Source organism: Phasianus colchicus, chromosome Z (assembly GCF_987193195.1).
Source record: "Phasianus colchicus chromosome Z, bPhaCol1.hap1.1, whole genome shotgun sequence".
NCBI lineage: Eukaryota > Metazoa > Chordata > Aves > Galliformes > Phasianidae > Phasianus > Phasianus colchicus.
The window spans coordinates 21,115,090-21,259,268 of record NC_143476.1 but is presented as its reverse complement, the minus strand read 5'-3'; the positions used below and the strand labels follow the sequence as shown (position 1 = coordinate 21,259,268).

Genomic DNA, 144,179 nt, shown 5'->3' with positions numbered 1-144,179 from the left:
TATTGATTGATGCTTGACTGAACATGAGCCAGCAGTGTGCCAGTGGGCCAAGAAGGCCAATGGCATCCTGGCTTTCATCAGAAACAGTGCTGCCAGCAGGAACAGGGAAGTGACTGTCCCCCTGTACTCAGCTCTGGTGAGGCCGCACCTTGAGTACTGTGTCCAGTTTTGGGCCCCTCCCTGCAAGACATTGAGGCCCTGGGGCGTGTTCAAAGAAGGGCAACAAAACTGGTGAGGGGTCTGGAGCACAGGCCTTATGAGGAGCGGCTGAGGGAGCTGGGATTGTTCAGTCTGGAGAAGAGGAGGTTCAGGGGAGACCTTATTGCTCTCTATAACTACCTGAAGGGAGGTTGTAGCGAGCTGGGGGTCGGCCTGTTCTCTCGTGTAACTGGTGATAGGACCAGAGGGAATGGCTTCAGGCTGCACTGGGGAAGATTTATGCTGGATGTTAGGAAATACTACTTTTCTGAAAGAGTGGTCAGGCACTGGAATGGGCTGCGCAGGGAGGTGGTGGAGTCACCGACCCCGGGGGTGTTCAAGGAGAGACTGGATGTGGTGTTGAGGGACATGGTTTAGTGAGAACTATTGGTGACTGGACTGAATGGTTGGACCGGATGATCTTGTAGATCTTTCCAACCTTGGTGTTTCTGTGATTCTGTGATTCTGTGATTCTGTGATTCCGTGATCCATGCCATGAAATATCCAAAGTGTCTTGCACTGTATACCATAAATTTGTTAAACTTAGGCTTTTTGTGAGTTCAGTGAAATAGGCAACATAAAGAAGTCTCAGATTCTTGCATCTTTTCTGCTTTTAATGATCTTCACTTTTCTCTACTGCTTTATTTGTAGGACTTTAACCTTTGAATGGGAATTTATTTTTACAGATTTTGGTCAATTCTCTGGAGCACAGTGAGACATCCAAATATGACTGATGCCTGGAAGTTTATTGTGATGAGCAAAGACTGGGCAATCTTCCAAGCATACACACATATAATGACGAGGTCAGAAAGTTGCGAAGTTGTTAAAATAAAAGGCAGTGAAGATAACACTCATGTATCTACACTGTCTGACATAATCCTATCTAATTCCAGTAACATAAAGTATATTTGTTGGTGCTTTTTCTCCTGAAAAGACAGCAAAGTATATCACGCCTATATCAAACAAAGCTGTTTTTACCCTTCAGTAAGACTGCTGCAGCAGTTGTCACTGTCTTTCTTTCCTTCAAAATCTCTTTCACATACACATGCACTCAGACAAACAGAATTGCAGAGGGTTGGTAATTGCTAATAAAGAAAACTTCAGTCTAACATCATGTGCCAGAATGCAAAGCAGACAAAATAATACACCATATTATCTTCTTCTGCAGTTCTCATGTCAGTTGGTAATCACCTTCCTCCCATGCATGTAATGCTCTTCCAAAGCACTTGTAGTAGGAAGACGTTAATCAAGTCTTGGAGACGAAATCAGTGATGAAGAATGGAATTCATCAGGACAAGCTCCACAAAACAAAGTGTGTACAGAGAGTTTGATATCTCTGCAAGTTAGTTTCATTTATAAAGACGGCACCTGACACACTAACAAATCCATTAAAAAGAGAAGGTTTGTGTCTTTTTTAGAAGTGCTATTTAGCTCATTTTTATTCATTTCTGTGTTTTAAGTTCTTATTATATATATATGTATACTTTTTTTTTTTCTTCAAAAACAAAGAATATACTGTGGATGTTCAAGGTAACAGGCAATACGAAATATATTTGCTAAAGAGAGGTAATAGACTGTAAAAATAAATACTGCCCCCAAACAGTGTTTTTGGCAGTATACCTGAGGTAGGTGTGTATTCTTCAATGTGACAGAAGTGATCCTGAAAATTTTCTTCTTAACTTTTTACTTCCAGGTGTAAATTAAATATAACCTTTGTTCCATATGATTCAGATTTTTTTTTCCAAGTCACATAAAATGATGAAAGCTCCTATCACAAAACTGTGCTTTAAACCCCCTTCAGAGTATTCAAAATGGAAGATCTTAAAACAATCTGTTGTTTTTGCCAAAGAGAATTTAGGAGGTGCAAGGAAGGAGATCTGCACCAGGAGAGGTGAGCCACTATGACCACCACTGAACCACACCATCCACTGCCTCACGGTGCTCACATGGTCTCCATACATGTTCAGCAAGCATCAATGAATGTCAATGTACGCTATTTTTTCCACATGCAGGAATTCAATGTCTGAGCGTCCCTCTGTTGCCATCTGTCACATGGTAACAACATGTAACAGTGGGAAGGTTTAACCTCTACTGCCACACCACCAACATCAACCAATATAATAAAATAGGATGCTCTGCTTTTGGAGCAGCCCTCATACAAGCTGAACCATGAATGTCTGTCCGATGGAGATCAGATTGTCCAAGAAATAATGACAAAAGAACTAACTGAACATGGGTGAAGTTTCCTCCTATCAAAATGTAATCTAGACCAAGAAACTGTAGTGAGTCTGAGAGATCATTTTGGTTATACTGGGGATGATGCTACAAACTGTCAGATACTACATACTGGCAGCTTCTATCCTTATTCCTATGGACTGGTGTTCTACTGGTCAGCAAGATCCAGTTCACCCTAAAATACTGATTTATCTAAAAAATGGGTGGATAATACAATGCCTGATGTGTGCAGTGATTCTTTAAAATCTGAATGCCACAAGTTAAGTGGCATTTTAGAGCATCCCGAAACTGATTTGGGTTACAGTTTAATTTACATCCAAACCAATGGTGAGACTTGAAAACACAGAGCTCTAACTTTTAAAAATCTCTCTGTCCTATGTTTAACAATTACTGGAGTTTCTCTAATGGTTAGTACTCAAATCTGAAAGGAAAAGAAGTTCTGGGAGCATGTTGTACATTGATTTAAATGCACTGAAATACTGCTTCAGCACTTTCTTTCTTCTTTAACTAGGAAGTTGGGAGACAACACTGGACTTGCCCATGGCAGTATAATCCAAAATATGTGGGTAGATTCGGTGATTTTAAATACAAAGAGTTTCCGATTCTCTCAGATGCTGTCACATTACAGCAACACAGTAATTGAGGTGGTTGTGAATGACTGGAATGTAGAGATGGAAATTATTTTTATACCTTTGCCTATAGTAATGGTAATTAAATAGCATTTGCTGGGGGCACTGTCAGTATATACAGAAAGAATATTCAGAGATGCAATTAGGTAACTATTAAGTCAATGTGAGTCTGACAATAGAAACTGTAGGAAAACGGAAATGTGAAGGACTGGTTTAATGGCAGCTGCACATTATGGCAAAGGAAGTGCTGTGACTATCTGTGTCATCTATCAATACAATCAAAGCAGTGAATGAATATCATAACCTGTGATAGCATATATTTGTACCTCTCAGAATGAAAGGATCGTGCTTTCTTCTGTTTTATTTTTGTTACTCATTGTCTGTGATACTGATACTAAATAGAAGGAAAACATTGGAAGACAAGGTCATTTGATCATGCATAGTGTCACTGTGGTTGCTACAGAACTGCTAAAGTTAACAGAATCTGTGAAACTAGTCTATCATGTAACTCAGAATATGTCTATGTCTTCTGTACCATACAATCATTTTGTGCAAATAACTATAACTAACATCTTGCCAGGCAACCATATAAACAATGAATAGCATTCCATGCAAAATTCTCACCCACAAAATTAATAAAGAGAAAGCTACCTTTGGTCTAGATTCTGAACTTGCATAAATACAAATAATCATGGGATGTTTCCTGAAGTAAATTTCATTAGATTGTTGCGAGCTATCTAATTCTCTAAGGAGCTTGTTCATTTTATACTGGAATCAGATGGCTTGATACCTAATCAATCAGTTTGTCACAGTTGTTCAGAGGTTTTAGAGCTACATAAGATGACTTCTATTTTTTCTAATGCCAAGATAGCATAAGGACACAAGTCATTTTCCCGGATGAGGAAAGCTATGAGGAAACATTTTCAGTATCACAATGCTTCTATGCCTGTTTTAAAGAACAGGGTTTATACAGGGCTCATGTATTAGCAGGTTCACATTTAATAGCAGAGGCCAAGGACTGGAGGTGAAGAGGTGAGAGGAGCAAGGAAAGGAAAACCTTAAAAACCCAGAGATTGCCTGGTGTTTTTACGGAGACAGGCATTGCTCTGCACGCTCCTATGCCTTGGGCCTCCCTTAAGTACAGCAGTAACAACATTATCTTCTTATATTTGGAGGTTCAGATAGACACAAGAGAGAAAAACACATAAACACACACAGACATGGCATGTGTGTAGGAAGACAAAAAAAAAAAAAGTACTGAACAGGACACACATGTGCTGAACATGTGTTTTCAGTGTAAATGACTCCTCAAGTAACAGCTAGGAGACATCAAGAGGTTTTGTGGGCGCAATTTGTGCCAGCAATTGGCAGGCATCTGAGCAGTGCAAGCTAACACTCTGGGGCTGCAAACACACAGATGAGAGTCTGGAAGAATGTCATTGTAAGCACCACTATAATTTTTTAAGCCTTCAGACCTAAGGCCAGGAGAGAAAGAGAGTTATTCCAGAGGCAGCACTTCTGCCAGAGTTTATCCCATGTTCTACATGCAGGTTGATGCACAAGAGTGATCAAGGACAATTTTTTCATGCATGGTTTGTTTGCTTCCCATGCCTCAGCTTTTCTTCCTATCCCTTGCCAGTCTTGTCTCTGTCTGCCTTAGGTTTCTATAAAATACAACACACTTTGGTACTGCAGCTGGAGTACCACAGTCATTAATGTAATACAGCTACATAATGACGAGAAGAATTCTTGAATCCTTTCATTACCTACACTGTTACATGCCATTAAACACTATAATGCATGAATAACTTTATGCATATGTGAAGAAGCGCAAGGGACAGTCCATGCTTGGAATCAGCAGGTTTACAAGCGGTAAAAAATGTAGCAGGCTGTTTCTAATAGCACCAAGTTTTCTGCTGGAGTACCTAAGTTGCTTATCTAACAACATAGAGGTACTAAATAATGCTTTTCCCATTGCTGAAGAAGGGTCTCTTTCTCTTCTTTCCTTCTCCCCCCATAAAGATTCTCCAGTACCTGATAACAGTAAAAGCAAACCTCTTAGTGATCTCTTGTTTTCTTCCTTTCTACACATCTGCTTTATTCACTAAAGTTATTGGAATTTGTTTCTTTGTAACCCATTCCCTACTGTAAAACAGATTGAAACTGTGTTGGAAGGCTAGAAATTAAGAGGGAGGAGGTGCAGGTGAAAACAGATGCATGGATAATCATATGAGCATTTTTCTGAGAAATGTGGAAATAAGGATGTATCAGAACAGTCAGCAATTCTGAAGCCTAACACAGGAGTAGTGGCTTGTTTGCTAGCGAAGTAAGAGAAAAGCTGACTTCTCTGTGCACTGAGGCACTAATTGAATGCTCCTGGATAACACTGGGATGTCTGAGAGTGGGCTAAAAGGGATGCAGTGCAGTGTGACAGCTGCACGTGGCATTCTCCCCATCCCCAAATCCCCTCCCGTTCCCCTTCCCTCCCCCCACCCCGCAGCAGCACAGCTGTGGCAATTTGAAACAGATAGGCTTCCAACAGACTCTGCTGCTGCTCTGAAACCACACCATGGACCCTTTTTAGTCTGCAGCAGGCTCAGCTGCTGCACTGTGATTGCATCCATCTGGGCTTGGTATGGGATGCCACAGATTGGGAATGGGAAACTAAATACATCAAGGACCACATCTCAAAAGAGCCACAAGGCAAGCACTGCAAGAAGGGAATGGGAATTTCACAGTGAAATTGACGGAGGTTGTAAAACAAGTAACTAGAAAACATAAAGCACACAAAGAGAAGAGGAGAGAGGAAGTGACAGAAAATGGAAATTAGAGGAATGAGAGGGAACTAATGGGATAGTGGCAAAACTAAGAAATAAAAGCAAAGTCAAATGTAGGTGGAAAGGGGAATACTCTTCAGGTGAAAGAGAATTTGAAAGTGAAATAATGTAGAAAAAGTTAATTAAAATCAGTCTCTCAGTATTCTTTGCTATAAAGACAAAACATATCCTTGAGGTTTATTGTTTTCGGACCAGAAAGAAAAAAAAAAAAAAAAAAAAGGTTTGATCCTTCTTACCCTATTACGTGCGAAAACTATACTACCTCTATATCTTCTCTGGAAGCCACTTGAAAGGAAAGATAAGAATGTAGGAACAATAAGACAATAAGAAACTAACAGAGCCTCCAAATGTATCAATGAAGTAGTAACCCAAACATGTTGTGGAGCAGTTCTTACTCCAGTGCAAAACAGAAACCTGAAGATGTAGATGGGGAAACTATGGCTCTTCTGCTGTCCTAGGATTACAGCGGTAACCAAAATGGGAAGCCTCAATCTGTTCCTTCAGACCAAAAACAGCACAGGAAACTGAAGGGAAACTGCACATGACAAGGTCTTCCTCCTATCATTTCTTCATCAGCCAGCCTAGCCCTAATGCCCTTGTACTCCCCATGGACACAGGGATCTTTTCATTACTGGTACTTTTCTGTGTTCTCCAAATACTGCGGTGTCTTCCAAAATTGTGACAAGTGTAGCCCAGCCTTCAAAATGATCTAACCTTTCCAACATGGTTGGTTAATAAGCTAACATGCAGCAAGGAAAAGTATCTTTTCCAGATCCTCAAGCCTAAGAGACACCAAAGATTCAGCAATTAGTGAAAGGTGGGGGATAAAATAAACCACTGTGCCGCTTTCAGTCAGCAACTGAAATCAACACGTGTAACAGGAGCCTGCTGTGGACTTCAGGTGGAAAGTACAGAGAAGAGCCAGGAAAAGAGTGGATTTTTTTAAAGGTGCAAGTAAGCAGCTCCCCTACCCCATCTCAGAGCACTGGTGGAGCTAAAGCAAAGTGCAGCTTGCATAATTCCAATAAAGTCAAAACAGACTACAGCTTTCTGACTTTATGCAAATTAAAGGGATTTGTATAACTGTTTCTGCATTTTTGCACTCAGTACTTACAGGTCCATAAGGCCGGTAGATCTGCTAAAGAGGTAAGAAAAAAAGTCCCTTAATAATAGGAGATGCATTACGCCTCCTCATGTTCCACTTTAAAATGCAGACAAAAGTAAACCTGGAAGAAACAGAAAGGCCAGCACCTTTTGTTAAACATTTCTGTTGGTGCTACCCAATCATGAAAGCGACGCCAGAGCAGAGAATTCCAATTTTGTTTCTTCAGTCTTGGGACTGATAGATTTCCTGAGCACTGAAAAAAAGCATTGTTGAAAAGACAAGTAAAGCCTGGGCTGTCATCACTGTGGCCAAACAGCTGTGCAGGCAATATATGGGTGGTGGGGGCAGGACAAGGTCTCTGCTTGATTCACACCACGTTCTGCATAGAAGAGTGTCTGTGAACATAATATGCTCGCTCAAACGTTATCCAGAATCCTTCCCTGAGAGATTGCTAATAAAAGTACAAATTTACAGACAGAGTGATTAAAAAGATATCTTGGCACAAATTCAGCAACATCGGGCTGTGGACCCTGGCAGTAAGGCAAAATTAAGCAAGCAATGTTACGCTTGGAAGGAACCATTCAAACCTGCTGTAATGTAGGACTTGCTTTAAAAAGCATCAGTATAAAAGAAATTATGACTGACAATGAAAAGGATTCTGTAAAGTCTACACGGTGACTACACAGAAAACACTGATCAGTGCTAACATCAATGGCTAGGTATTCAAAATGCATTCTCTACCATTTCCAAAGCAGCTCTGGTGCCTACACAGATCAGCTCCAATACCATGAAAAATCTTTCATTAAAGACAGGGAAAAAAATCAAGACTAGAAACTGCACAGGGGACAGGGCAGCAGTGTCCTGACCTCTATGTCCAACATAGAAAGATCCAGATCACCATCAACTATGCACAAACTAAAGGGAATTCAGCAAAAGCAGCCAAAAAGGAAGGGTAAAAGACTACAAATCAGTCATTAGTGTGGCATGCCAAACACACCACCTCAACAGAACCTTGATCCAATGACATGATGAGAAAGCAGCTGCTTCTAGATATCATATCTGAAAATGTATTTTGCAAGCTGCCCAAAAATACAAGAGCAGTCAACAGACCAATATGATTGCCACGATCCAACCCACACCTGTTAACGCATTAAAATGATTAAACAAATTTAGCTTCCATTTACTCAAGGAATTTTTCTATAAACAAATTATTCACAAAGAAATACAACAAAAAATCAGCTTTAAATCTTGAATAGCTTGAATAAATAACACTGTAGCAGTTACTGCTCAATGTCATCAAAACAATGGATATAGAAGTGTTGTGTGCATGCCCCTTTCTGTCTGCTCTATGCACAAAAATGCAGCGCTGCCAATGTTCACACCTGTTAACAAAACTGTACTTCTTTGCTCAAGCCAAAGATGTTCTTGTCCAGAATTCAAACATTTAGCATCACTGTTTTTGCAGCCTGACACGTGTATAAAATCTCCATGCAAGTCAGTATTTCCTGATCAATTATTTGTCAGTAAGAATGAAAGCAGTGAGAAGTATGATGTTAGCTTTCCATCTGAGTCTGAGTAAGGAATAGGAACTGCAGTTTGGTTAAGTCACTGTTTCTGACAAAATGATCTTATGAGCCCATCCTCTTTTTGTGTTTTGAGAAGAGAAGGCTTTCCATAGGAACATCCCAGTGAACGGCATGAGATGGCTTAATGGACACAGGAATGAGGGAGGCTCAGTAATGGCTCAGGATTTTCTAAGGGGAAGATTTCCATTTCTTCTACTCAACACAATACTTTGCTTTCTGTATGTTACTTGAGCTTCTCCCTAGCTTTTCCATTAAAAATTCAGCCTATAAACTGCTCTATCCGTGTACCTAGGCTAAACCTCTCTGAGGTCAGGCAGATACACTCATACGGAAGCAGCTGCCAACATACAGGCTGAAGGGAAATTCAAGAGGCAGTAATCTTCAATTCTGTGATAACTGTATAAAACCTGTCATGGCAGAACCTGTCATTCCACTTGTAACTGTAACAGGTCCTCAGATTTTGCAATATATTTGCAATTACAGAGACAAAGAGATGACATGATGAAATGAAAACAAATTTTTCCAGGAAACCAAACCTGAAGCTGAGTGGCAGCACAGCCCAGTACAGAGCTCCCTGATCCAAATGCTGGTCATTTGAGTTCAAAGCATGATTACAGGCTCTTATGATTCATTTTTCAAGTGGAAAGTTGGCCTCCTATGATGGAGTGACAGCATCGGTGGACAAGGGAAAGGTGACCGATGTCATTTACCTGGACTTAAGCAAGGCCTTTGACATGGTTCCCTACCACATCCTTATCTCCAAACTGGAGGGATGTGGATTTGATGGGTGGACCACTCGATGCATAAGAAACTGGTTGAAAGGCCACAGACAGAGGGTGGTCATCAATGACTCTATGTCCAGGTGGAGGCCGGTAACGAGTGGTGTCCCCCAGGGGTCTGTCTTGGGACCGGTGCTCTTTAACATCTTTATCAATGACATCGATGACGGAATCGAGTGCACCCTCAGCAAGTTTGCTGATTACACCAAGCTGAGTGGTGTGGTTGACACAGTTGAAGGAAGGGATGCCATTCAGAGGGACCTCAACGGGATTGAAAGGTGGCCCAGGTGAAGCTAATGAGATTCAACACAGCAAAGTGCAGAGTTTTGTACTTGGGCCGGAGGAATCCCAGGCATCCCTACAGACTGGAAGGAGCGGTCCTTGAGAGCAGCCCTGCAGAAAAGGACCTGGGGGTCTTGACAGATGAAAAGCTTAACATGAGCCAGCAGTGTGCCCTTGCAGTTCAGAAAGCAAATGGTATCCTGGGCTCCATCAGAAGAGGGGTGGCCAGCAGGGACAGGGAGGTGATTGTTCCCCTCTACTGTGCTCTTGTGAGGCCCCATCTGGAGTACTGTGTCCAAGTGTGGAGCCCCCAGTACAAAACAGACAGGGAGCTGTTGGAGAGGGTCCAGAGGAGGGCCACAAAGATGATCAGGGGACTGGAGCACCTCCTCTATGAAGACAGGCTGAGGGAGTTGGGCTTGTTCAGCCTGGAGAAAAGAAGGCTGCAGGGTGACCTCTTTGCAGCCTTTCAGTACCTAAAGGGAGCCTACAGAGGGGAAGGGAATCAACTCTTTGAAAGGGCTGCAGGACGAGGGGAAATGGTTTTAAGTTGAGGGAAGGGAGATTTAGGTTGGATGTCAGGGGGAAATTCTTTACAGAGAGAGTGGTGAGGTACTGGAACAGGCTGCCCAGAGAGGTTGTGGATGCCCCGTCCCTGGAGGTGTTCAAGGCCAGATTGGATGGGGCCTTGGGTAGCCTGGTCTAGCATTAAATCGGGAGGTTGGTGGCCCTGCATGTGGCAGGGGGGTTGGAGATTCCTGATCCTTGAGGTCCCTTCCAACCCTGGCCATTCTGTGAAAAAAAAAAAAGTTCTGCCATATACCAGAACTTAGCCAATTATTCCCACCTACCAAGGATCATCTATATTGTTTCTTCCTAGGCAGACATATTCTACCTTCCCTCTCTTTTCTTTTCCTACTCTCTCTCCTTTCTCCATCCCAGTCTTCTCTCCTTCTTCCTCCTTTCTTCCTGCTTTAATAACATTTTTAGTACATGAGGGCTATGTTCCACAACTGGAACTTTTGAAGACAAATCACTGCAGGCAGGAAAAGCTTGTAATCGCATAACTGTAACTCCAGGAAAGCTCATCCAGCTACTTTAGTACAGAACTTACACAACTGCATGGAGAATCTTGTTCATAGTGTCTGATCTCTCTCAAACTTGTTTGTGAAGCCTATTTTGTATTTAATCAAAAAGTATTCTCTATTTGTGCAACCATTACCGCTTTCTGGTTAAGTCTGCTTGATTCACGTCCTTGCTACATTTTTAATAGAGCATATAGTATAGACACCTGTATTTTGGTAGCTCATTATTCCTGCCAATAAAGTCCAGACCCACTGGCCAGTAGGAATTTAATCTCAAATTCTGAGGGTGAATCCAGAACTGTCACCCAGCATATCTAGATACAAACAGATTAACAAGCAAGCTGGCTGTGCTTCATGGAAGAAAGAAATGACAAACAAGTGGTTTGTGCACTTCTTTGATGGCACTTTCTGTTCAAACAATATCTGACTTATTTAAGTCAATAGCAAACTGGAGACATTTTAGAGAATAATAGAAAGAATCAACACTTTGGAAAAAGAGAAATTATTCTAGGCTATAAAATCCAAGTAATATAAACCTAAGAAGATGGAATGGAAATACACTGATCACTTCTATAGACATATAAAGATGCTACCAAGGAGTTTGGGTTTGGAACTCCATCTGTTAATGACAATTAACATTTAGGTTTAAGTTAGGTTATTTAATTGATTAAAAATTTTCAAGAACAATTAAACATAGTACTGAGCAGAGGGAGGCTGACTTCCTCCAGATTTGCTCCCTACGAAGACTTTGTGTTACTTTCACAGAATGAATTACTTGTTTACCTTGTTGCATGGAAAACATGGGTGTTCAGTGTTTATCTGACACTTCAAAGCTCTGTTTTCTGAAATTTATTATCAATCTGTGCAGGTGTCTGGAGAGTGACGTAGTTCAGAGAAGAAACTGAAAATGACAAATTCTAAGTAACGCTTTCACAATAAGTCATCTGTCTTCCTAAGTCATCTGTTGTCAAGTAGCTTGCAACATATGACTGATCCTGTCAGCTGAAGTGGAAAATTATTTCAAGCTTTAATGAAAATGCTTCCTGTACCTTACAGGTACAGGAAAAAAAAAAAAAAAAAAAGTGCTTTGTATGCAATGAAATTTCTGTCTCCTTCTGGCCCATGGTAGACTTTTCTGCCACTGAGGAACTAAAATGTTGTTGCTCATTTTTGCCTTCCAGGTTGGCAAATTTCTGGGGCCTCACAGGTTGCTTCTTTGAAAAAGAGGTGGGGTCAGTTACCTCTTTCATGCAGTCTTGTTTATTTACAATGAAACTACACAGTATCTGCTTCTCTAACCATGGTAGGTTCAGTCAAGAGGAGAATCTGAAGGCTGTCATTCCAGTTCTGAAATCTCCTGACAGCCTTTCCTTTGGCTTTCTGTCAACACCATGCTAGTCACTCTTCTTTTGCTTTCTTCTAGTTTCCTTGTTGCTCTCTAGCTTCTTTCGCCACCCACAGCCAGAGGGCTGCAGCTAATGTTACCTCCAAAGCTCTGGGACTGTGTTCTGTCCAGCCTTTGCGACCAGTTTCCGGGGACTTAATTGCTGCTAAACAAATAATCATTTAATTGTTTAGCCTCTTAATCTCAACAGCAGTTGTCCCGCGCTGAGTGAGAGATCAATTATATGTTTTCCACCCCTTCGTAAACACAGAATTAAAGCAAGGTAGTTTCAACAGCATGAAAAGCAAATTTCCCTCAGGAAAACAAAATTCACACAGTTTCTGCCATATCTTGTAACTTCTGGAGATTCAGCAGCATTTTCACCTATATATAGTAAGGTGCAGAAATAGTCTGCAAGCATAATCTCTGCTTCATCATCTTAGGTTAACAAACTTTCCCTTAATATTTACTTTGAAAGATCTTGGAAGAGCTTGGAATTTCCACATTTGCCTGCAGGAGCCCTTCATCATACCCTACACTTGCTCTACTAACTTGCTCTTTGCTTTAGGGATGCCAAGATCATAACACTGAATAGTTGAATGTGATCATTCTTCCTTTCACAGATGGCTTTAGGCCACAGAATGTATCCTTTAGTGTATCTCTTAACATAATTGATCCTAAAGCACAAAAAATACTCTGGGCGGCAATCTGAGAAGTCATTTCTCATTGAGTTTCAAAGATGTATGTTAAGAATTGCAACCCATAAAACATTTCAAGGTCATGATTGCACATGTTTTACAGAAGTGCCTCTGAGAGCTGTTGATATCAACGCAGGAGCAGATGCTCTCAGATTTTCATATTCCAAGATCTGCTCCTTTGATACCAGACCAGGTATCCCCACAAAAAAAAGATATTATTCTGTAACTTTTACCTCGTTTCCCTTAAACTTCTTAAGTCATCCCTGCAGCAATAGTTTCTCAGTCATTGTCTTCCATTCTGGAAGGAATCTGACTTGAAAAACCTAAGCATCTACATACTACTGATGCAAAGCAATTTAGAAGTTTGGACATTATTTCTTTATTGATGTCTTAAATATCTAAGATTTCTGAATCATTAAAAATCTCTTGTCTAATTTTTTTCTGCCAGTCTTCATTTGGTTATCCTTCTCTACATTAAACACCCCACTGGAAGTCATTCAGTCTTTTCCTATCCACTGTCAACTAAATGCAAAAAAAAAAAAAAGTAAGAAATCTTTCCTTTTTATTTCTTCCCCCACTGCAAGAACATTGCAAAACATGACTGAGTATTAGTGGGTTCCATTCAAACCCTGAACAAACTGCAAAACCTTTTCTGCTTTCATAAAAACTGTCAGCCATCAAGTAACAAAACAAATACTCAAAATGACAGACATCAAAACATCCAGCCTCCCATGGAAGTACCATTGTGTGTCATTCTACCCAGTTATAACAAATCTTGTGTCACAACCTGTAATCCTACCTGAAGTAGCTGCAAGCTTGCATATAAATTAAACAACTGTCAAATATCTTCATCATACCCAGACTTTTATGGAAGAACATTACAACCCTTGGATGTTGCAGGACCCTACCATGTAACAGCAAGAAACCAAAACTTTTATCAGTATGATCTTCTGAAAGAGTGAATCATCCAGATCCCATTCAAATGGGGCTGGTATTCTAGATTTGTTTCAAGCTCACTGAAGGTTGGCGTTTCTCCTTTAGCAGTCCAGCTTTACCCTGCAGGTGTCAGTCTTCTGCCACCATTCTCTCCAACAGCCACCAAGGGTTGGTACTAATTGCTTGGAGGCCATCTTTTGGTACATCAGAATTGTGCTGCACTTTGGCTGTAACCACACTTCTTTTCACACCAGAACATTGTATGAAAGCCTCAAAAAATAAACTACGGAACAAGATGCACTCAAAAAAGTATTTTTTTCTTATCCAACAGTAGTTGATATTCAAATATGCCCTGCTTGTCTCCATTTAGCCTGTTTTCAGATGTTAGCATCAACCCTGGATTCTCTGTCAGCAATAGGACCTTGATCAGCTTTACAGACACGTCTGTCAAATCTGCACGCAGAGCTACACTCAAGATATGTCTCTGAAGATACTAGCCCTGGTGTGGCCTGTCACTTCATTGTGAATAATTAACAGTCCTCATCTGGATCAATCATCCTGGGTTTGTCTGCCACAGAAGGTGGCTAATCTAGCTGTCAAGCTAGCTCACCTGCCACCAGCTCTTGCCCTCCAGGTTCACGTCTGGCCTCTGGAGATTGAGACCGACAAATTGCCTGGCTTCACATGCAGAAGCTGCTAGATGCACAGCTAGATCATTTCAGAGGCTATTATCTAATGTAAAAAAACTCCTCATTTTTAAGCCTTCCTTTAATATTTCTCCTATTATTTATTACCAGAGAGGACTGGGAGTAATTCTAACACAAGTATGTCAGTGTAACTAAGGAGGAAATTAAGCTGTTCAAGGTAAAATGTGCTTTGCCAAGCTCTGTATAATAACAATGTCCTTAACTTCAAAATCACTGCACCCTCAGCAGGTGCCACATGGAGCAACGGGATTTCTAAAAAGAATAAGGTGGATTAAACAGTGATGTTATTTAGGACAACAGCAGTACTAGTGAAGCAGCATTGAAGGATGAACACCTTCCAGCTCTGCGTACACAATGCCAACCTTTCTTTTACATTTCCTGTCATTTCTTCCTTTCTTAACTTAAGTAGCACTTAGGAATTTATTCAGATGGAACTGTACTAAAATCCACAAGTAGTATTTAGAGGTGTGCCCTGCTTCCCTTTTCTACCCCCTTTGCTGACAGCATGTGTGTCACAGGATGGCAAGGTTCCATTCTCGCTGTCCCTACAGGTCATGCTTGTTTAGGGACAGTATGTTGAAAGGAATGAGGCTGTGTGAAACAGAAAGCATGTGTTACTGACAAAGATCCTTTCTCTTAGACATTCCTCTGCATTACATAAAAAGAGTTTATGTATTATAATAATTTTCTAAGTATAAAAAAAAAAAGGAAGGAAAAAAAAAAAAAAAAAAAAAGGGTAAGGGTTCTGTTCTTGCTTTCCTGCACAGAATCTTCAGACTTTTGTGCATGCAATGTTTCTGTCACAGCACAGAAATAAGTGTCAGAAAAGAAGTTAATTGGGATATTTCACTTGAATTTTTTAAGATGCCATATGGCCTTTTTATGTCAAAATATAAAGTTTAATCAGAGAAGTTTGAGCTTCCAACAGTCTTAACAAAACCTCAGATTGTTCATTTGTTCTCCTTCTAGTATTTGACCTCTCTCTACCTTTCACCTTCCCCCTCCAGTTTTGTATCTTAAAACAGGGCACAGCTTCCATCTTTCACGTGCTGGCATGACAGAACTTCTATGCAAACAAAATGGGCAGGGGCCACATCTTGTGGCAATGTTCCAAATGTCTCTTCCTTCCTTGGAAAGCACTTTAAATATCTGCTATACAGATGTGAAGTATCACTTCCGCTGTCAGCAGCCATGGTCAGATGTACACAGCCTGCTTAAAATGAGCACTGCTGTGAAAGTACAGATATGCGAGACTGCTAGGTAAGTGATACAATCCCTGAGAGGCAATGAAACACAACAGCTGTCTGCTCCTTGCTATTTTTCTCCATACTTGTTTTGATTACAGCGCTTGAATAAATCTGCCATGGAAATCGCAGAATCATAGATTATCCAGAGTTGAAAGGAACCCATAAGGATCCCTGAGACCAACTCCTGGCTCCACACAGCACCACCCGAAATATAAACCCTATGTCTGAGTGGTGTCCAGATGCTTCTTGAACTCCAGCAGCTCAGGGCCGTGCCCATTGTCCTGTGCATCCCATTCCATGCCCACCACCCTCTGGTGCAGACCCTTTCCCTGACCCCCAGCTCCCTCCCCTGGCACAGCTCCATGCCGTTCCCTCGGGCCCTGTGGCTGTCACACAGAGCAGAGCTCAGCGCTGCCCTCCGCTCCCTGTGAGGAGCTGCAGCTGCCATGAGGGCCGCCTTCAGCTCTGCTCTGTGCTGAGCACACCGAGGGTCTGCAGCTGCTCCTCACACATCCTGCCCTTCAGACCCTTCGCCACCTCTGTTGGACTCAAAGGTGTCAAACATCTTGGGAGTCTGACAGCTGTTGGAGGCGAGGACACATTTTCCCTACCAGGCCCCTTGCCTTGATAACAGAGATTTGTTTGGCCTCATTCAAAGCATTTATTTAACTATTGCATTTCTTCAGCACTGGACTAGCTGACTTCTAGGACATACAGACTAATGTTTTCAGAAAGAAAAAAAGCCGTGTTTTGCTAAGTTATATTTATTGTGTTGGCACTTAACAAAGGAGAATAGCAAAGGGCTTAAATTGCATTAGAAAACAATCACTAGGGCCAGCTTCCTGCTATCACTTTTAACTCTCACTCATTATTTTATGCATCCAATCTCTTATGCTTACAGAAGGAAGAAATACATGTGAATCTTGCCTTCAGGATTCTTGATCAAAGCTGCAATATTCCCAACTACAGCGGAGGATTTTCAAGCTCCAAAGAGCTCGGGTAAACACAAATCCCAGCTTTCTGTGGGCTATGAGCTGAGCTGCGTGAAACGTCCGTCCGCAGGAGCTGCGCCCAGGGCCAACGATGAAATGCAAGGTTCAGGCTTTGTGGGCTCCACAAGGGTGCGGGTTAGACCTGTGGCCTTTCCAACCTCCCAGCCAAGGCTTCCTGACCACAAGGCCAAGTTTGGAAACTTTTCCCCCCCGTCTGCCCTGCGCCCAACAGCCGTACGCCACCTCCACACTAGTTTCCATTGCCAGACGTTGCGTATTGATCTGTCAGTGCTGCGGGGACAGCGCAACCAATGTCAACACAAGCCCACGGGCTCGCACGAAGTCACCCCGCCAAGGAGGCGGCGCACACGGACCCCGGCCCTACGCGGCTCCCAACCCCGCTCTGCCCCGCACCGCACCGCGCGCCCCGCGCCCCGACGGCCCGCAGGCGCCCCTTGACGGCAGCGCGCGGCACTGCGGGCGCCGCCTCCATCGGCCGAGAGTGGGCGTGTCACGTGGGACGGGGCGCGAGGAGCCCGCGGCGGCGGCGGGGGCGTGGCCGCAGCACGTCGCGCCGCTTGCGGGACGCGGCGGGCAGCCAATGGGAAGCGGCGGGTCGGGCGCGGGGGGGCGGGCGCAAAGGAGCTCGGTGGCGCGGCGCGGCGCGGGGCCTGCGGCAGCTCGGGGTGCGGGCCGCCGGCGCCGGGCGCTCCGCGTCTTTGTGCCGAGCTCGCCTGGCCGCCATGCTGCGCCGCCCCGCGCCCGTCCCGCCGCGGTCCGGCGGCCTTCGCCTCCCGCTGCGCCGCTGAGAGGGGAAGCGGCGAGGAGGAGGAGAAGCAGGGGGTCGCCGCCCGCCCGCCCCCCCATGCCGCCGTCCCGTCCTGCGGACCTGCATGGACGGGCATGGGGAGAGCCGCGCCTTCCCGCGCCGCCGGGGCTGAGCCGCCGCTCGCCGCCCTCGGCCTGCTGGCCGCCCTGGGGCTGCTCCTGCGCGCAGGTACCGCGGCGGCGCGCGAGGCCTGCGGGCGGGGAGCGGCGGGTGCGCGCCGCGCTGCGGATCCGCGCGAGGGCTGGGGCGGCCCCGCGGCCTCGCGGCGCAGCGCTCCGAACGAGCTCCGCAACCCCGGGTCCGGGGCGGCGCTCGGCCCGGCTGCCCGCGCAGGTGTGCGGGGCGCGGGACCGGCGGGGCTGTGCCGCCCCGAGGTGCTGGCGGAGCGTCGCGCTGCGCGGCGGCTGCTGTCCGCTCGTCTTTGCGGGAAGGGGCTGCGTTGTTCGGCTGTCGTTTTCCCACCCCTCGCGTCTCAAGGCTTCGTGAGCGCTCTAGCTGGCTGCTAAAGGCAGACGAAGCCGGGCCCGTTTGCCGTGAGGACCGGCACCGAGAAATGGTGCCGAGATGGAGATTGGAGGGAGGGAGAGCGGTGTCTGTTAAGCATGCTGCGTTTTCTCACTTTGCGCACCTCTGCATACCGGAGTGCTTGTATGTTGTTTTAAGTCTGTGTTACGGCCGTTTGCCATTACAAATGGATGTGTGCACAGCTGGATTTCACGGGTCATAGAAAAACAAAAACACGCCGCATGATTTTAGCGGTTAGCTCTGGGAGCTTGGACATTAACGGCACCGAGTCCAACACGTACTCTGTACGAAACCCCGCTTACGGCTGTGTCTCTGTGTGTGGAGGGGAACCTGCCTTCCTGTGACCGGTGTCCTGATTTCATCCCTTCTGGAATACGCATATTGTTTCCCCTAACGCCACACGCAGCCTCCTTTGTCTCGTTTCTGTCCTTCATGAACTGTGTGGAAATTGCATACAGAAGGCTGATGCTAACTGCTGTAAAGATCGGGAAGGGTTTGGGGTGGTGACAATAAGAGCTGTGGATGAGGGCTGTGAAACCTCAGGTTTGCTTGCCAGTGTGGTAATTATGTGTTCTTTGTGGAAGCGAGGGGATCAGATAAGGTGCAATTGTTTTGTTCACCGAAGCTGAACTGTGTTCCTGCTATGCACTCTTGACAGGTACTTAAGATTTCAGTGGGGAGAGGCTTTTTTTTCCCCGTTGTTATTGAAATCTACCGTAAGAGGTGCTGCTCTCACCGTACACAGGCTCTGTAGTCAGCAGCTTGAGCTTCAGATAGCTGTGAGCTTTCTGATCTTCGCTGTCTGTTTCTGCCTAAACCTGCATGTCTTGCCACCATTGCCACATCCTTCTCAGGGACAGGATTCTATTTGGAAGTTCAGTAACTTATGTTAAGGACTGAGGGACTAAATGGAGACCTGCATATTGACAAAGTGATTAACTTAAGCACAGAATTGCATCATAGCTTTGATATCATCTGTAAAGAAATGCTGGGCTCATCCTTGGCTGAGTTAATGTTTTTAATCCATTATTTGCTGTTGTCTAGGTGGAAATGAAATCATGCTTGGGTCATCTCAGCTTTTATATGTGCTGTGTGGCTGTCTTTTAGCTTCCCTTAACCCCTTTTTCTCTATTGCAGCGTTTCATCAGTGAGTGAGCACTGTGGGTTGTCTGCAGGTTGCTTTGTGCAGGACCTGTGGGTGAGGAACAGGGTGCAAGATCTTAATTCTGCTCTGCCTTCTGTTTTGTGCCTAGGTGACTGCCAGCTGCAAGCACCTTGTCGAATCCAAAAGTGCACCACCGATTTTGTTTCCTTAACTTCGCATCTAAACTCGGCTCTCGATGGCTTTGACTTGGAGTTCTGCAAGGCCCTGCGAGCATACTCTGCCTGCACCTATCGCAACTCCAAAGTATGCCGCGGAAACCTAGTCTACCATTCTGCAGTGCTGGGGATCAGCGACCTCATGAGCCAGAGGAACTGTTCTAAGGATGGCCCCACATCCTCCACCAACCCCGAAGTGACCCATGATCCCTGCAATTACAGTGGCCACACAGAAGCCAACGAATATCAAGGAGGGGAGAAAACTGTCCCTACTTACCTATTTTGTGGCTTGTTCGGTGATCCTCATCTGAGGACTTTTAAGGATCACTTCCAGACATGCAAAGTGGAAGGTGCTTGGCCTCTCATAGACAATAACTACTTAACAGTGCAAGTGACGAATGTGCCTGTGGTCCCAGGATCCAGTGCTACTGCTACAAATAAGGTATAGATTATTCATAAACACTGTATACGTACAGAAATAGAATGCCACAATAGCAGAGTTTCTCATCCCTTAGCAGTTAAGGAGTTTGTTTCATCTGGGACAGCTTCTTTCTTAGCAACAAACAAAAATGAAAACAACGCATTTTCTTTCTCAGTCTCCTTTCAGCTCCTCACCCTCTCCAAATAAAAAAACAACTATAGGTATTGCAGTATAAACATTTAAGCATAATAAATTAGTGCTTCGGAATGGTTATCAAATTGCAGCATCTGTGCCCCTGCAGTAAACAGAAATTGTAGGCAAGGAATGAAAAAAGGCTGAGTCTTGCTTTGCTTGAGTTCTCTAGGTTGGATAGCCATAACTGTAGAGAACAAAAAAACACTGGCACAGTGGTGCAAGATATGATTTACTAAGATCTTGAGGATTCACAGCGGAGACAAGACTGGTAACTGCAGAGAATTCAGAGGCAATAGCAAAAACAAGTTACGTTGCCAGGTGGTTGTCAGAAGATCTTATTTCTCTAGTTCTAGAAAGAAGCAGCAGCCTGAAAATCTTGCCAAGAGCGTATGTCTCTTTTCAGACAGGCAAGACTTAAGATGGCTCTGCACCAAACTGCTTCGGGTAGCTAGGGAAGGAATGCATATTGATAGCATTTGCCATTTCTTTGCCTTAAGAAAGTACATAATTCTTTCTGCCGAAGGTGAATAGCAGATGTGCCTATAGAAAGGAAGTGAGGAGATAGTATGAGTATCACTGAGACACTATTAGATTTACTGCAAGAGCCAGGGGTGTGAAAATGCTCTGAACTTTTGCAGGTATTATTCATCAGTAAATGAAAAGACCTGAACATACGCTTGAAACTACCACCTCCCTTCTTCCCTTTCTGGAATGAAACAACCTTTGTATTAGCTGTGTTAGTGTGGCTCTTAGGGCCTGACATACCTTGATTCTACTTGTACACAATATCAGGACAGCACTGAAGAGTTTTCTCTGCCTATTAAGCTTAGAGGAAGGTTGGAGATTGTCCACAGAGATGTCTGTGTAGAAATATTAATTAATGCTGTTGTATTTTTTCTGGATTCTGAGATGCTAACATCAATGTTTATGTCAGCAAAGCAAATTTTTGTATGTGCAGGAAGTGAAAATTTGACTGATGCATTATTAAAATTCAAATGCATCTTTTCTTTCTTTTATCTTTTTATTTTCTAAGAACAGTCTGTACTGTAAATGAGTTCTTAAGGAATATAAAAGCAAGAAATTACGCAGGATAGCCTACATAAAAGAGTAAAAGAGACACAGGTTCCTTGAGATCTGCTCCAAAAAAAGTGTCTTTTTTGAAAGTCACTTAAGAAGTAAGTCCCTTTTCATATCTGCAGTAAGCTTCTGTCCTTGGTTTTGATAAGGTTCTACAGATTGCTGTTTCTGTGTTACTGGTAGTGCGAGAAGTAAAACTTGCATCTCTCTGTACGCAAACTGTGTGAGTGGCCAGGGTGGGATGGCAGGGTAGGTAGTCTTATCTTAACCTTTAACTGTCCACATTTTAAACGTGATTGACCGTGGTAATGTGTTATGTTGGTACACCTATTGGCAAACAGATAACCAAGAGTAGGAGGACTTCAGGAGGTACTTGTCCATACATACTGGGGGAAATAACATGTTCCATAGAGTGTACCTTCTGTCTTTATTTCTGTTCTTGATGTTTTTGTATTCTTCCTTACTCTGGCACTCTGGAAGAGGTGGGCGTGCTTCTTTTATAATCCTGGGTTTAATATGCCTGCAGTTGCACAATGACAGCTCAGCATGTGGAAGCAATTAAACAAGATGTACAGCTTAGGATATTAGAAATATTTCTAACAGTAATACTTGTTGCATGCTTACAGCCCTTGAGTATTTTCTTTCTTTGACAGGTAATCAAATTTTTATCAACGTACCTGTTTGTAGAAAATGAAGGTTGTTTGAGCTGCATGCATAAGTAACTTGACACTGTAAGTTTTAATACCTCTAATGCATTGTCTTGAGTCCTTTATCACTTTACGGAGCAGACTTACAAATGATGAAGGAGAGGCTTGTTAAAACTGCACTGATGCTGCTGGATTGATGCCTGTAACATTTTATCTGCCAGTGTTCCATTTTGGTTGAGGCAGTTGAATATCTGCTGCTGGTAGTACTTCCTTTATTTTGGCCATAGGGCTGCTTAAGATACCATTAAAAGAACTACCAAGAAAATTTCAGTGATTTTCACTTACAGAGTATTTCTAGCTTCAGGTATGCAGATAAGTTGTTTACCTTCTCCTTAAGAAAGGTTTCCAGAGCACAGTGCATCACTAGTCTTGCTGGTTTCTTCACTGCAGTTATTTGGGATAGATCCTTAATGGGAAATAATAACAAAGGTTTATGCTGATCTTAAGTTGTGCAGAAGCCACAACAAATACTATGTAAATTGCCAACTAGCTTACTTAATTCACCCTAAAGCAGACCTGTTGAAAGCAGAAACAAAAAGAATAGAATGCTTCAGTTTCTCCTGAATGCCATTTTTAAGGGAAGTGGTTTAAAGAGCCATAGGATCAGAATGTTGTATTGTCATCCCATATGCAGTATGCACATGGAAGAGGCATACCATCAAATGGGCTTGTACATGATTACTGACTTCAGATTTGTTATAGCTGGCCAGAGCACCAAGTTTTAGATAAATCAGCAGAATGAGAAGAACACTATTTGCAAAGGTGTCCTTTCCTTTTGAAAACTTTGAGACTTGATTAACACCAGCAGTCTGGGGATTCTCTTGTAAGTCCATCTAAAAAAAAAAAAAAAAAAAAAAGAATGCCAGGAGGAGGTTTCAAAAAGAAGAGTATGCAGGATAAAAAATATGTGCCCCCCCACTTACTTATGCTGAGCATTTGGCAGGGAAGTATAGAAAGCAGTAAAACTCCTCCTTTAATTCCTTGCCTGGAAAAGTATGTTCTCCTGTGGGGGTTGTGTATATATTCACAAAATGCTCTTAGCAATTCGGTTGTAGGTGTTTTGCATATTTGTGATGGCTGTAGCAAAGACATCTGTTTCTTCAGCGTGAACAAAGCTATTGTATATTCTTATATTCTTTAGTCTGTCTGAAACTTGCGATTCCTTCCTTTTTTTTTTTCTTTTTTTTTTTTTTCTTTTGAGTGTGTCTGGTCCTCTTGCCATAGGATTGCAGCTGTTTCAGGTGGAGTATTTCCAAGTTGTCAGGAGACTCAGTTCAGTCTCTCCTTTCTTTCCAACTGATTTCTGGTATGAACTTTGTGTATGTCACTGCCATCTTTGTATTTGATTTCTCCAGCTATAGACAGAGCTCTGCAGCCTTTTGGGGGATTTTCAGAGGATAAATGGTTATGAAAAGAGACTGTAGAGGTGCGGGTAGGATGGGTATCATAGAGTGCCTTAAATGTAATTTTTTTTTTTTTTTTTAAACAGTAGGCCTTATTTGGAGGGGTGTGTAGCTTTCCATCAGTATGACAGCTGTTCTGTGTTCACTAGTGCAGTTGCCCCTGAACAGCAAATGAGGCAGAGGTGCCTGGGCTTCCCTTCCTGCTTGATGTAAATGGAAATGGACAAGAAGCTTTTCTTATCTAGCTAGCAGTTTTGCAGTGGATGGCTTGAGGATGAGAGAGTGAATGGCAGAAGAGAGGAAAAACAATTGGCCATGGAAAACAGCTTTTTATAGCTTTCAACTTTTGTACAGACCGCATTAGTTGGGTAGTGAAATATTAAGTATTCCTTCTGCAGCGTGGTTTGTTTTTTTTTCAGGGGATAATTGCATACTGAACACTGTGTACTTAGTCTTCTTTATGTAATATTAAAGTGTTTGTCTTCCAATTACCATTCAGTTGTTCTTGTAAGTGGGAGCATCAGTTAACTGACCACACATGATTAGGTTTCTATAATATTTATAGCCATTCTGCTAAGATAAAGGTGGATTTGGCTTTATTTCTCAGAAGTACATAGTTTTGTGGGAGAACATCATAAAAAGCTGCTTTCTCGCTGAGGTGGAGCTGATGACACCTCTACATTACTTTATAAATCAGTGTTTTGTTTCTGTGGTTGAGGAGTGGAGAGGACTGCAGGCAGGGGGGAGGATGTAGGGCTTGGTGTTTTCCAGTCCCTGTAAGGTAGTGATGTGCTTGGGCGTGTGGTTTGGCGTGAGCTGACCAAATCATTCAGCAGGTATCGTTGGACAGCTGGAAACAGAGGTGCTGAAGCAGTTGCAGTAATTTGGGGTGTTTCTGAAGGTCAGAGGCCTTCAGAAGTTCTGTCCTCGTGTCCTTTACCTCACATGGCTGCAGCTGCCTCTCCAGACAGCTTGAGTGGAGCCTCACTTCTGAGCTGAGCTTATGCTGTGTTCAGATGGCCTGAGATCTCTTCTCAGGCTTGAACATTGGAGGTTCTTCTGCATTATCACTTAAATGTACAGTAGCTTCAAAATCTACATTGGTCAGTGTGCTTCATTTACCTATACCTTCTTTTTCCCTCATTGCTCTTCATCATAGAAGAAATAAAAGAATGATCTGGACAAGCTGTTGTTTCTGTTCCTAGTTAACTTTTCATTGTAACCAACTGATGATCAATTCATAGTACAAATAAGATTTTTTTGTTGTAAATAATGATGACTGATAGAGAGGCGCAGAGGTGTTGTCCTAACTGCAGGGTAGGCTGCATATTCAGCTTAGAGGGTAGCTTCTTAGGCAAAGGCTGCAGCTGAACGTACTGTCTGCTGGGTGCTTTATTTTTTGTCTTAAAGGTATCCCTGTGTGATGTACAGAAGATGCAGATAAGCGCTTTTTAAAAAAAAATAAATGCAAAGCTTCATTTTTGACACAGCTTGCATCTGTCTCAAGCCTTGGTTCTATGTCGTGGTGATCCTGTCCATCAGGAAAACTCATTTAAAACTGTCATGAGTATGTGCAGTTACCCTGGGTTACTTTGATGGTTAGCACTGTTTGGGACAGTCTGAGAAGAACAGCGCAGCTTTCCTGGGCACAGGCAACGTGTTGGGGTTGATTATTTGCTGCCTTCACTTTCCTGAGAGCATGGATGTGTGAGAGAAACATGGAGAGTTCCTGCTGCATAGTGCTGTTTGCTGTGCTGAGCTGTAATGCATTTGTAATGCAGCTTTTGTGTTGTGTTTTTTTTTCATCCAGAAGGATATGCAATGTATACAAATAGGAATTAGCCAGTGAAATGAAAATATTGCATCCAAATTTTACAGTGAATTGTGGTTTTCCTGTGTCAAATCTCCCAGCTTCCACCTTAGGCAGGAGCCATTGTTCACATGGTTTCCTCTGGGTGATTCTTGATTTCTGAGATCAGTACATGTGCTTCACATCTGTTGCAGGCCTCTGGAAAGAGAAGTTGTGAAAATCTCAGTTGGAGGCTGGAAGGAATAACCTTTAGTGCACTGGGTTTCAAATGTTCATACTTGCTTGTATCAATTCCAGAATCTTTTGGATGGCATTGCAAAACCCCTTCAGAAATATCATGGATGCCTATGCAGTTGTCTACCTATGAAATCCTAACACTGCCTTTCACACATTGCACTGATTCCCTCTCAGACCTCCCAGGAACATATGAGGATTACTGCTCTAACAGTGTGGAACTTCTTTCTGAAATGCCTTCTGCCTATTTTCCATGTACACTTTTATCCCCAGACATTTTTTGGACTGGATTGTATATATAGGCAAGGGCTTGTATCCCCTTTGCTAATTCATGCAGAACCTACCTCAGTAATAAAATAGCAACAGATAGTTACATTTATGAAATACAGACCTGTGGCATTGTCCTTGTAGCGGGGCATGGCGTATGACAGTACAAGAGGTCAGAGTTTAAAATATTTTTGTTTAGGGCATAGAAACCAGGCACTTCCTAGAGATGTACAATGGTCTCTAGAACAGTGAGCAGCCTCAGAAATTATGCTTTCAGTAACACTGTACTTGGGAAGAGTTTGCATGTGTGTTGTCGTTTGAGAAAAGCGTGCAATCAGTACATGGTGGGGATGATGTTGCTAGCATCTGTCTGTCAGTAGCAGTGAGAAGATGATGTCCAAAATGAAATATTTCAAGCATGTCTTAAATGCATGGGGAACTTTTTGTTTTTAGAAACTTCAATTTAGCTGAGATTTGTGTAGCACGCCCTCACTTAAGTTTCTGAAATAGCCTTATATGGGTGTCTCATGGACTTCCTCACCACTGTAGATTAAGAATCCTTTACTTGTCTAGAGAACAAGGCTCAGATGTTGATACATTCAAAAATATTTTTCTTTATTTGAAGATGCTTACATTTGGATTTTTCTCTTTTAGAAAGGGCAGGTAGTTTCTAGTCCATGATCAGTGGCGTGACTCTGTGGCGGCATTCTGACAACCCAGCCAGAGCTCAGAAACTACCCTGTACACGAGTGTGCATATAACACATCCTACACTTGTTTGAGATAGCAGAAAGCTATCTCAAAAAAAAAAAAAAAAAGTTACCTTGAAAATTTGAACTGAGAAGCCTTTGCAGTGAACTTGCTTCATCTCCCTTTGCAACAAGTTCTTGATGTTCCCTTAGTAGAAGGGTGCCAGATTAATGTAGGAGTGGGTGATAAGGGAAGGGCTTTGCAGATCTCTGACTGATTGATTAGGTGGATGTGACAGGACAGAAAATGTAATATCTAAACTTAATGTGTTGAGCCACTATGTTTAGACATGGTTATGTCCTTGATAAGTTTTAATGAGCTCTGGAAAGATGCTGGAAGCGTGAAGGTCTTCATTCATTTAGGCATTCATTCCTCATTCAGCGTGCAGCTGTTACTGCTGATCTTACCAGTTGTCCCTCTCTATCTTTGAAGGTGTTTGTGTTTCATTCTTCAAGAGGAAGGATTTATAGTGATGTGAATCTGATGCTTCCTGATAGATTTTGCCAGGTCCTTTGGTTCATCGTTCTATAAAGTAGCCACTTCTGTGTCTCAGTAAAACCATGACCTCTTGTTCACAGTGTTCATCTCTCATTCAGCTTAGATTTGTTCAGTTGCTGGGCAGCTATGGAGCTTTGCTTCTCTTAAGTATAAATCATTCCTTCCTTGCAGAGCAACAAAAATGTGCCTCAGGAGAGATAGGATTGGTCCTTCATCTGAGCAGTCTGGGTTAGAAATCCGTTTCTTTGAAAGAGTTATATAAAATACAAACTCAGTTTACTGCATAAGGATGTAGATTACGTGCAGAAATACTAATCACTTGACAGATCCCAGTTACATCTTCTTCAAGAAACATAAAGTTGTGAGGTGGTCTTTACAGCAAGAGGAGCGCTTGGACATTTTTTTGGACCTTGGGCGTAGGCATTCAAGTTTAGCTTAACCATAGCACGCTCATTAGTTTACCAGATGGCTTGAGTCAAACTAGCTGTATAACTGATTGAAACAGAAGAACTGCTGGAAAATTTCAGACTGCACCAGTGAGAACATATGGAGTCAAAATAGTGATTACTGCCTGTGTGGGTGGGAGAGGGGCAGATGCCAAACATTAAAAAATAGTGCAGTACTGTTTATGGGATGCTGCACACTCCAAGGAAGAGAAGATGCAATAGGAGGAGGGTAGGCTTTTGTCTTTTACAACTGGTATGGAGAGGTAAGGCTAAGGAGGTTAGAGGTTTAGTCAGGCTATCTGTAACAGAGCTGTTTATTGCAGAAAACAAAACCTTTTGCACAGAGGTATTTAGGCTAAGTGAAATCAAAGCATGAGGTTGTTATAAAGTAGTTTTGATGGAAAGTTATACTTTTAGTTTGAAAATATCTTCTAGTATGCTTTGGAGTACTCTGAATCTTGTCATCCAGGGTGAAAGTAATGATAAACATACGTATTTCTGGTACAGACTGCCTTTTGACCATTTCAAAAAGTCACTATTTGCCCTGAAACTAAAGAAGGAAGCATCTCTGTTTATAATATATATATATAATGTGATTCCTTATTATACTTTGAATTTTTGGAGTTAGGCACTCCAAGTTTACTCTGCCAAATAACCTGATTACTTCCTCTGAGTAAGCACAGAGAACCTACTGTTGTGGCATATTTAAATATGTTTTAAGGTTCAAAAATTTTTTTAAAAAAGAAAAAAGTAAGTGCTTGCTACTCCTGGCTTCTAGGTTGGAAGTCATCTTTCAGAGGCATTACTTGAAGCATCTCTTAGTCTTACTTTGGTCCTCCACCAGAGCGTTCCCTAACAGCAGCAAACTGAAGTGTTATATCCCCCTGCTCCTGGGTCTACTGGATCCAGGACTCACAGTTCTCCCAGGTCATCTCCCCTCTGCACTTGTTGTTTTGGTGGGTGGTGTAAACACATCACTGCCTTCATGGCAGTCTTGCACCACTAATTCTGGCAATGCATCCAGAAAGCAACAAGGACTCTGTTAGGGGTCATGCAGTTACTGTGAAAGAGGCAATGAGAATATTGTGTGTGAAGGAAGCCAAGTCCTTGTGGTCCTTTCTGAGCTTTCACACAGTTCAATCCAGTTCTGCTGTAGTAGTTAGCAGTGCGGGAATTACTTGGCACACTCATCTGTGACTGTAGGATGCATTCCAAAGTGTTAAGAAACCATCAGGCAGGAGGGAATTGTGATGCTTAATTAAATACACAACTTTTTCCTTTCCTGACCTTGTTGCAATTGCCACATGCTAATAGTCCTGCTTCCAGGCCAAGCTAAGAACAACTTTAACAATTGTCACCTGGGAAAATATTGCTTTAAGCATGTGGACAGGCTGTTTTCTGCTTAGGCATGAGTGAGGAAAAGGATCAGGGTATGAACTAATGGGCAATCAGTCCCAGATAATCTCAGGTGCAAAATGAAAAAGGGATTCCAATTACTCCTTTTCTTTTTTTTTCCCATAGTCACTAACTTTTCTTTTGTTTTTTTTTTCTCTCTCTTCTCCAGATAACTATTATCTTTAAATCATACCAACACTGTACAGATCAGAAAGTGTATCAGGCGGTGAGTGATGACTTGCCTGCAGCTTTTGTTGATGGTACAACAGGTGGAGGTGATGGGAGCACGAAGAGCTTGCAAATCGTGGATAAAGTCAGCGGCAAATACGTCGAAATGCATGCCAGGTACATTGGGACAACAGTGTACATACGTCAGCTTGGGCACTACTTAACACTGGCCATTCGCATGCCTCAAGAGTTGGCCATGGCCTATGAGGAGAGTCAAGATCTGCAGCTGTGTGTGAACGGCTGCCCTTCAAGTGAGCGTATTGATGACAGTGGCCACTTGCCATTGCCTGTGAGAGGACAGGTGCTCCCTCAGGCAGGCGCTGCTCGTCCCCGGTCAGCATACACACTGGAAACCGCCACCACCAAATGCCATGAGAAGATGCTGGTGAAGGACATCTATTTTTACTCATGTGTGTTTGACCTACTTACCACTGGTGATGCTAACTTCACAGCTGCTGCCCACAGTGCCTTGCAGGATGTGGAGGCACTGCATCCCAGAAGAGAGCGCTGGCATATCTTTCCCAGCAGCAGAGATGGTGGTGTGGGCAAAGGTAGCAAATCCTTTGTCAGTCTTGGACTTGCTTGCTTGATCCTTGTTGCCTTTTTGTAGGTTTTGTCTCTAACAAAGTTTTGAAATATATATTGTCATAATATATTGAGTAAAGATGAGTATATATGTATATACCATGTATATGAAGGGATGTTTTGTCTCGGGACATCCACCAGACTGTACATATTGTGTTAACTGTTCTATGTATGTTGGATGTCGTATTCTTTGTATCTATTTGTTTTACAGTTGGTGAAATGTTTTATAATGTCCTTGCATTGGGACCTGATAGAAAGCACTTTATTTTTTATATATTAAATATTTGTGTGTAGCTGAGTAACTATATATTATACATATACACATGTACCTACAGTACTCTGCCTAGGTACTGCTTAGTTTAACAAATTTTTTTACTGTATTAATTAATGGGGATATTTTCTACACTTACTGTAGAGGCAGCACTTCTCTTGTCCTGTAATTATGTATGTGATTTCCTGGTAGCTTTTTAGAGCCATTGGAGAGACAGTGCTGAAAGATTCTAATGGTCTTTGTGTAAGAGTGTAACCTTTCCTTTTCAAAGTTATTACCACAGCTGATTCTGCCCTCAAAGGTTAACTAATTCTAGGAGATGGACTGGAGAAGTCACATGCCTGAATTCTGTCTCTTTCTTAGGTGTTAATTACATCAACACATTAAAAAGAGGGGAGAGGAGTGAGAGCCCCAGCTCTGATTGTGGTTACTGAGGAGCTATGGGAACAATGATGCGGTGGCTTAAAGGCTGGTTTTATGTGGTGCCTTAATCTGCTCCAAGAAACAGAAGCCTTAATATATGCTACGGTACTCCAACTCCTGGACAGGCTTGTTTCACTCCTGAAGCTGTTCATCTGAGGCTAGCTAGATCTGCTCTTTGAAGAAGATCAAGTAGTGTTTGCCTTTTAAAAAAAAAAACTGTTGTTTGCTTTGGTGGAGTGAGATGTAGTTTATTCACGGAATGAGAACTTGTAGTTTTTATGAAGATTGCTCTGGCCAGTTTAGAGACTGCTGACTGTTAGGAACAGTGGTAATCTTCAAAGGAAACTAATTAATTCTTTAGTGGATGTGTAACCACAGGCAGTAGATGAACGTAGAACTGAGGTAAGGCAGAAGGTTAAAAAAAAAAAAATCTGATCTAGATTCATTGGCAGCTTGTTCTGTCAAACTTGATAATGGTGCTGTTTGAAGTGAGTTAGATCTAGGAATTAATGCTCTGTTTGATTATGTGATTTTTCCCAGATTCCTCCTGATGATGACAGCCTCCCTGTTTTGTGTGGGTGAACACTCATCACTGCTCTGAATTTAAAGGTCGCGTGGCTGAAAATCAGTGGACAGGCCTAGCATTGCTGCAGTGATGCACAAAATAGATGGGCAGACCCTGTTACTAGTTGAATTCTACTGCCCCTGGATCCTGCATGTATGTACATATACAGCAGATATGTATACATGCATTAAATTGTGATCCTTTCAGATAAATAACATTTCAGAAATGTAGTACTTCCCCTGAAGAGTTTTCCGCTTTCTTGTTCCTGCTGTGGGATTTCTTGAGAAAATGTTATTTGCACATGTTCATTCTTGAAGTCTGCCATTGCCAAGAGAGCTTTAGCTAATGCCAAATGTGGATATTTTGAAGCTAGTGAATGGTCTCTGGAGAAAACTTAAGCTTACAGGGAACAGTGGTTTTTTCACACACGCTCCAAATGGCTGTCTTTTAGAAGGCTGCAGATTTTATTTTCATGCTTGGAAACCCTAAAATGTGTCAGTCTTTTCAAAAACTTTTAGATGTGGTTCATGAATATACCAGTAAGTATATGTTAGTGTAAAAGAGTGGCTGTGCAGTGTGTAAATACTTTAAATTATTATGATAGAAGAATAAAGTTGCCTACCTTGCTGAGGACCGTCTGTAGTGTGGTGTTAGTGACCCCTGGTGGGGTGCAGGGAAACTGGGGATTTGGGTTACCCACGGGGCGGTCGGTCTGTAAGTGAAGCCCTGACTTGTTTCCTAGCCATTGCTTGTTGTGTAGGAACATGCTGAGTACTGTTGCTGTATTGTCTTGAGATACTTGTTTCCCTTCTGCTAAAGCTGCATAGTGAAGTCTGTGACCAGCAGCTGCAAACCAGGCCAGTATACTGAAGATGCTGTGTGTGGGAAACTTGCAGTAGGAACCATCTCTTCGGGACCCCACTGGCACGCTTCGTTTTGCAGTGACTGGGGAGATGCTTAGAAGAGCTTTACCGGGGTACAGAGGCACTGATGCTGTGCTCATCTTGAAGAGTATAATGATGAAAATCCTTTAAACTTATTGGGTAATTCTTAGACCAGAATAATCTTGGAAAAGGATATTGAGGCATTAAAAGAATAAATGGTACAGAAGAACCCATAAGAAAACATTCTGTATCAAGATTATCTGATAAGAATACATGACAGCTGTGATATTTTAGCTGCAAGGCTAAACACAAAATGGAAAAGAAAACTGAAAACAAAGTGCAAAACAAGTTATATCAAAAGCCAAGAGTAGTAGGCCTGATAAATACAATGATTGTTATTTTGCTGGGCTTCTGCTCTGGCGAGAAGAAGAGATGTGGAGGAAACAGTCTTACGTGGTCGATACACATCACTGAAATGCTTTGTGGAAACAAATGGCTGCAGGAAGCAACATGAGCTCTAAATGTGCTTATGTTAAGTGACCATGAAAGACAGCTGTCATACCTGTAAGAATTTATTTTCAGTGTGATGATCCACCACTGAAAGCTCTGCAGAAAGTAATACAGCTTGATCATCAGTAATATAATGCAGCAGCTAGTGAACTATTACTAAAGTTTTGTCTTTAAAACGTTAGCTGATTACATGTATGTTAGTGGTTAATTCAAAAGATTGCTTTAAGTCTCTTCTAGAGTATTCCTGACAAGAGTTTTGATCTTCTAATGTTTGTTAGCAGAGCTCTTGGCCGCTGATGATAATTCTCTGTAGTTGTGGAGACTGATAACTTCCCTTGGAAGCATGTCATAGAACTGAGCAGAGTACTAGGTGCTTAATCCTTCATTTTGTGTGTATGTATGGCTTCTGAAGGAGGCTGTCCTCACAAAGGGAAATGGTACACTAAATTGACAGAAAGTTCTCTTTTTTTGTCTCAGATTTCACTTCCCGTAAAACCTGGCTGGGAGAGCAGTCTGTGCAGAGCACCAGTTAAATGGGATTCAACCTGGGGGAATGCAGTGCGGGAGAACAATCCATCTTTCGTTCTTGTGGTCACGTTAGGGCCCTTAGCACATCAGTCCATTTCCTTTGAAACTGCTGCTTTCCTGCCAAAGAACAGCTCTTCACCTACTTAAGTCTTAGTCTTATCAATACTGTGCTTTTGTTTTATGGATTCTGGGCATGTGGGAGTGGCTATTTACTGAGATAACACCCTAAGTGAAGCAAGTAAGGTTGCAAGTTTTACTCCACATAATGAGTGTTTCATTAGGGGACACATTTAGGAAAATAAACTAAATGAACATTGGCTTTCCTCTCTTTTGTGAGAGCCATTGCAGAGTTTCAAATCTTGCATTCATCACGTGAGTATAGCTGAAATTTTGCAGTGGTTTTCACGCTTTGGGATATTTTAATTCCTGTATGTGTCTAGACTGGTACAAAGTGTTCTATCTTTCCCTATTCTGTCTGTTCCTTGTTCTACAACTATTAAAGACTGCTATCAATACAAAGCCTATGTATGACTAGTAGTGACTCCTTTTTTAATAGTATTCTCTGTTGTGGCTTGCAAGATTATGTTTCTCTGTGTCGTGCTACTAGTTCTTCTCTACTGTATTTAAAAAACAATTGAGGATTACATGGGCCAATGTTGTTCATTAGATTATATCATTCTTATTAATTAGCCTGTTTTCAGAGCAGCATAGCTACAAATCAAGTACAGGTAACCAATTAAATTTATGATGCTGGTAGAAAATGCTTCTGATCTGATTTAGAATTATTTTAATCTGACTATGTTTGTAAATTACACTTCATTGAAATTAAAAGCTGCTCATTAGTAAATCAAATGTGGTCCATAAGATTGATTACAGTTTTCTGGGTACACGCAGGGGTCATCTTCAAACTTGGTAACTAGCTATGTGTGCTACGTGTGGAGTGACAACAGTTATGATTACAGAAATTGATTACTGCAGTTCTAAAGCTTAATTCCCACTTTTTCTTCCTACACCATAACAGTAGAAAAATAATCCATTTCATACGCAAAGTGTGAACATTTTGTTGATTACAAAGAAGGCAGCCATTGCGTGCATGTAGCTGGTGTGTGAAGTGCCCACACTGAAAACTGAGATTCACAGCGTGGCCTTCACAGCTTGCCTGCATGCAGTCTCTGCCTGTGTTATTAATCCACTAAAGCCCCTCAAGGGGCCTGCAATTGTGCCCGTGAGCAGGGTAAGATAATGCAGTTCTAGGGGTGCTGCCTGCACCTGAGCCAGTTTCTCGTGTGGTTTGCCGGCCTAGTTTGCATGCAGGTATTTGCCCTGCTCACTTGTCATGTTTGGCAGATGATGGTAAGAGTTGGCAAGCTGAAATTCATAGGATCATAGAATTGCTTGGATTGGAAGGGACCTTCGAGATCATCTAGTTCCAAGGCCCTGCCGTGGGCAGGGTTGCTACTCACTAGGTCAAGCCTCTGCTGGAGCAGTTTCCATCTTTAATGCCTTGGTTGAGTGCTGGTGCCCAAAACAGCCTTCAAAACAGAATTCTCCAATGTCATTCTGTTTTGCTACAAAGATTTCCCCACAGTTCAGTGAATTCAGCACGGCTTTCTTTGCAGTTGGTAGAGCCAGATGCACTATTGCAGGCTGGCATGAATTCATGGATGTCCTTTGGTAGAGGAGGAACCCAGAAATGAAGTTGAAATCAGAACAAAGATGAAAAAAGATTTCCCCATAGTTCAGTGAATTTAGCATGGCTTTCTTTGCAGTTGGTAGAGCCAGATGCACTTTTGCAAGTTGGCATGAATTAATGGATGTCCTTGGGTAGAGGAGGAACCCAGAAATGAAATCAGAACAAAGGAATCCATGCCTGGTGCATAAATTTCAGCTCCTACTCAGCTGTATCTACTTCTGCTAGCTGCCCAGGTCCTGCCCAGCACGACCTGAAGCATGGTGATCACTTACAGTCACCCAAGTGGAGCTCCACTTCTGACAGCAATACATGAAAGCTGAAGATGTGCACTGGGCTGTGAGCTCCAGTGATAGGAGGGAACTCCAGCTTTACCAGTGCTTCCTGCTGACAGCTGGAAGCTGTGAATCCTGGTGGTCTGCAGAGAGGCATCTCATGCTCAGTCATTGCCAGGCCCGGTGGGTCCTTTTTAGCCAAGATTTCTGTATAGCGCTGCTGTATATTGCATAAGAATAAACTTCCAATGTCAGCCATGCTGAGAGAATACTTTCACTGAATATCTAAACTGCCAGCAGCTAAATGGTAGTATTGACCTCTGGTGGAGTACTTAATAATAATAGAGACTATCTAACAATCATGAATAAAATTTTCCCAGATAACAATTTTGGTATCTTTTTGGAAAATTTGCTTTTGGTGAGATTCTTAGCAAGTCTGTGTGCACACGAATCTGCATGTGCACAGAGCTCCTGCTTTGTATTCTGGCTCAGGTCATCATTTTGCAGTGTTAGCTTTGTTTTGTGTGTAGGCCCTTTAAAACAATTAGGCTTTTCTCCATTTGGAACACAGAGCACATCTACTGCCAACCCTTTTCACCTCTGTTCCTTGCCCGCAGAGCAGGCATTCAGCCTGTCCTCATAAAGCAGGAGTACAGTTCGTCCATTCTTCATTTATTTTTCTCTCGCACATACCCTGAGCGTGTGGCCTGGGGCATTGCTTTGGCCAGAACAGCTATCTGGGGGAAGGTCCGTCCTCTGCCTTTGCCAGAGCTTTGTTCTGAGCTCTGAACATCCCTGTAATGACATTTTAACACGTATGATCAAAATCCTTCCCGACACAAAGTACCTCACCCTGTCAAGGACCCACCAGAGCTGAGTTCACCTTTCTCTTTTCAGCAATGCCTTCCCACCCCCGACAAATATAATTCAAACAATTATAATTCAGTGCAGCCTACGAGAAACACGTCACTTTTCACAGCAGGGTTAGCACAATTCTGTGTTCTCATTTTCCTACATTTGAAGATTTTCTACTTGGACTCTGAGCACTGTAGCTTTCTGCATGTGGATCATGCCTATTCCATTCCTGCGGTTAAGTGAAGAAATATCTAGCTAAGGCCAGCCACAATGGGATATAAAAACCAAAAAAAATTGAGATCTGGAAACCTAGTGGCAAATGATAATGCCTACAAGACTGAATCCTTAAGGAGGGCAAACTCAGAAAAGCATCCCCTTGGATGGAGGCAGAAGATAGCACTGGACTGCTCAGATCATAGAAGCTTTTAGGGGTGGTGTGGGTATGTGATCAGAAGCAAAAATTTAGGATGGTGGTTGTCAACTGTTTATGGGCTGGTTTAACTTTCAGTGCACTAGATGATGTTATGATGTGGAATACTGATAATCAAAAATCATAAAACCATGACATTGTACATTTTAATACAGAAGTTTGAGCTACTTCAGGTCTTTCCAGATCAGGCAACAGCCACATGCAGGCACTCTGGGACTGCAGTAACTATCTTCTGACAGGACAAGCGAAACAACTCAGCAGAGCAGCAGTACTCTAGACTGATCCTGAGACTCTTGTTCTGGGTAATATACTTAAGAGCTCTGTGTCAGAGCATGTATAATGAGAAACTTTGAATAACTGTATGAAACAGTGAGTTAAAGACAGGTTGGCAGCCTTCCACCTGAATTTCCTTGCTTTTGACAGCCTTTTGGATTATTGGCAGTCTCCTAAAGCAGTTCCCAGGCTAGTAATCAAAGTCAATACATCTATAGCCATTTTGAAGCTGGCTTTTCAAACATGAGGAAAATCTCTGTGGAAATAGAGAGAAGCCAATCATGTTCCTCTGAGGCAATTATAATTACTGCCAGCACACCACTTGCAAAACACATTCAGTTTCATTGCCCTTCATGGTGTGCTTACTCTTCTACTTGATCCTTTTCATGATAGTGGCCCAGTAATGTAATTACTTGTCACTTTTGAAAACGAAAATGGAAACATACTCTAAAGAGTAGTTACTCTCCTCAGCCTCATTGCATCACCAAAACTTCTTACCCCACCTCTTAGCTGCACAAAGTAATCAGATGACAGGACAGGGCTGTGTGATGGCATCAAGAGGACCATAGGAAAGGTCTTTTTGCTTTTGGGTTTTGGAAAGCAACCAGTCTGTTTTTTGTCCTGATTACAAATTACTCTCAATGAGGGCTAACAAATTCTCCTGAGAGATGGTGGCAAATGAGTTGCAATAAATGACTCTCCTGGGACAGATTTGATTCTGTTAGGATTTTACCATACCAGCCTTGTTTCTTTCCCTAAAAAATTTGCAACTGCAGATAAAAATATTTACACTGGAGATAAGGAAGAGCCAGAGATTGTGATTCCATCCATTGAGTCACCTGAGACCAACTCCATACATCTTCTGCTATGATGATGTATGGGCAGTTCTGAATCTGAACCAACTACTGGGTAATTTCTGTAGCATTTCTATGTCACAGGGAATGTTCAGATGGACTTCTCAATACCTTGCCCCCTAGCAAAAAGGGCTTGGTGTGATATTCAAGTGTCTGGTGGACCTGAAAAGCCTCAGTCATAGTGCACTTTTGTGCAAACCAAATAGTTTCAGCTGGGGCTGGAACTATGTCATCACTAGCTGAATATTGGTAAGATAATGCTAAATTTTCAGGATCAGAGGGTTATCACAAGTTTATTCACACTCTGTGCTGATGCCTTTCCAGCAGGTATCGAGATGGTTCAAGTCCCCTGTTAGGATCAGAGCTTTGAATAGGGCCTTATCTACCACATACTCCTGCTCGTTCCTCACGGTGCGTGGATTAGTGTGTGTAGAGAGACTCAGCTGTGATGATTTTCCAGAAAGGGTGTGAGACCTTCCCCCATCATTCTGGCCTCCTGGCACATCCTTTTCTGCATGCTATGCTTGGGCTTAGCACCTTTCTGCTCTGTTGGTGTCACCTGTCCGCTTCACCCTGGACCTTTTGTTGGTCAACCAAGGCCACTACTTCCTTATGTGGTCACTGTCACAGATGATTGTGTCGTCTTCTCTGTTGTTCACTTTTCAGATACCTTAAGGATTGCACAGTGCTGTCATGATGTCATCCAGATCCACAACAGAAGTTTCACTTTATTTAAATGTGAGCTGCAACATTCACTTCAAAGGTCTTCTCCTGAGCTCCGTAATTCTTTTCTCTTTTTTCTTCCCCCTTCCTGACATTTTAACCTTTCCTAGGAATGCAGATTTCAAACAACCTAGTCAGAAAGAGCTACAATGACTTTGTTGTATTTGTCCATAATGATCATTTTAGAATCTGAATATTTTTTCAGTGGGAAAATAAAATTGAGGGCCCACTTCCCAGCCTAGAGAGATCTGAAATTAACTGTGCAGATGCCTCATTCCCGAGTTTTCAGTGCTGGCATTCACTGTGGGAAGATGGGTCCCTTCTGGGACACAGTGTACATCTAGCATATGTTTTACATATGAATAGGTTTGAGGAAAATGCACAGACCCTGGGAAGCATGAAAATCCAAATTGAACTACTAATGAACTTAAAAATAAATGCAAAGAACCTTGTAGTTAATCAGCAAATGCTTAATATCTAATAAAGAATGAAGCATTCCCAATGCTACGGAAAACGAAATTGTCTGCATTAACAGTACTGAGAATAGGGTATTCTTTGTTGACAGCCAGCTTAGAGAAATCAGTATTTCATATTTGCATATGACTGCTCTTGTGAATGTCTGTAAGTAGATTTATTTCAGCCTTTGAGCTGTCATGGCCATACAGTGTGACAACAGGAACTTGCTCCCAATTGTTGGGATGGCTTTCAGCTGAGAGGCTGTGCATGGTGTATGGTGCATGCTTCCTCTAGTTGCCTCCAAGCATGTGGCAACAGGAGGGATGTTTTCATCCTCCATCGGGATGAAAAGTAAAACCCTGATTATCAAAATGCATCTCTAGCATAGGAGAGGACTGAAGAGCAGAGTAGGGAGTGAAAATAAAGCATTCACTATAATCAAAAATGAGTTAATACAATAAAATGAAATGAAGCTTAGTAAATGGGACATCTGGGAAATTTGAAACATGCAAGCAAAAATTTACAGTATCTGCAACAGGGCTGATTTGTGGTCACACATGTGAGGAGTGAAAATGACCATGAAAAAATAAGGATAATCCATGTCCTTTCCAGACACATTCCACTTAATGAAGCTTGGTGCAAGAGACCAAAGTTTCAACACGTGCCCTCAGTAACTACAGCAACTTGTACTGAATTGACAAAGCAATTAAATATAATTCAGAACATCTGGGGCAAATGGAGAGTACCCCACTGTCTCACTAAAATTCCTACTCAATAAGCTAACATCCCCTAACACAGCTGGTGGCACAGCCAACCTTTCTGTGCTGCTTTGTAGGTGACATAGAGTAATCACGGGCTCAGCATGGGCAGGAAAGGCAACATCCCTCCATCTGCTGGGAAGAACCATCCCACCAGCCCTACTTATGGCAGGGGTGGAAGCCTTTGAAAATACTCTCATCTAAAAACATTCTCACTTCAGTTTTGCATGCTTATTCTTTATTTATTGGAAATATTTCTTTAGCACGTGGTAGGCTCTGTGTGTATTTGTTTATTCTGTGGGATACTGCACTGCAAAAACATATATTAAGTATTTTGTTTATGTATGGAAAAATAAGTTGACTTACAGATAATGTAAGCAAATTTCAATCTAATAATTCCAATATATGGTTGCAATTATGGAAATATTGGTTTTGTTTCTAATAATAAGGTCTGGTTTGAATTTTATAATTAAATAACAGTGTATTCTTTCTATCGAGAATCTCTTTCTACAAATTGCAAAAGTGATCTCTAAGAATTAATGAAATATTTAAAAATTGAATTGAAAAGCAAATTGTATAATCTACCAGTAAATTAAATATTTAAGTTATATAAAGCTTTCTGTAATTTGAAATGAGCCACTTTTCACACTTTCTCTCATTGTATCCCCTAATCTATAACAGAGTACTAGATATTTTTTCTTTCTTTTTCTTTTTTTTTTTTCTTACTTGCAGTCAAGATTATTGAATTTCTCTAGACTTTTAAAATAGCTTTTGTTTTGACATTAACACTCACACTGAAGTGTCTCTTTCCCTCCATGTTTCCCTCATTAAGATTAATGAATGACCAGATCCTAATTTGTCACAGAATCACAGAGATGATTCACAGAATTACAGGTGTTGGAAGGGACCTTACAAGATCAATGAGTCCAACCTCTGCTAAAGCCAGTACCCCACAGTAGGTCACACAGGTAAGCCTCTGAATAGATCTTGAATATCTCCATAGCAGGAGACTCCACAATGTCTCTGGGCAACCTGTTCCAGTGCTGCATCACATATCCTTGTCGTTTATCTAGAGACAAGTACTTCTGGAATTGGCAGGAGGAAGTGAAGCCCTAAGATCCTGGCAGATGAAGGTAATTTTTTAGCCTTGTTTACTTTCATTCTAGAAAAAAAAAAAAAAAAAAAAAAAGAGACTGGAATATAACCCATCCTTCTAGATTTGATTCACCTCAGTGAGAATTACAATTTTCTGTTGGCAACCTTGTCAAACTGATCTCTTGCCTGTTTCACTCAGGAAGAAGAATCCATCTACAGACTTCATTACAAGAAAAATATCCATAACACTAACATCTAATTTTTACTTTAAAAATTCAAGACACATGTCTTCATTTTACATTAACACCTTCTTTGCCCATAGTGACAAAAAGAGAAGGAGCAGTTATAGGTTCTTGGTGTTCTAGACCTGAAAAGCCTTAGACTTCTGGCAGCAGTGCTATGGATGCTCAGCACCAAGGTAGCAGTGTGCACTGCTCAGTTAACCACATTTAGCCATCCCAAAATTCATGACGCACAGCACTTAGTTATGATGCCAATATGAAAAGATGGTTCCACATAGTATAACCTTGAGTATCTCAGATATTTCTAATGTGATATTAGGTAAAGTTATGCCTAAGAGAAAACCTGTTCGGTTAGCTCACAAATACCAGGGATTCAAAGTTATCATTACTCCTCCATGCAAATATTAAAATTACTGCAATTAAAACTCAGTTGAAGTCTTAGAATATAGCAATAGTAAAGCCTCTTAATTTCTTACATGTGATCAGATGTGGTTTCCGGATGTCACCTCAGGCTGTTTGTTCTCAGAGAAGGAAGAGTTAAAAACTGAGCTTGCTGAAAAACCTGTGACTAATAGAATTTTACCTTCAGCAAATTAATAATCCAAGCATGCCCCACGTTTATGAACTCAGATCTGTACACAGGCTACTAGCAGGACCAAGAATTTTATCTTTTAAAATCTCTTGGAGCCTTACTTCAGAGATTTCCGTCGGTCGTTAACAATTAATTAGGTGTTTTACAAACCACTTTTAGTGGAGCTTAAGAAACATGCTTTGACAACAGCTGCTCTGAGGATGACAACATTTTTATTTCAGCATTTCACCCGTCGTTAAGCTGCTCTGACAATCTGCCAAACTGCCAGAACCAGGGCTATTGTAACACACATGAACCTCTGTGCGTGCCCCCAAGCACTTTGGTATAACCAGTTCTAGCGGTTCTGCCAGCTCCTTGCTGACAGCTCAGGAGCAGACTTGCAGTGTACTTCAGCTGCTCTTGCTGAAGTGCAACCTTCATTTTGGATGATTTTGAGTCTGGCAGTTATTCAGTGAGCCCCCAGATTACCTCTATGAACTCAGGTCCGAACTCCTCCTTAACATGATGTGTTGCTCAACCTTGAATAACTTTGCCCTTGATAAGCCCTCCTTCCACTTTGAGTACATCCTCCATGCCTTTTGGAGAAGAGCTCCCGGAATCCTCACCAAAATGAGAACTAATGCTTTCATTTCATGGCTGCATACAGATTTTGCAGCCAACCAGGAGTGAGGGCAGGTGCTGGCTTGCAGCAGAGACAGCAGTGCATTCAAGAAGGGAAACTGTAGAGAGGCTGCGCGTGCAAGTGCAGTGGGTTGGAGGCCTTGGGGAAAGCCGGTCAGAGATTGCAGTTAATGGCATGGGTACTAAACTGGAGTAAGCTTGGGGATAGTAGCCACAAGGAAGGATCTCCCTCTTTGCCTCTGCCAGGGACTGACAAAATGCGCATTGAGGAACTCTGAGGGTGAAGCAGTGGGGTGGGAATTTGGGACAACCAGAGGAACCAGCTGGGCTCTGGTAACTCGAAATTTGGGTGGTAGGGTCAGTGCCTGGTGCTGTCTTGGGACGCCATCTCCCCCGTGCCTCTGGGCTCAAGGAGTGGTGCTCAGTGACTGACCCCTGTACCCCTGGCAGCTTGTACACAGCTGTGGGAACACCATTCTTCTGGCAAAGCCCTCCCTTCTGTAGATGCAGATATGCTACCTCTAGCTGTGAGGAATCAGCTGCAGCAAATCACAGCTTTTACAAATAGTTACACCAATTTGCTCAGGTTTAGGAGTAATGCTTTTGGCAGAGAATCCTAAACACAAAAATATTTTGCATGGCCTCAGTCAATAGAGCGTATTTTCATTGGCTTTCCTTTGCAAACTTCACATAAAAAAAGCACTGTGTTGTATGAAATGTTTACAAACTAATTCCAGAACAGAAGTGGAGCACTGGGCTGGATTTCTTGGTGGGAACGTATCATTCCGCAATTTGCCAGCCAGGACTGGCCTACAGCCCTTTCATTGCACATCTCTTTACTGGATGCTCTTCAGATGTGGTCTGGGATTGACCTGTGTGATGTGTGAATTTCTGTGTCAGGCTGTGTGTGTCCTGATGCCCTTTTCCCAAAGTGCTGCAGAGCCTCCTGTAAGCATGCGGTGGGCAAACTGATCCATACCTTCTTTATATTCAATCATGCAGAAGATAACACACGCTGTCAGGAAATGCTCTAGGGTGACTGAGTAAAATAGACATCCACTGACTCCCTACTGACATCTCCTTCTGTAGACATGACACAATAGGTCGCACTGGAAAGCGCCCAGGTGCCTTGAATTTCATCTCCAGAGAAGGAGACTCCATAGGCTATTCCAGTGCTCTGAGCCCTCACAATGAAGAAGAGTTTCCTCATGTTCAGACAGAACTTCCTGTGTTCCAGTTTTTGCCCATTGCCCTTTGTCCTGTCGCTGTGCACCAGTGGAAAGAGCCTGATAAATCATAGTACATACATTCAGATTTCTTTATCAGTTGCCATGAATAATGAAATTCTGAAGTAAGCTGAAAAACAGACACTCGAGCACTGATGACCTTTCTGTAAGAAAAACCCTCCTACAATACATACCACACTAAAAGTGAACAAATATCTAAGACATAAAAATTTTATTCTGCTCATATATTTTTATATCAATCCAATTCCCACTTGAAATAAACCTTAAAAACTAAATGGTAAGGATCATTTGTTGATGTCAGAGGATTGTACAGGGCCGAGACAAGACAAGCTCAGCAAGATCTAAAAATAAGGTACGCAGCCATCATCACATTTACTCAGCCTAGGAAGCTGCCCTCTAGGTTGCTGTGCTGTCCTTGTCTCAAGCAGCAGTCAGGGATGCACACCCATCGTGAAGTGTCCTGTTCCTGCCACCCTTTTGTGGTTGGTACTTGAAACCTCTGGGAGTCCTCTAGCTGACAGCAGTGGAAGTCCTTCTCAGAAACCAGAAGCATTTGCTCAGACACTACGGAAATGCAAAGATCAAAATGTGCAAAACACGAGAATTGTGCACTATTAAGTTACGATGCCAATAAAAAGAGCAGATAAACTAATGGAAAATAGTCACAGAATGCAGTTCTATCTTTAAAACTTAACAGCAGCAATGCGTTTTTGATGTGTTTTGTTGTTTGTTCTCTTTTTACGCTGATCATCAATTTACTATTTGGAATATACATACATACACGCTCTTAGGTGTATTGAGAAGGGTGGATTTAAAATATGTAACACAATTAAGATAGAAATTTTTCCCATGGTAAATGGGACAACTGAATTTTTCTCAAGAGCCATACCAGGTGTCCCCTTGCAGCCAAGAAAATTCTCACTTTCTAAAACATAGCACAGATAAGCAATCTAAAGATCTGAACCAAGAGGTTGTTGTGAAGTGCATACTTGAGAACTTAAAAATTCCTCAGACTTTTGATACAGAAAAAACAGACTTTTCAGTACCAATGATCATAGATCTTTCATTACAAAGCAAAGAACAGAATTGAGCACACAGAGAGTGGATTGTAAAATGGCTTATTAGCAGAGGAGATGGTATTCTCCTAAGTAGTAAGCTTTACACCATTAGCAGTGTCATAAGTAAACGAGGCTATCTTCATCAAGACTCACACTGACAACTTCATCAAAACAAGCATGGGAAGACTAAAACTGCTGTGAGTGTTGCTGTAAATCTGTAAATATGATCAAATTGAAAGAGGCAAAGACCTTAACCATCAAAACCACCAGTTAAGAATGTTCTATCTTTCTTAGAGACCTGAGATACCTGTAACAAAAACAGTCACAGGCTGACTGTCGCATTGGACACGAAAGATCACAGAGCCATAATGTAACTTCACTGATAGCGAATCAGATTTAGAGGGACTGATCTCTGTATGCTCTACTGATTGATTAACGATTCCTGTTCACTTCTCAAGCAGCAAGAATCACAGAGTGTTTTGAGATGCAACATGTTCTAGATTTTCAGCAATGGCTATGGCACAAATGCACATCCTTAGTAGGCACCACTGGTAAACGCCGCTTCAGCAATAAAACTTAGAAGCAGAAAAACTGAAAAACCTCACTTGACCTGGGAAGATAAAACCTAAGATGCAGAGAACCATTAAGTTACCAAATTACAGCCTATAATAAATTAGCTTAAATAGAATTAACCTAACCGACCTAAACTGTGCCTACAGTGAGATCCTGACTCTCCATGGACAGATTTTAGTTCTCTATCAATTCTTTCATACAAACCTGGTTAACTGGAAAAAGTGCTCAGCATCAACCACACAATGTCAGGTTAGATATCTTCTCTAATTAGAATGTAGTGTATTAAAATTTAGTACTTCAAAGTTAAAATTGAGGAAAAGGTACGCTGTACAGCAAAACATAGCAGAAAACTACAAGAGCCCACATATCCTTTTAGTTAAATTTAATTTGTCAGATAGAAGTTATCTATGTACAATCAGTGTGCATTGTAACAATTCTGTTAATAAAGTCATTCAAATCTTCTAAAATATTAACTGGCTGCATAGCACATTTGACATTATTGCCCATGTTAAAGAGTGAAAACAAATGGATTTACAATAGATCTTGGCTGATGTGGGTTTTGAAGTGTTCAGGACCTGAACACTTCCTTCTTTAAACCAATGCACCGGAAAAGCTTTCCAGAGCATAGTTTAGCTGGATATTTCTCACTGTTTCATTATAGCAATCACAACACTGACAGTTTAGTAGAAAAAAAACAAAAAACAAAAAAACAAAAAAACAACCCCAAACAGGTATCTAACGTATCCAATAAAAAAGGAGCACTAAATGGAATAAAATATTCCCTTTCCCCATTTTTACATTCTGATTTCATTGAGATATTTTATTAAAACATGTAAGTATATTGACTTTGTGAAAAGAAGGCCTGAGTTGGTGGGGAAAGGAACAGCCAAAAAAAGCCTGAGAGGGGAAAAAAGCTCATTTAATTAATTTACAATAATTTACAGCCATTTGTTGGTTTTGTTGTGTCTTTTTTTAATTTTTTTTTGTTGTTGTTTGTTTCATAAAAAGGCATTATAACTGATCACAAACAGGAGAAATCCTGGCTATTTTACAACTGTAGTTACAGAATTTAAATATTCAAGCTTGTGATGAAAAGCGGCAAGGTGGTCGCAGTGTACAATGTAAACAAGTAGCTTTGGAAAGTGAACAAAGTCCTTGAGAGTTCTCTACTAAGAAATAAAACAAAATAAATCCCCCATTCTTTCCTGAAACATAAGCATAGGTCAGTGTTTAAATGTTCATTTACAAACATAATTTAATCTGTGTTCAGCCTAAAATCACTTTGACATGAAGAGTTTTATAGTAAGATCCAGTCTGAAAGGGGCAGTGTTGAGGTCCCTGTAAAAGTAAACATCTTCCATTTCTTAAAAAAAAGTGCTACAACATTTGCAGCACAGTGCAGCATAAACTTTAAATACAAAAATATTTTTCTTCTGTTGGGATAATAGACCTTGCATCCTGGAAAGAAGTAACAATACTGCTACTGATAGAATATCCAGTCCATATCTTTCAAGTCATGTAAGGCAATTACTGTGTTAGTTTACTGTATATGGCTAAAAGAAGGTCCAGAAAATGTCAGTCTTTGTTATGTCTTCCGGCTACTCCATGTATGTTCAGGTGTACTTTTGTGATCCGATGAGTGTTCAAATGGAGATCTGTGTCCTAGGGGAGACCTTGAACCATAAGGAGACCTCTGATCTAGTGGTGACCTCGGGCCACTGCCAGAAGCTCTGTGGTCCATTTGCCAGTCTGAGTGGTATCTGTAATCTCTTGAAGATTTATGATGACTGTATTCTGAAGTGGAACGGTGATCTGAGTGTATCCTGTGGTCTGAATGGGAGCGGTGATCTGAATGACCGCGGCTGTCTTTTAAGTTTCCTTCCAGGTTTGATCTGTGGTCTCTGCTCCTATGGTCATCTAACTTCCTATGTTTACTATCACTGTAGTATCTAAAAACCAAAAGATTTTATATTAGAAAAGTGCTATTGAACACACAGCAAAATCTACAGTTTTATCAGTTCAACAGATCTACATCAGAGATACACTGTCTTTGTAATTTTGCATTACTCAAAAAGCTTTGTATACTCAAGCACTGGTGCTTGCTGTATGCATACTACAAAAACAGGAAGAGAATTTTGAACAGATTTTACTGTTGTTGCAGAAACTCACCTGCTGTCCTGTTTGTAGTGATCCCAGTCTCTGTGATCTTTTCCATTACTGAAGGCTGAATATGGCCTTTTCCTAGAGTCACTTTTCTTATAAGCATCTCCCTGATGCCTGTCTTTGTGATGATCATGGTACTGTGATAAATGTCTATCTGAAGAATAACTATCCCTGCTACTGTCATCGTGGTTTGTAGTCTCCTTCAGTCTTTCCACATCTGTTTAATAAAGAAGAGGTTATAAAGAAGTCTCACACATTATAAATTCTTTTCTTCACTCAATTTAAACAGCACTTCTACCTGTTTGATTTAAAGCAATGTAAAAATGAAATTATAATTTGACAGAAACACGACCTAAATGGTTGCAAGACAAATGCATTACTGTGAATGAAAGAAACCCTGGAGGTAAGCAGGATGCAAACCAGAAGTGTAGGTGTGTAGGGCTCAGGAACTGAGCTTTTTGGCCTTAGAAACTGAATGAAGAGTCGAAGAGTGATCCAAACAATCAGTGAGTAGTGCCTTTGGTAGAGTAGGTTTAGAACTGTACCAACTTCCTCTCTAAGGAGGGAAGGGCCTAATGAAAAGAAAACATTTTACATGCACAAGTAGTTAATGAAAGACTTTTACTAGCGTTCCTACAATATGTTGATTTTAAATCCATGATAACACGTGTTTTTTGTATAATATTTTGCAACAGTGCAAGTATGGAAACAAAAATAAAAAAATCAGCGTAACTAACAGCAATAAAAGACATCCCATATACCTAATTAAAAACTATGACCTTAAAACATAGCTCTCTTTCTCTGCCACATCTATGGTAACATTACAACAGCTACAAATAGGCAGAGAGTTTCTACAAAATTTACAGCTTTTAAGTAGACATCACTACCACCTCAAAACTAAATAAAAAAAATAGGCTTCCAATTTATTTAAAAGGACAGTCAAGTAACTTGCTACTAAACCCATTACAAGCTTAGTCTATGTTCAGCATGAGAATATACTTAAGATTTCTTACCTGGATTTCTGATTACATGTGTATTCACATTGCTGCTAATGTTTTGGTCATTGTGCTGCTAAAAGAGACAAGTACATAAACTCATTGGTGAGTCTAAAAGTTAATGTGAATTCTTTAGAAAAAGATCGTAACAGAAGAGACTACATTATTACAAACACAAAGTAATTACTTGAGTTAAACGGATTTTTCTGTGTTCCTGAGTATACTTTAAATCTAATTTAAGTGCTGTAACACTAAAAAATATACGCTTGTATATTTAGAGAGGGTTTAAAATTTTACCTGAGACTCTTGGCGCTTTTTGATTGCATGTTTGTAGAGTTTGTGCAGCTTTCTGGCGTCAAATTCTGTAAACTTGGAGACAAAAATCCACAAGTTTCTGAGGAAGAAGAAAAGAGGAGTTATAATTCTACGCATTCAGCTGCCTTGAATTATGCAAAAGACTTTGGATTTAACTGAAATCAATTCAACAACACAAAAGACACTATGAAATCCACTACAGAGAGTACCGCCTTGTCATGGTTTTGTGATTTTTGGTTTTCGGTATTCCACATCATAACATCATGTGGGGCAGTGGGAGTTTAACTGTTGGTGCTCAAGCTCTGGGTACCAGCCTGGAAGAGAAGAAGAACTACATTCCCCAGGGGACTTTGCGGTCACAGAGAGTCTCGAGATACAACTCCTGGCAAGGTCACCTGATGCGCTCTTCTTAGCCTGCTCTTCGTCGGCTCTTCCCCCTTTCTCCCTGCTGCTCAACTGGACGGCGCATCTCACCTCAGCTCTCCGCGTTGTGGTGAGGCCTACCCACCTTTCGGACATTCTCTCTCTCATTATATTTGATTTATTAGCTTCAAATTTAATTATATTGTATTATAGTGTGTTATCTTGCATTCCGATACTATATTTAGTAAATTAGTTTGTTTCTCCTCAGATCGTTGCCGCTGTTTTTAATTATTTTGGGGTCCCCTGTTCCCTTTTTCCGGAGGCGCGGATCTGCGGATCCCTCCGCCCCGCTAGTCACGGAACTGGGCTGAACCAGCCCGTAAACCGTTGACATTTTTGGTGGAGAATGCGGGCAAAAGCTGCTTTTTAGTGTTTTAGAACGAATCTCTCTCTGCTCTCTCGGAGAGTTTCGTTGGGAAAGTTTATCTTTTTCACAGGTGCTCGCTGAGAACTTGACCTTGAAAGTCTAGGCGGACTGCCAATACTCTGGGATATTTGTAAACTTAGAGCACTGCTATCTTGTTTTTGTAAAGAAAGAGAAAAAAAAATGATTCTGCTTTCTCTTTTAAACCTGTTTGCAGAGGGAGCTGCTAATTTTACAGAACTTGGGATTTTTAAGCAGGCTCCCAGTCTCTCCTTTGAATCCTTTATGCAGTTTTTGAATGCTCACCTGATCATGTTGTCAATCTCCCTGAATGTTCTTCTCATCATTTCACTCAGTATTTGTATTTATCATATTTTGAGGAAGCCTTCCCCAAAACCAGAGAATACTGAGTGGCAGGGAGTGTGGAGAGGCTTGGGAGAGACTTTAGAGAGATGGACATCTTTGGTGTCATGGAACTTCACTCCTGAACACCTGAAAGACCCTAAGAGCTTAAATGCATACTTGAAACAGGAATGTTGCGGCTCAGGCAGATCTGAGGAGGCACAAATGATGTGGGGCCTAGCTAATGCTTATTGGGCCTTATTCAATAGTATCCCAGAGAGGGAGAGAGTTTGTGAAATTGAGAGAGAGTGTCTGAGAGCTGAAATGGAGAGTCTCAGGGAGGCAGTACAAAATGAGCGAGAGAGTCCCCAAGCCGAAAGGGAAAATCTTCAAACTGAGAGAAGGGATCTCCAATCTCAACGAGATGCCCTCCAAATCGAGAGAGACTCCCTGCAATCCAAACTCAACACTCTCCAATCTGAACGGGACACTGTCCAAACTGAGCAAGACACCCTTCAATCTGAACTGAATGCTCTCATGATTGAAAAAGACAGACTCCAAGCCAAGCTGGAGGGTGAAAGCATTGGAACTGACCAACCTGATCAACCACAGGAGGCACCACAATTGATATCAGTTGCCCCTGTGAGAGGACGGAAAATGAAACGAATCTCGACTCAGTTAGAAGAGAAGAAAGAGGAGCAAAGAGGTCCAGAGGAGTGGCTCCGAGATCCAGGGGAAGCGCCCCCGAGTCCAGGGGAGGGACCCTCAGTAAGACCACGGTCACCAACGCCTATAAGGGCATCAAGGAGTCCTGAAAGAGTAAGAGGTGAGCAAGATATTGTTACCATTGTTGATCGATCTCTGAAAATGAATGAAATTCGAAGTCTGAGAAAAGACTTTTCACGTCACCCAAATGAGCCTATTGCCACTTGGTTACTTCGTTGCTGGGACAATGGGGCCAACAGTGTGTGGCTAGATAGTAGAGAAGCTCGCCAGCTGGGCAGCATTGCTAGGGACTCAGCCATTGACAGAGGCATTAGTACATGCCAGAATCAGGCCTTCACCCTCTGGAAGAGGATGCTGTTAGCTGTAAAAGAAAGATACCCCTTCAAAGACGATCTGATGCCTGAGAAAAAGAAATGGACTGATATAGAAAAAGGCATCCGTTATTTGAGAGAATATGCTGTGGTGGAAATGCTGCATAGCCCTGATTTCATTCCTGATGAGCCGGATCAAGAGCATGATCCTGAGAGAGTCAGGTGTACACCAAATATGTGGCGTACATTCACAAAGACTGCACCAGAAAGGTACGCCAGTACATTTGCAGCAATGTATGGCAGAGGGGAAAGAAGACCCCTTATAAATGAACTGATTAATAAACTTCAAGACTTTGAGTTACATTTAAGCCCTCTGCGAGCTTGTGTTTCAGCCATCGCAAAAGTAGCTGAAAAGCTGAACAGAATGGAAAACAAACAAGAAGATATAATAGATAAACTGTCAACCGTGCCTAATGCTGATGGATCCACGGTGGTAACAGACACATCCAATGGGGACCAGAATTCCCAGAACAGCCTACTGGAAGGGCTGATCAACTTGGTTTCCTCCCAGCCGGTGTCATCCAACGTCTCAGCTATCAAAAGAAGATGTCCTCCTGCTCGAGCAAGTGACAACAGTATGACTATGTCACGTTTTGCCTTGTGGCATTACCTAAGTGACCATGGAGAAGATATGAAGAAGTGGCATAAACAACCTACTCCTGCACTTCACGCACAGGTAAAAGAATTACAAGACAAATCAGCCACCAAGGTGAACTTCTCCAAAAAGGTGATTGCTCCAGTTGCTGCAGACAACGGAGGTAACAAATAGAGGGGCCCTGCCCCCAGCCAGGGGGGGGAAAGGGATAATAGAGTATATTGGACTGTGTGGGTTAGATGGCCTGGCACATCAGAACCACAGAAATATAAGGCCCTGGTGGACACTGGTGCTCAGTGCACTCTAATGCCCTCGAGTCACCAAGGGACAACATCAATTTATATTCATGGGGTGACTGGGGGTTCCCAAGAGCTGACTATGTTGGAGGCCGAAATCAGCCTCACTGGTAAAGACTGGCAAAAGCACCCTATTGTGACTGGCCCAGGGGCTCCATGTATACTTGGTATTGATTACCTCAGAAGGGGATACTTTAAGGATCCCAAAGGGTATCGATGAGCCTTTGGAATAGCTGCTGTAGACACAGAAGGTATTAAGCAGTTGTCTGTTTTGCCTGGCCTATCAGAAGATCCGTCTGTTGTGGGGTTGCTACGAGTAAAAGAGCAACAGGTACCGATTGCTACAAAAACGGTGCACAGGCGGCAGTACCGTACCAACAGGGATTCCTTGCTCCCCATTCAGAAACTGATTCGTCAACTAGAGAATCAGGGAGTGATTAGCAAGACTCACTCGCCTTTTAATAGTCCCATATGGCCAGTGCGTAAAGCCAGTGGAGAATGGAGGTTGACGGTAGATTACCGTGGCCTGAATGAGGTCACACCCCCACTGAGTGCTGCTGTGCCGGATATGTTAGAACTCCAATATGAATTGGAGTCAAAAGCAGCCAAATGGTATGCCACCATTGACATTGCTAATGCCTTTTTCTCCATTCCTTTGGACAAAGAATGTAGGCCACAGTTTGCTTTCACCTGGAGGGGCATTCAGTATACCTGGAATCGTTTGCCCCAGGGGTGCCCAACCATTTGCCATGGGTTGATCCAAGCTGCACTGGAACAGGGCAGTGCTCCTGAGCACTTACAGTATATTGATGACATCATTGTGTGGGGCAACACAGCAAAGGAAGTTTTTGAGAAAGGAGAGCAAATAATCCAGATCCTTCTGCATGCTGGTTTTGCTATTAAGCGAAGCAAAGTGAAAGGACCTACCCAGGAAATTCAGTTCCTAGGTATAAAGTGGCAAGATGGACGTCGTCACATCCCGACAGATGTGATCGACAAAATCACTGCCATGTCTCCGCCCACTAATAAGAAAGAGACACAATCGTTTCTGGCCGTAGTGGGTTTTTGGAGAATGCATGTTCCAAACTACAGCCTCATTGTAAGCCCCCTTTATCACGTGACAAGAATGAAGAATGAGTTTACATGGGGCCCTGAGCAGCAGCAGGCTTTTGAGCAGATTAAGCAAGAGATAGCCCGTGCCGTGGCCCTGGGGCCAGTACGGATGGAGCAGGATGTAAAGAACATCCTCTACACTGCTGCTGGAGAGAAAGGTCCCACTTGGAGTTTGTGGCAAAGAGCCTCAGGAGAGACCCGAGGCCGACCCCTGGGATTCTGGAGTCGGGCCTACAGGGGGTCGGAAGAGGGCTACACTCCAACTGAAAAAGAGATCTTAGCTGCTTATGAGGGGGTTCGGGCTGCTTCTGAAGTAGTTGGTACTGAAACACAGCTCCTTCTGGCACCTCGACTGCCAGTGCTGAACTGGATGTTCAAGGGAAAGGTTCCTTCCACCCATCATGCTACTGATGCCACTTGGAGTAAGTGGATTGCGTTGATTACGCAGCGAGCTCGGATGGGGAACCTCAGCCGTCCAGGGATCCTAGAGGTGATCATGGATTGGCCTGAAGGCAAAAAGTTTGGAACACCACCAGCAGAAGAGGTATCACGTGCTAAAGAGGCCCCACCATACAATGAACTACCAGAAAATGAAAAGACATATGCCCTGTTCACTGATGGATCGTGTCGTATTGTGGGGAAGCATCGCAGATGGAAAGCTGCTGTGTGGAGCCCCACACGACAAGTTGCAGAGGCCACTGAAGGGAAAGGAGAATCAAGCCAATTTGCAGAGGTAAAGGCTGTCCAACTGGCCTTAGATGTGGCTGAACGGGAGAGGTGGCCAATGCTTTATCTTTACACTGACTCATGGATGGTGGCAAATGCTTTATGGGGGTGGTTACAACAGTGGGAACAGAACAACTGGCAAAGAAGGGGTAAACCCATTTGGGCTGCTGAACTGTGGAAAGACACTGCTGCCCGAATAAAGAATATTGTTGTAAAGGTGCGCCATGTAGATGCTCATGTGCCCAAGAGTCGGGCTACTGAAGAACAGCAAAATAACCACCAGGTAGATCGAGCTGCCAAAATTGAGGTGGCTCAAGTAGACCTGGATTGGCAGAACAAGGGTGAATTATTTCTAGCTCGGTGGGCCCATGAGACCTCAGGCCACCAAGGAAGAGATGCAACATACAAATGGGCTAGAGACCGAGGGGTGGACTTAACTATGGATGCTATTTCACAGGTTATCCATGACTGTGACACATGCGCCACAATTAAACAAGCCAAGAGGATGAAACCTCTCTGGGAGGAAAGGCGATGGCAAAAGTATAAATATGGGGAGGCATGGCAGGTTGATTATATCACCTTGCCACGATCTCGCAGTGGTAAGCGTTATGTACTTACTATGGTAGAGGCGACCACTGGGTGGCTTGAAACATATGCAGTACCCCATGCCACTGCCCGAAACACCATACTGGGTCTTGAGAAACAAGTCCTGTGGCGACATGGCACCCCAGAAAGAATTGAGTCAGATAATGGGACTCATTTCAAAAATTCTCTTGTAAATACTTGGGCCAAAGATCATGGCATTGAGTGGATTTATCATATCCCCTATCATGCACCAGCCTCTGGTAAAATTGAACGCTACAATGGGTTGTTAAAAACCATGTTGAAAGCAATAGGTGGCGGAACATTTAAGCATTGGGAGAAGCATTTGGCAGAAGCCACCTGGTTGGTCAATACTAGAGGATCTATCAATCGTGATGGTCCTGCTAGCTCCCTACATACTGTCAAGGGAGATAAGGTCCCTGTAGTACATGTAAAGAACATGCTGGGAAAAGCGGTTTGGGTCTTTCCAGCTTCTGGGAAGGGCAAACCTCTTCGTGGAACTGTTTTTGCCCAGGGACCTGGGTCCACTTGGTGGATGATGCAGAAAAACGGGGATGTTCAATGTGTACCACAAGGGAATTTGATGTTGGGGGAGTGCAGTCAGTAATTCCATGTATATATACAGGTTTGTGTGTGCATGTGTTTAGTGTTTGGTAAATATATTTTGTTTGTATATGTTAAGCATGATGTAGTGATGTAGAATAAGGGGTGGAATGTCATGGTTTTGTGATTTTTGGTTTTTGGTATTCCACATCATAACATCATGTGGGGCAGTGGGAGTTTAACTGTTGGTGCTCAAGCTCTGGGTACCAGCCTGGAAGAGAAGAAGAACTACATTCCCCAGGGGACTTTGCGGTCACAGAGAGTCTCGAGATACAACTCCTGGCAAGGTCACCTGATGCGCTCTTCTTAGCCTGCTCTTCGTCGGCTCTTCCCCCTTTCTCCCTGCTGCTCAACTGGACTGCGCATCTCACCTCAGCTCTCCGCGTTGTGGTGAGGCCTACCCACCTTTCGGACATTCTCTCTCATTATATTTGATTTATTAGCTTCAAATTTAATTATATTGTATTATAGTGTGTTATCTTGCATTCCGATACTATATTTAGTAAATTAGTTTGTTTCTCCTCAGATCGTTGCCGCTGTTTTTAATTATTTTGGGGTCCCCTGTTCCCTTTTTCCGGAGGCGCGGATCTGCGGATCCCTCCGCCCCGCTAGTCACGGAACTGGGCTGAACCAGCCCGTAAACCGTTGACACGCCTAGATGCACAGCAAGAATTACTTCGCTGTATTTTAAGCATTTGATAAGTGAATTCCTGTAATAACTTGTCATTTTGTAATATTTATCATCATTACTTCACAGATCCAAGTGTGTGAAATGAAGTGGTAATAACATTTGTGTTAATAAAATGGTTTGTGTAACTGCTTATAAATATTGCTTTCAGTTTATGTATGGCTTCTGAAAGATTGTTTGAAATCTAACAAAATTTGAGTATTTACAACTCAGTAATTAAAATTTAAGTAAACACAGTATGTAAGGGAAAGTTCTTCCAGAACTGAAGTTTCTTCCAGTGTATGACATTTGATTCACAGCTTATTTCCTGAAAATATCATAGAATTCTTCCACAGAATTCTAGAGCCTGGTCAGAGCTTTTGAAATCAAACAAGAAATCTGAGAATGAACAGAAGCAACACAGGAATAACTTCAAGGCTAGTTTGTTCTACAAAGGAAGAAAGAAGACTAACTGAGGTCTTTTGCTGTTGGGTTGCCAAAGCCCTAAAGAAAAAGTTTGCATCCATGATTACAGATAAATAAACTGAAGTCTAAAATTCTTTTAGTCAAGTTTACAGGTAGAACACTTAAAAGAGACCACACAATCCTAGTGCTCCGAAACATCTGAAGTGCACGCTCAGGAAGCAACAGTCTGCTCCTCACTGTCACTATTTAAGCATTACAGTTTCAGGTTAGAGGTTTGCAAAGGTAGATAACAACTCAGTAGTGAGCCTAAAGATACTTGTGTAACTTTGAAATACAGACTACGTGTCTTTACAGTATTTACCTAAACCAGCTGGAATACATATTTTAGCAGTCTAGAAATGGTACTGTAGCATTATTTTGAATAATATTTCTATTGTGTGTTTCCAAATGTCTGATCAGAATGTAAGACATGGATCTTGTTTATATATTTTGGATCATCTTAATTATTTGAAATAAACCAGGTAGAAACAAATGAAGCAACAGTCTGCAAGGAAATTATAGCACTTAAATAGCTTGCATATGGAAATGTGGGATATATGTTCAACCATAAAAGACTGAAACATACATTCAGACAGAATGAACTCAAACTGCATTAAGAATTTAAAAGTGCAATATGCTTAAAAAAATAGGGTTTTTTTCGAAAAATACCACCTCACAATGCATAAAAGGATTTAAAGTCCCTTAATTTTGATATATGTGAGTATGATTTTTTAAATCAAGTCATTTGATTTAGAGTGTATTTAAAAACGAAGAAAGTATTCTGCACATCAAAATCAAGCAAATTTTCAGCATACCAATTAGAATTGCCTATTTTTAGTGCAAATTAAAAAATCCATTAAGTTGAAATAAAAGATCCTTGAGGAAAAGGACTCTTTCCCACTGCTAAAAGAGTGTAAGTAACAGTTATTTATTGCTCTAAGAAGTGAGATGACTCCACCTACTGGATAAAATGCATTGCTATGCAATATGAAGAAGTCCACCACTAATCATTTTTTGTAATCCTTATTTAAAACAGCAGAAAGATACAAGAAATAGTGAACAAGAAATAAGAGAAATGATTAAAAACTTCACTGTTTAGTACAAACAACTGGAGATTTCCCTTTTAAAAAAAGAAAAACAATGCAGAAAAAACTTACTTCCTCCACTGTTTTATTTGCTCTGGATTTGTGTACTCCTTCAGGCATTCTGTAATGTGATCCCCAATTTTGATTAGACACTGCCTAGTATGTTCCAGCTGCTCCCTTTCAGAAAGGCCCTTCTCTGGTCTATCCAGCTGTTTCAGTGCTGCTTTGACAGGTCTCATTCTTTCTTTGCACTGTAAAATGGGGAAAAAAAAAGCCCCAAAAACATGACCCACCCATTACTGTGACATTTATACAGGCAAAGGCAGTATAGTTACAAGCCAAATGAAACACAACACTGCTAAGAGATCTTAAAATTTAGTTTTACTACAGGTTTCCACTGGAAGAAGTTGAATTTTAAACTCAGTTGGAAATTTTACTCCTATATAAGAGCAAGACATAATTTACAATAAAGATATTCAGGATGTAAGAAAATAATACTTCAGTCTAAAGGATTTTCAAGGGAGAAGGATTTATTACAACTAGCTTTGATAATATTTGCTACAAAATTCAGCACAAGTATTTAGGACAAGGCCTATTTTCAGCAACTTAACAGCTAAAAACTCAATTTCAAGATTAAGTGTGAGAGTATTCAGCATATTTCAAAATGATGTTTTTGCAATTATTTGCCATTTAGTAGGGGATGCTTTCTTTCTCTGAGAAGATTTTAAGCCTAACAGTTACGCAGATATCAGCAGAACCTGAGCTATTCAGAATAAAGCTATCTTACATATGTGTAGGTAAATAACAACAGTGATGGCAGCAAAGATACATTTTATATGTGCTTTGTTGAATTTTTGCACTTTAATTCAACTGTTTTAAGAATAAATGCTGATCAAGCAGATAGAGTGATTTAAATGATACTTGCTTAGAAATTCCATATAATAACAATGGCATCGTAAAAAGATGAAATGCATATTCTCCTTGTCCTAAAAGTCAAATCAACTAAGCCTCAACAACCTGCAGCAGCAATTAGTATTTGAAAGTGTAGTAAAACATGCTAACTAGTCTGCATCTGACCATGGCATAAGAAAAAAAATGCATTTCAGAAATAAGAGCCTGGCCAAAAAATGTTATTCCATGCACAAACACAAACCAGAATTGTTCTCTGCAAGGACAAATGTTACATCTGTAGAACCAGACTTCATTTATTTATTTAAAAATAAAAGGGAGGGAGGACTTTGAAGAATACCACCATCACTTTGTCAAAATCTTAAGAAAAGAGAAGTTGTGGAGCCACTCCCCTGGAAGAGTTCAAGGAGAGTTTCAACTGCTTGTTCATGTCACTAAATAATTAAGCAGCTGTACAACACATTGACCTAGCCACAGCTTGAACTAGTTTTTACAAACAGCTTACAGAGTTCATTGCTTAAGAGCAGAAGTGATAAAAAAATATAAACTGTACACAGAAATCAAGTGGTTTTCAACCACACACCCCAATCCACCTGAATCACTGGAGACGCATCCTGGGAATCGTAAATGAGTAAACTGCAATCATTAATTAAAATACTTATATAGACCTATGACAGGCAGACTCAAGAGAATCTAATTTGCATGCTACAGTCTAACACTACCGCAGATCAAGTAAATCTGTCTGGCAGAAACTGAGAACTGTTGCCATCTGTATGATAACACATCTACAGCAGAAGAGTTCATGATTGCTCAAAGTACCCTTCCAAAGCCTGTTTATTAATTTCTGCACTTGAACAAGTAGAATACCTAAGTTTTTATTGAGGATAGATTTCTTCAGCATACTGACCACTAGATAAGTTTTCTTACTGTAATGCCTAAATGCAAAAAGCAATAATATAAAACTGCTGACCTGAATACAGAAGAAACGTCAATATAATGTCAGTGACATTCACTGGCCTGACAGTTTACTAGCAAGAGATCTCTGTGCTATTGAGATTAATAATGCTGTACATAACATTACAGTAATATCAGAACTGTGTCCATTTAGAATATCTAGAGAAGCACTAAGGTATCATCAAAAAGGGACTTACCACACTAAATGTCTTCTGATCCAGTTCTTCAGATTCTTCCGAGATAGGAACTGGTTCACTGGTTGCAGTAATATGAACTGGAGTATCCAGTAATGGAATTTTTTTAGATTTTTCCTTATTTTCAGATTTGATTTCATTTACCTAAGAGCAAAATATGAAAATGTTTAAGTGTACTTAGGGCGTGAAATTATCCTATAATGTATGAAAATGATGATAACTACTGCATTCTCTTTAGTAATAAAACCATGCTTACATTCAGTGATGACACCTTTCACTTTCTCTGTAGGATGGAAAAGCAGAATGGAACAGGAATAAGAGTCTCTTGCACCCACTTGTGTTCTCAATCCATATAAGTCATGTATAATTAAAGAAGTAATTTCCTATTTCATATGCCTGTCCTCATAGTTGCAAGTCGTAAAAACAAAACGTCAAATAATGTAAAAGATTTCAATGAAATGACAACTGATCGGATCCAAAATATCGTTTCAACTCAAAATAATTCACAAAAACCTAGTTGCCTTTTCTAGTGCTGTATAAGATAAGTAAACCTAGTTACCTTCTCTTCCTTTACTTCTTTTTCTTTCTGTGTGGATTCTTTTACTTTGTTTTCTCTCTTTTCTTTATTATCTTTTTCTTTTAATTCTTTCTTATCCTCTTTTTCTTTTTTCTCCCTTTTCAAATCCCTTTTATTTTCCTTCTCTTTTGTCTCTCTTTTTTCTTCCGCTTCCTTCTTTATACCAATATCTGGCTCAGGCTTTTCTTCATTTTCTTTTTCTGTTTTTATTTTTTTATGTAGATGTTTCACTGAAACAATCTCATCCTGCAATACGCAAGCATATATGTCACATCAAACTGTGTTCCTACCTATAAAATTTTCATAATCATCAGATTAAAACATACTTTTTATCTGTGCATTTCCTTTTTGACATAGATTTAATAACTACTAAGTAGAAATGGATGCAGCTGTAAAAAAAAAATGAGGACTGTTCTTCATTTCCTTGATGTGACACAAAATAAGTACTGATTTGGCAATGGTAATGAGTGGTAAGAAATTACGTCCATTTAACTTTTGTATGCCCAAAGAATTCTGCTCCTGTAAAAGATAATTGAGCTCAAAGCTAAAAACTGGAGGGAAACAGATTTGCAAATATGAGCAGATTATTCAGGACACTCAATTAACAGGAATATTAGAAGACCTCAGTTCTAATTAGTATAGTCCCAGTAACTTTTTACTGCTTCCACATTAAACATTCACAGAGAGAATCCCAAATTCTCTTTTTTCCCTGAATTGTTGTTTTTGTTTTTTTTTTTTTAAGTTCAAATACGAAGTCTTACTTATAGATTGTCTCATGTGGCCCAATTAATTAATTCATGATTAAATAAATGCCCTACCATCAGTGTAACATTTACTTAAGAGGTCAGAGATGGATGCTCATGTCTTTTTGGACATAGAAGAATACTATAATAGTAAGAAATAAATGTAATATGAACAGATGCAAGAATCATCATCATCATCTCTGAACTGATCTGAAATACAGATTGGGCAAACAAATACATAACTTTCTGCAGAAAATTACATAGAAGGACACCTAACAAATGAATCCAAAAGTTACTTAGATTAGACATCAAGTAGGCAGTCCAGTCAGGACTTCATCATTTAGATACCATGTAAACTTTCTTCCAAAAATCCAATGACTACATCTGTTTCCTGAATGCTTAAGGAATTTTTGACTAATGAGTTTTAAATATTCACAAAATATGGAAGTTAAGTAGCTAGAGCCACATGTTTAGGTGTTTAAAGAGTACCTGAGGATCATTTTTTTTTTTTCAGAAGTACTACCATTTGTCTATGCTCAAAAATATTCAAGTGTTGCATAATCATTATTAAATGTATGAAAGAGAAGACATTCTAGTTATTTTCCCAAACTGCATCAAGTCAAGAAACAGATTAGCAATGTCTTCGGTTAAGAGTGGACTCTCATAAAGAATATGTCTGACACTCATTCTTTCAAGAAGTTTTAAGTCATAATTTACAAAGTTTTATGATTCAGCTGCCAATATCAATTTTACTAGGAACTGTGGTGACAACACATACAGTTCTAAGTTCTAAGCATTCTAGATAAACTATTCAAGTTACTGTATCTATAAAAACAAACCAGTCTACATAGGAAGGCTTGTTTGTTGGTACATTTGTTACTGTCTTATTCTTCTTAAAACAATTTAAATAACATACAGGAAGGCTTTAGTTAAAAATGTCTTTTTTTTTTTAATAACTGTATCATAAACTGTATCATAGTTCTTCTCCAACCTAATCAGTTTCAAGTACACACCTACTGCAGGGAACCTGCTTTAGCAGAGGGATTGAACTAGATTATCTCCAGTGGTCCATTTCAACCCCTACCCTTCTGCGATATATATCTGCATAAGTATTTTATTCTTCACAGAGAGAATTGATAATTACAGAGGTATATCATAGTTTAAAATGATTATGAAAGATACTTCTATTTAGTTTATTTAAACCAAGTAGAAAGGATTTTAGTTAATGATTTGCACTTAATTACTTAAATTGATTTCATAATCATAAACATAGCCGTGACATGACATTCTATGCTGTTCTCTCCAGTGGATTTGGTTTTGTAATAAATATATAAAAAAAGATCTAACAAAGCAGAAGCCTGATGAAATACATCTGAAGTAACCCAACAAGGTTAAGTAGCCTTTTAAGATAATGAGAGTCATGACATAACCTGGAACTTACACATGCATGTTTCGAAACATCATTTATTGATGGTGCTGCTTCTAAATTAATTTGATTTTTTTTCCCCTGTGCCTGAACAAAAACATATATCTGAAGAATCAGTATCAGTAGTAGCAACACACTAGCCAGAGAATGCAGTTTTATATTTGCAGTTTTGTTAGATTTACATTCCTAGCAGATGCTAGGAATTTAAATAACTCTAGGTATTTAAATAACATTGAAGTTAAACAATGTTATTTTTCAGAAGACCACAAAAATTATTTTATAATTTGGAAAACTTGTCATAATTCTTTATCTACTGGTTTATTCTTAAATTCCATGTGACTGTACTGATTAACAACAGCAGCCATAGGAAGAAGAGGCCATTCAGGTGCTTTGTTTTTAGTAGATCAAACAGAAAATAAAATATGAACTGCTACTAGCATCTTTAAAATATGAAAGATATTTACCTTGTTATCCTCCTCCTCATCATCTTCATCAGATTTTTCTGAGGGTTGTGGTGAAGAATCACTTTTTATTTCTTCTTTTATTTTTGAAGCCTTTATCTTATTCTTCTTACTTCTTGTCTTCCTTCTCTTGGAATTGCCCTGAATGCAAATTAGTACTTTTAATACATCAGCTGACAAATACCTCCTCACCATAATTGCAGAATTACATCAAACAGAATTTTAATCTTATTTCTTGCCACTAACAATCATCACTTTTCTCTGGATTGTAGACAAAGCACAGAGCAACAGCAGAGAATACACACAAATAAGATATACAACATACAAGATACAGTTGCAATTCATTTACTATGTTCATCTCTTGTAGTATGAATACAAACACTACAAAAAGTAAAAAAGAGAACTAAAAAATAAGAAAGTTCTATTCACAACCCTGTAAGTATATTACTTTGCCAAATTTTACTTACTGCACCAGCAAGCCTTTGTGCTTCCTTTCTTGCAAGGTCTTTATTCAGTAATTTAATGAGGTAGTCTGCACGGGTCTGTAGCTGCTTTGCCTGGGGTTTCTTGTCTGGATCATCAGGTAAAATCTAAGGAGAACATTGGTAGTATGAATTGTGAATATGCGTTATCAACTTTTCAAATATGCTAGCTTAGAGCACTCAGAACAAAAAAAATCTTCATAGAGGATGGTGAATCCTTCCACTTCAACTGTGTCAAGCAAATATGTCAGCATGCTTGAAAGCCATGGGAGAATTTCTTAAATGTTTTCATTTCTCTCTAATCACAGCCAATACAAAGGCTTCAAAATTGCTCACAGAGTTCAGAACAAACTCAAACTATCCTTAGATTTCTGTTTCCACTTTCATTATTTACCTAAGAAATTCTGTGCTTTTCTACCACAGAACTCGTCTCTGCCTTGTGCACCTTCTAAATGCAAAACTCATTATTACAGGACACAAAAAGCATAGATGTGTGGTATCATAAAACAAAAAATTAATGGAAGGCAAAAGTAGAAATCATTATTAAACAAATTTGGATGCAATCCTTGCTCCTTGAATCCCTACCGGTTGTTTGCAACAGCCCAGTTTTTTCCTAAATCTGTTGTGCACTACTGCCAAGCAACAACTCGAATACTGCAGTGTGACGATGGCTATTTTTATGCCACGATGAAAAGTTTCAACTGAAGAATGTTGGGATTAAGCGGTGACAAAGAAACCAACCAAAATCTCTGTCTAGTACAAGCTCCTTCCCAAAAGCTCAAGAACAAGACAAATACAACAAAAAAATCTACAATAGCAAAAGACAGAAAAAAAAAAATTCAAATGAAAAACGCCCAAACACACAGAAATAAGGAAGCATAACTGACCGTAAGATGGCATGCTTCAGTTGAATACTGAAGACTTAAAATCTAATAACATACCAAACTTCAGAAATGTAGAAGTACTACAGACATACAAAATCTTATCAATTTCAGTTGCCAAAAAATAAACACTTTTTGTAATTGTTATTAATGTTATTCATAAACAAAAGAAGTCCTTGATAAAATGCCATAGGTGACGTACCTTCTGTGTTAAGCTGAGATCTGGATCCATTTTTATCATTTCCCAGCTGCCATAGCCATATTCATAGATGCCTACTAACAGATTGGAATCATCTTCTTTACCCCAATCTATATCAAAGTGAGCAGCCTTGGTGTGGCATGGGATGACATATCTAGCAGAAATAAATTAGAAAGACAAATAAGGGATTTTTACCACTGGAACATAGGAAGTGAGAGGGAAACACATTAAGAACAGAGAAAATATACCTACTTACACCACTAAGGTACTCTTATATTCAGGAAATCAATCTGTGTATCTACCATATTTCCTTAACACTTTCACAAAATATTTATTTAAATCAGCACTGAAATACGTTTTAAAGCTGATCAAAATTACAATGTGAAGAACAAATACATTAGTCTGTGGCTCTGGGTTATACCACAGTTAGCTAACCATGAAGAAAAGCATAAAACATCATCTAAGTGTAACTGCTGACTAAATATATGGGTAATCTAAGAACAGTGATGCATAAAGCAAAAGCAGTTCTGAGTCGTAACTACTACCATCAGTTACCATCTGCTGCAGTTTGACAGACACTATTTTCCCTCAAGCAGTGATGACACAACAGCTACTCAGCAAGCAAGACTTCTAGTTTGGATTACTATGAAAATCAAACACAGTCCTCAGTAAATGCAATTCACAAACCAAAGCTGGTGCTGACTTGTGAAGTGAATGAAGAAAGAAAAACTAATATGGAGTAGGTTGCTGCAGCAGCCAGTCCCTACAGGGAATGGAGGTAGAACACAATCACAGTGTGCTCTGAGTTACAGTTGTCTGAATAAAGCAGACGAAGTCCAAATTTTTTTTTACATGACGACTTCCTTTACAAAAAGAAATTACCTTTTCCTTTCTTCTGGATCAGAAGGAATGGATTTGTGCAGTGGTGCCAGCTCTTCCTCGTGAGAGATGACGAGTTTTGCATTCACCTGCACTCCTGAGATTCGAAATGTTGGGCCTTTAACCTTCCCAAGTCTACCTCCTAAAAACAAATGATGAGAGTATTAAGATGTTAGCTGTTACATGCATTTTACAGAAAGACTCAGAAAACAAGCAAGTTTGCTAGTTTCTTAACTAAATGGTCCAATTAGGCTCCAGATGCTCAGTCTGTCAAAGAGTAACAAATTAATTCTAAATCTCACGGTACTGTAAAAATGTACTGCGTACCACAGTGACAATTCACACACAGAAAGGAAAAAATTATTTTCTCACCATACCCATTATTTAAAATCATCCATGCTAACATTTATATTTGTATTTTCCCCTAACACAACTATTTATTGGCACGATCACACTGCAAGAATAATTTAGACTTCCTGACACTTCTTATTTTGCACGACATACACATCCAAACACACTGTACCTGCTCTTTCTTGTCCAGATGAATTGTCCTTTAAAGCCTTAATGCATCCATTATGTACAAGCTCACCCAAACGTCTAAGGTCTGTCTCAGATTTATCAACTAGCTCAGCATCTCTAGCTACAGCATCTAACCTGTAATAAAAAAATTAACATTTTTATAGCTCTGTCACTTCAGTATTTGTGAATGACTCCTTCAGTTTCTGACACTAGAGAAATGATCATTTAAGTTATCAGTCACCTGCACTTGCTATCTTGTGTAATTATTGTAAAATTATGATGCATATAGTTAAAAAAAAAGCTAAAGAAAAGAATACAGGAATTACAACAATCAAAAATAAAAGTGATTCAGGTATCAGAAGACAATATAACAAGAAATAAGAAGAACTATAGTTTTTAGTTCCATTATTGTACATTAAAAAAAAAACATAAAGATTGCAAATAATAGGCTCATGTAGACTACAAATATTTTTTAGGAACAGAAATATCTTATTTTCAGCTGGGATGGAACTACTTTCTTCAAAGTGTCTAATACAGTGCTACGTATTGGTTTTAGGAGAAAATCAATGCTGATAACAGAGGTCTGTTATATGTTTATATACTTATAGCTGAGCAGTGTTGTATGGAGCCAAGGCAATTTGCAGTGAAGGAGCTAGGAAGGAACAGTAGTAGGGCAGCTGGCTGCAATTGGCCAAAAGGATATTCCACACTGCATGATAACAAGAGGAAGGACCTCTAAAGGGGCTGTGAGTTTACCTTGCTCTCTTCTGCTGCACAGACTGGGTTAGCTGGGAATTGGTTGGGGAGTGGTAAACAACTGCTTGTGCATCATTTGTTATATTTATATATACATACATACATACATATATATATATATATATATATATATATATATATATATATATATACACATACATACATACATATATATATATATATATGTTTGTATATAATATATGTACATATATGTGAGTGTGTATGTAAGGTATATATATGTATTCTTTTTTTTTTTTCTATTATTCTTTTTCTTTTCTCTATCTTATTAAATACTTTTTTTTAACTCAACTCACACTTTTTTTTTCCCCTTTTTCTTTCTTTCTTTTTTTTTTTTTAATCTCTCCCACATCCCACTGAGAAGAGGAGGAGTGAATGTGTGGTGCTGAGAAGCCAGTTGGGTTAAACCACGACAATAAGGATGGTAGATTTTTCTCAAAACAATGGAATAATGCAGAAAATTTAAAACTAAGTTGGAAAAGTAACTTTGACAATCACACTGAATAAATCAGCAGGTTTTCAACAGGCTCGCAAACACGACAGCTGAATGCCTATAACTAAAGAAGCTTAGCAAAAAGATGAGTAAAATACAAAGAAAAAGAGCAAGCAGTCCTGCAAAACTGAAAGGTTTCCGGTGTAGCTATCTGAACACATATCACAGAAGGAAAGACATTAAGCCAAAGTTGCACTATAGTCAAATTAAAAGACTACGCACATTATTTTCTCTCTAGTCTAAGGTTTCTTGGTATGTTGTTCTCATTTTAATGAAAACAAGGTTCCAAGTTGTTATATAATTTTAATTAAATAAGCTTACCTTTCCAGAGGGCCACCAAATTTCTTGTAACTCTTGATAAACCTAGTAAAAGAAAATGATTTTGCAGTTTCAATGTACGCTTAATTAAACACATTAGTTTTAAACCGTTTGAACTGACCATACAGGATTATGCTAAGATTTTTTTTAAATTCAAAACCAGAGAGACTAGGGCAGTTTAGAATATCCAGATAATCTACACAAAGTCAGTGTAGTATTTGGTTTAAGAACTGATAAGAATAAAACAAGAGAAGGTACAATTTATACTATTTATCCCTAAGAACGTTTATTACTGTATTTTCACTTGACTCAAAATTCAGCAACTAGATGTCTTTAGCCATCAAAAACAAATGTAGAATTCTGGTAAATAGAAAATAAGAAAATACAACATAAAAGATAAAAAATATTACTGCTGTTTGAAAAAATAAGTGATGGAAAGAAATTGTAAATACCAGCATAAAAAGGCAATGAAATGAAAATGCAAGTTGCAAGTACATGAATAGCTTCAAAACGATAACCAACTAGCTGTGTTGTTAACTGAAACAAAAAAGCAACAAGGATTTGCAAAGGATTATTAGGGGTTATTATTATAATGTGAAAGATTTTGAAAGATAGAAAATATTTTAAAGAAATGTGAGCAACCTAAATTTCTGAATCATTTCATGAAGCCATAAAGGTAAAGTAAAACAATTCTTTCTCCTGTAAAAAAAAAAATTTCTAGCATCGTTATGATGGGAGGAAGTGTATAATATTCATTTCTCCAACAGGATTTTGTATTTTTTGTTTTAAAAATGCCCCTTATTAGATTAATTCAATTACAGTATGAACAAGTATGAAAAAAAAACCCACTCAAGCTTTTGCATTTCTCATCACAGAGATATACATATCCCTTCTATAACTTTCGAATAAAACAATGGGAAATAGATATTTTGCACATGTAAAAAGATCACCTGTTGCAGGACAATTTTCTGAAGTTGCTGCACTCAGAAGATGCAGGAATTACGAGTAGTTCATGATAATCAAATGTATCTTCCAAGCTAGTTTTCTCCTCACAAAATTGAGCTCATTTTTGACACAATAATTCACTGTGTCAGTACCACAGAAAACAAAAGATACAAAATGTAGAAATGTACAAAAGAGTCTAGGAAGGAAGTTTTCTAATCAGTTTGAGAGAAATCAGCTGTTTTCTGTATTTTTGAACTCTAGAATAGTCAAAACTAACAAAAAAAAACCACCTGTCTGATCCCTTTACAAACATACACAGCACCCCGTATCTTACCGCCTGATCTCTGCATCACTAAATCCTTTAATGTTTTCTCGAGGAATAGTTCGAGGTCTCCCACGCTTTTTTGGCCGTTTTCTTTCTGTGATGGAGTCACTATCAGATCCAGAATATCTTCTGCTCCTACTACGTCTTCCTTCACTTCCATTAAAGCTGATCTGGAATTTCAGAACAAGAATTCAAAACTACGTGAATAACTCACATATAGTAAAGACTTATCTAGTCTGACAAAAACATGAATTCAGACAAGGGGGAAAAAAAGGCAAAAACCCAAATGAAAATATCAACATAAAAACACAAGACAGAGGTACCTGTTTTGCACAGTTTCTCATCCTCGGGAGCATGTATATTTCTTCAAGTTCTTTTTGTCTTTCCTCCTCCTCTATCCTTCTCCGCTGAGATTCTGGGATGATTTCTTCCCAATTTCTTGAATTTCTTTCTGGTTCCAACTCAATATCATCTTCATCCATATTGGAAAAGTTCGCCACCTTATATATCAGAACATACGTAGTAAATACATGGCTTTATTTAAATAAGACTTATCTGCTAGTATTTTAGGGAAACTAAGTTCTATATTTTATGCATTTATAAACTGTACCCACATTGTAATATTATTAACCAATAATACAAAATATATGGCATTCAAGTATACTACAGGGCTGAAAGCACTTTCTAAAAGTCATCAATTAAGGCTGTGTTTAAAAATACCACAGCTGCTTACCATCAAAGGCATTAAGAAAACCAACCCAGAATTGTGGTCAGTAACACATTCATAAATATTTCTTATTTTAGTAACACATTTCACATTTTTAAATACTTGCACAGACAGTAGAGATGAAAAGACATTTTATTAGAAAGAAATTCAGAATTAACAGATGCAGAGCATCATGTAGTTTTCATAAAGAAAAGTGATTATGACAGGAGCAGGAGGACAGAGCTATACCTTGAACTGTGAAAGCAACTCATCCCCTACAGTCAATGGACCTGGCTCGTTTTCCCGAGTTTCAGCTCTCTTCAAGATTTCGTCTATATCCATTTCCTGAAAAAGATGAAAATTTTCTTTACAACTAAATAATTCATATATATTTTTGGTTGTTTCGTCTCTAAAATCTACCTACCTGGGGCTCCTGTTCTTCTCCTTCAGGTTCTTTAAAAAGTTCCTCAGCACCAAACTTCAAAATTGCTGATAACTCTTCTTTATTAAAAGGTGTAGAGCTGAAATACAAAATGTTTCAGTAAAACCATTTTATTTTAGAATATTATATATATATATTTTTAATCATGAACCAGTTAAGCATTCTTTTTACTGATAAATAAAACTTAGTATAGAAACAAAAATCTACTAAGACAATACACTTTGAAGCTTTTATTTATTTAACCTTGTTTCGCCTTTTATTAATCAGTGAAATTGACATTTTTACTTATCTGTCAAATACAATTAAATGTAAATTGATGTATAAGATAACACAAATGTACCTTGATGGAGTAGAACCTGTATGCAAAACAGTTTTTCCTGTTGTGTCCATTCTCTGAATTACTAAATGGTCTAGCACCATCTTCTTCTTGGCTCTTTCAAGAATATCTTCTTCTACTGATCCTTTTGTTACTAGCCGATAAATATTAACCTGTATATTTCAAAACATTAAGAAACAACAAAGAGAAATCTAAATTTCATCTACTTATCTTTTTAATTTTGTTGACTGGCTTCACACACGAATATTTTTTCACTGATACTGCCATGTCTTCACATAAGCAGTTTAAAAAACAGAGAAATAAACTCAAGACTTGTCTCTTATTCTCTTATTAACTTCAGTGATTAGCCACAATTTTTGCTATACACAAAATTGTTATATTTCTGGTTATTATGTCATGTCCTCTCCAAGAAAGAAACTTGAACTATGAAATACTTTACTAAGGGTAGTGCACCTGATGATGCCAATGAAGATTAGACAGGCAAACCCAGAACTTTTCTCCAGCCTCCATCCATACCTCACTGCTGCCATACTTTGTCTCCATTTCAGGAAATTTAAAAACTGAATAAAAATTGAGCATTTATTAACATTTCTGAACACACCCATCCAATTATTAATTACTCTTAAAACACGCAAATACTGCAATGGCCCACACAGACAGCTGACATCTAATGTATGGAATCATCCTTCAAGTTTGAAGCTTCGAGCAGAATGTGTACCTGTTTCTTCTGTCCAATTCTATGAGCTCTCGCCTGTGCCTGCAGATCGTTCTGTGGATTCCAGTCAGAATCAAATATAACTACAGTGTCAGCAGATGCCAAGTTAATACCTAATCCTCCAGCTCTGGTAGACAGTAAAAAACAGAAATCCTGCAATCATAAAACAAGAAATAGTTTTATACATCATAGTTTTAGTATTCTTGAAAGAAGCATAATGACTCTTGTTTGTACATTCTGTGGCACAGACAACAGACTCACACACTCTCAATTCCATAATTGTTCTTTAAGGGAAGATTCTATAAGCAAAAAGCCAATCTTGATAACTATTTACAGTAGATATTACAGTAGATATTACTATTTGCTCCTCTGTGGTTTAAAGGCAGCAGCATCCCAAAAGATAAATGCCAACCAGGAAAACCCAAACAAATGCAAGTACAAACCTCCTGCTCTTAAAGCCTTGTGTGCAACAAAGTTACAATGTCCCACCTCTCTTAAGAAAACTAAGCAGCCATGGCACTGTAGGAAAGATACCTGAGCCTAAATCTAATTGGTTAAGTCAAGGGACAGGAAGTAGAACTGTTCTTCATGGGTCACTGTTGTTCAACATATTTGTAAGAGCATAAAAATGGAATGAATAATGAGATGATAAAGCTCGTAGATGACACAGAATTAGGTAGAGTAACCACGAGGGACTACAGAAGGAACTTGACACGTACAATAAAATAGGATATGAAATTCAAGAGAAGGTAAAATAGGAAAAAAAATCTCAGTTTAACAAATGTAACGAACAGCAACAAACCAAGGAACGGGTCCTGGAAATTATGCTACACATTTCCATGAAGACCACTGCTCATTAATGGAGTTTTATAATTTTTTTAAAATTTAATATTTTTTTTTTTTTAATTTTATAATTTTTTTTCTGGAAAGAAACTCAGAATAAAACAGAAAACATAATTTTGCTGCTGTGTAAATGTGGAATTCACCTCCTTTCCTGAAAACTGTGTGACATTTAGGTTCTTCTTCACCTCAAAAACTGCACCGTAAACTGCACAGATTTCAGACAGAGGTACTGTCTATGATGACAGCTTAAAAATTTTAATCCAGATAAAAGTAAACTTGTATTTTACAGGTGTCTGAAGTTTACATCACTGAGCTAAGTCCTCCCTCCTGCCAGCAGAAACAGAAACTCATCAGCAACTGAGAAATGTAATCCTATTACCAAGAAAAAAACAGCACTCCCCATCACCAAAAAAAAAGGACAACACCTGATCAAATTGATGGCCCACATATTAGGAGTGTTAAACAAGCTAGACACCCCTTAGCACATTTAAAATAAATAAATGAATAAAAGCTATAACAGAGATGACTATAAGTTCAGAGGTAAGGTACAAAGAACAGTTAGAAATCAGTTATTCCTTTTTTTGTTCCAAGGCACGTTAAGTAGGTGGCATAAAAAGAAAGATAACATATTTAAAGCAACTAAAGATGGTTGTACATCATACAAAACTCAGTTTGGCTATTTGCTTAAGGATGCTTTTTGTGCTAAAGACTTAAGTTCAGCATTTCTGTAAATGATGTTATATCTTACAGTGCAAAAGAGTTGAATTATTTCTACAGTACAGTACTAATTAAAACTACTTTGACAAAGGGCATTGAAAAGAATATAAAAATATTACAACTACACAATTCATTAAATACTAGTTTCATAAATTATGCATTTTCTACCTAATCTTATAAAAAATAATAATAAATTGTAGACCTTACATAATTTCAATCTTACTGATGTGTAAAATTCAATGTCATTAATTTATTTTTATACAATTTTTCTTGGGAAAAAAATCAAATTAGGAAAAAATAATTACCATACCTCTGATCCTTCTGCATTGAAATGATCCAGTGCTTGCTTCCTCAATTCCCCTTTTATTGATCCATCAAGTCTCTAAAGAGATTGAAAACTACAGTCTAAAAGTAATTCTTTAGATATAAACCCATCACAGTAACCTGACTTCTCAACTGATAAAACAGTAATGTGAAGGAACAAAAAGAAGGAATGATAACACTCCTTCACAAAATCTTTTAGATTCAAGATTGCTTTCTTTTCTTAAGCAAAATGCTAAAGAACAGATAATGACAGATGGTTGAAATACCAGCAAGGACCTCTAGAAATCATCTTGTCTGTGCTCAAGCAAGCTCTGCTACTGCAGGCTGCCCAGGACCATGCCCAGTTGGCTTTAAAGTATCACAGAGAATGGAGATTTCACAACATCTGAACAATGTACTCCACTACTCTGCCACCCTCAGAGTAAAAACATGATTTTTCTTAAGTTCAGCATGAAGACCTCTTATTATCCGAGATCGTTACCTGGAAGGGAAACTGGCGGTACTTTAGATATTCTGCTAGGATGTCCAGCATCCTCACCATCTGAGAGAAAATCAGAACTCTGTTGCCACGTTCTCGCAGCCGAATCAGTAGTTTGTCAAGAAGGATTAGTTTCCCACTGCTACGTATCAAATGCTATTAAAGAAATATGGATTACAAAATCAATTCATCTCATCACTAACAAACATCGCAGGTGTTTAGTTATTCATTTGTTTTCCTGTCTACTGATGTGGGAGGGAAAAAAAAAAAGAGCCATTCTGACATTCATTATAACACACAGTTATAAAATGTACAGTGTCCTAGAACTAAAAAACATCTTCAGTTGTAATAAGAGTACACAGCTAGATTTACTGTTACGCAGTATTAACATTAAATTTTCTCTCATTTTAGTTTACTTGACTCTAACTGGAAAAGGACACTATCTCACTAAAAAGAAGACAAAAAAATAAAATAAAAATAAAATAAAGAGGAACACACTTCTCAGCTTCTGCTCATTAAGTGGCATCTTAATGTTTTGTCAAAATATTAAAGAAATAACCTGGCCTCCAAATTTGAGCAGCTAGTGTGTAGGCACAGGTTCTTTCCTGCCAATTAAAAATTAACATTTGATAACAAAAATAACAACCAAATTAAGAAAAACCTATACTGAAGTCTGACTTCTTTTCTTCCCATCTTTTAAAAAGAAATGAGCGCTGCTGCTTAAAACTCTAAGTATCTTTAAACTAAGCCTGTCAATCAAGTTTCTCAGGCAAGACAGTGAGAGGACTGCTGTTCGTGGAGCTTAACTGACTTTATGCGGGTTACCCCACTGAGCTTTCTCAATTCCTTTGGGAATATTGGGAACAGAGAGCAAATGTGGAATTTAATGCTTTTAATTTAATGCCTTTTTAGGTTGGGACATAATTCTGGAGAAGGCAAAATTCAGAGTGAGATGCTTTTATTACTTAGCTCAGAAAAGACGAGGATATGTCCTCCATAAGTAAGAGCTGACAAAATTTAATAAGGTGGAGCAAAGAAGTGACTGTCTGAAGTCTGCAATTAATAGATATAATATTTGAGCAGTTCTAAATGGTATTATGATCAGCTGGCAGCAGAGTGTGCCAACTTGAAAACAAAACAGCTTCTGCCTTTAAGAAATACTGCATAAAATAAAAGAGCTTGTAATCACAAGTTGTCACTGTATAAACTAGTATTTTTGGGAAAATCTATTTAAATTACAAATACAAAGATTACAGGAATAAAAAGATATTCAGAAAAAAATATATATTGATATAAATTACACTGTTGACAACATTCCTTATGTCTATTGTTGTGTACTTTCCAACAGTTTTGGTACAAGTTCTAGTTAATTTTTACTTAAAAAAAAATCACAATCCATCTTTGCTAATGTTAATTTTGGTAGTGTTAATTTTCATCTGTGACAACAACAGAAAATCAGACAGATTTTGATATTCCTTACTTTTGTTTCTTCTCACTTTACTCATTTTCAAGCATATAAAAAACAATATCAGATTACAAAAAAAGCATAAAACATTCTGCTGATAACTTTATGTTATGACACAGATTGCAGGTGTATCAATGCCAGTTACATGAATTTCCATTCATATTGCTCCCACTATTTCAGCTGCATTATTTTACTTGAGTTTGAAAAGGTCAGTTTGTTTAAAAATATACTGCCTGTTTCAAACTGTTTCTTTATCACTTTCACTGTATTTAAAGATCTAATTTTTAATCTAAAAAAAATTATCTAAAATTAAAATTAAATTTTATTTAATAGTTATTTGTCTAGTATTTTGTCTAGTAGATTGTTCTAACAAATAAATAAAAATCACTTCATTTGTAAAAAAAATCCAGGATGCACATTTTAGAGATCTTGTTCTTTCCTAACGTACTTTAATAAAAGTAATAAATTGCCAAATAAGCTGTAAAATTACTGTGTGCATATTACAGATCTAAAACATTTTTCACACAAAAAGAAGTAGTATTACCTGTAAGGCCTCCTGTTTATTATAGAATTCATTATCATCTGGTGGTTTAATGAGGTAGCAATGGTTACAACACTTCTTAAGTTCCATCATAATATTCAGAAAGCCTGAGGTACTGCCTTTTGAACCTTTACTGAGGGCTTTATAATTCCGTGTTAAAATCCACCTATGATTTAAGACATACAGTGTAGGTAACTACATGTGGAACCATGAGGGCAAGATAAGGTCTCAAAATATAAACAAATAAATTTAAAAAAGCTCCAAATAAGATGAACAAATATACCAAAAAGTAGAAGCTAAATGGACAGAGATTACATCAACATAAATCTCAAAGAGTTTGCTTCACAGAATTTCACAGTTCTGAAATCCTCAAATGTCCTTTTTATTTTTTTTGCCCCTAACTCAAACTGCTTCATGAAAATTATTAGAGTTCATAATTTGCATATATTCATCTCAGTAGAACAGAAAGATTTAAAAAGTGGTGTTACTTGTAATATTGCTTCTGCAATGCACTCATTTCCATCCTCAGAATTTGCTCAACCTTAGCAGGTAAAGACTTTTCTACATCTTTTTTAACTCTTCTCAGTAAAAATGGTTCAAGCTCTTTGTGAAGACTTGCATAACCATACTCTCTTCCTTTGCCATGCTCCTCTTCAAAATCTTCCCAGGAGGAAAATCTTAAATGTAAAAGAAAATAAGTGTAACACAGTGACATACTGTGAATTCTATAATTTACATGAAGAGTAAAAATATACCAAAGTGCACATATACATGAGATTTCTTCCTCACTTCTCCTTTTAATTAAAGATAATAATTTTTTTAAAAATCTGAATTTTGACCTCATAGGAAATTCCAAATAATTTGTACTTAAATAGAAGAATGAAATGTTACGTGAACTGAAATTTAAGATTAATTTGCTGACTTATAGTTCCCCAGTTGGAGAGCTGCAGAGATTCCATTACTACATATATCAAGAAGAGCATGAAAATATAGCTGGTGTGCCAGACAATAAGACACAACTTTTTTTTTTTTATCACCTTGAATAGACAAGTGAAACATAATTACCCTGTGCTTAACAGACCAGAAGAACTAACTTTAGATTGATGAAGATTGAGTACTAGATCACTAAGACTTTGAAGTAGTCAATGCAATCCATAACTCAAAGGAAATGAAATGTTGTGTGGTATTTACAAGATGCCTGTAGGAATGTGAGGTCTAACATGAGCTCTCATTTATCTTATGCACAAACAGAGATCAGTAAAGAATAAGCTAAGCCCACTTATTTAGAGCAAAAACCGACCCAAACAGAGGATATCAGGCATCCTGGTATAAACTTGCTATTAGTGGTAGTATTATCAAGGAAAATAAGATAACCTCAATCTTACTCTATTTCCCCACTGGAAAGCTGCACAAGTTTTAATAGTAAGGCATTCTCTGGGTTCTGACCAATATACATTAATCTGTCATTCTTATAAATTGCTATAACGGCAAACAGAAACAGTGATATCAGGAGATAGCAACAGGACCATGAAAATTAAATGCATCTACCTTACACTGAATAGTTAAATTCTCCAACAGTATGTTTACCTCTACTGATTCTCAAATCACTACATTACTACACAATACAAAACTTCACAGAAGAGAGAATACATGTGAATCATATGGAAATCTTCCTTACTTTTCTGGCATGATGAAATGCAACAAAGACCACAGCTCCTTGAGGGAGTTTTGCAGAGGGGTTCCAGTAATAAGAAGTCGATGGTTTGACTTAAAGTCTATTAAAGTCTTGTACAGAAGAGAGTCATCATTTTTCAAACGATGAGCTTCATCAACTCCTATGAATGCCCAATTGAGACCACCAAGGAATGACTGAAAGAAATGGAAGAGGGGAATTAACATTTATATGGGTAGGCATATTATATAATTTCTCACATTTCATAACCAAGATAAAAAGACCACAACTTTTTTTCTTATATTAATAAAATAAAGACAGCTACATGCATTTAGTAATATTTATGCACATTACTATATTTACCAGACTATCAGAAAGGCTGTGCAAACATCCCAAGGAAGTAGAAGATAAGTTTAAAGGGAGAAGAAAGAAAAAAACCCGAACTCTGATCCACATTAATTTTCTTGACAGGAACAAACAAGTCTCCATTGACCTGATCTTCCCAGCACATACAAACAAATGAAGCCAAAATGTTCTTTACATTGACCATTCCCAAAAATTTTCATATACTTTTAGAAAAACTTCTGATAACTGTGTACTACCATCATGGAGACAGTGCACATGAATGAAGTAAAATCATACAAGATTTCAGAGTACTGTATCACAGATGTCTGTGGCTAGGGGCTTGATTCCTTTTCAATTCTTTGAAGATGCAAGGAAACTAGAGTTCCTCAAGATGTGAGGACATCATTATAGTAAAGAGAAGTTCAAGCAAATGAAATGCACTTGATGAAATGGAAGAAGGCAGAAAACCTCACCACACTTACAGAAATACTCTTAGTGCTTAAAAAGGGTACACTGTTACATTTCAAAAATGCAAAATCCATCATGCCTGACTTCCATTTAATGACTAAGAACTGAAACGTATGCAAGTCTAGCAGAAGTTCTACACCAGACAAACAATTCTGGCTCCCTAAAGTAGTACATGTGATTACCTTATCTTTCAGTAAAATTTCATATGTCGTCAGAAGTATGTTAAACTTTAATCGTTTACTCTGTGGATGCATCCATTCATGAGTCCTTATCTACAAGAACAAAATGAACAGTAAGCTAGAGGAAAAAGGTTTGGTTGATTGAAATGAATTTAAGCACTACAGCAATAGAAATGCATACAATTTCATCACAAAATAGAAGCATAACACAAAACATATGAAAGACTGAACTTCCAGGCTAAGCCATTCAAAATAATTGTTAATCTCTTGAATAAATAGAAACAAATTTCTACAAAGCATTTTTTACTTTAATAAATAAGATTATAAATATTCAGAAGACAGATTATAAAAACAAACCAAGAACCTGAGAAAATATATTATGATTATGGCTGGCTTGCGTAAATATTTATTTTATTCAGCAAAATAATCACATGGTAGAAGACAATTTGTTTTCAAATGTAAGACTATATTTTTAATTGTTTATTATTAAGCATGTAGGAAATCTTTCATGTGAATTTACACTGCTTAGATATATAGTATTGTATGTAATTTGAGCCTTAAGATGCGCATCTTAAACCCATTATTTTAGAAAGTATTGCTCACTCTTAAACAAAATACTGCAAATTAGCAGAGGACAGGAATATAAAATGAATCAGATTTGCCAGTTAGACTTTCTAATGATGAAGGGGGGATACTTACCATATTTCTACTAGTTATATCTCCTAAGTAAACTACAGCATTCATCTGAGGAGCCCAAGTTTGAATCTCTCTTTGCCAAGATGTCAAGGTAGAAAGTGGCACGACCAGTAGAAAAGGCCCATACAGTTGATGTTCATGAAACAGGTAGTTCAGAAAAGAAATTGTTTGTATTGTTTTACCCAGACCCATTTCATCTGCAAGAATACAACTATTCCCTCTGAAAAACAAACAAAAACAAGAAAAAAAACAGAGAGGGAGGTGAATAGGGATGGAGAGAAGGGAATGAACAAAGAAATAAATTACTATCTTTTGAGCACTATTACTCAAAAAAAGATTTCACAATTCTACATCCTGAAGTTTATTTATATACTATTTCCTCAAGCCAAGTTACCAATGTTAACAAAAAGCTTCCAAGTACTCTAAGAAGTCTATTTTAGAAGTAAGGTGATAATTTCAGAAAATCATCATTTCTGAAGATTTTGTTTGGTTCTTTTGGCTTTGTAGCTTTAGGTACTTTTGCTTGATTGCTTTTTAGAAATATGAACGACTCCCACACAGAAAGTAAAAGCAAAACAGCAACAGAGCTTAACTGTTCTTTGACCAAACATGTAATGACAAGCCTTAGACTTACTTAAAGCAAAAACAGTCATCTCAGGTTCTACTTTCAGCTGCAGGGAGATGAAGAAGATGTAGAAAAAACAATTTTAAAGTTTTACAAATGATTAAAATTTACCAGCAGTCTATACTTACTTGCACCATGAATGAGCGAGCCAATTCAATCCGTTTAACTGATAATCTCTTAACTCCAAACTTTCATGTCCTCCAATGTAAGATGGTTGCTTCTTTAATGCAACAAATCTTGGCCTCTGTTTTAGAACCTGCCAAAGCAAACTGAGCATCAGTCTTAACATTGATTGAAGTCACCAAAAAGGCTTCCTATAGAAAATGTAGCAGTAAGCATCTCTTGGATCACCACATCTGGTATGAATCCATTACTGAAAACTGCCATGTAAAAAAACAATGATCAATTTGCAAGTTTGCTGATTTAGATTTCACATTGTGAAAAAGTTAATGTCATTCCAAAGTTCACATTCTTTTCAGACTAACCAAAATACTAAGAAAGCCTGTAACTGAATGCCAGTAAAAAAGTAGGGGATTAGTATCTACAAAAAGCTATCCTGAAAAAAAAGCTATCCAATGATACCTGGCCTATATATCAGTATACAGCTACAATTATTACAATTCTGAACAAGCTTCAAAACTGTTTTGTAATACATATTTCTCAATGCATGAGAATTTCACATTTTTTTTTACTTTCACATTTTTTTTTTTACTTTCACAGCTAATGTGGTGGTTCAGCTTGAGTGTGTCTGACAGCTAAACTGCCATCCAGCAGCTTGCAAGCCACCCTACCAAGATAGCAGAGAAAACTGAAGCACCACAAGTGAGCCAAACCTGCAGATGAAGATAAATATATTTTACTGTGGTGAGGGAAAGAAGAAAGAAAATATAAAACAACAAGAACTAAAAAAGAATCCTTTGACAGAAAGCAATCACAGACAGCCTCCAATCAGCAGATCTGTAAGTTTCCAAGCAGTGGCCACAGTGTAACCCCCTACTTTTCTCCCTCAGATTTAATGCTGAGCATGATATTACAAGGCATGGAGAATTTCTTTGATGCTTTGTCAGTTTGAGCACTGATCTATCCTGACCATATTCTCTTTCAAATTTTGTCAACCTCTAGCCTACTTCAAGGAGAGGGAAGGGAGAAGTAAGCACAATGAGAAACAGAGACTGCTCTGAAATCATGAAAATACTGTTCAGCAACAACCAACACATATGCCCCTTTTCAACATTAGAAAAAAACTTTTTTACCATGAGGGTGGTCAAACAAAGCAACAGACTTCCTATAAGGGTGGTTGATGCCCCCTGCATGTCAGTGACATTTGGATAATGCTCTTAATAATACACATTAAGTTTTGGTTAGCTTGAAAGAGGTCAGGCAGTTGGACTACATGACCTCTGAAGGTCCCATCCAATTGAGCTACTCTCTTCCATTCTCTTCTATTTTCTTCTATTCTGGTCTAACGATACAACCCAAGCAGAGACGGTACAAATTATTATAAATCCAGTGCAATTATATACTCACCTTGCAGTCTTTAAAGGGAGTAGTCTTGGATTGATTTCTGCTAAAATACTCATCAATGCGTGCCTGAAACTTTTTGGCAATGAGAGCACCATCTTCCCAGCTACATTCTGAATAAGGTAGACCCTGCCATTTGCAATAGTAGTCTGGATAGCCAGCTGCTGACTTTTGATTCGAATGAGCTGCAGAAAAGCATTAGAGATATCAACTGAATATTTACTTCTGTATTTTAAGACAACACTGAATTTGGATGATAAGACAGCATATATAAGCACCACATAACAGAGAGTATGACAACTTCCCTTCTTTTGCTGAAATTTTGTTTTAGATTAGAAAAGAAGTTGGTGATATACTAGATTTTTAACTACAAATATAAGCAATGCACTAACAAGATTCTCAACACTGTTTTAGATTTGTAACATACCAATTATTCTTTCCACTATTTGATATTGTTTATGCAGATCATCTGTAAGCTCCTGCTGGCAGTTATAATACTCCACATCTTCTGGAGAAGCATTTTTCAGCCTGAAATGGGAATTTATTTACAACATTTATTACAATGAGTAGTTCTAAAACTAGGAAAATCAAGCAACTCTGAGCGGAAATATTACAAAAGCACCACTTAGAAAGCTTATTTTAAAGGGGATACAATTCAGACATTCCTATTCCAAAAACGTTGCATCTGGGCTTGCTGTGTCATTATTAAATACTAAAAATTATTATAAAAATACAGAATTACTATCAGATACATCTAGTATTAATAATGAAGATAAAAAGTAATATACTTTACAGGGTATTTTCGTGGAACATTATGGACAGTGGTCTATTTCATAAGAATTCATCTCACTCAAAAATGCTGAAAATGTCACCAGCATTCACTAATATATCAAACATACTAATAAAACCAAAGACCAGGAAGACCACATTTCAGTTCTAGGTTCTCAAGTCAATAAATAATAATAAAATAATAAATGATAAAACTAAATTCATATAAATATAATAAGAAATGGTTAAGGCATCAATAAAACATTAATCTCTGCACCAAGATTCCTACAGAACTCTGATTTTATTTATAACAAATGCTAAAATCAGGTTCAGATTAGCTCTTATCAAGGAGGCTTCAGCTTTCAAAGTTTTAGTTTTCCTGTTGTATAACAATTGAAGCCTCCTACTCATGAAGAGGTTAACAGGTCTCAGAAACACATTTGTTACAAAACAATTGTTATGAAATATCAACATTGTTACAAAACAAGTAAAAAAAGTTCTCCGAGAAATATTCACCATCGTTTTGTCTCCTGATCCTTTTTCTTGTAGTTGTCCAGTTTCTTCATTCCTTTAACATTTTGTTGCTTCAGTGTTTCTTCAGTTTCCCAAGTGTTATGGATGTGTGACCAGCCTTTCCATTTAATAAGATACTGTATGTCTCCCGGCTCCTTTGACTTTTCAAACCCAGCATTTGGGTCACCATCTGCCTCAACGGCATAGATGGTGGTTGAGGCACCAGTGGCTGAGGAAGAAACCGTAATGTAATTATTAATTAAGTGGGTACTGTTATAAATTAACCAGTAAGAAATAACCTGTAGACAGCATCTAGGGGTATCTTCATACGAGAACAAAAAATCACTAATATACACAGCTCTCAGGTAACATTTGAACAATGGGTGTTAACCCATTCAAAACAGTCAAAAGAGGATCAATAAAGCAATTAAAACTTCTGTATCTAACCTGTAATATCTAATCTTTTCTCACGAGAATTTTCTTTGGATTCCTGCTTCTGATTGAAAAGGAATGCACTACTAACACTGCTTGATGTCTTCTCTGTCACATTATTCTTATCTCTGAGCACATAAAAGACATTTGGTATTATGTTTGGAACATTAGTAACTTAGAAATGCTATGAATCTATTTCTTCCTCAACATGTTCTACTACATTTTCTGATTTTGGAATTTTACCTGGGAAAAACATTAAGTACAGTCTCTATCGCAGCTAAAGCATCCTAGCAGTAGGGAGAAGGCTCATTTCTGTGAGGACAGTCAAGCAAGGACATGAGCCCAAGTGAGCTGCAGAGGCCAGATAAAACAAAGGAGAGTGGCAACAGTAAAATAAAGCACAAGCAGCAACAGCATCTGGGCAGACCATAAGCAGCTTAGTCCAGAAGACTTTGAGCACAGCAGGGACACTATGCACTCCTGCCGTGGGGCAAGACATGATAGAATTTAAGACAGCATCTGAAAAAAAAGGTGAAAGGAAAGAATGCAAGCTTGGAGATAGGACCTGTGTACGCATATACAAAATATTTATGTATATATGTATACGCATATACATAGTTAGAACTCATAATTTGCAGCCTCAAACTTATAAAGCAGAACTGCTGGACAATGCATCATAGCACTTGCTGGAAATATGAATGAATGCCTACCACCCTTCAAAATGATAGTTCCAGAAATTCACATAATAGAGAATCATTGACATTTTATATGCATTTTGTTGCCATCCCACACATTGCATTATATTGAGATAATTTGTACAGCAATGACTGAAATCACAGTCTCAGTAGTTCAGCATTATCAGCACAATCTTTTAGAGCTCAGGTTACTGTTCAGCTGTTCAGTCTATCTGCACTGTTTTCTATTCTTCACTGCATACAATTTATACCAATCAAGTACCACTGAACTGTATAAATAGTTATTTAATAATATGGTATGCATTTAAGCATTATGAATCACTATTTTTTTGCTTTCTATGCAGATATACAAATTCTCCAATATTTTACTTTGAAATGCTTAGAAAGGGACCTAGAAAGGAACATCCTTATAAATATGTGAACAAAACAACTCTGATATTTTAGAATTATTACCGTTTACAGACACTACAGATCTGCAACTAGGAAGGCTGAAGTTGTACTTTAATGTGTTCCTTATCTTAGGAACATTGTTAAACATTACCTCCTTTTCGACCAATTCGACTGTCCATAAACTTCTCTATAGTTTCAAATTCATCTTCCTCAGTCTGTGGGACATCTTCCCCACAAACTTCCAGCAAATCATCAGAATCTGTCTTGGTTTCTTCAGCTTCTTTGTAACTAACATTCACTGTTGCCTGGCGACGAGATCCTCTCTTATCATAATCTTCATCATCATCCTCCTCCTCCTCTGATGAATCAAGTTGCCTCTTCTTCTGTCCTGTGTTCTTTTTCCCACTTTTTGGTTTAATCCTTGAAGACAATAAGATGCACACAACAATGACATATCAAGATGAACAACACAACTCTTATGCGTTGTTTTCTAAACACGTGTATCTCGATTGCCTTGTTACATCACTTTCAATTACAGCAGAGAAAAAAAGGCATTCAGTACAAAGTAGTAGTATCACTACCATCTTCCGTAGCTTCAAAAAATTACTTAATTTTAAAGTTATTATTTATCTTTTCAATTGTTATATAGTAGCAGTACAATACTAAACTGCTTTTTAGAAATAGTACCAGGATATTGAAACACAAGGTATATCTTACCTGCTTGGAGGTTTACGGCTTTTGACTTTGTTTTTTGGCTCATAGTCAGATTCACTTTCTTCACAGCTGCTTTTATCCCCATCTTCCTCTGATTCAGAATCAGAACCAGTTCCTGATACGGACCCTGACCCTGACATTTGCCAGTCTTCACTGCACAATTGAAATACAAAAAAAAAACCCTCACATTATTTCTTTTTCAAATCAGGTATTCCTCCAAGGGTATCTACTGTAATTTAAGCATTCTTTACATGAATAAGAATGTTTTTAACAGTTACTATATTTGATGGTTGTCATCACCGAGTAAAAATTGTTGCCACTAACAATAAATAAAAATGCTCAATGACTTCAAAGGGAGTTAAAATAAGTTTCCTATTTTAAAGAGGTAGGGGTTACATCTGAAACAGAACAAAAATCTGCATTTCTATATAAATTTTGTTTTGAAGAAATGAGTTATGACTCATGTTAAGAAACTGAAGTATTTAACAAGTCTAGCTAGAAAGTTTATCTGAACTCATATCACTAAAACCACAAAATCTCTGCAGGGTCCTAGATTTTCTAACACCTATGTCCTCTGTGGCTCATGTAAAGAATCAGCAACTTTGCCACTGGACTAAAAAACAATGCAAAGCAGATTAGAGAAACACCCTGAAAAACTTGAACTGCAGCAGCTGTGAGAAGCACTGCCTCCGAAAAGATCCTGCTTCCCACTCCACAAATAAGAGCATCACAACCAGGCAGCATACATAGTACAAATAAGTAAACAAAGCACAGTCTCGTTGCTCTTGCTTAGCTGTGCGCAAAGTTTGCTTAGCTTTGTAACAGAAAAGATGAACCAGCTGATGAATACTAATCTTGCCCCAAACTCTTACTGTATAAAGGCAAATATAATCTTGATAGCTCTGTGAAAAAGAAAAAAAAAATCTAATATACACTGTTGAAAGATTACTAAATCTTAGAATTAACATCCAAAACAAGATTTAGATTTCCTGAACCAAAGTGTTAGTGAAGTACTAATGTTCATCAAAGTTGGTATAGTACCAAAAAATCTGTTAAATTTCCAGTAAGGAAGCTAAGAATTGGTGCTTTGACTTTCTCTTTCCTACTCAAATACACTGAATCCTGGAAGAAATTACATTCCCATAATTCTAGTAACCCAATACACGTATGTGCATAAAGTGTAGGTGCTACGTACCCAATAGTAAAAAAAATCATGTCTCATTAAAACACTTCTGCAGGTAGTAAATTTAAAATCAATCAACCAAATTAAATCCATGACCTACCTGTATTTATGTGGAATTATGTGGACAACAAATACAAAGAACCATCCTCTAAGACTTGCTCATATACCAAGTTACATATGAAGAAATCTTTGATCTTTTCATCAAATAGCAATCAAACATATTTGTTCAGAGGAATTATAGAACAAAATCCAAGAACAGACCATATGATTACTGTGTCCTAGACATGTTTTTCTTGTAACAGAGGATGGTACTAGGTGCAATCAAATTTTTAAGTAAGAGAAGACTGTGAATAATAACTCATCATTAGAAAAGTTTGCAAAGCTAGGCTTTTCTTGCCATCTTTTTTCAACTACCATCTCTTTAAGATGATACCAGCAAAGTGGAGAACTGCAATGACTCGTTAACAACAAGAGAACAAGAGAAATAACAGAACAATTCAATGAAGGATTCGTGAAGCACACAGGTCACTATGCCTATTCATTTCTCACTGCCACAATGACATGGCATAAAAATAAATGCTCAAAACTTTTTGATCTACCACTTAAAAGCAGCTTGACCTCAATGGAACTTACTTTTCTAATCAGTACAGCTAATTACTGCCAGAACTATAATTAATTTTATACACCTTAGGGGCCAAAAAAAAAAAAAAAAAAAAAAGGAAAAGAAAAAATTGGCACTAACTAGGAGATTCCAACTTAAATTTCATTAGAAAATTGACTTAACTGATTTCCAATTTCAACAATAAATTTTAGGGAGGCTCTTTAGCTCAAAACCACACTAGAACAGAAATATTTTAGAAATAAAAGCACTAACAAATGTTTTTAAACAATACTGCAGTTGCTTTTGCTCAGAAATGAATATGAAATACCCTTAGTTTACTTAAAAATAATAAAAAATGTCAATCAAAATGGGTAAGAATAACATGAATAAAAGGAGGACTTAAGCATTTCAGTGTAGAGAAACAAGGCATGAGTTATATGCTGCCATAAGAAACAATGGCATGATATTACTTATAAAAATATCTTACTCTTTATGCTTTTTCTTCTTGGTTTCAGTGGATGAATCATCTGCAGAATCTTCACTACTGGATGAGTCCTGCAGATGAAGCAAAAATACACAATTCATTATCAGAAAATAATGGAAGATTTCTAGTTTTCAGCTCCAATATTCAAACTGTCATCATATTACTCATGTTACACTCTCCTAATCCCCCACCATGTAGTCATTAATATAAAATAAGGACTGCTGTTTTTCATTTATCCATCTATGAATACATTGTGGCAGCACAACTCCAGAGAACACCACAAAAAAACCAAACCAAACAACAACAACAAAACCTATCTCAAAAAGTAACTGTTGTGCTTACACAGAATGGCTTAAGATGTTTAGAGTTAATCAGAATGATGGTTCTATTGAAATCCTAATAAAATCTCCTGTCCAGGGAAAGCTCTCCCACTTTTCATATTCTTTAATGTTTAAATACCAACTTTGAAAAAAGTACGCTTGATCTTCTTTCTGCTCCCAGAAAAATGAAAAAGAACCCTTTTAAAACTAGGTTTTCCAAAAAGCCATCTAGTAGGGATTAAGTTCAGATCATCTATATACTGAAAAACAGCTTTAGAAAGAAATACTCAACAAAAGCTGTAAATTAATGCTTTACCGATGTGCGATTAGGTTAAGTTTTAATTACGAGTTTCTGTACCAGTCAAAAATAAATCCAGCCATTAAGTGTGACTACAGCGAATAATTTTTGCAATAAACAAGGAAACCTTGCTTTATAGGTACCATTTCACAGCCATTAATGTCTTTAGAAGATATTCCTACTACACAAAGTTTAACTAACCAATGATCTAGGTTTTTAAATAGCTAGAATTCAGGCATGGTTCTGAAGATACAAGAATTCTTTTGTAGTAACGATAAGAAAAAAAAAAAAAGACTTGAAAAATGTATCCTACAGTGCTTTTGAACACTACAGTACCTACATCAACACAGGAAGAGCAGCTGACCAATCTTCAACATTTTTAACTGTCTTTTAAGAAACTCAAGAGACCAAAAATACAATGTAAGTACCATGTGGCTTGGAAATTTTGCCCATACATCACAGAATATCTACCTGAATACACCCGTAACCTAGACTGCTAAAATTTTAGCACACCTCACCAAGAAATCAAGATACTTTTCCCATTCCTAATAAAAAATGTCATGTTTTGAACATTACTTTTATAGACAAGCTATAACAGACACTTAGAGAATACAGCTTGGCTCTAAAAAAATTTATTATAGCATATGGTACAAGACAGGCAAATTTACACTGTAGAAAACTGAATGTGTACTATTCACCTCTTCCGAACCACTGTCTGATGATGCTGCCTTTTGTTGTTGCTGTTGTTTCTTGAGCACTGCTGATCTCTGTACAGCAAGTATACTTGGACTGGACTTCCAAAACTGAATTGGAATTAAGATCTAAGTGTCAGTTAAACATTCTGAAACATGTCTTAAACAAACAGCATCACTATTAAGTCCAAATTCAATTCAATTCTGTCAATAATAAAAAAATCATTTCAAATTACTACGCGCTAATAATATTAGGTAGTGTTTTAAAACAGTAAGATTTCCTCAAAACAGACTATTACGTAAGAACTGTTAGGATAGCTTTTCTAGGAAGTTTCATAATAGTTTTGTAGGCTCTGTCACTATAAACTAGATTTTTAAACTGATCTAGATAAACCACTTCAGGCCACATACCTGATAATGTTTTTGCTTCATACAGGAATAGTGAAGTACATGAACAAAAACATAAAATACAATCCATAATAGTCTTCAAACTTTACAACAAATAATATATTACTGACTTTCATACATGTACAGTTTATCACCCAAGTAAGTCCATGTAATGGAGAAGAGTGCAGGTAATTTTGGCCCACTGAATTTTAGGAAATTTATAAATACCACTTCTTCCCAAACCTAGCAAACTTGGTTATGCAAAAAGCCCGTTGTCTATAATCTGGAAATTTTTATAGGATCTTTTACTGATACAATGAAATTAAGTATTACAGAAACATTATAAAAAAAAAAAAAGAAATTCAGAAATTTATCTGATTTTGTCTTCCATAAGTACAAGTTCGTGCATAAAAACACTTAAGCAAGCATCTAACTCAAAATATTTACAAAAGTGAAAATTTAAGAGCATTACTTCAAGTACTTATTCATGGTAAAATTAAACAAATGTTTTAAATCTATACACTTTAAAATATTATGTTTTATAATGACAATCTTCCTGAAACAAACAGCAGAGTGATATTTCTTCCCTCCACCAAGGACTCATTTGTATATTTTGTTTTACCTCAGTTCCATCAGCTTTTGGAGGTTTAGCTTGAACTTGTTTCTTCTCTCGAGATGTGTCAGACTCCGATTCGGATTGACTGCCTGACTCTGAACCAGATTCAGAGTCACTGCTACCTGACTGGCTGCTACTTCCATCGCTACTGCTTCCAGAGCTTGAACCAGATCCAGAACCTGAAGCTGACCCAGAATCATCATCTGATCTGCTGCAATTAGAAATTAGCGGGATATTACACAATGGCTCAAGTACTGAAAACCAAGTCATCTTGGCATCACTATGAATGTACCGTTAAATTAGCCCAGTTACGTATGCAGTTTATTATAAAAGTTGAGGTGAAAAAAAGGTTAAAAAAAATAAGAAATGAGATTTCATTTATCAAATATGTTTTCTGTAGACTAAAAAATGCGAAGATAAAACAAGAACATTCAAACTAATTTGAAGAGTCAAGCAGGAGAAATTAAGATAATACAAATATCTTATCAACCTAAGAGACTGAAAAAGCACTGGAACAAGCAGGTATTTCTTACTCATACCATACTGCAACAAAAATATACATCAGTGTAAATCAGTAAAAAACCTATATCAAATTGAAAACAAGGGGTTACTTTATTGGTAGCTTTTAATTTCAGTACAAACACGCTCAACATTGCGTTATGACTGCAGCTGCTTTTCCAAGTGCCTAAAATGCTGTATGGTCTAATACCTCCTGCACTTTGTCTGCACAAAGCGGCAATGAATTTAGAAAGTTTGTATGCCACAGGTTTTAAAAATGTAGTTGCTTGACTTCTTGAGGCTCATAGGAAAAGATATTCTGAATACAGGAGTTTCATTCAGATTCTTAGCAGCTCAGATGTAATTTTCTTGATTCGCTGGAATGGTTGCCCTTATAGCTGTCCTAACAGGGTAAAAAAACGAGCACAATTGACTTGAGAGAAGTCTACATGCTTTTGAGAATCTGAAGACAACAATCTCTCACTCCAAAGTTTATCAGCAGAAATGATTTAATCTTTCTTGGAGTGAAAAAGGGAGACACAATCTAATATAAAAACATGTTTACTTTCTGTAAATCGTCACTGCAAGTTACCATTGCCAGCCGGTTGACAAGTGAGAAGCATTTCACTCTCTTCACTCTAAAATTTGACTTTTGAATTAGATGTTCCATTAAAAAAAAAAAAGATAGAAAGAAACCTGAATAAGAGCAAGGCAGTTTATTTGCACGGAAGAAACAGAATCTACGTTCAGTTTTAATGTAAGAATGTTAAAATATAAATTCAGGGAGGCAGTTCCTGCAAGGCAGTCATAGCACCCTTGTCACTTTCTTTTCCACCTTTGTGGGCTTCTTCAATTTTCCTTGCATTTCTTGAGGCATATTCTACTAGCAATTCTTTCTGCCTAACGAGCTTGAAATATTATCTGATGTAATCAAGCTATAGTTCATATTTTTTCTAAGCTTTCCAAAAACAAGTTTTAGAGCAAAGTAACACTGCTGACCTCCACATAAATTAATCAACTAAACTGCGGTTCTGGTATCAAATCTCTAGGTATAAGACACAAAGAACACTAAAACTAAAATATCTCATCAATCAAGGACTAAGATTACAGCCATAATTACCTGCTACCTGCTGACTAATGCTGTTACATAAATAACATCACAGGAACAATTCCGGACCTCTGCTCATGAGAGTTCCCCATACCTCAAAGGAAAGGCAATGTGTGGTCTCTCTTACCCTTTTTCCTTACAGCCTAGGGTCACTGCCTTTGATTACCATGCTTCCACTAGAAACAGTTCAGCAAAAGGTGAAAGAGAACACCATACTCACTAAGTTTCGGACAGTTGAAGTAGCATGAGAGAGAGGTTCTGGACACAACATACCCACATACCCCTTTTCCTCCGACTTAGAAAAAAGTCTGACTGAAATTTGAAAACAGAGAGAAATCTCCACTATCTCAGGTACCTAGCATAAATTAGGACACTGCTGCCTTTTTCTGGCTTTTTGAACACATTCAAGATAAAAGCTCTCTGCAGGAAAATCCAGAGCCAAAGCCTGACTTCTTTCAGCAATTCTGGAAGAAAAGTCATATATCTTACATTATATAGACTGAGGCAGTGCACAAGGCTTAAGTTAACTGTTTTACTGTGTTTGTCAATTTACACTACCCTACCCAACATATTTTGTCTTCCCTTTGTCTTAGTTTTGCACTGCTGACTTCTGAGCAACTCTATCCTGTAGTCTAACTAGCTTTTTTTTTTCCTGCCTTCTTCGCTAGTGACGAAGTTTCCATGACACCAGTTCTAATAGCAATTATAAAAGCCATCAAAGTTACAACACAGTGTGCAGATGAAAAATAATATGGCTAGACAAGTCAAGCTACAGAACAGAGGTTCTGCTAATATAACGTATAAAAAAAGACAACATTCATTAACTGTTGAAGAGTATGTGCGCTCTTCTAGGCACTTAACTCCATTACTCAAAACTGAATTTCTGCTTTTTTAAATCCCTCTTTTTTGATAATATGCCTCATAAGCGTTTTTCTCTCCCTGCTCCAAGTAAATTAAGTATTTGAGGGGAAGTAGGAGAGGGGCAATACTAAAATGGAAACAGCATTAAGTGATAAAAGGTATTCTTAAATTGGAAATCAAACATTTCTGTATCTTGTTCTACTAAAAACAAACAACCAAAAAAACCCCAAAATCTAAACAAAGATAGCAATACACAGGGCTGCACAAAGCATCTACTGGAGTATCATAGAGTTATGGAAATACGGATGTAAGTGTGATGAATAACACAATTATGATACTCTCTTCAGTACTGCAGAAGAGAGACTACTTCTCTAGCACTGTCTTAGTTACAGCTGGGATGGAACTATTTTCTAGACTGTCTGGTATGACGCTATGATTTTTGTTCTAGTAGAAAAACAATGTTATAAACATACCAATGTTTATAACATTTAGCTGCTGCTAAACTGTGTTGTGTAGAGCTATGGCCATTCTCAGTGAAGGCCTGAAGAAACTGGGAGAAAACAGAATTAGGATAGATGACTTAAACTGGCTAAAGGAATACTCCATACTGTATGACATCATGCAGAAGCAGTTTTAAAGGGGGTGGGAGTTCATCTCTCTCTTCTACTGCACAGGGGTCTAACTGGACATTGTTCACGGGGTGATAAGCAATTGCTCATGCATGACTTGATCCTTTTCCTTTTCATTATCTCAGTAAGTAGTTTTGTTTCAACCCGTGAGTTCTACATCTTTTCTCCCCGGCTCTCTCATCTGTCCCACTGGGAAGAGGAGGAGAGTGTGAACAACTGTGTGGTGCTTAGCCACCTGCTGGGTTAAACCACAACAACCACACAAACAAATCAAGGCAAAGATGGCAAAGTTAAATGATAGTAATAACTTGCAGCAGCAGGAATGCAATAGTATCTGCTAAAAATGAACACGCTCTCAGGATAGGATTTCTATGCAAAGAAATACAGTTTCATGCATATTGACAAATTAGGGTGAAGTTTAGAAAGATTACTTTTCAGTATATTTAGGCAAGAAGCCTCTCTCACCCCTAATCCTTGAGTCAACGAATCATATTTGTATAGTAACATATGTCAAATCTAATTTGATATGGAAGCCTGACACAGCAGTATTTTACCTTCTAAAACAAAACAAAAAAACCTACAAACTACAAAGAAATAAACCCACACTGTTTCTGAGTACTCCCAACATATTTAAGAAAAATGTATCTATTAACACAGCACTTATTTTAAAACTACTTTGTAAGAAAGACAACACAGCTTACTGAAAGTAGCAGAAGATGTAACTTCTGTGTCTGCTTCTACCCGTTAATTTCTCAAATTCCCAGGAAGTACCTATCCAATGAAACTTGAGAATGCTTTGGGAAGATGACATCTGAATAGACACATCATTGACAGGGAAAGAGACTAAAGGCAACTGTTCTGTTACAGAGTCATTAGTTCCTTCAAATCTTCAGATTAGCTTTACTCGCTTACTCCTTATAACAAGGTCCACCTGAAACAAACAGTAAGGAATGAAGTCTGCTAATTTATACAGGGCACTTGAAAGAGCAGCCAAAGGATGAAAAGCTATACAAGTCCAGTTGTGAAAGATCTGCCTAAACTTTTAGACTCCTATGTCAGATCTATGTTAATAATGGACCCAAGTGACAATTTATCACTGTTGATTTAGAGTGTATTCATCAGGTGAAATTACTTGAAGAATCTTCTGCTTTAGGAATACCAAGAAACAAGAGTATCAATTTAAGCAAATTAAAATTTCACTAAAAAAAAAACAAAAGGTGAATTTCTGCAATGTCTTTGAAAAACAAATGTGACAACAGCGGACAGGTTTTTTGTTTTGTTTTTATTTCAAATAATTCAGAGGTTGAAGGAACGTAAACATTGATTATGAAGCCCATTCAGGACGAGCAGAGGTAACACATACAAAATGACACATGATTAAAACTTAATATTCACACTAAAGGTGGCTTTCTGTTTGCTAATTTGTTTTAAGGAAATGCTACCTAAAATTTATTTTAAAATAAAACAAAACAACAAGAACAAAAAAACACCTTACAGGCAGGAGATACCAGTGGTACCCCAAGGGCCTACTGCTCTCTGGGCACACAGACCATCTTTCTTCATGCAGCTGGTTCCAGCAGCAAAACAATGATGTCTTTATCAGAAACTCCTTCTAAACCACCAGCAAAAAACATATTAAATACAACTTAATCCAAAAAATACTTCTGACACTCTATCCATCAGTATCTGGTACATGAACTTACCTGTACCACAGTAATTGAGTTCTGAAAGCTTCTCTGAAGAACAAAAAAAAAAAAAAAAAAAAAAGCAAAAAAATCTGAAGTTTTGAAGCTCTAAGAATAGTGGAGTGGAAGCAAGTATTTGCCAACTGAAATTAGACAGAGACTGGGATGTGGAAGTTTTTTCCACTCTCTTGCTATCCACCCAAACTTTTCTTACTATTATCTAATAAACTTATAATGAAAAGATGCCAGCAAGAGGGAATAATTCTGCAAGCATGCGTGGGGAGTCTCTATTTCTTGAAAGCAAGAATGTATAGCAGATGGCCTTATCTTCTCAATCTTCCAGGGAAATTATAAATTTCTATGTCAAACTGAAACCTGCTGATAACGTCCTTGGTCTTAGTTAGATATCATTTGTGGATCGTGCATGAAATGAATTAAACCTGCAAAAGTTGCTATCTTTGGTTAACATCAGCTTTCAAGTATATAAAGAACGGTAAAATTCTTTGGCCTAAGCAGCTGCTTTCAGCTTACAGGAAAAAGTGCCCTACATTCCATTCAGCTGCTTTCTAGATAAGCTGTGCTGAGCACATCCATTTTTACCTACAAAGTAGGAAGGCCTTCAAAAGTCCTCCATACCTTGTTCTTCAGGAAACATAGGAAGAGTAAAGAGATGGGAAATCAGATTACTATTCTATTACCATCAGTGTTTCACTTCTGCAGTCCCTGTTCTACCTGGAGCTTGTCTTGCTGTTCAGGTATAACTGCCTTTCCTTGCTGATTAAGCTTTCTTACTACTAGCTAACTGGTGTGCATTTACTCATAGTCAAGACTGCAGTGTGAGCAATACTGCACAAAAAGCACAATGCCTGACTTTAAGGGCCAACATCTTAGAACACTGGTATTAAGTTTTTATGCCTACATGCACTTGTTATCTGGGTGAATAGAATCTGCTGTATTTTTACCTTGAGCTAATTAAATATCCCATAGCGACTTCAAGTGAGTAAAAAGTTGGAGAGTAGACTCTACTGTAATTGTCACACAGAAATCAGAACAGCAAGCAACAAGATTAGATGACAGTGTTTATCTTGGTCTATAACTTCCATCATGCTTGGTACTAGATCTGATTTATAGCTTCACAGGTTGCTAAAGTAGCAAGGGAAGTCCAGGCAGTACCAAAAAGGTATTCAACTATGAAAACCAAGAGATGCACTTTTCTATCTGTAATAAAACACAGTTTCATGCTCAGCACCTGCAACAAGGGAAAATTTTCTGCATTTCTATCAGAAAGAAGGATACAACAGTGAAAAAAAGAACAGTACAAAAGCCATTTCTTCCACCGATTTAACTGCTTGCTCTTCACAGCTAGTCACAGGGAGTAAAAGAAAGCTCCAATTCCCTACCACAGCGCTAACCAACGTACAAAGTTCAAGGCCTGTGAGTGATCTTTTCAGCAGTAATCCCAATGCTGATGATTCTACAGTCCTTCCACACCTACTGCAAGACATGTTTCCTTAAAACAATATCCGCAAGGCCTGTGTAGTTTTGTCAATCCAGTCTTAACCCACTGCTCCCCTTAACTTTCCTAAGTAATACTGGTGGCTTCCCTAATTCAGTGTATTTCACTGTGATCACAGCTCTCATTTCAGAATGATGGCCACGCAAGTTTACAGTAGGCATCAAAAAGAGAAAGTGGTCACTCTGTACTTGTGAAAAAACATAATTTAAAACATCTGTTTTAAACAAATGCTGCTGCTTGGATTTTCACTGTATTTACCTTAATCTCTTCTACCCACAGCTGAAAGTTTAATCTACTTTTCAGTCACTTCTCAGTAGCAATTCTCAATTGCTTTCTCAACTGTTTTGCTTCTCTCCCCAGCCCAGTTAAGGATAATACACTATCCACAGTACTATTACCTATTATTCTTCTATTTAGTAACATTCCACAACTCACACTTGTGGGTTTAAAAGCTGAACAGCAACATTTCCCTAATTACAGTTAGCTTCAGGTGACTTAAGCAATTCCCCTTATAGTAAAAAAAAAAATGTAGAATTGTGGAGACTTCTATAATTAACAGAAAAACTCTACAAGACTAAACAAAGAGCAAGTCAACTTAAGGTAGTCTGTAACTGTTGGCAGTCCTTTTGCAATTACTATTTTGATAATGGAAGCAGGTTAGAAAGAAAAGGGTTCCATCACTTAAAACTGAAAGCTTTCAGTTTTTCTTTACAAAAACAAAGGGATCTGGTAATATACAGTCAACATGCAAAATAGGTTTTCTAATACCTTTCTGAGAAACAGGCTACAGAGTTAATTGTTACAAGCCTAAAAAAAAAAAACCAGCTGTTAGTATTTTACATTTTTTAAGGCTTTAAGTTGCATTCAACAGCATTTTTAAAAGAAAGAACAAACATTTCACAAGTAATCATCAATTTTCAAGTACGGTAAATCTTCCTGATACTTACTTTTAATAAAGTTGCTGGGAAGTTTTCATGATGTTTAGTTGTTTCAGTCTTTTGCTAAAGTTATTTGCTACAGTTTTAAAATAACTTTAATACATTTAATGCATTTTAGGGAAAAATTTGATACAAAGTAGCTTTCCTACCTTATCTCCTGTAAGGTAACTTGTTCATGTAATAAAAAACTTGCACACAAACCCAGAGTAGTCCCTGTTAAACACTGAGGACTTCAAGAAGAGAAAACTAGTCTTACTCACACTATTTTGTTTCATCTTTCTCTTCTCATCTAATGATGTTTTTGTACTTGGTGGGTTTTTTTTGTGTGTGTGTGTGGTATGTGTGTGTGCGTGTGTGTGTTTGTTTTTCAAAGTAACCAAGAATATTTTGACATTTACTAAAAAACTCAAAATTCATCTGCTAGCTAGAATCCATCACCAGTATAAACGTATCAGCATAATGGCTAGCCATTATTCCTCTTCAATTTCTTCATCTGATGCAACGATTTAGATCTCTCTCCCCTACCCAAATGGATATTTCCATTAAGTGCACAGAACTCAGCATTCTTTCTGACCTCCAATTTACGGCATCAAATCGGAAAGAGGTGCACAGAGTCAAACTGGTAAATGAACAGCATAATCACAACCACCTCTTAAAAGAGAAGTCTAAACTTGATTTATATTTGCGAGATTGCTTTGACTTCTTAATTCTCCAGCATTGTTCACATTTTCAGATTTATTAGTTTTCCTAATTAGTACAGAGCAGGAGACTCCTGTTGAATTTTGCACAGTTCCAGAAAGAAAACTTTCAATTCCACCTCAACAAGTTTGCTGTCATCCTGCGTGGAGGAAGGAAGTTTTGAACTGGGGTCTTACAACCAAGTGAACACTGCACTGGCATTCAGTATCAGAGGAAGATGTGCTTATGTTGAAGTTTATTCATTACATTTCATTCTTCCTTATAATTAAAAAAAGAAAAGCTGGTAAACTGCAACTCCATTTTGGAAAACAAACAGAAAGTTAATGATTTCAATGATTACACTGCTTTAACAGCTGTGTGAAAAAGGAAGCCTCATGAAGTAATATAAGTAAAAAACTGAAATCAACAGCTCACTGCTCCCGTTTTAGAGATGTGCCTTGCACATCCTAGGCACTAGCTTTATTTTAACTTTCCAGTTCTGTTTCAGCTCTTGACTTTTCAAACATTTTATTTCTTCAAAAGACTAACACTGTTCTGTTGGATGCTGACACAGTTTTATTATTATCTAAGCTTTATTGTATAAAGGATCTGCACGATCATTACAATTCTTAGCTGAAGGAAAATGAATGTAACAAGCAGATGAAGCATCTTATATGAAAGCGCGCCCAGTTCTCCTGTCTACAGTTTGCTCACTAATCAGAGGGCTCTGGAACAAAGTTAAAATGTATACATCAATTTTAACAAAGTACAGACGAGTACATATTCATGAATAACTGAAATTGAGTGCTTACCTTGACTCTCCACTGCTGTTTCTTACACTTTCTTCATCACTGTGCCCATTCATTGTAAGTATTAATAAGTTAAAAAGAAAGTCCACTCAGGTTACAAGGTGTATGTCAAGAATCCCCCTTCTGGTACTTCTTCGTATGTTTTCGAAGAAACGTGTTTGACTTGCTATTCTCTACAGATGGTCAAGAGTTTTGCCCAAGTACCTAAAATGATAAAGGAAAACACTGACAAAAAATGAAAATTATGTTTCCAACTAAAAATATAACAGAAACAACTTGGTCTGTCATATTAACACTCAAAGCAGGCACCTATCACATTTCATGTCCTCTTTTTAACTGAAAAACAGCATTCTGTGTTATCCATTCACAGTTCCCATTCTTCTCAACAGGTCTTTTTTTATCTGCTGTACTTAAACAAAACATAATAATAGAGAAGAATCAAACATACAAAATGCAAAGAAGAAAAGACCTATGCAGTTTTTTGGCCAACTGCAGTCAGGTCCCATTTATGCAACTTTTCATTGACACTGCTATAAAGATGACAGTTCTGCTAAACCACTAAATGCAGAACAGGAAACGTTATGGAAATGACCCTCACTTAAGTATTGTACAGTGAGAAGAATGGCTTACTGTGCATGTGCACCACACCTCGCGGCGTAACTTTTGCCATAGTTCTGACTTTGGGACAAATTAGCTGTACATTTTCAAGAAAAACTGAACACATAGGTAAAGACTACAGGCTCTGCCAAGATCTGCAGAAACTAACACAGTGGAAGCAATTCCATACACATACATGCTGTTTACATACAGCTGAGAGCAGAAGCAGGGAGATGAAGACTGAAGACCGCCTCGTTTAAAAAAAAAAAAAAAAGAAAAAAGAAAAGAGAAAGATCAGAAGAGAAAAAGTCCAAACTTAATCAAAGTAGCCAGGTTCTGCAGACAGAATGATCCCCATTTCACATGCAGGAGCACCTTAATTTGATCACTGCAGTCTCAGATGCACCGCGAGCCTAAACTTTTGCTCTCTAGGCACAAGCACAAACTCAGAGAAAGCAGCTCCCGCACGTTTCCTGCCGTGAGAGCCCTCGGAGCTGCCGGCGGGCTGCCTGCCCCGGGGTGCTCTCCCCGGCGAGCAGCGGCCCTGCCCTCCGCCCGTGGGGGAGAGGGAGGGAGCGGTGCCGCCGCGGGATGGGAAATTCCCCACGCTCAGACCCCTCTCAGCTACTCGGGCCAGCAAACAAAGGGATGACGGAGGGAAAACGAGCAGAAGGAGCCCTTTAACCCGCGAAAGACGGCGAGGCGAGGCCGGGGCTCGGCGCCGTTGCCCGAGAAGGCCGCGTTCCGCACCGCGCCTCGCGCGCGGAAGAACGCCCCGCGGGCCCCCGAGCTCCGGACCCCGGGAAGCGCGGCGAGCGGCCCCGCCGCCCGCTCCGAGGCGACCCGCCGCCGCTCTCCCTCCGTCCGCCCCCGGGCGCTGCCGCGGGGGCCCGTCCGGAGCTGCCTCCCGCCCCCGGAGCCGGCGCCGGGCGGGCGGCGCGGCCTGCACAGGCGCCGCTCCCGGCCGAGGCTCCCTGGCAGCGTCCGCGAGGCCGCCGCCGCCGTCCTCCGCGCTCGCTTCCCCCGGCGCCCCCCACGGCCGGAGGAGAGCCAAGGCCGCGCTCCGCTCCCCGCCGGCTCGGCACGGGCTCCCCCCGCAGGGGCCAGCGAGAGCGGCTCGACGTCGGCCGGCCGCCCCGGCCCGCGCCGCTCCGTCCCTCCTTTCGCGGAAAGCGGCCCCGCGCCCCTCATCCAGCCCCCCTCGCCCCCCGCACGCCCGATCCGCGTCCGGGCGCCGCGCAACTCCGGTCCGGCGCGTGGGAAAGAGAAACCGCGGCGGGCCGCCTCCTACCTGCGCGCGTCCGGCTCGGCCGGCCAGGCCTTCCCCGGCCCGAGCCTGCGTGCGCCGCGCGGGGCGCTTCGTGCCGCAGCCCGCGGTCGGGAGCTGCTCCCGCGGCCGCGGCGGGGCCTGGGCCGCCGCTCACTGCCGCCGGCTCCCGGCAGCCCGGCGCGGAACGCTCTCCCGCCGCCCTCGGCGGCTCCGAACAATGGGCCCCGAAGCGGGCAGGGAGAGGCGCGGAGAGAAGCAGGGTGGGCGCTGCGCTGCGCCGCTCCGCTCCGCCGCCGCTCAAGTCCTGCCGACCGCCGCCATCACGCCGCTCAGCCTCCCCCTCCCGCGGTCGGATGGAAACCCCGGGCGTGATGTCAGCCCTGCGCCCTGGGACCGAGCGGGAGGAGGAGGAGGAGGAGGAGGAGGAAGGCGGGGAGGAGGAGCCACGGCCGGGCCGCGCGGAGGGTGGCGGGGCCGGGCGAGCCGCCTCCTCACGGCGCAGGGCCCGGGGCAGCGCCTCCCCTGCAGGCGGGCGGCGCGGGGGGCCGGGCCGGTTGGAGGGCGCTGGGCGCGGCCTGGCCCGGTGCGGCGCCATGAATCGAGCGGGCCGCGCTGCGCCTCGTGTTAGCGCTCGCCCGTGTAAAATCGGAGCCCGTTTCTCGGCGTTCCCGAGCAGTTGCAAGCGGTACCGCGGCGTCCTGAGGGAGGTTTGGCTGTAAGCAGACCTTCCCCCGTCCGCTCCGCTGTTCAAAGTGATTAATAGGCGTGTTACTGTATGTCGCGTTCTTCGAAGTAAGTAAATAAATAAACGCCGGAAGCGGTGCGTTTGCAAGCGCTCCCAGGGCGGCCGAGGGACGTACGAGGGGCTGCGCTACGGCAGCGCCGGTCCGCAACCAAACAGCGCGAGGAATGAGGAAGCAGCTCACCTTCCCTCTGCTGCTCGCTGCCGCACGCTGGTGCTCCGTCACACCTCTGGGGTTGCAGGCGGCGGAGACGCTGTAGCAGTCCTGGGCATTTCTTCTGCTCCTCGCAGAGGAAGTCGGGATTAGCGTGAGAAGAGGGTTCGCTCAGCAGGGAGAAGGGTGAGGGTTCACAGCGCTGGAACAGGCAGCCCGGAGAGGTCTTGAGGTCTCCTTTCCAGGAGATATTTGCAACTCGCTTGGATGTTTTCCCGTGCGATCTACTGTAGGGAACCTGCTTTAGCAGGGGGTTGGATTAGATGAGCTCCAGAGATCCCTTCCAGCCCCTACAGCTCTGTGACTGTGGGAAGGCAGAGCGCTGCTGTGTGGATGTACCAGCGCGTGGTGGTTTTGGTAGCTGTCGAAGCAACTGAAGCTGAAAGGGCTGTGTTGGCCAAGAGCCAACCTATAAGCTGCAGCCTCTTAGGCTTGCGGCTTACTTTGTGGTTGCCTTTCAAGGGTGAGAAAGCCAGGCGCCGTGGAACTCGCACAAGGTGGGCAACCAGTGCTTTAGCTGTGTGACTGGGGGCTCCTGGAGCTGCTCCTCCATCTCACCATGTGGGGCTGTAAATCTTCAGCCATGTGCACTGCTCTGAGAACTGCAGAGGCTCGGTGAAGCGTATGTACTAGCCCGGCTTTCAAGCAGTGTAGAAAAGTACCTCAAAACCTCTGGGGTGAAAGGTAGAGAATTTTTTTTTTTTTCCCCTGAAGTTAGGAGATGCAGCAGGAATTGCTCAGACCAGAATGATCTTCAAAGTGCACAAACAGGCTCTGTCAGACTGTTGCTTATCAGTTTAAGGGACTTTCTTTTATTGTCATAGACAAAGGTGCTGCAAGATCAGGGGACTGAAGTTTAAACTGAAAGTTTCACCCCTTTTCTAGGAACACATTTACATCTTTCCATAGCCTGTTGCCTTTGGACAGTTTGTTATAGGCAGTAATCTTCCTTCTAGGAGTTCAACACCAGTGATTTCCACATTCTAATTAATGATGTTAAATTTGCCTACTTTGTAATGAAGATCAATCCTTAGCTGGTTCGTGTAGTTCCATAATTTAATCAGAATCTTTCTGCTTCTGTTTGTGTAGCACACAAACCAACCTGTGTCTTCACTAACTGACTTAGAACAGAGTTCTAGACAATGCCATAGCTATGGGACGTCTTTCTCTACATCCCCATTAAAGGTGGATTTCTCTTTCACCTCAGTATTTGTTTGTAATGCACCTTTAGTCAACTCTTTGCCCAGGTGGCATAATAAAGTATGTATAACATTTCTATTTTAGCAGCATTTCACACCATAAATAATACTGACTTCTGTTAAACATATCTCCTAGTCTGTGTCAAGGAACAAATACATCTGACATGTTGTGTTATAAGAACAGTTGTATGAAGCTTTTTGTTACAACAGAAAAGATCTCACCTGTGGAAAAAGCTGGTGTTTTTTTTTTTTTTTTTTTTCTTATTTCTCCTTTTCCTTTCTTTTCCTTTCCTTTCTTTTCCTTTCCTTTCTTTTCCTTTCCTCTCTTTTCCTTTCCTCTCTTTTCCTTTCCTCTCTTTTCCTTTCCTCTCTTTTCCTTTCCTCTCTTTTCCTTTCCTCTCTTTTCCTTTCCTCTCTTTTCCTTTCCTCTCTTTTCCTTTCCTCTCTTTTCCTTTCCTCTCTTTTCCTTTCCTCTCTTTTCCTTTCCTCTCTTTTCCTTTCCTCTCTTTTCCTTTCCTCTCTTTTCCTTTCCTCTCTTTTCCTTTCCTCTCTTTTCCTTTCCTCTCTTTTCCTTTCCTCTCTTTTCCTTTCCTCTCTTTTCCTTTCCTCTCTTTTCCTTTCCTCTCTTTTCCTTTCCTCTCTTTTCCTTTCCTCTCTTTTCCTTTCCTCTCTTTTCCTTTCCTCTCTTTTCCTTTCCTCTCTTTTCCTTTCCTCTCTTTTCCTTTCCTCTCTTTTCCTTTCCTCTCTTTTCCTTTCCTCTCTTTTCCTTTCCTCTCTTTTCCTTTCCTCTCTTTTCCTTTCCTCTCTTTTCCTTTCCTCTCTTTTCCTTTCCTCTCTTTTCCTTTCCTCTCTTTTCCTTTCCTCTCTTTTCCTTTCCTCTCTTTTCCTTTCCTCTCTTTTCCTCTCCTCTCTTTTCCTCTCCTCTCTTTTCCTCTCCTCTCTTTTCCTCTCCTCTCTTTTCCTCTCCTCTCTTTTCCTCTCCTCTCTTTTCCTCTCCTCTCTTTTCCTCTCCTCTCTTTTCCTCTCCTCTCTTTTCCTCTCCTCTCTTTTCCTCTCCTCTCTTTTCCTCTCCTCTCTTTTCCTCTCCTCTCTTTTCCTCTCCTCTCTTTTCCTCTCCTCTCTTTTCCTCTCCTCTCTTTTCCTCTCCTCTCTTTTCCTCTCCTCTCTTTTCCTCTCCTCTCTTTTCCTCTCCTCTCTTTTCCTCTCCTCTCTTTTCCTCTCCTCTCTTTTCCTCTCCTCTCTTTTCCTCTCCTCTCTTTTCCTCTCCTCTCTTTTCCTCTCCTCTCTTTTCCTCTCCTCTCTTTTCCTCTCCTCTCTTTTCCTCTCCTCTCTTTTCCTCTCCTCTCTTTTCCTCTCCTCTCTTTTCCTCTCCTCTCTTTTCCTCTCCTCTCTTTTCCTCTCCTCTCTTTTCCTCTCCTCTCTTTTCCTCTCCTCTCTTTTCCTCTCCTCTCTTTTCCTCTCCTCTCTTTTCCTCTCCTCTCTTTTCCTCTCCTCTCTTTTCCTCTCCTCTCTTTTCCTCTCCTCTCTTTTCCTCTCCTCTCTTTTCCTCTCCTCTCTTTTCCTCTCCTCTCTTTTCCTCTCCTCTCTTTTCCTCTCCTCTCTTTTCCTCTCCTCTCTTTTCCTCTCCTCTCTTTTCCTCTCCTCTCTTTTCCTCTCCTCTCTTTTCCTCTCCTCTCTTTTCCTCTCCTCTCTTTTCCTCTCCTCTCTTTTCCTCTCCTCTCTTTTCCTCTCCTCTCTTTTCCTCTCCTCTCTTTTCCTCTCCTCTCTTTTCCTCTCCTCTCTTTTCCTCTCCTCTCTTTTCCTCTCCTCTCTTTTCCTCTCCTCTCTTTTCCTCTCCTCTCTTTTCCTCTCCTCTCTTTTCCTCTCCTCTCTTTTCCTCTCCTCTCTTTTCCTCTCCTCTCTTTTCCTCTCCTCTCTTTTCCTCTCCTCTCTTTTCCTCTCCTCTCTTTTCCTCTCCTCTCTTTTCCTCTCCTCTCTTTTCCTCTCCTCTCTTTTCCTCTCCTCTCTTTTCCTCTCCTCTCTTTTCCTCTCCTCTCTTTTCCTCTCCTCTCTTTTCCTCTCCTCTCTTTTCCTCTCCTCTCTTTTCCTCTCCTCTCTTTTCCTCTCCTCTCTTTTCCTCTCCTCTCTTTTCCTCTCCTCTCTTTTCCTCTCCTCTCTTTTCCTCTCCTCTCTTTTCCTCTCCTCTCTTTTCCTCTCCTCTCTTTTCCTCTCCTCTCTTTTCCTCTCCTCTCTTTTCCTCTCCTCTCTTTTCCTCTCCTCTCTTTTCCTCTCCTCTCTTTTCCTCTCCTCTCTTTTCCTCTCCTCTCTTTTCCTCTCCTCTCTTTTCCTCTCCTCTCTTTTCCTCTCCTCTCTTTTCCTCTCCTCTCTTTTCCTCTCCTCTCTTTTCCTCTCCTCTCTTTTCCTCTCCTCTCTTTTCCTCTCCTCTCTTTTCCTCTCCTCTCTTTTCCTCTCCTCTCTTTTCCTCTCCTCTCTTTTCCTCTCCTCTCTTTTCCTCTCCTCTCTTTTCCTCTCCTCTCTTTTCCTCTCCTCTCTTTTCCTCTCCTCTCTTTTCCTCTCCTCTCTTTTCCTCTCCTCTCTTTTCCTCTCCTCTCCTTTCCTCTCCTCTCCTTTCCTCTCCTCTCCTTTCCTCTCCTCTCCTTTCCTCTCCTCTCCTTTCCTCTCCTCTCCTTTCCTCTCCTCTCCTTTCCTCTCCTCTCCTTTCCTCTCCTCTCCTTTCCTCTCCTCTCCTTTCCTCTCCTCTCCTTTCCTCTCCTCTCCTTTCCTCTCCTCTCCTTTCCTCTCCTCTCCTTTCCTCTCCTCTCCTTTCCTCTCCTCTCCTTTCCTCTCCTCTCCTTTCCTCTCCTCTCCTTTCCTCTCCTCTCCTTTCCTCTCCTCTCCTTTCCTCTCCTCTCCTTTCCTCTCCTCTCCTTTCCTCTCCTCTCCTTTCCTCTCCTCTCCTTTCCTCTCCTCTCCTTTCCTCTCCTCTCCTTTCCTCTCCTCTCCTTTCCTCTCCTCTCCTTTCCTCTCCTCTCCTTTCCTCTCCTCTCCTTTCCTCTCCTCTCCTTTCCTCTCCTCTCCTTTCCTCTCCTCTCCTTTCCTCTCCTCTCCTTTCCTCTCCTCTCCTTTCCTCTCCTCTCCTTTCCTCTCCTCTCCTTTCCTCTCCTCTCCTTTCCTCTCCTCTCCTTTCCTCTCCTTTCCTCTCCTCTCCTCTCCTCTCCTCTCCTTTCCTCTCCTCTCCTCTCCTCTCCTCTCCTCTCCTCTCCTCTCCTCTCCTCTCCTCTCCTCTCCTCTCCTCTCCTCTCCTCTCCTCTCCTCTCCTCTCCTCTCCTCTCCTCTCCTCTCCTCTCCTCTCCTCTCCTCTCCTCTCCTCTCCTCTCCTCTCCTCTCCTCTCCTCTCCTCTCCTCTCCTCTCCTCTCCTCTCCTCTCCTCTCCTCTCCTCTCCTCTCCTCTCCTCTCCTCTCCTCTCCTCTCCTCTCCTCTCCTCTCCTCTCCTCTCCTCTCCTCTCCTCTCCTCTCCTCTCCTCTCCTCTCCTCTCCTCTCCTCTCCTCTCCTCTCCTTTCCTTTCCTTTCCAACTAACTGTGTGGTTTCTGGCATTTTAGCATCCTTCCAAGATGTGGGTGAGAATACTCACTGTGCCTATTTTACTACCCCCCTGCCTCTGGTCATTCTCAAGTTGGTGCTTATAAATGAAACATAATCAATACAAAATCCAAGTTAGGTACACTGCTACATATTTAATACAATTAACCAATGCCTGTACTTTCAGGTTACTCCTCTTTAATATATATATTTTTTTACTAGTGGTGATTGAGGTTTATCATGGAATCTTTACATTGGAATTTTTTCACCACTCTGTTTTTAACGTTGAGAAGATCTTCTGGGCAAAGAAATTTTTATTTTTTCAATTTAAACTAGTGATGCCTTGAATGCTGTGTCCAGCACTTATTTATGCATAAGTTATACACATTAAATATCCTTCCCATTTAACTGGGCACTCAATTGCGTACTGATTTCCATGCTTTTTCTTATCTGCTTTCGAAAACAACATCCTTCTCTACTTAGGACTTCAATTTTTTTCCTTGCATTCTTCAATTAATTCTAAAACATTTCCTAAGAAGCTCAAAACCCACAATCAAAATATATGAAATGTGTTTTCTTTCTCAGTAGATCTTACATACATCCAGCATAGCCTAGTTTGCCTGCTTTTTTGCTTGTTTTGGATCCCTATTGTTAATTCAATTCATTTTTTATTCTCCTTTCTACCTTTAAAATATGTACTAAGAAACAATTGATAACAACTTATGTAGGTAAACCAACCATCATCCTGTCTTTTAAATGCTACATCTTTCCTGCTTCCTCCTTCCCACACCCAAAACACTTTCTCAAATACCTAACCACTTAGGCACCATCTACCAGAAATGGGTATGTTAGGAAAAACAAAACAAACAAACAAACAAAAACAACAACAAATAACTCCAAATAAGTAATGCAGGTCTTGTTTCTAGGATGAAAAAGCTAGTCTAAATTTCTTAACAGTTTAGCCTATGGAGCACTTATATATCACTCTTGCAAGAAATCAGTTTAGTTTTCATGTGCAGATATGTACATCGTAGCAAGATGCACATTTTTTATGCCTAAATGACAATACTGTAAATATTTCAAGTGGAGGCAGATTTGTTAATTACATGGCAGGGAAACTAGAAATATGGAAGAAATCCTAACAGAATCCCAGTGAGTAGTTAAATGAATTGGCTGAATTTGGCTAACAAAGCATAGATTTTTGAATAAACCATTTATAGACTTCTTAATTTTGTTGTGCTAGCCCTTAAAAATAGGTACATATATTTAAAGCAAACAATTATTTACAAGTTAAATATAACAGCTTCAACTGCTGCGAGTATGTACATAAATTTACTTGTTTAATTAAAAACTTGTACTTGTTTAATTAAAATGAACAATAAACTGATAATAAATTGAACAAGCACAATTCAAGGAATTTCTTACATCTGATATATAGTAAAATAGCACATTCATGATTGGAACGTTCTCAACAACAACCAATTTTGGATCAATGCATTGGCTGAATGAAGAGATTGAAGAAGTAATTCTAACATAGAAATTTAAGTGCTTATAACGAGGCTCCAAAGCCTCATTATGTTAATCTGCCATGACAACTGAGTAAAATTCACACTTTTCTTTCTACTATTGTTTAGTTAAGTCTGCTCCTAAGTCTCTGCTGCTCACTGGAGCCAGTAGTTCTCTCTACAGGTAGCTGAAAGATGTAGATCTTGCCTGCCTTGTAAGCATGGTGTTCCTGTCAAGCTAACCTTCTTAATGTTTAGCCAGACAAAGGATAAACTGAGATTGAAGTAATTTTTCCCCTTACTCCCTCCTTGCTTTTAGACAATAACTCTTGGTTATTTTCAAGATAAGGAAAAAACTATGATTATTTTCCACAAAGGTTACATTGACCGTTTTGGATTATGTTCTAGAATAGCAGAAATAAATCCAGGAGACTTATTCAATCACAAAAAGCACTCCATTTGTTTGAATAATAAACCTTGCATCCAGGGTTAAAGAAGTAACTTATAATAAAGGGCTTTCAAGTGGTATTAGTTTTATACAAAGGATTGTCAGGTGATAGTTTTAAACACGGCTATTTTCCTAGTCTTATCATTTTATTACCTTTTCTCTTCAAAGACAGACTAATCGTGGTACTTCTTCTGAAAATATTTAAAATAAATAGAAAACTTTTCTTCTAGGAGGAAGACAAGCTTATCATTCAAGAAATTTTAGAGTTTTTGTTTGTTTAGTTTTGAAATCTGATAATGAAAGAAATATACTGTTGTCAGTAATAACCTTTGATACACATTTACACATTCTGTGACAATATTGCCAGTCTTCAGTTTCCCATGGTTTTGATGTGTCTGGAAGGAGAAAGATGTTTTCTGATATTAAGGGAATATGGATGGCCTCTCTGTTTTGTTTTGTTTTGTTTTGTTTTGTTTTGTTTTGTTTTTAACTACCAATTCCTCTCACTCTGTTTTCTAGGATCCCAAATTATTCTGCTGTGAAGGAACAATAACAGTTGTTAACATAATTAGTAAAAGTGGCCTTAGACCACTTCCATAGAAGGTTCCATCTTAGGAAGCTGATAATTTGAGGTCAGTGGTTTGTATCTATAAGCATGCGTGTATACAGAAGCCAAGAGGCTGGTTATACCGGCAGATAGAATTCTTGGTACTTTAATTTGGGAATCCAGTAAAACGTTCTTTGTTGCTTATGCTAGAAAGTAGTAACTGCTCTAATAATAACTTCTACCAAGTTCTGACTTACAGTTGTATATCATGCATGTGTATATTGAATTAACCTATATGATAAGTTAAAGAAAAAAAATTTAAAAGCCAAAGTAAATATTGTAAATGCCCGGATGAGATAAACAAGTGTAAGTAAAGATATATGTTTGGAATGGCTTGGGTTTCAATGAGTGCACTTTTTGGTGGACTGCTTGGCACTGAAGCTAAATACTGTGGTTCTTGGTACTAGGTAGATAAGTAATGTCAGTGAAACTTTTATAAATGAACCAATATTATATCTCCAGTACATCAACTCTCACTTTGAGGGCCTGATATTATTTGTTTTCAAATAGTCTCACTTTCTAAAGTGACAATTAATTGATTCATAATTAATTGATTTTGTTAAGTGTTCTAAATTTGCTTTTCTAGTTCTAATTTGACTTAAGATTATCTCATAAATTAAAAACTAACATTTTTCCCATTAACCTATCTAATTTTTGATCTGCATGACATCAATTAAGAGAAGCTGAAGAACAGTGGGGAGCAACGGTCACCTAGATAAAACCAACTTTTGACAATTATAAGCTCCAACTCCTACTGAGGCTACTCTGATTTACATGTGACAATCAACATTGCTGAGCAACAGATGCATCTTCACAGTGTGTTTGTTTGTGACATCATTTTTCCTTCAGCATAGGTTGTGCTTTCTTGCAGTGTTTATTGAGTGCTTCAATTATGCAGAAGTAGTATACTGGTCCATAGCAACATCCATGAAATGATACAGCTTATTTTAAGACTCACCTATTGATTTGCAAATGAGTATTTTATTTCAAAAGAGCATTTTGGTCTTAAAATCACATAGACTTTGAATATAAAAATAGAACTGATTATTTTTAAAGAATATGATATGAGCAGGCCCAGCCATAACAGATATCGTTTTGTTTTTTATAGGATGAGAGCAGTTAGGTTTGTTTCAGGTTCAGGCTGTACCTGGCATTCTCCAAATAAGGAAAAAAAAATAAGTGGTTTGGGAACAGGTAACTAAGAACTGTGTTTTTGCAAACTTGTATCCTGTATATCAACATCACAATCTCCATTATGTTCCCTGCCTCTCCTCAATCTTCAGTGTCTCAGGATTATTTCCATGTATGCTAACTGTGCTGAGATGTGGAGTGAGGGAGTGGGAAAGCACGAGACTGATTTAACTTTGCAGATTTCAGATTACAGCCCTTTTCCCAATCAGGGATGTTATTTTCAATTTCTCTTTAAAGCTACAAACTTTATATTTTTGGAGTCTCAGACGTTTTGATAGATTTGATTAAAATTGTTTGCCAATTTTAAAAGTTATTGTAGAAGAAGGTGATGAATGGAAAAGTAAATTGAGGCAGTGCAGCTTTTTTAAATTAGGAAGCACTGTTAGAAGAAGTGCCAGTAATATGTGTGAAAGAAACTACTCAGTCTTTCAAGGACATTCCCTACTGTCCACTCGTAAAGCACACCTGAAAATCTAATTTTAAAATTACTTAAAACATACATCAACCTGTCCCAAAATGCCAGCTCCCAACATGGAGACTGTCACAAGTTTCAGAGAGCTGTTATACTGTTTCTTGGTTAGATATCCTTCTTCAGGGTAGGCAACATTGTATAGGACTTTTTCATCTGGCCTCCTTACTGCTTTTCCATTTTGCGTGCTAGAGTTTCACGAACGTCTAGTGGTCTCCTTCCCAATTTCAGCTGACTGGCCAGCCATCCTGTGTGGTAGTATATAGGCCAGATGATGCCAGATGTGGCAGATGGAGTGCCAGAGCAGCAGGCCTTTTACATACAGCATTGCTGGTGAACTCTCACCAGAAGACATTTTTTGAGTGGCAGGCCCTCTGCTGTAGCCATATATTACTGGGAACCTTTTCCTCATTTGATAAATGCTATTGTTATACGACCTCTTGCATAAAATGTTCATTCTTTATAACCTGTCACTGTATTCTTAGATTTTGCAATTCACTGAAAGCTAAGAGGTATAAAGCCTCTATGTACATATATGTCACTGTGTGTAACACTTGTGTTTACACTTTGAACATTTTTTTCCACAGCTATTTCAGTCATCCTTAATAATATCCCAGCATGACAAAGTTTACACTAAAAACATTTACAAATGCAGATGATTAGTCAGTTTTAACAAATCAATATGTTACACTAACATAACTGCTATAATTGGCTAAAACCTTGTAACTTTGTACCTCTTTTGTACTAGAATTATATATATATATATTTCACTAGAGCTACTGAATAATATATTGTCTTAGGCTTAGTTGTTCCAAATTGCAACAGACCATGGTTTTCTCCTACCCTGCTCTACTAGTATTATAGGTAAATCAAGGTAGTAGCTATACTAAAGGGTAGTGTTTAAGAACTTTCAGGTGTAAATACATATGAGCCACCGAATATTTTTCTGTTTCCAATCTTCAGTTAAGAGTAGCTCTAAGAAGAATGCTCAACCATATTACATAATTTGTATGTAGGATTTCAGTTCAGAGGCAGAGATTGTTACTAACCTGACTGCTGAGGGGAAAAAGTAAACCAAAGTAATTGAAGGAATCCTAGATGAACTGTTTTATTCACTTATTAAAGGAAGGGTTAACAGGAGCTCTGTCTGCAAGATTAATCATCTTCCTTTACTTAAAAATTTCACATGCAAAACATGTAGTGGTTTTTTGAAAAGGTCTATAATATATTGCTGTATACAACAATAACAATTGGGGTTAGACCCATATCTTACTTAGGGAATGATAAAAAGCAATTATTTTGTTCATTCACAGTCATAACAAATGAGAAATACATTCAATCCTTCACAGCAGTTTTACAGATAGCATGAATTTAATCCTCAAAATATTCTCTAGATTCATTATTAATAAGGATTCAGTAAGAAAATGAAGACACAAAATGCTCACACAAGAAAAGGGAACTAGAGTGATGTAACAGAGAAAGGAACCTACAAAACATTAACCTGCAGAGACTGTACAGTAATTCAATAAAGACATAACAATGGCTTCCTCTGGTGGCATCTATTTTATAGTAACTACATTATAGATTTACTACCAATGTCATTCAGAAAAAGATCAGTAAGACTTTCTCAGTGTTTTGAGGATTTGTCTTGGACTGTTCACTAAAATATTGAAATATAGATCCCTGTCTTGGGGTCTTACCTATGAGGTGGGATAAAAGCTCTTATGAAGTTATCAGTAAAAAGTTTTAATTCTTTTGTCAAAGGATATAAGAATTTATGATCATAGGGCTGAGAATGTCTCTGTGGCTTGCTATCACTCAGGTTGAATGGAAAGATAAGTACCACATAGCTTAGTAATGTAGTCAAGTTTTGCGAATACGTACTGAACTTCCCTAATTTTCCATTTCAGTGGGAAGTGGAAAACAACTGAGTGTGTGCTATAGCTCCTACAATACATTTTGTAAAGAAGGAGTTAAGTGATGAATATTTGCCCTTTTGCCAAGGGAGAGCAGTAGGGAACTTGAAACATGTACTATGGGGCACACAAATAAGTTATTCTTCACTTTCTCTCCCTCCTTGTTTCCCAAAGTAGTATGCAGCATTTTACCCTTCCTTAAGACCGTTTCCCCGTGGCACCACTCAGCTACTGGGTCAAGCTGTGCACTGCTGTGGGGCCTTGGAGTTGCCTGGAGCAAGCTGTGTCTGGCATGGGGGAGCCCTGATCTCCTCACACTGTGTGGCTGCAAAAGCCTTACTGCATAGACCCAATACACTGAGGTACTGGAATTTTCACATTGTAACTAGAATTCCAAAATCTAAAATTGTTTCATGTTGTGCCCCTGTTCCAGGTTCTTAAGCTTCTGGAGAAGTTTTGTCTGGTGTCTGACAGTAGAAGAATATGCATCCCGGCAAAATTGGCACTCCTGTACCATCAAGGACAAACATGGCTCTTATTTTTGATAGACCTGCCACACACAGCTTGGGAGATACTACTTAATGCTGATTTTACCCTCCATGGAGGTCTGTGCTATGTGTGCACCAGGATGTGGGTTATGCAACAAATATTTAGTAATTCTTTCTCTCTTTTACTGGCCCTAACAAATGCGTTTGCTGAAGTGCTCTTCCATTTCTTGAGGAAGTCCTAGTAAATTGCTGTTGGTGTGGCAAGACTTTGAGAGATTTGATAACTAGAAATGAGAACTCTGTGTAGTGCAGAAGGAAGCTGTGCTGTTGCATTTGCATGTGTCAACTGTAAAAACCTGTGTAGAAGCAAAAACCAGGAATCACAGAACTGGCTGTGAACCTATGCACAGCATGCCATTCCAAACGAGGAGTCTGGGAGCAGCTGGTTCCTTAACAACTGACAGAACTCCATGTCCCTAGATTAGGCATATAAGGTTTGGAGAGAGCTGACAAAAGGTGTTCAACCTGTTTCCAGCCCAAATAACACTTGCTTTTCGAAGTTTAAAACATTCTTCTGACAGGATATTCAAGATGACTTAACTTGTGTGTTGGGATGCTGGCAGATCAGATCCTGGGTTTTTCAAATTAAGTGTGCAAAATAGTGGAACTCTAATTTTACTACATTATAGCTTTGCAGGTGCAAAATGGAAATACTTCTACTACAATACCTCAGAGATTACTTAAACTTCAGTGAAACAAGAAGATGCAATGATATGTACATATAATACATAGAAAAGTTTCCAAGGAAACAAACAACTTTATAATAATGGCAGGAGTGCATTTGGCTGTTCCTTCGAGTGGAGAACATTCAGTAATGCGGATAACAAACATTCCTGTCCATAGTCCTTAAAGTAGCATTATTTTGACATTTGACAATGCTACATTAAAGTAGCATTATTTTGACATTTCAGTGGATGAGTATGTCTTTAAGAGCCTGTTGTCTGTGAAATAAACTGTTAATTAAAAATTCAGAAAATGCCACATATGAATAAAAGATATTTAATTCTAATTGACATAACTGATTTTCATGTCTTTTTTTTTTTTTTTTTTCTTTTTTTCATTGAAGACATAGGGAATTTACTAATATGATTAAATTCATGAACTATACCAGTTATCTGCCTTCTTAAAAAAAAAAACAACACACTTTTCTCATGTTAAATCACTAGAGCTGAATTAGTTAATCAGCCTGATATTTAACTGCACTATATTGTTTCATGATTCTTGTCACTGTTATTACAGATATAAAAGATTTATTAAATGACACACATTAGTTGTTCACTCAAAGTGCTGATTTAAGTGTCTTTTTTTTTTTTTTCTGTAATAGAAGATATTTTCATACATGAGAAATTCTATCACATCTTTATGTATGTACAGATTGCAAATACAGCAAATCTGCTCTGTTCTCCATATGTCGTTTCTTAAAAAAATAAAATGGACTGTTGAATTTGGAATAGGCAAAGCAGAAACACTAAGTTTCATTGAATAAAAGAAAAAAATCCTCTAAGGTAGGAATAAAATGGTCATTTTTGTTACTACAGTCTTGGAAATGTACATCCAATAGAGCTTTTACAATGGCTGCTCTGAAAGTAATGCCTCCTGTTTTATTTATTACAATGTCAGAGGTGGATGTTGGTGGTATGGCAGTAGATGTTGAACCTTCCCACCAATATCCCATTACATTTTCTTGCCGTGCAACTGATGGCAGCGGAGGAGCAGTCTAACCAAATGGTGTCCAACATGGAATTGCAGATGAATCACAGAATCACAGGGTTTGAAAGGGACTTCAAGAGATCATTGAGCCCAACCTCCCTGATAAAGCAGGTACCCTACAATAGATCGTACAAGTAGGCATCCAGATGGATCTTAAATATCTCCATAGATGGAGTTGCGGAGAGACACCACAACCTCTCTGGGCAACCTGTTCCAGTGCTCCATCACCATTATCATAAAGATGTTCTTCCACGTTAGTATGGAACTTCCTATGTTCAAACTTTAAGCCATTGCTCCTTGTAGAAAAGATGTGGATTGAATTCCTCCATGTGGAAAAAATAACACCCATTGACATTCATCAATACTTGCTGAACATTTCTGGAGAACAAACAGTGGATGTGAGCATAGAGAGCTGGTGTGTGGCACGTTTCAGCAGTGGTGACAGTAATAGTGGGTGTCCTCCACTGACGCAGATTGTTACAAGTGTAGCTTGCAGAACATTCATTACTGGCAAAAATGCATAGCCAATGGCTGTGACTATGTTGAAAAATATTGTTTTGTAGTTGAGAATTTTCTCTATCGAACAGTGTTTTTATGCTCTTTGTATCTGTTGTAGTTTCCATGGAAAAATGGGAGGTATTATTTTTGGAACAATGATGTAACTTTATTTTTTGGCTATTAACTGTAAACACAATAGCATTGAGGCAGTATTATGTACTATGAATGAATGTTTAGAATGAATGCTACCTTCACTTTAATTTCACATGACATCCTGAGCAATTTGATTGATCATTTAAAATGTATGCTGACATTCTACAGTGTCAAGGCAGAACATATTAAAAAGGAGAACTGTGATTTATTCAGTGTATTAAGAAATCTGGTCCTTGAACTCCTTCTCCATGAGATAAATGTTAAAACTTGTAGAGGCCTTTCTTGTTCTTCTTGGCAAGCTTAGTTAAAGCTGGGCGTTGGCTTTCCTGACCCTATCCCTACACAGCCTCGGGATATGGTCAGGAAAGGCAGTTTCCACTGCCTGTATGTTTTCTTCTTGCTCTTCAGTTTGACCAGCAGGTTCTGGTTCAGCCACGGACTCTTGCCTTCCTTTTCTGACTTGCTACTCCTGCGGATGGAGAGCCCTGTTCTGCACTCCTAACCATGAGAACAGTTTACCAGAGTGTTTTGTTGACTGAATCCATGCAGAGCTGGAAGTTAGTTTTCCTAAAATTTAGTGTCCTAATTTTTCTCTTTGCCTGTCTCATAACCTGGGTCATGATGAGCTGTCGACTATGCTTCATTTTGGAGATGGAGACACGTAATTAACTCCTCTATTTTCTTCTTCTGCTTTAACGTCTGCTGGTTGACAGAACAGCAAAAGTAAAAAAGGGATGCACTGATTTCTGTTTTAGCAAGTGATCTCTGAATGCATATTTTAAAGAATAACTCTCATTGTTTGGTCAGTTAGGATCAACTGTCCTGCTTTGTCTCCTCCTGTATTTCCTCTCAGACTCTGTCCTTGACCTCCTTAGAGGAGCAGAATGAGAAACAGAAAAAGTCTTGATGCTGTGCAAGCGCTGCTCAATGATAGCCAGAGTCTTATCAACACTGACTTAGTCACGAATCGAAAACACAACACCAAATATATCTGCCTCAGCCAGACTGATACAAGTGTATGTTATCTCTAACCAATGTTTTTTGACTGTAATGTGTAAATGAATTATTACAATGTAATGTACTGGACAGTCTTAGTATCTCTACTGCTTAGTAGCTGCTTCCTATTTCCTTTACACGCAGAGTTTTACTAGAACTCTACAGAGCTTTTGAGCACAGTTCAGTTATGCAAAGTGAGTTACAGTTTCTGTATGCTCCACTGAGAGAGCTTTCTTTTGAAATTATCTCTAGTTGCATTGTGTTTATACTGAGACTTTTGCAGTAGAAGAGTGAGTGACACTGCTTTTAGCAGTGTGCTTCAGAGTTATTGCAGACAAAGAATTTGAAAAAACAAACAGATAAGTTAACAACAGTACCTTACAGTGAAAGGGCCAGCATGTCTGTCACGAAACCTTACGGAAGAGGAACTGAAGCTGGAAATAGTAATTACTTATTATGCGAGATGTTGTTACTAGATTTGCAAGTCAACACTGTCCTGATCTGAAAACTGAAGAGATTTTAGTCAGTAAGTCCATATTAGGTACTTTATTCATGGTTCTTTTTTTTGTGCTATGATTAGAAGATTTTATAAAATTTTAAATAAATGTTGCCTGCTCCTACCTGTTATTGTCTGTAGGAAGTTGTATCTTTTGCATCCAAATTATTTAAAGCATTTCTTGAAATCAGATGAAAATCATATCAAAACTTTTCAAATTTGTCACTGTAGGTTCAAAGCATACATGGAGTATAATCTGGACATCAAAGCCTGCTTTCAGTTTCAAGGAATTCTAACTAGCCAAACTTAAACTACCTTTGTCATATTTATACTGTCCACCTCTTTCAGTACCTACTCTTTAAGAGCGAATTTCCCCCATTTTCCCTGCTTTCTGTTTCTTTCCATCTATTTATTTATTTATTTATTTACTTACTTACTTATTTATTTTCTTTTAGACAAAGAGGTTGGATGGGAGGAAAATCAGGTTTACAACAGCAAATGGGAAACCCATCATAGTAATCTGGGTATGAAATGAAAAGTTTCTTGCGTCACATACCTTTAGAGAGAAAAAGAGGATTATGTAGGTGAGAATAGTGTTTATTTTTCAGTAACTTAGAGATCTTAGTATTCTAAAGTTAATCAAAAAGACAAAGAAAAAAAGAAAGAAGAAAGATAAAAATAAAGAAATAAAGAAAGGAAGAAAGCCCCATAACCTCAGTCTTCAAAGCCCTCAAATTCATTTCATTCATTGTACATGTGAAAAATTTTGCCAAAGAAGAAATCAAACTAAGTATTGTAAAACTAATGGAATCATTGTACATGCATAAACACGTACTTCTTTCTGCTATCAAAACAGTGTAAAAGATAACTGTTATAAAACATAAAGGTGCATTTGAACATTCTCATTACACTCAGAATGAGTGCTGTGTTCTCTACTTCCAGTCTAATGAATAATATTAAGCAAAGTTTGTAGATTCCTGTTGGTAAATACTGCCTTCGGGTTACAATAAAATGTACAGCTCAGCAAAGCTGCACTAGCATTGTAGCATGGCTACAATGAGAGCTGGTTGACATCAAGCACTACTTCTGAGCTCAAGATTGGTGCATTCCTAAAAATAAGAAAATGGGAAAAGGAGGCAGGAGGCCTGTGTGGATGAACAAGTAGCTCATGGATAAACTAGAAGGAAGGATGATAATCCATGAAAGGTGAGAAGAGGGCCTGTCCACCTGGGAAGAAAATAGGAATGCTGTCAGGGCCTATGGGGATGCAAAGAGGAAGGCTAAGACCCTCTTCAAATTAAACCTTGTAAAGGAGGTAGAGGATAACAAGAAAGGTTTTTTTACAACGTCAAAATGTGAGTCCCTTACTAAATGAGATGGGTGCCCTGGTAACAGGAAATGCTGAGGAAGCAAAGATTCTGAATGTCTTCTTTGCTTCAGTCTTTAATGCTAAATTAGCCTTCAGGAATCCCAGGTCTTAGAGAAAAGAGAGAGAGTCTGGGGAAAGGAAGACTTCCCATTGGTTGAGGATGATATGGTCAGAGAAAGCCTAGCCAAAATCAGTGCACACAAGTCCATGTGTAGGCCCTTATGGGATGCAATCATGTCTTCTGAGGGTAGAGATGGTAGAAGGTAGAGATGACTGATGAACCACTGTCTATCATCTTTGAATGGTCTTGGCAAATGGGAGAGGTACCTGAAGACTGGAGGATAGCCAATGGCACTCTTCAAAAAAGGCAAGAAGGAGGATCTGGGAAACTATACACCAGTCAGACTCACCTCCATCTCTGGAAAGGTGATGGAACAACTTGTTCTGGATACCCTCTCTAAGAAATTGGAAGAGAAGAAGGTTATCAGAAGTAGTCAACATGGATTCACCAAGCGGAAATCACACTTGATCAACACAGTAGCCTTCTCTGATGTCATCACTCCTGGATAGATGTGGGAAGAGCAGCAGATTGTGTCTAACTTGACTTCTCCAAGGCCTTTGACACAGTACCCCACACACTTCCTTGTAATGAAACTTAGGAAGTGTGAGACAGAAGAGTGGATGGTGAGGTGAACTGAGAACTGGATGACTGGCAGTACTCAAAGGGTTGTGATCAGCAGTGCAGAATGTGGCTGGGGGCCTGTAACTAGTGGTGTTCCCCTGCTGACAGTGCTGGGTCTGGTCTTGTTCAACATCATTCATCAGTGACCTGGATGGAGAATAGAGTCCACCCTCAGCAAATTTGCTGATGATTCAAAACTGAGGGGAGTGACTGGCACATCAGAAGGCTGTGCTACCATTTAACAAACCCTGCACAGAATGGAGAATTGGGCAGGGAGAAACCTGAGGAAGTTTAAAAAGAGCAAGCGTAGAGTCTTGCACCTGGGGAAGAATAACCACTTGCATCAGTATGGGTTAAGGATGACCTGCTGGAGAGGAGCTCTGTGGAGAAGGACCTGGATGTTCTGGTGGACAGCAGGTTGGCTTGAGGCAGCAGTGTGCCATTGTGGCCAAGAAGGCCAGTGGGATCCTTGGGTGGATTAAAAAGAGTGTGGCCAGCAGACCGAGGAGGTGAACCTCGTACTCTACTCTGCCATGGTGAGGCCACATTTACACTACTGTGTCCCCTTCTGGGCTTTCCACTTCAAAAAAAGCAGGGATCTCCTAGAAAGCGCCTAATGGAGAACCACAAAGTTTATATAGGAGCATCTTATGTTTGAGAAAAGACTGAATAAATTGGGTCTGTTCAGCCTGGGGATAAGAAGACTGAGAGGGGATCTGATAAATATTTATAAATATCAAAAGAAGGGGGGGGTGGCAAATGGACGAGGTTAGGCTCTTCTCAGTAGTGCATGAGCCATAGGACAAGGAGTAATGGCCTAATTCTTGAACACACAAATTTCCATATAAACACATGGAAGAACCTCTTTATGGTAAGGAGACAGAGCACTGGAGCATTTTGCCCAGAGATGTTGTAAAATCTGCTTCTATGGAGATATTCAGGACCTTTCTGGATGCCTACTGTGTGATCTGTTTTAGGGCAATTACTTTATCAAGAGGATAGTACTCAATGATCTCTTGAGGTCCCTTCCAATCCCTATGATTCTGTGATTCCCACCCATTAATACCCCCAAATCATCTTCTGCAGGATCACCCCCCTCAGTCTGCTGTCTGCACATCTTTTGATGCAGCCTAGGATACACTCGGGATGCAAGGGCACACTGCTGGCTCATGTCTGGCTTCCCATCCAGTGGGGTTAGACTCAATGATCTCTTGAGCTCCTTCCCACCCTGTGATTCTGTGACTGGAGTGTATGATCTTAGCGGTCTTTTCCAACATTAATGATTGTATGATTCTATGTGCACAGATCAGCAGTGCGTGGTAAAGTCAGAGTGTGCTCTGAATCAACCTGCTGCTGAAAACAATGGCAGTGAGAGAGTCCTGTTCTGAGCATGAATTAGTGCATGGAGTTCTTAGATATAATGTAACATCTTTATGATTTTTAAGATTCAAATGTATAGCTTACACTAAAAATAGAATCTTTCAAGTTCAGATGCCTGAAGTCATGTAATCTTTTAGCAGTAGGCATATAACAGTATCTTCTTAATTTCCTCCCTTTTGTCCTGCAATAACACATTTGATTTTTCCTGAATTAAGACGTTTATCATAGTGACTATTGAGGCAGGACCGGACAGAGAACTTCAGCAGGGCCGGGCGATAGAAGTACGTACGTACAGATGTTGGCTCCCTCTGGTGGGAAATGCTATGAACAGTCAGCGGCAGGTTGAGTCGCGCGTTTAGCAGCGTGGAACAGAAAACCCTTCGAGGCTGTGTTGTGGCACCCTAACCTGTTACAGAACACCATCTGTTCAGTACTTAATTAACATTAGTTTCAGTACTAGATGATCTTTGATACAGACGTCTCGTTCTAAACTGTCCTTAAGGGGATTTATATTTAATTTCTGTAAAGTACAGACAATCAAGGGCAGCTTTTAAGCCCTTTTTTTTTTTTTTTTTTTTTTTTTTTTTTAATTATAATTATAATTATTATTTGAACAGTGATTCCTTTTTTTTTACTATGGCATTTGGACTCATTACAATAATAAAGAGAAGAGGAGAAAGAGAAGTAGGTAGAATGAGGAACAGCTGAGTAGAAATTGGAAATCAAATATTTTAAATTTTATTTTATTTTTTTTTTAAAGAGGAGAATAAGAAAACAAAGGGCAAAAATCAAGGGATATCAAAAGAGACCACGTCTAAACAGAGAAAAATAACACATTACTTAAGGTGATTATAACAACCTTTCAAACCCTTTAAGAATCACAGAATCATAGAATTGCTCAGGTTGTAAAAGACCTTAAATCACCAACTCCAACCGTGACCTAACCATACTATCCTAACTCTGACAACGCTCCGCTAAATCATGTCCCTGAGCAGCACATCCAGATGGTTTTTAAACACATCCAAGGATGGTGACTCAACCACGTCCCTGGGGAGCCTATTCCAGTGCTTAACAACCTGTAAAGAAGTGTTTCCTGATATCTAACCTAAACTTACCATGACGCAACTTGAGGCCATTTCCCCTAATCCTGTCACCTGTCACCAGTGAGTAGAGACCTGCCTCGCTAGAGTTCACTTTTGTGCATAAGATGACTATTCTTTTTCATGATTTTCAAGGTTGTTTTTTTTTTTGTTACATGATGGAAAGAATAGACTGCTTGTCTGTGTATTCCTTTGAATCTACTGTTAGAAAATAAACTTAGTATCTATTTTTTTTTTTCTGAAAGTGGACCCTAAGACACATATCAATTCCAGTGCCTAAATAAATGAAGGATGTAGTTGTCTTCTGAATAAGCACTCAGGATTTTTTTAAATTGTGAATTTACAGGAATTTATGTGTATTGCTCAGATAAACTGTTCTTTAACTTGAATTACATTTTAACAAACATACATCAGAGTACAGTAAATCAGCATGAGTTTGAACACTAGAGTACTGAATAGGGGAAAGGAAATGGAAGTGAGTGCTGGAATAAAATGTGTGCTATTGTTCAGCACCAGCTTTTCCCAAAACAAAACAAGAACAAAGGATGACAATAAACTCTTGTCTCTCTCAAGGCAAGAATAGCATGGAACAAGGCTTCTCAGTGCTCTGTGGTGTTTGCAGCTTGTTCTAGCTGTTAGTTACGTGTAACAGAAAGGCTTAAAAACAGTTAATTCCTTCATTAGCATAATGAGTTTACAGCCCTCTTCTTCATATTGTCTTTTCAACTTTGAAGACTACCTAGGTAAGTAAACAGAGTTGACAGTTTAGGAACATAATTGCCTTATTTTCTTATTAATTGTTACACTCTATTTAATTCTTCTCAAAAGCCAAGGCAAAGAACAGTTACTTTATAGGAGATGTTAATGGTGTGTCTGCTGTACAGGAGGAAGGGAGAGTGAAAGTTTTGTAATAAAAAACCAAAACTAAAATTGCAGTGCCACTTGCATAATTAAGCTATTTGTCAAGTCCACATAAACATGTGTCAAGGGGAAAAACTAAGAAACTCTCAACAAGACTGTCTATACTATATGCGATTGATTTCACAGTGCATGGATCTGCTTCCAGTAAAGTTATTTCTTCTTCCACACCAAACAGGAGTAAAAATGTACAAGAAAAAAGTCGAGGTAGAATTTCTGGGAGAATGAAACAGAAAATTTTAGCCCAAGCTTACCAAAATATTTCCAACTTTTTTAGGAAACTGCCTATGAACTGATGTGTTAGTCAAAGAGCTCATGCTGCAGTTTACCTATGGTGAGAGCTCCTTTTTTTTTATTTATTTTTTATTTTTTTAAATTTTTTTTATAGGGTGAAATTCATAGATATTTCTTCTAGGAAATTGGGAAGGTCTTGAAAGATTGTTGCAGTTGGAGGGTTCTGCATGTCTGAGGAGGGAAAGTCTCCTAGGACAGTGTCACTATTTTATCATTTTTGTTATTGGTATTCCACATCATTACATCAAGTAAAACATGGGGAATTAAAGAGTTAATACTCCAATTCTGTGGACTGACAACTTTCCTGATACCTAGCTCTCAGAAGAAAAGAATGACTTTTCATTCAGAGGGGAAGATAATACCCACAAGTCATGGGACTCGCTCTCTATATCGCTGCCTGACAGAGTGTGGGTGTGCTCCAAAGCCATTTCACCTTCAATTCAGACTAAAGCTTTCAGTTTCAGACACTTTCTCTCTCTTTCTGTCACTTTATTTGATTTATTATCCTCAATTCTAATTATATTGTATTATATTGTGTTATCTTGCATTTCAATACCATATTTAGAAAATTAACTTTTCTCTTCAGATCGTTGCTGCTGCTGCCCCTGTCATGGACACAGATTGATCTAGATAATCCTGTGACAGACAGGCTGTTCATGACAAGCTGACCCTTTTAGGCACAGGTGCAAGAGCAGACACAAATAACATGGTTGTGTCTTCCGTAAGACAAAACGACAGTACCAGGTTTTCCTGCTGTATGAGTAGGAATAATTTCAATACAAGGAAATGAATTCTCTAGCAGAGATAAGATAGCCTGTTCAAAATATACTTGAAAAGATTATCAAGTCTTCCTTGCTCCTCAGCAGCAGATAACAGCTGCTGATAGCAGAGAACAACAGATGAAAGCTGAAAAGTAAATTCAAGTGTGAGTTTGAATTACTGCAGTCAGTTATTATATACACAGAATCAGAGAATCACTAAGGTTGGAAAAAACCAACATATATATATTATATATTATATTATGTATAGTATATAAAATAATTTAGTCCAATCATCCACCTACCACTCACTAAACTATGTCCCTCAGTGCCACATCTATCCTTTCCTTAAACCATCCCTCAGGGATGGTGACTCCATTGTTTCTCTGTGTAGCCCGTTTCAATGCCTGATCACTCTTTTGGAAAAGAAATTCTTCCTAATGTCCAATCTGAACCTCTTCTGACACAACTTGAGGAAATTCCCTCTCGTCCTATCTCTAGTTACCTGAGACAACAAGTGGATATCCCTTCAGGTAGTTGTAGAGAGTGATAAGATCACTCCTGAGCTTCCTCTTCTCCAGAGGAAACAATCCCAGCTCCCTCAGCTGCTCCCCATAAGTCTTGTGCTCCAGACCCCTCATCGACTTTTTTGCTCTTTTGTGGATATGCTTCAGGACCTTGATGTCTTTCTTGTAGTGAGAGGCCCAAAACTGAGCACAGTAATTGAGATGCGGCCATACCAGAACTAAATAGAAGGATCATCTCCCTGCTCCTGCTGGCAGTACTATTTCTGATACAAAGCAGGATGTCTTTGGCCTTCTTAGCCACCTAGGTACACTGATGCCACATATTCAGCCAAGTGTTGTGCAACCCCCAGATCCGTTTCCTCTAGACCATCTTTCAGCCACTCTGCCCCAAGTCTGTAGCATTTCCTGGGGCCCCATGCCTGTAGTGTGGCCCAAGTGCAGGACCCAGCACTCAGTTATAGAATCATAGAATCACAGAGTCATAGAATCATGGAATCATAGAATCATAGAATCATAGAATGGTCTGGGTTGAAAAGGACCACAGTGATCGTCAGTGATCATCTAGTTTCAACCCCCTTACTATGTGCAAGGTTGCCAATCACTAGACCAGGCTGCCCAGAGACACTTCCAGCTTTGCCTTGAATGCCTCCAGGGATGGGGCATCCACAACCTCTTTGGGCATCCTGTTCCAGTGCGTCACCACCCTCTGTGTGAAAAACTTCCTCCTAATATCTAACCTAGACTTCTCCTGTCTCCATTCAAAACCATTCCCCCTTGTCCTATCACTATCCACCCTGGTAAACAGCCGTTCCGCCTCTTGTTTACATGCTCCCTTCAAGTACTGGAAGGCCACATTAAGGTCTTCTCTTTTCCAGGCTAAACAAGCCCAATTCTCTCAACCTCTCCTCATAGGAGAGCTGTTCCAGCCCTCTGATAATCCTAGTGGCCCTCCTCTGGACCGGCTCCAGGAACTCCACGTCCTTCCTATGCTGGGGGCCCTGGGCCTGGATGCAGTACTCCAGATGGGGCCTCACAAGAGCCGAGTAGAGGGGGACAATCACCTCCCTGTTCCTGCTGGCCACCCTTCTTCTGATGGAGCCCAGGATACCATTTGCTTTCCAAGCTGCAAGGACACATTGCTGGCTCATGTTCAGCTTCTCGTCTACCAGTATCCCCAAGTCCTTCTCCACAAGGCTGTTCTCAAGGAGATTTTCCCCCAGTTTGTATAAATACCTGGGATTGCCCAGATCTAAGTGCAGCACCCTGCACTTGGTCTTCTTGTACCTCATTAGTTTCTCATGGGCCCACTTCTCCAACCTGCCCAGGTCCCTCTGGTTGGCTTCCTTCCTTCTAATGTACTGACTGCACCGCTCAGCTTGGTGTCATCTGCAAAGCTGCTGAGGGTGCACTCAGTGCCAACATCCATGTCACTGATGAAGATGTTGAAGAGCACTGGTCCCAAGACCGAACCCTGAGGGACACTGCTTGTGACTGGCCTCCACCCTGACAAAGAACCATTGATCATAACCCTTTGGCTTCAGCCAGCCAATTCCTAATCCATCAAACAGTCCATCCTTCAAATCCATACCTCATCCATTTAGAGAGAAGGATGTGGTGAAATTCTTATAGTCTTATAAGACATTCAATAACTCAGTAATTTTATTGAGCCTCATACTAAGCTAAGTGATTGAGTGTGTGTACCTGTTCAAGCCATGAGCTGCCAGCTTCTTCAGGAGAATACTGTGGGAGAGAGTATCAAAGACTTTGCTGTAGTACGAGTAAACTACATCAACAGGCTTTCCCTCATCCACCAGGCAGCTTGATCATAGAAAGAGATCAGATCTACCTTTCATGAACCCTGCTGATCCCTAGGTTGTCTCGCATAACAAAAAAAAAAAAAAAAAAAAAAAAAAAAAAGAATCAGCTTTTTCTGACAGTTGAAATTTTCAGAATTAATGGAAATCAGGGAAGATGATGAAATCTTTGTGTGTCATACTGAAGCTAAATTTTAAATAATTTTTGTAAATATTGCAGTAAATTTAAAATGAATCAAGCCTTACCCGAAACCCTTTATGTGAAGCAGAATTGCAATAATTCACATTAATTTTTAGGAAATACTTTGAGTCGGAGTGCTGCAGGTAACGATCACCCAATGTGATGTCCCTGACAACGATACACCCACATGAGGGATAGTGACATACGCAGCAGGGGATTGTGACCTCTTGGCCCTGGCTGCCTGTAGCCGGGCACAGAGTCTCTCACTCTCACTTGTGCCCGCACTCCAGCCGAGCGTGTCCGTGAGGTTTGGAGCGAGGAGCAAGGATAGCCTTGGTGCTGGTCTCGTGCTCTGGGAGCTGCCGACAGCCGCTCTCAGTGCTCGTCCCCAGAGCCACTAGAGCTTCTTCCCCGCCCTGCCTGGCTCAGGCAGCCGGGGCACCCAGGAGGCCGCAGCAGCAAAGGGAACCGGTAAGGGGACGCCTCAGCCTGGGCGGCCCAGCTGGGAGGGTTTCCTTCCTGAGGGACCCAGGCACTTGTTCCTCCGCTGGCGGGCTCAGCGAGTGACCGTGGCCTCTCTTCTTCTCCTAGCGTGACCCCTGCTGCTGCAGCAGCGGGGTGAGGAGCAGCCCCTCATCCCCTTCACTCTCCTGCCCACCCAGCAGCTGGACAGCATGGCCACCGAGCTGGACTGTCGCTGCCCCATTTGCCTGCCCCTGATGCCCTGCCACCTCCCAGACAGAGGTTGCAGGGTAGGTACCTATGGTGTCCATCTGGGCATCCATCTTCCACCTGCACCCAGCTCCGCCTACTCTGGCTCCTGCTGCCATGGCTGCACTAGAAGCTGAGGCAGCTCTTTGGGGCTGACCATGGCGCCTTGTCATATCTGGCCTGTGCTTCTTTGAATGAAGGAGAGCTGACCTGCGGCTGCTCAGCTCCCTGCAAAGCCAGGCCATCAGCTTTGTGTGATGGCTTGTTGTCCAAGCTGTGCAGTTGTGCAGCAGGGAGGCCTCCCATGCTGCCACAGGGCTCCTGCAGGCCCTGCAGTTGCCCCAGCCCAGCTGCCTTCTAAGCACACTCTTGACCCCAGCCCTCAGCCCTCCTGCAGCATTGAGGCAAACAGTGTGCACAAGTTCATGCCTGCAGATTTCTCCCAGTTTTTCTGGGGAACCTGATAAACTTTCAGGACCTCTTTCTACTAGTGGCTCAGCAACCATGGGGCCAGACCCTACATAACTGCTGAGGTGAGGGCCTCTGAATTGGTTTCGCAGAATTACAGAAGCACAGAATGACTTAGATTGGAAGGGACCTGAAAGATTATCTAGTTTCTACATCCTGCCATGAGCTGGATTGCCACCCACTAGACAGGATGCCCATGGCCCCATCCAACCTGACCTTGAACACTCCCAGAAGTGGGACATCCACTACTTCACTTTTTGTGCCTCACAAATCTTTGAGTAAGGAATTTCTGCCTAACATCTAACATGAATCTCCCCTCTTTTAGTTTAAAGCTGTTCCCCCCTCTTCTATCACTGTCAAACTGTAAAAAATTCATCCCCCTCCTGCTTATAAACTCCCTTCACATACTGGAGGGCCACAATGAGGTCTTCCTGCAGCCTCCTATTCTTCAAACTAAACAAGCTCAACTGCCTCAACCTTTATTCATAGGAGAGGTGATCTGGACCCCTGATTGTCTTTATGGCCCTCCTCTGGACATGCTCCATCAGCTCCTCATTTTTCTTGTGCTGGAGGCCCCAGAACTGGATACAATACTGCAGATAGGGCCTCAAGAGGACAGAGCAGAGAGAGACAGTCCCTTCTCTCTCCATGCTGCCACCCCTCTTTTGATGTAGCCTGCGATACAATTAGCCTTCCAGCCTTCAAGCGCACACTGCTGGCTTACATCCAGCTTTTTGTCTGCCAGAACTCCAAGTCCTTTTCTGCAGGGCTGCCCTCAGTGAGTTCTCCCGATCTGTACACATATCTGGCATTGCCTGTTCCAAGTGAAACACCTTGTACTTGGCCTTGTTGAAGTTCATTAAGTTCATGTGGGTCTGCTTTTCAAGCCTGCCCGAGTCCCTCCTGTTGTATCAACTGCACCATCAGCTTGGTGTCATCAGCAAACTTGCTGTGGATGTCTCCAGGGGACACCATTTATGAGCAGCCTCCACCTGGACATACATCCGTTTACCTCAAATAGGTAGTCCACCAAATATTATCCACAGAATAGTCCACCCTTCAAACATACATCTCAGCAATTTAGAGATAAGGATGTGGTATGAGATGATATCAGAGGCCTTCCACAAGTCCAGGTAGATAGCTCTCCTGGATCACTTTCTTCTCTCGCATGTGCCATAATACATCTTCCAGAAGGATCTGCTTCATGATCTTATCAGGCACAGAAGTGAGGATCACCAGCCTATAGTTCCCTGATTTTTTTTCTCCTTTTCTTAAAAATGGAAGTGATGTTTTCCTTTTTCCAGTCACTGGGGATTTTGCATGACAGCCACACTTTTTCAAATAAGATGGAGAGGGGCTTAGCAACCACATCAGTGAGTTCCTTCAGAACCCTGGGATTATCAGGCCTGATAGACTTCTATGAATTCAGCCTCATGAGGAGGTATCAGACTTGCTCTGTTCTAACAGTGGGATAGATTTTTTTCCCCCAACCCCTGCCAAGAGCTTCAGGGACATGGGGGGCATGGGAAACTTGACTGCCAGTGAAGAATGAAGCAAAGAACTTTTTGAGTACCTAAGCCTTCTCTATGTCTGTTGAAGCCAGTTCTCTCATTTATCAGAGGGGGCACACTCTTCTTTTCTTGCCTCTTCTAAACAATATATATATAGAATCCTTTCTTGTTATTTTTCACATCCCTCACCAATGTTAGTTCCATCTTTACCTTAGTTTTCCCAATCTCATCTCTGCATGTCTGGATGACATCCCTGTATTCTTCCTAGGCTTCCTTCCCTGCTTCAGTGCTTATGCTTTTCCTCTTTTTTTTCCCCCTCCGTCTGGCCAGAAGTCCTTGCTCATCCATGCTGATTTCCTGCCTTGTCTGCCTGATTTGCTAATATGCTTGGGGATAGAGAGTTCTCCTGAAGTTCAGCATCCTGACTCCGCTCTTTACCAGGTCTATTTATCATGTAGTCCACAGCTGATAAACACTGACATAATGACTTCTAGGTAGCATATGCTCTTCTGAGCAAATGTGTTTTATTCAACATGTGTTTGTACATAAATTGTAAAATATTTTTACAGTGTTACCAGTATTTTGCAAATACTACTTAAAGAGTGAGTACTCAAAAGAAAGCCTGAAAATGTGGTACCAAAATCACACTAAAAGTCTGGTGGATGAGGGAAAGGCTGTTATAGTCTACCTAGACTTCAGCAAAGCCTTTGACACTATCTCCTACAGAATTCCCCTGGAGAAGTTGGCAGCCCTGGCTTGGACAGGTACACTCTTCACTGGGATAAAACTGCCTGGATGGCCAGGCCCAGAGAGTAGTGATAAATGGAGTTAAATCCAGCTGGCAACTGGTCACAAGTAGCATTCCCCAGGGTTTGGTACTGGGCCTGTCCTATTTAATATTTTTATTGATGAGCTATACAAGGGGACTGAGGGTGCCCTCAGTGATGACACCAAGTTGGGAAGAAGTGTTGATCTGCCTGAGGGTAGGAAGGCTCTACAGAGAGATCTGAAATAGCTGGATTGCTGGGCTGAGGCCAGCTGGATGAAATTCAACAAGACTAAGTGTTCTCTACAGCTACTTGCAAGAAAATTGTGTTGAGGTAGGAGTGAGTCTCTTCTCCTGCGTAACTAGCAACAGAATAGAAGGAAGTGGCTTCAAGCTGCACCAGATGAGGTTCATTTTGAATATTAAGAATTTCTTCTCTGAAAGAATGGCCAGCTGACGGAATGGGCTCTCCAGGGAACTGGTTGAGTCACTGTTCATGAAGGTGTTCAAGAAATGTTTAGATGTACTGAGGGACATGGTTTAGTGGGGAAATATTGGTGATAGATGGACAGTTTGACTAAATGATTTTGGAAGTCTTTTCCAAACTTGGTTATTCTATGATTCTCTGATAAAACAGTGTGCTATATAAAGCCTGGGAAAATGCTGTTGTTAATCTACCCATCATTCAGCTGAATTGATTTCTGTGTAAGGCATCTGCCAAATATCTCCAGTGTGGCAAGATTTATTCTTATTTGTTTGTTTGTTTATTATTTATTGAATGCCCATTGTCACTCTACATTACATGCAACAAATTGGAGAGATGGGTATTATCCTAGACTTTCACACAGAGCAGAGCAGAAGAAACCTTTAAGGAGCTTCTTCAAAGGTAAAGGAGAAGGCACTGTCTAGAACAGGTGTATTACTCAGGAGTCAGTCATTTGATCCACTTAACTAGGTTTCTAGGGCTCCTTGTTACTGTGGAAACAGGCTGCTTTCTCCTCTCCCTCAGGTAAGATTATCTGTGCCACCAAATCATATGTCATTGTTCTGTGAATCAGTTGTTAGAAAAAAGTGAAAAACATGCTCACATGTGCAGCTGGCTGCAGTAAAGGAACACTATAGCTGTTATACAAGCAAATTCTGGTAATGCAGTTTAGGAAAACCTGAAACATGAATCCCAGATCACAATAGCAGGATTATGTACCATCACCTTAATTACAAACTTTTAGTTCCCCAGCTGTTATGCATTTTAGATAACATAATATGCATGGTCAGGAGAAACACTGCCTTAATCCTGCTTCTTCATGCTTCAATGTTTTAAGAAGTAATCCCTTGGTACAATCACGAATAGGATTAGAAATCAAAATCATTATTACTTAGGAAGAAGTAGATTATGATTTGTAAAAAGAAATACATTCAGAAGAGGATATGAATGATATGAGCCAGGAATGAATTTTCAGATCAAGATAAAAAGTGACTTGCATGCTTTGCTGTGACAGAAATGCCTTGAACAAAAAGACACTGAATTTCTGTGTGTGAAGTCAGGCTTTGCAGTACTATGGATAGTAGACACAAAACCGGAACATTTACATGTGATCAATCTAAGAAAAAGGCAGAGAAGTTCAAATCCCACTTTGTTCAGTTCCATTTCATAGTGGAGTTGTGTGTTGTGTTCTCTTTAGTTCAGTTTTAAAGCTGTTCTTATTTTATGGTGAAAAAAAACTCTTCAGTATTATTCTGACAGGAAAGCAAAACAGCTCTAAAGATCATCTTAAAAAATCTTTCATCTCTGAAGGGTACTAGATTTGGAAAGAAAGCTAGATTTATTACATTATTGTTAGTTGATATTATTTTCAGTTATATTAGGAAACATGGTTGGCAAAAACAGTTAAAACTTCTCACAGTTTTGAGCCTGCTGTAACTTGTCCACTGTAAGTTTTTAATGTCTCTAGTTCTATGAATAATGGAATCACCAAAGCAGAAACATGATTGTACCAAAAGAAAGCTGTAAAGATATGCTAAAACCTAATGAACATTTTCAGAATTGCATGCCCATGGGAGTCTCCATCGTCTTTCCCTCATACAAGAAAGATTCAAGCAGATGCTTGTCCATTGCTTGATTGTACTCTGGACTACAGCAGAGCAGATTCTTGGTGCAGATGAGATAACTGAGACAATGAGAACATTTCTGCCTGCGGTTAGTGATAGCCTTTTAAAGAAAAATCAGAGCTAGCTCTGAGATGGCAATTTCATGAATGCTGTGTTATGTCTTGTATTTAAACCAGCCACAGTCTTTGTGGCTGAAATGAGGGTGAGAATTGAATGGGATCTGGATGGCAAAACATGCTAAAACTTGGTGGGAACTGTTCACTGAATTCCTTCTGGTCTGTTACAATTCTGACTGCAACATGACATGAACATATGAACATAGTTTATCTTCACAGAAATGACAGGATTTACTGCAGCCAGCTGATCTTCCAAACTATGTTTGGAAGTATGTTTGGAAGCTGGTGTTCCTCAGTGCATGTTGGAGGACATGCATCCACTGGAGGACAGCGCTGAGAGGTCTTTAATGACATACCTGAACAGGACACTGGGATGATTGAAGTTCAGGCAGACGTTTGTGCTTTTTCTTATACAAAAGCCTGTCAGGATGTTAGTAAAAATAGGACTTTTTTTTTTTTTCTTTTTTTCTTTTTTTCTTTTTTCTCTCTCTCAAGCCATTGTATAAACTTCCATAGAGCCTCTAAATAGACAGTTTGGAAGACTGATCAGCAGGAATGGTGCATATGCAGTCTGAGTGGAAAAACTCCGGAGCACATCTCCATATGCTTTCATTTATAGATATTCTATGTTTGTTTAGTTTACTGATACTAAAACAAGACAGATCTGTAAACTTGTTCACTATATCACAGAATCACAGAATCACACAGAATCACAGAATTGCCAGGGTTGGAAGGGACCTCAAGGATCAGGAATCTCCAACCCCCCTGCCACACGCAGGGCCACCAACAATCCCACCTAATGCTAGACCAGACTGCCCAGGGCCCCATCCAATCTGGCCTTGAACACCTCCAGGGACAGGGCATCCACAACCTCCCTGGGCAGCTGTTCCAGTACCTCACCACTCTCTCTGTAAAGAATTTCCCCCTGACGTCCAACCTAAATCTCCCTTCCCTCAGCTTAAAACCATTTCCCCTTGTCCTGCTGTCACTCACCCTTTCAAAGAGTTGATTCCCCTCCTCTTTGTAGGCTCCCTTTAGGTACTGAAAGGCTGCAATGAGGTCACCCCGCAGCCTTCTTTTCTCCAGGCTGAACAAGCCCAGCTCCTTCAGCCTGTCCTCATAGGGGAGGTGCTCCAGTCCTCGATCACCTTCGTGGCCCTCCTCTGGACCCTCTCCAACAGTTCCCTGTCTTTTTCATACTGGGGGCTCCAGACTTGGATGCAGTACTCCAGATGGGGCATTTCTTCAGAAAAGACTGCAAAGTGGATTTGCTTCTTGCTCTCCTTCACCCTGCCAGCCACTGAAAGCTGCTGTGTTAAAAACGGAGTTTGTAATAGTGACTGAAAGGGAAATCCTGTACTTTTCACGTAGTCTGAAGAATTTGTGAATTCTGAGATATTTTGTAAGGTACAATAGGGCGATGATCCCTTCATCCCAAACAAGTAAAACCTACCCGTCAGTTTGGTCAGTAGGTGGCATCAGAGTTCATATAGAGAGCTTAAAGCTTCCGAACACTTCGCTTTCAGGCATGCATTGCATTCTGTGAACCTGTTAGTACCTCCGTTATAACTGTAACAATGTTAGATGTAAGTTTTTAAAGTAAATCAAACACAGTCACGGGGAATATCAACTTACGCTTTGCTAATGTTGCTGATATTTCTGAATACTCTCCTCGGAGAGATTATTAGGGATTTTTTTTTTTTTTTTTTCCCCCAGAGGCTAGAACAGTGAATCAAAATGGAATGTCAGAATTAATTCTAAGCTTTGTTAAAAAGAAAAACATTAATCTAAATCCATAATCCTTATTGAATTATAGGTTGAACTCACATGCTGGGTGTTGTTTTAAGTTAATACTGATCCCAACTACATGCTGCTGCCATCCCAGGGCAGGCTAAGACTTCCTCAATTTTTTAATGGTAGGCACAATTGTGGGTCAAGGTGGTGAATTAGTTTGAATGTGAAATAAAAGTAACAAAAAATACTGTTTTTCATATCAAACATTTAACATTGTGTTGCTCTCCCAATACCAGAATGTTTCACCTGCTTCTACAGATGTGTATGGAGTGGCAGAGTGTTCCAGCTGCCTTCTCCACTGATGATGGCTGAGTCACTCCTGTTGCCAGCTCTGTACCCTTGCACAGAACCCTGCAAATCTGTCTACCATGAATTTCATTATAACTGCTTGGTTTGTAGTACCTACTCAAACTTGTCATCATTATCAACACTGCTGTCTCAAATGAAATACAGTCATAATAATTAGATTTTCTTTCCTGTCCATCACTGTATTCTGCCTCTAGTTTTCTTTATCATTTTGTCAAAATCCGGTCAATATTCCTTCCCTGCGATCTCAGAGGTGCAGTTCTCAGCGGCGGCCAGCAGGTGTCCCCAGCGGCGCACCTAGCGCTGCGCTAAGCCCAGGCAGAAGCAGAAGCTTATAAATGCCTGTGTGTATGCACGCGTGTGTATTCTCAGGTACGTCACAAGGACTGGCAAAGCAGGAAGTCTGACATGCAGCCGCAGAAGGTAAATCTCAGCCACGCTGAGATACCAGGTTCATCGTGTTATTTCTTCGCGTTTTTCATTTGTGAGGAGAAGTTGAGCACAGGGGTAGCAAGTGGAAGTTCAAAAGATAATCAAAAGAATCATAGAGTCATTTAGTTTGGAAGGGACCCTTAAAGGTCATCTTGTACAACTCCCCTGCAATGAACAGGGACACTTACGGCTACATCAGGTGCTCAGAGCCCTATCCTGCTTGGCCTTGAATGTCTCCAGGGACGGGGCATCCCATCTACCGCCTTTCTGGGCGATCTGTTCCAGTGCCTCGCCTCTCTTGTCGTTAAAAAATTCTTCTTTATATCCAGTCTAAATCTTCCCCCCCTTTAGTTTGAAACTTTTTCTTCTTGTCTTATCATAACAGATCCTGCTACAGAGTCTGTCCCTTTCTTTCTCTTTTAGCTCCTCTTTAGATACTGGCAGGCTGCTATCAGGCCACCTCAGATCCTTCTCTTCTCCAGGCTGAACAGCCCCAGCTCTCTCAGCCTGTGAAGACAAAAAGACTGACTTGCTTTCACAGGCAGAATCTTCTAGAAGCACTTAATATTCTATCTTGCTGTCCTGTCTGGCCTGCTCAATGAAACATAAAACATCCATCTGAAGCACTTATTGAGAATGCTCAGTAAGAGAGTACCACCTGCTTAGTGGTAGGTTTGAAGTAGATAACAAACTGCAGGAGCTACTTTTCTACTTTTCAACTGTTTAAATGGTTAACAAACAGTTTAAAGAAACTTTTTTTGTACGAAATATGCTATTAATTGGTTCAAAATTGTTTCAGTTTTAATCATCAGAGCAACTTCGCCCCTTCCCCCCTTTGTAATGCATAATTATATATACGTATATATAATTATCTATATAATATTATATGTATATGCAATTAGATTCCTGAAGAAAAGGAGATTTTTTAAAATTTCTGTCTTGTAGTTCTTGCAACTCACCACAACTCTGAACTTTAATAGCATGTGTATTTCTCCATCAGCCTGTGAGGTCCTTTACTAACTGTATCTTTTATGAGATATGAAAAGAAAAGATGTCATGAAGGTCATGAAGTGAGTTTTCCACATGGATCATTCCCTGTTTTATGTGCGTTGTTGTTTTTCAGAAGTAAAAGTTGTCTGCAATAGACAAGGCACAAAGCAAAAAATGGTAATAATTTATATTAAAATTGACAGCTAAAAAAGCACATATTCAGTCAGTTACATTCCCTAGATAATTATGTGATGTTACTTACAACATTAGGTGAGGCCTCTTTGCAGCATAAAATAATATGCAGCTTCTTGTGTAAGTGAGCATCAATCAGAAAAAAAAGCCTTAATCCCCCTTTTAAAAGCAAGTCTTTGCTCACTCTGTCTTCAGAAAATGATTAATTCACCCTCTATTATCTTAGTCAAAGATTTTGTTGTTGCTGTCAGCAAAGACAAAGGATTTATGTATTGTGCAAAGACTGAAAAATAATTGAAATTTACCCTAATTCTGTTTTTATTACTTTGGGCTAGTGTTGATATATTTGAAAAAAAGTCCTGAGCTAAAAATAAGAATTATTTTTAAGAATAAGAAGCTTCCATTAAGAAGCAGTGGAGAGAAACTGCAGGAATGAGTGACAGAAGTTTGAAAAGGGATTCATATCAAGTCTGGTGCTGTTTAAGACTAATTCAGAAATGACGAGTTTCTTGCATCAGAATGCTCTCAGTATCTGATTAACAGAAGTGAAAGTAGGCAATGAATCCATGGCCAGCTAAAACCTAGGTGTTAAAAAATTAGCTGGGAAAATGCTCTTTGTGAGCAGCCCTGTGGAGAAGGACACGGGGGTTCTGGTGGATGGAAAGCTGGACACAAGCTAGCAGCATGCGCTTGCAGCCCAGAACGCCAACAGTATCCTGGGCTGCATCATCAGAGGGTTGTTAACAGGGAGAGGGAGGGATTGCCCCGCTCTGATCTGCCCCTGTCAGGCCCCATCTGGAAGTACTGCATTCAGGCCTCGCACAAGAAGAATGTGGAGCTGTTAGGGTGAGTCCAGAGGAGGGCTACGAAGATGATTTGGGGGCAGGAGCACCTCTCCTATCAAAATAGACTGAAGAAGCTTGCTTCTCTTGGAGAAGAGACAGCTGCAGGGAGACTTCACTGCAGCCTTGCAGAATTTGAAGGGAGCTTATAACAGGAGGGACATTTTTTTTTTACAATTTGATAGTGAAAGGAGAAGGGGGAACAGTTTTAAATTGAAAGAGGGAAGATTCAGGTTAGATGCTAGGCAGGAATTCCTTACTCAAAGATTTGTGAGGCACAGGAACAAGTTGTCCAGTAAAGCTGTGGATGCTCCATCCCCAGTGCAGGTTGGATGTGGGGGTGGGAACTGGCTGATTCTTAAGGTCCCCTCCAAATCAAACCATCCTATGATTCATTCTGAATCAGTGGAATGCTGGCCACAACATTTATGTGCTTCTGTTATAGAGACTTCCTATTGCTTATCTGAGCTGAATACTTCTGTTTAAGTATTATTTGAACAGAACTTCGAATTTATTGACAAGTAGTTAAGTTGCAGAAATGCTTACACTATATGATTCCTCATTTATTATTTAGGATTGCTCTGTTTAAAGAATAAAACTGAATTTATGCTTAAAGATAGATAATGGAAAAGATTGTTCTGTCTTTGACAAGAAGGAATAGAAGGCAGTAACACAGGTTTTTGTGTTACATGAATCTCTTCTAGATAAGAAGAGTGTTTGCTTAAAGGTCCTTTATGTGTGTCCAAAGTTAGTTTTTTCTCTATGTTATATTGAACAGTAGAGACTTATTCTGAGGGAAGGATGTTCTTTATGCAGTTCCTGGAATTTACTAACTTGGATGAATATCAATTGCATTTAATTTTTAAAAGCGGTACTTGAAAGGCCCAAGAAAGTGTTTGTTACGTTGGTGTTCCTTTATTGTCTTATTCTTTGGAGCATTTGACACATTACTTTGTTTGTTTATTTGTTTCATTTTACTTCAGAGACAATTCCACTATTTTTTATTATAGATAAATCTCTTGTTTTAAAGTGGGGTTCTATAGAGACCATGTTAATTTTTTGTATGTTTATGTATACTAGTGAGCCCAAACATCATTTTTAATTTGCTTAGGAAAGCAGTTTATTTTACATTGAGGGACTGGTTTACTCTTGAATATGGAATTAAGATTTTGTTGTCATGGCAGCAGTTTGCATTACTTATTTCCAACAACTTATATTTTCTATGTTGTTATAATATCATTTCTTATCAGTGTGTTATCCTATGAATTTTATCCACTGTATTTGTCAGAGGAGAAAGGCAACTTTCCACTTTATGCACATCTAGACATTAAAGCTTTACTTAAGACATTTGGCTGCATTGTTGAAAGTAGATAAATCCACTTACTAAGATTCAACTTCAGTGTTATTCCCTGAATACTGTAATTGAAAAATCATATATGCATATTAAAAAATACATTCTGTTTTTCATTTTGTTTGAAATGAAATAGACATCAGTGACAAATTTAGATAAAAGAATAAACAGTGTGTTACTTAACTAGAAGCTAATGAGTGAGGGATATTTCTAGGAAAATATTTCTAGAATTATCAAAAGGACTGGGGTGCTCAGTGGATGGAGTGGGTGTACAGGTTGTATTTTCCTTTACTCCTTCACCGGCAAGGAAGGATACTGAGAGCAGGAAAACCCATCTTCATAAATACATGGCTGAGAGGCTGTTGCAATCAGAATAATTTTGGTTTTTCTGACCATGGGGCAGTTTACTCAGCACCTGGCCTGATGTCTGTGGTTGGGTCTCACTTGTCTCAAAGGGGAAAATGGATCCTAGACCAGGAACTGGCAGGGCTCATTGAGAGGGCTCACTGAGAGGGCTACACTAGATATGAAGTGGGAGGGAGATAAAACCAGGCCCTCTAGAGATGAACCTAGGGGATTAATGGTGGAATTGGGGATGAGGAAAGAGGCTCAGTTGAAGTGTATCTACACCAGTGCACACAGCATGTGCAACAAACAGGAGGAACTGGAAGTCGTTGTGTGGCAGGCAAACTATGATTTAGTTGCCATTATGGAAACATGGTGAGATCATTCCCACAACTGGAGAACTGCAATGGATGGCTATAAGCTCTTCAGAAGAGATGGGCAAGGGTGGAGAGGTGGTGGTGTGGCTCTCTATGTTAGAGAGTGCTTTGATGTTGTTGAGCTTGGGACTGGAAATGATAAGGTTGAGTCTCTATGGGCAAGGGGGAGGGCCAATAAGGAGGACATCCTGGTGCTGGCCTGTAATAGAAAGCCTAACCAGGATGAAGAGATGGGTGAGGCATTCTACAAGCAGCTGGCAGAAGTTCTGCCCTAGTTCTCCTGGTGGACTTCAGCTTCCCTGATATATGTTGGAAACACAATGCAGCATGGAAGAATCAGTCTAGGAGGTTTCTAGGAAGTGTGAAAGATAACTTCCTCATGCTGAGGTTCTCAGTACTTTCTGTATGTTGGTCTTTAAAAGTCCTTATCACTCTGTACAACTACCTGAAGTGAGGTTGTGATGAAGTGTGAGTCATCCTCTTCTCCCATGTAACTAGCAACTGGACTAATAGGAATGGCCTGAAGTTGCTCCAGGGGAGATTCAGGTTTGACAGTAGGAAATACTTGTTCTCAGACAGAGTGGTAAGGCCCTAGAACAGGCTGCCCAGAGAAGTGGTGGAGTCACCATCCCTGAAGATGTTCAAGAAACATTTATATGTTGTAGTGAAGGACATGGTGTGGTGGGGAAATATTGTTTATGGTGGATGATTGGACTGGATCATCTTAGAGGTCTTTTCCAATCTTGGTAATTCTGTGATTCTATGATTCTGTGATTCTGTGAATATGGAGAATGGCAGGGGATCATGCTGCACATTATTACTTAAAGTCTGAAAATAATTTTTTTCCAGCTTATAATATTTCTAAAACTAAAACAATTTCTAAATATTCAGAAATTAATGACATTTTAAATTTTATCCTGAATGGAAGGAGAAGAGTAGCTAAATCAATAATCAAGATGAAAAGGTATCAAAATTATGGGATCACAGAATAGATGGTTGGAAGGGATCTTAAAGACCTCCAGTTCTAATTCCCACCAGCTCAGGCTGTCCAGGGCCCTGTCCAACCTGTCCTTAGGTACTTCTGGGAATAGGGCATCCACAGCCTCTCTGGGCAGCCTATGCCAGTGCCTCATCTCTCTCTGAGTAAAATATTTCTTCCAAGTGTCCCCTTTGTTCATTTAAAACAGTTTCCCCTAGTTCTGTCACTATCAGACCATGTAAAGCAAAAGGAAAAAGGAATAAAAGGATAAACATAAGAAGGCATATATCTCAAAGTCTGATGTGCTTCTCCCCTTGTGCTAGATGAGACTTGGAATTAACCCCTACACTGTTTCTACGACTGTTGTAAGCAAGAGCTCTGTACCAAATTCCCAATGCGATGGGACAGAGGTTGGGATGGTACAACTTTCTCACTTAAAATGTATCTGTACCACACATGCAGAGGCTGCTTGCTTCAGCTCACTTACAGCTGCCTTAATTGCTAGCTGTAAATGTTACCAAAAGGCTTTGCTATGGACCCCATCCCAGAAGGACAGAAATAATGCCAGTTATGGGCACATGTCTTCCAAGTGTGCCTCCTGGCTGTGACTGAGTAAGGAAGAGCTACACATTCAGTCAGGTATTACATCTTCTGTTCATGTGGTTTCTTTCTGGTGAATGCTGATTTGATTGCATTTATTTATTTATTGATTTTTGTAATCTGAAATTAGTGCTACCTATGGATGATTAAGAAAATTATTACTTATGTATCATTCAGCAAATAAAAGCATGCATCACAGGCTGTTTCTTGTAAGATTATTTTGTTTAGGATGGAATTTTCTCTTTTCTTTTTTCTGTCTCTCAACTCCTTTAAACTCCATCTGTTATCAGACTAGTACAGACCAAAAACTACTGTTCCCAAATTCTACATGCTGAATGCTTCCATATGGTGCAGATTTTTCTGAATTGCCCATGCATGACATGAATAAAAAAAGTCATGCTTTTATTTACAGTAGTGTAATGACTTAAATTGACTTTAGATTTCATCTGTTTGTTTTTGTCTTTATTTTGTTTTGCATCCATCATCCCTTAGCTATAAAATTTTATCTGTAATTTTGGGCTTTTCATGCCTGATCAGATTTTTGTTGTTATTGTAGCATATAGAACTTGAATGTATTAATAGAGATAAGTGCCAAGGTACTGGGAAATTATGCTTTATAAGTGCTGAAATGATAATTAAAAGACTTTTTCCCAAATATTTTTCAATTTAAAAGACTCTAGAATGCTTTTATGTTTAATTACTTTGCACTATCTGTAGATCTTCTAACAAAACAATCTCTGTGCCATTCAGCATATATGGAAATGGCTGTCTCTATCTCTCCTGGTAAATCTTTCTAATAGCACTGTAGGAGTTTCAGTCATTTAGAAGTTTAGGCTACTTTGTTATTTGAGGGAAATAGCACAAAAATGAAAATTCTTTTGATATGCTGATTTGAGTATTGCTCCCTCTTCAAATGGACTTAGCAGTGTTCTTAATTACCATATTTTCTCCCTTCTTTCTAGCCTGCAGGAGAAGAGAAGAACTGTGATGTAACCTAATTTAGAAGGATTTTTGTTCTCCATAAGGTTTAATTTGGAGGAATAAATTAATTTATTCAACCATATTAATAAGGATAAGTCTACACTTAGTCTAGCACTATGTACAAGTTTGTAGCTAGAATAATCTTCAATGCCACTCTGTCACTGACTCCCTGCTTTGACTCTGCTGTGGAATGTAGTTGCACTGTGTGTAAGTCCAATCAGTTGGCTGAGAATGAACTGAGCAAAAAAGGAAAAACTTTAATTTCCTGCAGGTCATTACACTGATCTGGCTTGCTCCATGGCTTCAGTCACTATTACAGATGTAAGATAGGGGTAGGCAGAGGGTACTGCCAAGCTTGCCTAAACTAGAAAAATGCAGAATATCTTCTTGAGGAATACTAGATATCCTGAACAAGCAGGAAGCTAGTTAGAAGATTATTATGAGCTTGTTTTAGCTGTATTGAACAGAAACCTACATTTTAGCATACTGGCCATTCTGAATACTTATAGAGGAAAGTCATTGTACAAAGGAATTTCAAAATCTCTTGACTTGGTTTTATCTTTGATATAGCAGATCTTTAAGTTAACTGAGGATGGCTTCATGCTAACCTTCATATGTCAGAATCAGAAGTTATTTTTTATAAGTGACCAAAATATTGTGTATTCCATTTTTAAATTGGCTAACAGACTGGATATGAGAAAGGGAGTGGTAGTTTAGACAAAATTGGATAACAACATAGGGTACACTGGGAAAATGTAAGAATGTGCACACAGTGATTCAGAATGATTCCCTTTCCTCAAAATCCTTCTTCAGCGGTGAAAAATCAGTAATATCTCAAGGAAGAACAAGAGGGAACAATATTCTTCAGAACGGTCTTCAGCCTCTGTCCATTTCCAGCTCTGTGTGCAGTCTACTTAATAAGTAGTTATACAGTGTCCATTTGAAGCCATTAAAGTTTTTGCATACACAATATTTTTAAAATGAGAATCATAGAATCATTTAGATTGGAAAAATCAAGTCTGACCACTTGACCTGACCTTCCAAGTCCTGTCACTAAACCACGTCTCTTTGTGCCACTCAGAAGCTACAGTTTCCTACACTCCTGATCTTTCTCCTACCATTTTCTTTGAATCTGACACTCAGCTATTTTGCTTGTAGTTTATGAGAGCACAGACTACAAGAGTGTAGTCTGATTGTTTCTTTTAATGGTAGCTCAGTTGCTCAGTGAGGTGTCATATATAGCCAATCTCTGCTTATCATAACTGTACCTTGAAGCTTTTATTTTTATGTCTCCTTTTTTTAATTGAGGGAAGAACTACACATAACATTTGAAGCTAGGAAGAAACATGACTTTTTACTATGCATTTTGGTATTCTGTTTTGTTTTCCAAGCCTTTTCTAAATATCAAAATCTTTGGCTTGCATTTTGACTGCTGCTGAGCAGTGAGTTGGTGCTTTCATGGAAAGCTTTCATACGTGCCAGAATCCCAAGATTTTACTGCTCAGTGGCAAAGGTAATCATAGAGCTTCAAGTTTAAATAAAAACCTGGAGTTGTTTCCCATATTCATTACTCTGTGTGTTAGAGCCTTGACTATGTTAAATGCATTTAACAAGGCTGAATTTCATCTGCCGTTTGAACGTTCAATCACATAATCTTATGCAGTTTTTCTGCAGTTCATATGGGCCTATAGAAAAGACACTTCTGTTACCTATGGACAGTTGCATGATACTATCACTTAAAAGTGCTGTAGCAGTGCAGATACAGATCTTCTTTAAGACTTCCTTAGAACTAGAAGGTAGCCTTGCTGCTACTGAATAAGGGAAATTCTATTTATTTATTCATGAGTTAGGAGTCATTTAAAGTTACCAAAGTGCTCAATGAAAATGAAAATGTTAGCAAAAAATTATGAAATATATGTGTGAGAGAAATCTAAAGAGACCCCTGTGCCATTTTTTCTTTTTCTTCTAAAAAGATTTAATACAAGATGCTATGTGTGAAACTACAGCAAGACTATACATGTCATTTCATGAGAAATATAATTCAGTGCAAATTTCTTGTTTCCATATCTACCTCATATACCACATTGAACTTTTTAGTAATTTTCTTTTAGAATATAGACTTTTTTTTTTTTGCCTATTACTTGTGGCTATATAGTTTGCACCATAAATTTGGACCACTGGGAGTGATGGCAGCTAGTTCCATCCATGTATAAAGGCTGTTCCCACGGACACAGAAGATGGAGTGCAGCAAACAGAATGGGCCAACAGGGCACAATGTGTAAGAGTGTGGCATGGCAGATATGCTCCAGTGATAGAACAGTTGGGCAGAGAGATCAGACCTAAGAGATGGGAAGGAATGGAAACAGGTCCTAACGGTGCCACAGGAAAACCACCTCTGTATCCAGCTTACTTTTCCAGGTACCCTTACATAGTAAGTTTGAGGCTCTGAAACTCGAGGGAGAGGCATGTAAGGATGCTGGGCAAAGTCTACCCATGAGGTTGTTTAGGGCAAGGAGTTTAGCTCATCAATACTGTCTCTTCCAAAAAGAAAAGAAGGGTAATTGTCATGGGTGAATCCCTTCAGAGGGAAGGGCCTGGTCAACATTTTGTGACCTACTTTTTCCTCTGAAGAGATGTTACTAGGAATCTCCCTAGTCTGTGCCTTACTGACAGTTCAGGCTGTGATGAAGTCTCTGAGAGAAGTCTGAGAGCTATCAAAAAGAACTTCAGGGGACTGGGGGTGGTTAGCAAATGGAGCTGGAGCGTGAGTGATGTTTTCCTCTATCCCTTCAGTGGCAGCAAGGGATGCTGAAAGGACCAGGAAAACTCAACTGATAAATACATGGCTGAGGGGCTGATGCACCATAGTGGATGCACCACAGCTGATGCACCACAGGAATTTTGGATTTTTCAACCATGGAGTGGTTTACTTGGCACCTGGCCAAATGGTTGCTGATGGGTAAATCAGGAAAATGGCTCAGGAGTAGTCTGGACTCACTGCCAGGGCTTTCAACTAGGTTTGAAGGGGGAAGGAGGTGGTAATGAGCCTGCCCATGGTAAGGTCTCTCTGTGTACTGGGAAAGATCATGGAGTAGATGGAGCTGATCCTTCTAGAAGCTGTGCTAAGGCACTTGGAAGACAAGGTGATATGGGTGAACCAGCATGGCTTCATAAAGGGCAAAGCCTGCTTGGCCAACTTAGTGGCCTTCTCTGATGGTGTACCAGCAACAATGGACAAGGGAAGAGCCACTGATGTCCCCTATCTGGACTTCAGTAAGGCCTTTGATAAGGTCCGCTGTAAAGTTCTTTTCAAATTGGAAATACATGGATTCAGTGGGTGGACTGCACAATAGACAAAGAACTGGCTGCAAGATTGAATCCAGAGAATGGTGGTCATTAGCTCAATGTCTGGATGGAGATTGGTGACGAGTGGTGTCCCATGGGGTCAGTGGTGGGACTCATATTCTTTAATATCTTCAGCAGTGACATTGACAGTGGGGTCAAGTGCACTCTCAGCTAGTTTGCAGATGACATCAAGCTGTGGGGTGCAGTAGATAAACTTGACAGATGGGATGCCGACTAGAGGGACTTAGACAGGCTTGAGTTGTGCACCAAGGAGAACCTCATAAACTAATCCACATGCAAGGTCTTGCACCTCACTGGAGGCAACCCTCACTGCCAACACAAGCTGGGGGATTAAAGAACTGTGTGCAGCCCAGCCAATAAAGACCTGGGGGTACTGGTGGATGGGAAGCCAGACATGAGCCAGCAGTGTGCCCTTGCATTCCAGAAGGGCAACCGTATCCTAGCCTGCATCAAAAGATGTGCAGACAGCAGACTGAGGAAGGTGACCCTGCAGAAAATGTCAAGGGATCAGAAGGTCTTGAATATTTCCGTAGAAGCAGATTTCACAACATCTCTGGGCAACATGCTCCAGTGCTCTGTCTCCTTACCATAAAGAGGTTCTTCCACGTGTTTATATGGAAATTTGTGTGTTCAAGAATTAGGCCATTACTCCTTGTCCTATGGCTCACACACTACTGAGAAGAGCCTGATCTCGTCCATTTACCTCCCCCCTCTCTTTAGATATTTATAAATATTTATCAGATCCTCTCTCAGTCTTCTTATCCCCAGGCTGAACAGACCCAGTTTACTCGGCCTTTTCTCATACCTAAGATGCTCTAGGCCCTATATAAACTTTGTGGTTCTCCACTAGACTCTTTCTAGGAGATCCCTGCTTTTTTTGAAGTGGAAAGCCCAGAAGTGGACACAGTAGTGTAAATGTGGCCTCACCGTGGCAGAGTAGAGTACGAGGTTCACCTCCTCGGTCTGCTGGCCACACTCTTTTTAATCCACCCAAGGATCCCACTGGCCTTCTTGGCCACAATGGCACACTGCTGCCTCAAGCCAACCTGCTGTCCACCTGAACATCCAGGTCCTTCTCCACAGAGCTCCTGTCCAGCAGGTCATCCTTAACCCATACTGATGCAAGTGGTTATTCTTCCCCAGGTGCAAGACTCTACGCTTGCTCTTTTTAAACTTCCTCAGGTTTCTCCCTGCCCAATTCTCCATTCTGTGCAGGGTTTGTTAAATAGTAGCACAGCCTTCTGATGTGCCAGTCACTCCCCTCAGTTTTGAATCATCAGCAAATTTGCTGAGGGTGGACTCTATTTTCCATCCAGGTCACTGATGAAGATGTTGAACAAGACGAGACCCAGCACTGTCAGCAGGGGAACACCACTAGTTACAGGCCCCCAGCCACATTCTGCACTGCTGATCACAACCCTTTGAGTACTGCCAGTCATCCAGTTCTCAGTTCACCTCACCATCCACTCTTCTGTCTCACACTTCCTAAGTTTCATTACAAGGAAGAGTGTGGGATACTGTGTCAAAGGCCTTGGAGAAGTCAAGTTAGACAAAATCTGCTGCTCTTCCCACATCTATCCAGCAGTGATGACATCAGAGAAAGCTACTGTGTTGATCAAGTGTGATTTCCGCTTGGTGAATCCATGCTGACTACTTCTGATAACCTTCTTCTCTTCCAATTTCTTAGAGAGGGTATCCAGAACAAGTTGTTCCATCACCTTTCCAGAGATGGAGGTGAGTCTGACTGGCGTATAGTTTCCCAGATCCTCCTTCTTGCCTTTTTTGAAGAGTGCCATTGGCTATCCTCCAGTCTTCAGGTACCTGTCCCATTTGCCAAGACCATTCAAAGATGATAGACAGTTGTTCATCAGTCATCTCTACCTTCTACCATCTCTACCCTCAGAAGACATGATTACATCCCATAAGGGGATTTGTGTGCACTGATTTTGGGTAGGCTTTCTCTGACCTCAACCAATGGGAAGTCTTCCTTTCCCCAGACTTTCTCTCTTTTCTCTAAGGGAATTCCTGAAGGCTAGTTTAGCATTAAGGACTGAAGCAAAGAAGACATTCAGAGTCTTTGCTTCCTCAGCATTCTCTGTTACCAGGACACCCATCTCATTTAGTAAGGGACTCACATTTTCCCTAGTTTTCCTTTTACTGTTTTACTATTTTAAAAAAGAAAACAAACAAACAAACAAACAAACAGACACAGAAAAAAAAACTTTCTTCTTATCCTTTACTTCTTTTGCACTGGTTAATTCCAAGAGGGCCTTAGCTTCCCTTGTTACATCCTTATAGGCTCTGACAACATTCCTGTGTTCTTCCCAGGTGGTTAGTCCCCCTTCTAACATTTTATGGTATGTCTCCTTTCAGTTTATCCATGAGCTCATCCATGCAGGCCTCCTTCCACCTTTCCCTGATTTCTTACTCTTAAAGATGCACCAATCTTGAGCTCATAAGAAGTGGTGATTAAGTGCCAACCAGTTCTCATGGGCCCCCTTACCTTCTAATGCTCTAGATCTTGGGTACCATGAAGTAGGTCATTGAAGCAGTCATAAATGGCTTTCCTGAAGTCTAGGGCAGCAATCCTACTTATTGCTTTGCTTCTTCCACACATGATCTTGAACTCCACCATCCCATGATTGCTGCATTCCAAGATGCCCACAAC

At 39.9% G+C, this 144,179-nt stretch overlaps 2 protein-coding genes and 2 long non-coding RNA genes across 13 annotated transcripts; 2 read left to right on the top strand and 2 right to left on the bottom strand.

The window, feature by feature from the left end:
• The first annotated feature begins 17,390 nt into the window (after positions 1-17,390).
• Positions 17,391-33,433, top strand: RGMB (repulsive guidance molecule BMP co-receptor b). Of its 3 annotated transcripts, none has more exons than XM_090131499.1 (4): positions 17,391-17,697; positions 19,308-19,816; positions 28,746-29,355; positions 30,024-33,433. In XM_090131499.1, the coding sequence occupies exons 1-4, from the start codon at positions 17,604-17,606 to the stop codon at positions 30,092-30,094; spliced, it is 1,284 nt and encodes a 427-aa protein (XP_089987625.1). In that variant the 5' UTR covers positions 17,391-17,603; the 3' UTR covers positions 30,095-33,433. The 3 variants fall into 3 exon arrangements, with proteins under 3 accessions (XP_089987625.1, XP_089987626.1, XP_031470736.1); XM_090131500.1 differs by having other exon boundaries at positions 32,520-33,428; XM_031614876.2 differs by having other exon boundaries at positions 28,746-33,433.
• An 11,212-nt stretch (positions 33,434-44,645) lies between these two features.
• CHD1 (chromodomain helicase DNA binding protein 1) lies at positions 44,646-100,360 on the bottom strand. 7 transcript variants are annotated; one of them, XM_090132473.1, is made up of 37 exons: positions 98,926-100,360; positions 96,136-96,336; positions 87,417-87,621; positions 86,414-86,518; positions 85,101-85,168; positions 82,833-82,982; positions 82,267-82,535; positions 80,602-80,827; positions 79,745-79,845; positions 79,324-79,502; positions 77,925-78,052; positions 77,175-77,391; positions 76,479-76,568; positions 75,490-75,680; positions 74,300-74,488; positions 73,815-73,977; positions 71,809-71,961; positions 71,314-71,385; positions 69,447-69,596; positions 68,732-68,880; positions 68,374-68,470; positions 68,199-68,294; positions 67,567-67,743; positions 67,253-67,413; positions 65,977-66,018; positions 64,393-64,523; positions 63,873-64,011; positions 62,994-63,144; positions 61,896-62,018; positions 61,432-61,569; positions 58,781-59,044; positions 58,225-58,365; positions 56,237-56,415; positions 47,768-47,864; positions 47,489-47,546; positions 46,482-46,692; positions 44,646-46,261 (listed from the first exon to the last, which is right to left on the bottom strand). In XM_090132473.1, exons 2-37 carry the CDS (start codon positions 96,186-96,188, stop codon positions 45,898-45,900), a joined length of 5,427 nt encoding a protein of 1,808 aa, XP_089988599.1. In that variant the 5' UTR covers positions 96,189-96,336; positions 98,926-100,360; the 3' UTR covers positions 44,646-45,897. The 7 variants fall into 7 exon arrangements, with proteins under 7 accessions (XP_089988599.1, XP_089988598.1, XP_089988602.1 ...); XM_090132472.1 differs by lacking the exon at positions 98,926-100,360 and adding an exon at positions 98,021-98,408; XM_090132476.1 differs by lacking the exon at positions 98,926-100,360 and adding an exon at positions 98,021-98,408 and having other exon boundaries at positions 47,489-47,543.
• Positions 98,653-111,418, top strand: LOC149912689 (uncharacterized). Its single transcript, XR_016462279.1, has 3 exons — positions 98,653-98,791; positions 106,188-106,300; positions 110,285-111,418. It is a non-coding gene; the product is annotated as an uncharacterized LOC149912689 (long non-coding RNA).
• Positions 111,419-111,779: 361 nt separating this feature from the next.
• On the bottom strand, positions 111,780-123,541 carry LOC149912688 (uncharacterized). 2 transcript variants are annotated; one of them, XR_016462277.1, is made up of 5 exons: positions 123,341-123,541; positions 117,973-118,089; positions 114,690-114,808; positions 114,134-114,264; positions 111,780-113,459 (listed from the first exon to the last, which is right to left on the bottom strand). It is a non-coding gene; the product is annotated as an uncharacterized LOC149912688 (long non-coding RNA). The 2 variants fall into 2 exon arrangements; XR_016462278.1 differs by having other exon boundaries at positions 117,977-118,089; positions 123,341-123,540.
• Between the last annotated feature and the right edge of the window lie 20,638 nt (positions 123,542-144,179).

Coding starts and splice junctions, on each gene's coding strand:
- RGMB (XM_090131499.1), top strand. CDS start 17,604: ATGGGGAGAGCCGCGCCTTCCCGCGCCGCCGGGGCTGAGCCGCCGCTC. Junction 17,698..19,307: donor GGGGCTGCTCCTGCGCGCAG/GTACCGCGGCGG, acceptor TTTTGTGCCTAG/GTGACTGCCAGCTGCAAGCA. Junction 19,817..28,745: donor GTGCTACTGCTACAAATAAG/GTATAGATTATT, acceptor TCTCTTCTCCAG/ATAACTATTATCTTTAAATC.
- CHD1 (XM_090132473.1), bottom strand. CDS start 96,188: ATGAATGGGCACAGTGATGAAGAAAGTGTAAGAAACAGCAGTGGAGAG. Junction 68,471..68,731: donor ACAGGTTCTACTCCATCAAG/GTACATTTGTGT, acceptor TTTGTATTTCAG/CTCTACACCTTTTAATAAAG. Junction 67,414..67,566: donor TGAGAAACTGTGCAAAACAG/GTACCTCTGTCT, acceptor CTGAAATTCCAG/ATCAGCTTTAATGGAAGTGA.